General features: G+C 37.6%; 1 protein-coding gene across 10 annotated transcripts; it reads left to right on the top strand.

Annotated features, from left to right (window-relative positions):
- The first annotated feature begins 34,542 nt into the window (after window positions 1-34,542).
- dachd (dachshund d) lies at window positions 34,543-140,678 on the top strand. 10 transcript variants are annotated; one of them, XM_081367489.1, is made up of 13 exons: window positions 34,560-35,351; window positions 85,740-85,855; window positions 93,955-93,987; window positions 94,672-94,833; window positions 109,043-109,215; window positions 109,531-109,666; window positions 110,915-111,049; window positions 113,053-113,205; window positions 127,893-128,038; window positions 129,888-130,035; window positions 133,200-133,343; window positions 134,502-134,570; window positions 138,313-140,678. In XM_081367489.1, exons 1-13 carry the CDS (start codon window positions 34,786-34,788, stop codon window positions 138,351-138,353), a joined length of 2,022 nt encoding a protein of 673 aa, XP_081223615.1. In that variant the 5' UTR covers window positions 34,560-34,785; the 3' UTR covers window positions 138,354-140,678. The 10 variants fall into 10 exon arrangements, with proteins under 10 accessions (XP_081223623.1, XP_081223620.1, XP_081223615.1 ...); XM_081367491.1 differs by lacking the exon at window positions 93,955-93,987; XM_081367493.1 differs by lacking the exon at window positions 113,053-113,205 and having other exon boundaries at window positions 127,896-128,038.
- The last annotated feature ends 2,986 nt before the right edge of the window (window positions 140,679-143,664 follow it).

Here is a 143,664-nt window from a genome sequence, read left to right as displayed (position 1 = left end):
AGCCATGTATAATGCAAATTAATTCTATTCTAACCCCACATTCATAACATAGTTGCTGTCAAGCTCTACAATAAATATTGTCACGATGCACAAGAACTGATATTGGATCTCGAAATTGGATATATTTATTCCTCATCAGGTTTCCTCAAAAGGATTGTATTGATAGGCAATTGCATTCATATTCTGTAAAATATTTTTTAAAAAGTTAAGTCAAGTGTAAAGTTGCAGTTTAGTTTTAGAGGGTGTGGTGTGTCAGGAAGCACACACTGTGAGTGGGATTATGAGTGGCTTACTGAAAGAGCTATTTAAGACAATATTTAATGCTTGATGGCACTGAATAGAACTTAATCCATGTGAATATATGTGTTTATATTACATGTGAACTAGCACACAAAAAAGATAGAGAGCGATATGTGTGAATTACCGTTGGCTTTTTCCATGCACGTGGGCGTTTAGGATTTCTCAAAATGGGAAATGTAGATTAAACAAGTACAAACTGTTAGAAGAAATGTGCAAAGCACATCTAGACATTGTAGTTTGTTTGAACAAATGGGACAAATGGGTTTAAACGCAATCTAGATATGTATAAGAAAAGACTGTAGAAAAACAAATTACATAAGTGAAATAGCAAAAAACAAATCAAGATGTTGGCTTAGCGATCAAAGAGCCTTTTGCAGTCATCAGAAATTCAGCATGTACTCTGAGTGCAATTTAGGGCAAAAGTTGTAAACAGAATGAGAGTCAATCTTAGGCTTTTGAAAAGGAGATTTGTGTGCTAAACTCTGTCAACCTGACTGATCTTTCTCTGGAGCACAGACTAACATGTTAGACTTAGACGTGAACTACATTTGTGAATTACATAAATGTATTGTGTGATAACTATAAATAAATAGACTCTTTTGGTAAAAAAAGAGAAAAATAATGAATCTATTTTAAGCCTGCATCTATCAGATTAAGAATCAGAAGCAAGTAGGCATTTCCTCTTTAAAGCCGCAAGGAAAAGGCACATTGAAATATTGTACTATGTGTTGCTGTCATAATTTTGTGGATCTTTGATCTTTCAAATTCTCCAAGCAGCTCTATTAATTAGAAAACTTGAATGCTGTTTAAGCAAAAGTATGATATGATAATGATTTGAAAGTAATAAGAAAAGCAATCATGTGAACATTATTTTTGGGTTTCCCACAAATATTCATAAAACCTTTTTGCTGAGTACCGAAAACAGACAAATGGTTCAATTGTTTTGTATTAGACTGTTGAGTATTATATGAAGTTCTATAATGATTTAGCTGAAATTCTTTGCATGTCAGGGTATCTTATATAGGTTTACCACTATAAAAAAGAGGGAATAAAATTGGACATAAAAGAGGACATGAAATTACTGTACAAACTGTATATTCTATCCCCTAACCCTACCCCCAAACCTTCCCATAAAAAAAAAAAAAAAACTTTCTGCATTTTTTGACTAGCAAGAATTTCGCATATTGCCATCTTTGTGGGGACATTGTGTCCTCATGACATAAGGTTTACTAGGACGGACACACACTCTTCAACTTTATATAAACAATGAACTTAAACTTTATTAATTGTACCTAATTATATACAGTGACAAGAAATTAGTGTTGGTCATTGAGAGACAGTTTACAGGATCAAGTTGAAGTACATTTTTATATATTTTTTTTTGGCCAGCTTTTAAAATGTGGATATTATAGGACCTACCTGTATTTTCATCAAACAGGATAACGTTTTAGAGTGACACAAACCACCGCAAAACTTCACAGACATAATAAAAACCATATTGCTTAGACTTTTTTGGGGTGTTATTTTTTTATTTTTTGCTTTTAGGACACTAAATGATGTCACTTTCTGGAGGATAATATCATAAGCAACTGGCATTTGTCAAGAGGTGAAGGTTTGGCTGGTTAGCCCCTGCTGGTGGATACCACAACTACATGCAAGCCAAGAACTGGGTGAGCAAAGCAAACAATTTACATGAGATGAATGGGAATGCTAATGCTAAATAATATATTTTTATATTAAAGGAACATAACAAAACACTACAAGATTGAATATAGGACTATATTTTTTTTTGTTTTGTTTTGTTTGGGGCGTAGAGATAGAGAGCAAAGTAAGATGCACTTTTTTTTTTTTTTTTACTATTTAGCCTATTTTTCAGTTGGAGCACTCAAGGCTATTCAAACCAAGATATTTCATTCGAGACATAGGCCTACTGTACATTTTTACTGCATAAGGAAATTCATAGGAATGACTCTACTGTCATCTAAATCACTAAAAGTTTATCATACGATAGCCTACTAAAGGAAGAAATGGCGTTTGCATATCTGACGTCATTAACTCACCTGACCTAAAATTGTCTGTGAAATACAGCTAAAATAATTTACAAAAAAAGAAGTAAAAAAATTATTAATAATAATCATAGTAATGCAATTCATTTATTGTTTGTCAAACAAGCTTACACAAAACAGTTTATTCAGCATTACTCCATTGCTTTTCCTTTCACAGAACAGCCTTTTGTCTTTGGATCCCGTCGCGTAACGCTAATCTAAGACTAATAGATTATTACGGACATAGCTACTATTTCCCTTCATACCGTAAGTGGTTAACAACAGTAACAGGTTGCAACTCTCCTGTTGTTTTTGACAGGTCCGACGGACACCCAAATTGATCAACGTCCAAAGAGACTCGCTCTTCATCTTAAATTAGAAAACTTCACGCAGGGTGAGTTAACCTGTTATTGAAACGTTTTCTCTGTGTTTACGATGTTTGCTCTGTCACTTCTGGGATTATTTTGTGCAGAAATGTTGATTAACACAGCCTGGATTTACATAGCACATTCAGTTATGGCTTTTGTCTGCTATTTTTTTTGTCTTGGTGACATGAAATGGTGGACATTTGATCTAGGCCAGGGCTATTCAATTGGCGGCCCGCGGGCCATATGCGGCCCGCCAATCATCTCCATTGGCCCGACGGCACCAACCTCCCTCCTCCTCTTTTCCTGGCGGTGCGGCTAATTCAGTTTGATACTCGCTCCGTTTGACCTGAGAAACGTTTTATGTGCGAATATTTCAGCAGTTATTATATGTGTCCCGAATTTATGTCGACTGAACCAGCGATAGGCTACCAATCATTCGTGAATGAATCATTCTTTTGGTTCGATTCTAAACGCGCTTTCATAACGGTCTAAAACTATTCGGATTCATTCGGACCGCTCCGTCACTGAATCATCTGAAGCGGTTTCTCGATCAGTACAGTAACAACAAATAGCGATGTTTTCAGTTGTTTCACTAGTTGTTTCAACATGGCCCAGCACTGAGTTGCGTTTACTCCCGGTCCGGACACTAAATTAAACATTGTTGCGATAACCAGTGGGAAGCGTTTCAGTTCGACAGAAACCTCTCTGTTACAAACCACAAATCACTTGATGATTTAATTAGTATTAAATCGGATGAAACAGCCTCAACATTCCCAACAAGACTGATGAGGAAAGCAGGAGAAACACTGAGGCATGAACGAAATTAGAAGACTTTAAATCCCCTAATCACCCTTACAAACATTTACCATGAATTTACTGTAGTAATTTACCATGGTTGGGCAGAAATGTGCAATATTTATATTGAATACTATGTAGTAATAAATAAATATAGTAAATATACTTATTATATTCTTTAGGTATATAGTATTATAGTATTATATAGTATAATAGTAAATATAGTGATTTATATTGCATTAGTTTTATTAGGTGGGTAGAGGAATATATAATTAATGCTTGTTATGAAATTATGTCAGTTTCTTTGTAAAGGTGCGTATAGTTTTTAACTTGTGTTTAGGCATTTTTTTATACAGTGGGAGTGAGTAGCCTGTGGTTATCAAGTCTCACTGTTAGAATATTTTCATTTAAGCATAACAATTATAAATAAAATAATTATTATTTCTCACCAACAGCTATAAGTTTGTATAATTTATTTATTTGTTCCAAGGAAAATAGTTGTACACAGCTGTAAATTATCAAGTTATTTATTTATTATGGTTTTATATATTTGCATACTGTTGGGTACCACATTTCCAATTAAATACCACACTTCTTTAGGGTTACTTTAACTTATTTATTGAAACTGTTATGTTTCAATAAATAAGCTAAACCCCCAAAACCAACCCACCTCAACTTTTCGATTTGATAATGCGGCCCTCGAATGAAACTAATTGAATAGCCCTGATCTAGGCCATGGCTTTTGTCAGAGTGGGTCAATCTCACTGTAGTGTCAGCCTGCTGCCTCTAGATGGCATTGTTTAGTCGTCAGACACACAATCATCTGAGATCTATCTCATGGATAAAAACACTTTCTGTTATTAATAGGATCATATTCTATTCTGATAAATTGTATTCTTTTATTTATTTGTATCATTATTAATAATAATAGTAACAATAATAATATGTAGATGCTGTATGAGCCATTGTAGTATTACAGTAGTACTAAACTATAGTGTTGTATGTAATTAATTTCCTTGATACAGTACGCAATAATGAATCCAAGTGTGAGCCTTCTTTGAGCATAATGTTAGCTGTTGTAATAATTTAGTGATTTAAATACATTTATAGGGCTGCAATGTGCTGTCAGAATGCTACCAAATTTAATTTGCAAATGAGGGAACCAGATCTCTCCAGAGTAGCCCATTAAGGTATGAAAAAGTTTTCATCCAATTATGTTTTCCCCCGTGCGTCACAATCACCCGTGATTGTGTTACAACAGAAGACAATACACACTTCATCGGTTTGTCTTTGTCTCTGCATTTTATCTGACAGTTTCATTTCCTTCTGTTCTTTGCAATCATTTCCACAACATCATTTTTGCTTGTTTGTAAGAGAGAACACAAGACTAATGTTGCTCTCTGAGGAAAAGTTCAATATAATTTGTTAATTAAATGGATTAATTTAATTACAGCAGCTCCAAAAACATTCATCAATATAATTGTTTCTCTAGCTCCAATTTAATTAATGTTTAAGTGAAGACAAGTCTGTTTCAAATGTACATAATCTTTCCCTACATACCCCTCCGCTCCTCATCTATTCATTTTCTCTCACTGATCCTCATCGCACAGAAGCCTGTCGGTGTTTGTTTGATTTTCAATGATACGGCGTTGCTGAAACCAAACATTTATTACAGCAATTTAATTTAACCTCTCAACAGGATTTTACAAGACGACCAGAGGGATGGTATCAGTGAAAGGCACTCAGTGTTCAGTTATTAATCTCCTGATGCCGTTGGCCCTTTCATAAAAGGTAAGTATTATCCAAACTCCAAACATACCACTGCCATTCAAGCTGTCTCAAATTTCATCGCAATGTGGACCAGATAGAGTTCAATTCGTCCATGCAGGCCAAAATAATAAAAGATAATTTCGGCTAATCTGCCAAAGGAATGTAGAGCGTTTGATGTGGACAGTGGTGGATCTTCAGTTGAAATAATTGCATATTGACTCGCTTGGCACGGTTGGATCAGGTACGCGTCTCTGTCTCTTACAGGTGTTCTCCTTGCTAGACAACCCATTCCTTGTTCAAAAAAGAAAGAGCGAGAGAGATAGCAGAAACTGCTTTTTTGTTGAACACTGGAATGAACAAAATGATATGGGAATTCAAGAGTATCCAAATTCAAAGGAACAAGATAGTTAAAAAGTTGTAGTCTGGTAGTGATATTCTGGTCTTAGAGATTTTATTAGCAAGGTAGGCTACCTATAAGGTATATCATTAACTGTTTTTACGAGGTTCGTGCCTGGAATTTTATGAATTTTATGCGCAAATGGACTATTAATTGCCTTTTTTATTCCCCATGCAGAACAAAATGATTAAAAAACATAAAATACTTACACTGTTTTTTCTTTCATGAACACACAACGATACATTTTACATTGTACAAAACATCAAATTTAAGTTAAACATAAGAAAACCACCATCTGTTCCATTAAAGTCATCTAAATCTTTATTGAATTCCACTCTGCACATTGATACCCACTTGAGAAAGTTTCATAATTTAATTGTTGAAACACTGAGCTAAATTTGTGCGCTTATCTCTAACACATTGTTTCAAAACAATGCATTTATGTCTTTGAGCGGTTTGTATGTTTGAAGCAATTAAGGAACGCCACAGCAATGCTTTGCACAAACATACAAAGCTTATCTACGCGGGATAACGAGTTTCCCGCTGCTACATGGGTAAATATTTGTAAGCCTCGTGGAGGAGGACTTTTTGTAACCAAAAAAGCGTCAAATCAAAAGAGAACATCTGTCCAATTGCTGCATCAAACGAATAAGATTGTAATGCTGTAATATTCACTGAAGGCTCAGATCATTATGCCTCTATTCAGCTGTGAGATTGGAGGGGAGCAGGAAAAAATACTCTACAGAACAGATGTTATGTGTTGAAATGGCTTACACTGGCCCCAAAAAGTATTTCGACAAATAAGACAAAATAATTTTGTATTCAGCCAAATGGCATCTGCAAACAAATGATTTTCTCAGGACTATCTCAGACATTTTTGCAATTACTTTTAACCAGCTGTTAGATCCCTTCAAGTTCACACAGGTGTCCTAGCAGAGGAACCACAGGTGCCCAGATATATATTATATATATACAGTATATATATATATATATATATATACAGTATATATATATATATATATATATATATATATATATATATATATATATACAGTATATATATATATATACAGTATATATATATATATATAAAGTATATATATATATATATATATATATATACAGTATATATATATATATATATATATATATATATATATATATATAAAAGCCTTGCCTGTGAAACTGGGCATAAATCTATTGTTTATTATTTAAAACCCAACAAACGTTTTAGGGATACACCGATACTAAGTCAATAATTCTCTTCATGTTATGACTGATAAGATGAATGATATTACAATTTGAAACAATTGAAAATTGAAGCACTAACGACTTATATTAATCATTTTGCTGCAAGTTAATATTAATCATTAATCATGCTGCAAGTGAATTTAGGCATCACAACATTATAATGTACAGTATTAAAAAAAAATGATATTTTGAGATTTGCTAAAGATAACATTTAACATTATTATTAAATTATTATTATTTTTTTTTTAAATAAATACTTGAAGTGATCGTTAGGTGATGCAAAAGTAAAAAAAATTAGAATTCACAATATAATATAAAAAAAAATCTAACATCGGCTGACATTTTGCATCCCATTATATATTTTTTTCCTGGAAAAGTGGGTTATTTTTCTTTGTAATTCTAATGCAGTGATATTAATTTTTAAGTGTCCAAATTTTTGGGGGGGTTTCTATACTGTATATATTTTTTATGATTCTGTTACTCAGAATATTCAAGATTTTCTGATTGTTAATCTAAATAACCCTCTTTCACTGCTACTTATTTCCATAATTTAGAAGCTCTATTGGGTTAAATACTTTTGCCTGGTTTCACAGTCAAGGCTTAAGCCTAGTCCCAGGCTAAAATGCATGTTTGAGCTGTTTCACCTTGCATTGATTATCTTAAAATATGTCAGTGCCTTTGTTTTGCTGTTATGTCAGTGCCATTGTTTTGTCTCAAGATGCACACCAGTATTGTTTTTTCCAAGACACGTTTATAAAAGCTACTTAAATGCCCTAATCGAACTACGGCCTAATCCTGGCTTAATCTAAACCCTGTCTGTGAAACCGGGCCATTATGAATAAAAAAATTACGAGCTGAAGTATATGAGAGAATACAAAAGTAACTGGTACCTCTTCAGCCACCACATTCCCAGCCATTAGCTGATCTGTCCACACCTCCTCCTGTTTAGTCATTGGCCAGATTCCTTCAGAGCGGACCACTAATCACATGACAAAGCTGTCTCTATTAGCCTCTGTCTACCCCTCCCTTCCCTTCACTCGTCTCTGTTCGGCTTCAAGTACACGCGCAGATTTGCCTATTATTATTCTCTTTATTGTTGTGCTAATGAATTATTTGACCAACAGTATTATTTACTGTCATGCGAAATGCGCTGGTTAAGCCCTGAAACTGATGTGGAATACTATGATAAAGCTAAGCCTCTTCTGGCTCAAGTCAATAAAATCTGAACAAAGGGGCACCTTCACCATTAAAGTCATCAGTGTCTGGTGAAAAACAGACCTGCCAATCAATGCACTGCTCCAAAGGCATCTGGTTAAACATGTTGTGCATTCCTAGTGAAAAAGGGGGAAATTAATTAGGTTTTTTGAGAAGTATTGATACAAAGACCTCTTTAAATAGACTTCCCAGTGTACCCTGGGAAATTTTTCGGAATTGAGTGCAATCAGATATATATGACACCCTTCTTGTATTCACTGTATGTATTTAGACACTTAAGCCACAGTGTCTTTTTGTGCAATTATTTCTAATGTACTTCTTTTGATTCAAACAAGTAGGACATAGGACATTGATGTGTGTGTGTGTGTGTGTGTGTGTGTGTGTGTGTGTGTGTGTGTATATATATATATATATATATATATATATATATATATATATATATATATATATACACAACCTTAGCTGGCATAAACAAAAATATATTAATATGGCAGATATAAGTTATATAAATATTTCCCTCACATTTTAAGCATCTTACGTGCTATTTAAACACGCAGGCTGGTATTCCATTTAAATAATGCGAGCAGTAAACTATCCAATAGCCATCCAATGAGAAATGATCACAGCAGGTCATACATTAGGTGCATTATTTTAATTATTATTCCACCACATAAGAACAAAAGGTCCGGAGTACAAAACTCACCATGTTTCTTGATCGCTTTCCATTTGTTGAGTTTTACCTGGGGGCATCTTACCTTTCCCTTCATAATTAAGAACACTTTAGTATCAAACAGTATAGAGGTTTCTTCAGAGGTATTAATTAGGACTTTATTTATGCAGATCCCTGAACAAATTTGCATAAAATCTATTCCACAGATGGGTTTATGGGAGTAATGAATGTGCAATGCTGGTATAACATCTGGTTCATCATAACAATGCTTGTCCTTTGAAAAAAAAAAAAAAAAAAAACCGAAGACACATTCATCAGAATAGGAAAGAAAATAAAAAAATAGCAGCAGGACGATCATTTTAAATAGTAGTGTTCATGATCTTCTGTGCTGTTTCTGATAACACTACATAAATTTTAATTTTGACAATTTATTTCTTAAAATTATTAATAAATTATTTAATGTTAAGGCAAGGCACTACAGGTGAATGAGGTAAAAATTTAGATAAAGAAAATAGATATCACCAAACGTTGATAAATCAGTACTTTTAATTTTTGTATTACAAGTTTTCTGAAATGCTACGTTTAAATATGTGCTAACACTTTTTTCACGATAATAACCAACTATGCAACTGGGGCACTATCTAATGAGATATGCATACATTTACAAAACAGAAATCTGAACATTGAATCACCATATTTTTTTAAATAAAATGCTGTATTATACAGATTAATGATATATAAACAAACTCTGTAAAAACCCTCAGAATATAAAACTGGAAAGTTTGGTGTATGAAAGTGCTACTGAAGTGGATATTTCTGGCTCGATGCATAAGAAAAAATACATTACACTTTAAGTTGTATAAATGAACATGAATGTATGAATGATAGTATATTTACTGTATAGATGAAGCTAGCTGTGCAAAAATGGTTGTTCATTTAAACTTTTTTTCTTTCTTACTTGAGTGTTTTGCAACTCACAAAGAAATCCACAATGCAAGCAAACTCGCTTGTTCTTCTTCTGGCTGATGTGCCACTTGGCATGCAGACCCAAAATGTGGATAGTTTCTGGGCATTCAGCAAGATTTCAAACGGGGGGGCGCTGTGCTCTCATCCTCCAGCGGCTACAAGGTCACTGGAGTATTGATAAATCACACAGCTGTGATTCCCTCCTGACAGCTCAAACTAACATCAACCTGGATGGGAAAGAACAAAAGACCATCAAGCGGCCCTTTTCTTGACACTTTTATTCAATCACGGTCAGATTGCTTACGACAGCAGCAGCAGCTGTTTCGTCTTCATCTTTCCCCATTTGATAAAGTGTGTCAAGTCGTATTTTTGTAAGTATTTCACGTCACCCCTGCTGCGTGAAAGCAGCTCCCGTTTGGCATATGTATTCCACATGAGGGGATCATCAAATGGGTCAGGGTTTAATGACATCCCTCCCAAGGTCATCAGCCATCTAAAAGGGAAGCCACCACAAAGCTACAAGCTGAGGGTCAAAGATAAGAGCACGCTGGGAGATATCGCAGATAAAAACCAGAAAATTAAACAATGAGGGAACGCTTTGATTGTGTTGTTTGGTGCGATTGTTATTTTGGGTGCACCAATTCACAGAGTGTCGATGTTAACCTTGTCCTCTCAGGATAGAGGTTACTGATAGGACTAACACATTGTTTGTTTTAGAGCTCCCAGGAATGGGATTTCCATTCCCCTCTTCGGGTCCAGTTATAGATTGCATTTGCAGCAGTTGTTTTGTAAGGGTGATGTGTGATCACAATTACAGATGATTGAATGCTCTCTGATGGGGTGAGTGAGAGGTGAAATGACAGGGCGTCACAGTCTTGTGAGAATATCATTTCAGAGAGACTCCGCAGTCCTGTTGGGCAAAGTGTTTATACGGGACATTTCTTACCAGTGGGTGGTGCTGAAAGCTATATTGTTTTGGAGAAAGCTCAAGTTTGTTCAGGGACTTGTGTTAGAAGAGACAAATGAAAATGGTTAAATGATTTTTTTTCTTTCTGAATGAATTCAAATGTTTAATTAATGTTTCCAAAGACAAAAACACTTGCTGATGTTAACTATGGCTTCCTAAACTGGAAGCAGCCTTTGAAAATATGAAGTGGTTTATAGTATTTTTGCTGTTGTTGCTTTATGTGCCCACACTTCAAGCCCACAAAAACTTGAAACAATATCTTTGAACATTAGCGATTAATTAAGTTTAAATGGTCAAACATGCAATCTGGAAAGCATACAACATTTATCAGGTGGGGACAACTTACTTTTGAGTTGGACAGAATCCCAGTTTTATACTCGACGTAGAATCGCTCAAGTCCCCACAAAAACAGATGCACTGTCCATATGCTCACCTCCCGAGAAGGACGATTCAAGCAGCCGATCTCCTTCAGGTTAAGAGATGAATGGAAATCAGTCATTAATCCCCTGATATCCCCACTTTTTAGATTCTTAGATTGCTCGCCAATATTTTTATTCTTTTATTCAGCTCTTTAGCATTTCAAAGTCTTGATTGTTTAGAGTGAGACTGTGTTTTTTTTATAGAACTATAGACATCTATTATTTTATATACCACTAATTATACAATTTTTTTTTTTTTTTTGAATATCTCTATATTCTAAGTCATAGTTACAACTTTTATAACTAGTAATCTGCGGAACTGTCAAATAAAGAAATCAGCATCAAATGTTATATATCTGATATTTCACATATTACTTTACTTTTGAATCATTTATGTATTTGCTGTAGTTAAAGTCGTTTTAAATTCTATGCGTTCAGTTGTTTTAATGCATTGTGCAACAGCAGGTTTCTGGGAGCAAATCCCATTTATTTTTATTTATTTTTTTTTCTATAGAGAAATTGATTCTTCATGATTCTTTACCAAACTTACAGGACAGGCTGACGATGAGAACTGAGTTTGCAGACAATGCTATATGCTTCTGTACATGCTTTTTGAGAAAAACAAATTGGGATTTAACTTCCAGAACCAAGAAAGCATATGTGATTTGAAGAAAAAAAGTGTAAATATGGTTTCCCCCTCTGAAAACAAGTATTCTGAATACGTGTTGTTGTGTTTTAAGCTTCTCTGGGAATGACAATTAAGGTAAACCACAAACCAGTGGATTAATATTGTAAAGCCATAAAATCTATGTTTCCCTCCAACTGAAGTGTTATCAATTCACATGAGGCTTAATTAAAGAATATTTATCCAGTTTAAATCATCATATTCTGAGCACTTTTAAGACTTCAGACTAAAGCCAGTGTTGCTAACTGTAAACTGTATGTTGCTATAGAAATTACACAGAGAATTCTGTTTATTAGTCCTCATTAGTGCCAAGCATAATAGCATAAAGCAGTGAAATATAACAGTGCTCCTGTATAATTGCTGTTCTATTTATGTAATTTTACAACCATGACAACCTATGCTATTCAAATTTATACCGTCAAAGACAATGCTTGGAAATTGTCAGAATATTCATTAAGGGACACATTTTCACCAGCTCAATGACATCTTGCATTTCACAGACGACTGTGAGACGTTTCAGATAAATTACTCCTTTTTTTTTTTTTTTTTTTTTTCTAATAACAAGTCTGCGCTCAGTATTATCAATTCATAATGGTTTTCTTTACAACGTTCTGCAGCTATACCTTATCAAAGAATAGCAGCCCTTCTGAGCTGGGGACTCATTTTATGTCGTGAAAGGCCTCCTGAGAACTCTAATATTTCTGTGAGTGCAATTGACTGCCTACAACATTACGAGACGATTACAATGACACCGTGCAGCTGTGAAAGAAAGTTAGTTTCATATGGAATTCTCCTTTTCTGTGAATGGCTTTTCAAGTGTCACTTGATCTTTTTGTAAGTAATAACCAAAGTTGATCTTATTTTTCATTTATTTTGGGAGGCTTTTTATGCCTCACATGTTGATTTAGACTGAACAGGAAATGAATAAGAGAAAAGGGGAGTGGGATCGGGTCATAAAAATCAATCCAGACTCGAACCTTCATTCTCAGGTTCACCGTGGTGCTCATGTCTGGAGCTAAATGCTCCTCCCCTGCTCTTATTTGTGCCATACATGATTTAAACAATCAAAATCATAGAACAATAGCCTTTTTGCTATAGTGACCAATGACAGGAAAAGATAGCTCTATTATAGATAGAGCTTTATATAAGTATGTAGAGCTATATCTATGATATTGTCAGCTTGAAATGGGAAGTAGGACTCAGACGTTCTTGCCAATTCAGCAGAATTCCAGATAATTCAAAAAGGTTCACTAACTTTTCCTCCCTGCTAATGTAAATAAAGTGACTTGCTATACTTCAGAGTTTCACAAAAAGTAAACTTGAGTACATGCAAATGTTGCAGTTTTGCGTTAAACACAAGATAAGTGATTTTGACAGCTTCCGTGATCTCGTTTTACTTTGTGTCAGTGATTCTGATATGACCTGGCTGGCAGACATTGAACAGTAACTCATTGCTTTTATCTGGTATACAGTAAATACACTTCAAAAGCAAAGCAACACATTTCTAATGAACTCCAAAGGCAGTTTGTCCAGTGATTCTGGCTTTGGAACAAATTAATCGCACCGCAGATATCTCAGACTAACTTTGAGGAACGTTAAAACAAAAAGCCATAAAATGATCACCAACGCTCCCTGGAATGACAAGTATTATCAACAAAAATTAATCAGCCGCATCTTTTCATGAACTCAATTAATAATGTGCAACAACAGGGTCTTTTTTTCTCGGGATGAAAATTAATTAGCAGTGGGAAGGTCACTCCGAGCTGCTGACATCACTCATCAGAATGGTGTGGCAGTTCTAATTATTTGTCTTCCAGGCTTGGGTGATCAAAAATTATTGCAATACCTGAGCAACATTTAGAAAAAGCCGTGTTTTAAACCCGTTTAATTAGACGTAGCTATTTGATTAATGCCATGTAAGCATTCTAGTTCAGCCTCTTATCAGAGTTCTGACAAGTTTGGTGGTCACTGTTCTGTGAAAGACGTTTCATTGACGCTAACCGACTGTTTAGTATCTAATTCGCTCATTTTGCAACAATTAAAAAGCTATTTGCTTGGAGAGTACTTGTTGATATCGATAAAGATGTTAGGAAGTTTGACAAACCACCCAGTATCACAGAGTTCTGCTAGATGCATTACAGGTTTGGCACAAGTGGCCACAAACGCTGAACGTCATAGTTTATTCAGCCAGACCTGCCTCTCTCCGATGGATTTGCTTTCTTATAGTGGAGAGATTCCCAAACAAGTTGTGTCAGCCAAACCCCTTTGACCTATTCATTTGAAGAACCCCCTTGTTCTTTGTCATGCAGGCAAACAAAAATTTCATCCTTTTTATTAAGAGTTTTATTTCATTCATTGTTTTATTGAAATAAATTGTATTTATTTTAATTGGAAATTGAATGTATATTTACAATATTTTATTTAAAGTCATAATGAAATCAAAATTGAAACTTCTTGGAATTAATGGAGTATTGTAGTATTCATAATACATGATTTATCCTTGCAGGTTATTATTTTTATACCCTCTTTAATCAAAATAACTTACCCTCCCACTTGCAGTGACATCTTTTCTCAAGGTGTGTTTACTGGCGCGAGGGTGGGACAACCTGTCACTCACATGAGATCACAGCAATAGCAAACCACAACAATCCAATCAATTCCCGAAAAACAATATCAAGCCCCGCCCTACATTTCTTCTTGTTCGAGAAGCTGTTTCAATCAGATATACATACTCAAAAGGGAAGAAACGACTATTGCAACTTCTGTTTCATGCCGACTTTAATACATAATGACTACCAAACATTTTTATTTCATCATTTGCAAGTTTCAATTTTTTATTTTTATTTTAATGCAGGACGACCTGTTGAATCCTTTATGCTAAAGTCGAAATGAAATGAATGGTATGTGTCTGAACTCCCAGCAGTCCCAAGTCAAACTCCACTGTCGACTCAAGTATCCCATACCATAACCACATCAATTCATATTACCTGCAAATTAGCGAAGTTCTACTTTCAGGCGCGCAGTACATTTGATCCAAATAGACTTTAAATGCCATTTCTGTTCCTATTAACCTACGGAGCGGCGTGGCAGATATTTCCATGAGGGTGTGTGGATGAAAAACAGGGGGCTAATGGCTTAGTTGTGACAGGGCTTCTCATGATGATTTATGATTCTGTGTTTAACTTGATTACTCCACTGCTGACTCTGAATACTATTTCAATTAGTACACTGAAGGTCACATCGCCAAATCCCTCCATAATCTATTCCTATTAACACTAATGCAGGGAGTATCCATATCTGTTCACCCTTGTTGATTCAAATCATCCCTGTTCCTAACAGGAGGCTTGTTTACCAGTTTACTGGTTTAGACATATCCGAGATGGTAATTCTCAATCCTTAGCATATCATTAGCGCTCTCACTTTTGACACACTACCGGAATGGACATCTCAATAGAGCCCCTTGATATTTTAATACTTTTTTATTGTCTTATGGAGTTAGTGTTAAAAAAAAAAAAAAATCAAACTACTTTTTTAAATGAATATTTTAGTCACCATGACTTGCCCTTTGCATTCCATTTTGCTTCCGTAATCTGACATATTTTTCAATGCATAATAGAAAAAGTGTAGGAGTGTGTCAACTTGGTTTTTTTTTTGTTTCTATACAAAAACAAAATCGGACAGTTTCATATCTTGTTTTCTTAAAGGTATAGTTCACCCAAAATGTAAATAATCATAATTTTGGAGATATTGTTTGTGTGTGTAATTTGTGTGGACGCATAAACAAACTGCTGGTACTCGCTTTGGTAAACTCGCTCTTCCAGATCATTGGGGCTGAAGTTTCTTAACTTTATAAACAATTTCTGCTTTTTTACACCATAGAAAAAAATGACAGCCTTGGGTTTGGAACGGTGAATAAAAAAATATTTGTTTTTTGCTGCACTGTTCCTTTAGGGATGAAATTTGAGAAGCTCTAAAGTGTGTTGTTCCCAAGCAGTTTGTTTGAGACAAAGTTCTCCTCTGCAGTTTAGCGATCCCTTAGTTGCCCATCATGTGGAAAAGCCACTTTTTAGAAAGTAAGATGAAAGTGCTGACATTGACACAGGATGACAGAGCCCCGTCGAGGGATAGGTGAACCACTTTGGCAAAGTGACATCAATTTTCAAGATGATTTACTCTAACCATAACGCTCTTCTGGCGAAGGGGCAACATTTCCAAAGTCTGATTTACCCCACTGACAGTTGCACAACTCTGGCAACAATGTTTCCAAGGCTACTAGCGAATGACAAGTGGTCATGTCTGTAGAACCGTCCCCATTGCTTTGATTTATGGGCGGGGGATCCAATAAAAATGGCAATCAAATCAGCCCAACCACTTTACAGGTAGTAGGCTGTCTGATTAAGTTGTCGAAGGCATGGCTAGGGTTCAGAATGATTATTCAGAGGAACCGAAAAAGGGGCCCATTCCCACTGCCAACAAGGACACCATTCATCTCCCGCTGTGTTCTTACCACTCTGTGATACATATCCAAAATAACTGCACATCTACTGCTCACGTCCCCTTACTGAAGGTTATTTGTTGTCTGAAGGACTCCTCTTGTCAAGATATGATGAATACCATGTACACAGACAGGGGAGCATCAAAACCCGGATTAGCCGGAAAACTCACTGATCTGTGAATAACCTAAAAAAAGAGGAGCCGAAGATTAGCGACGATGCTTTTAAGAATGATCCATCAAACTCAACTACCAAAGGAGTGCGAATGAATCATCCGCCTTGATTTTTGAACCCGCTTTCCGCTACTCCAGCGCCGTCGTGTAGCTCCGAGAATCCGTGGGAGAATGTTATTAAATAAGCGCTATTAATTTCCACCCAGATCATTTCTTATCTGGCCTTCAGAATGAATTATTCACACAATGATGTCACAGATTGCTGAATTAATCTTGAGTCTTTTATATTCAACCGTGTTGACCAGAAAGCCTAAAGCGATGTCAATGATTTAGCCCCTCATGAAAAAGAATGGTTAATGGAGAAAGGAAAATCCCTTAAGAGCAGTGTGACTTATTTTCTCTCATTCGCAATACAATAGAAGTAATGGCTACGTGTTAACCTTCGGGAGAACGAAGGACAGTAGTATGAATAAAAAAGCATTTCCCAAACTGTGTGGGCTATCCCCCCCCCCCCCTCAGAAGTATGCTAACGCTACACGTCCGTATGGTTTCCTGTCTTAATGCCCCTGCGGTATTCAACGATCACATGGCTGAATTAACACCATTGTCTCATGATTTGCATTGGGGGAACGTGGAGGTTGGTGTGCTATTATGGCAGGCCTGCTTTCTTCTTGGTCCAGTGGGACGCAGGCAACAGGTAAAATAATCAATTTGAAATGTTTTTGCTGCTCTCAAGAAATGACAGCATAGTTTCAGCCTGTTTACTGCCTGTTTTAGGAAATCCATTGCAGGAAGTGCATTGGATCAAAGTCCGGGCAGCTGGTTTAGCCGTTAGTGTGTGTGATAAGTCAAATGAAATCACCCTCATTGTTACATTGGAGTGACTTGTCTCAGTGTCTGACAGGAAAAAAGCAGGAAGAGGAAAATGGAGCTGATAGTTGGAGTTGCCTGAGTAATAAAAAAAGGCCACGGGCAGCCCTCCAACTTCCAAACAGAACAATCGAGCAGAGAAGCTTTTGTGATAGCAACACAATCACCCCCAAGATATAATAGTCCTGTATGCAGAACAGGCACAGGCAAATCTTTCTAGACATAAATCTAACCAGGGACCACAAACATGGCAATTATAACCGTACTTGGCTGTGATGTCTTTTTTGTTATTCCTTGGCAGTAATGTTTTTGTTTTTATAAAACCTGACAATTTCATATCTTGCTTTCTTAAAGGGATAGCTCAACCAAAAATGAAAAAGCTAATCGTTTTTTTCTTTTTTTTCTTTTCTTACATTGATAGTACATGGGGTCCAATGTTGTTTTGTTGAAATATTATTTCATCGAAATCTACAGCCAAATATGTTCTTTCGTTTTCCACAGAAAAAAAAGAAAGTCATATGTTTGGAGCAACTTGAGTGAATAGTTTAAATAATTAAATTTTGGGGGTGTTAACATCCCTTTAAAATCTTTCTTTCAACAAGTTTTTGCCAGTTTAAACATTTATCTTGTTTAAATAACCAATTCAATTCAAATTATAGACCCTATTTAGGCTCAAAACATTAAACAAAACTCCACCCTTCACAGTACATTTACTGTCAAGACCTTGCTATTTTTGAAGTAGAGAGGGGAATTCTTTGGATACTCAGTAAGTCTGTCTAAATAACATGCATGACACGGGAAATAACTATTCATTGATTTCTGTTTCCAGAAAGATCAATTTTATTCTTCCTTTGTTTTTCAAGTACAATGCTCCAAAGCTTCTTGCAGCTGGATATATCCTGTACACCAAAGAAGAAAAGAGGCTATTAATCAAATGGTGTTGGTGCAAGCACATTGTGTTGTCCTGCACAATAGAGACAGCCTAAAGTGCTCTTGTTAGGCTGCAAGTCGCACATATTTTGTAGCTGAAGAAACATAGATCACTGGACATATGGATGGGTGCCTGGCTGAAACAAATGCACACTGATTGAAATATTTTAAGATGTGACATGTTTCCCCTAAGCCATCTTTTTGTGGCACCACACACTTACATATTTCCATTTTTATTACTTGTTTCAGAGGTTTAGTTGAACTTAATCCAATAATTTACTTAAAGGGCATAAAAATGTTCACTATGCATATTGCAACAGTACTTTTGACATTATAAATAGTCTTCAAATCTACACTCAAGTGATGTTGCTTAGAATTTATTGAATATACTATGAGCTCTGCATTTCTTTTTATTTCTCCTGTATATTTATTCTACGTTTCATTCCCATCACTTATTTTTCACTGCCAAAGTAGCATCACAGGGACTATGGATGTCCTTTCCCTCGTCCGGCGAAGTGACAGCGAGCGAAAGTGATACCTCAGGCTTTATCTCGCATCTGCCTGTTTAAGATTCATAGAAAAGGCTATCTGCCCTAATCAATATCTTCTTGAAATTTAAGTTGCATAATGCATCGCCTTCACTGGCATGATTTAAAACATCAGCACAAAGTATTCTTAATTTTATTGCCCGCTGTAAATTAAAATTAATGATGCTGACATCCACAATTAACAATGAAAAATGCAGATTCCTATAATTACTTTAGCCATAATATTGTTTTTCAACAAAGACTCAAGGTGCCGCGTCCCAGCTCCTCAACATTCAGCAGAACACAAAGAGACAGCTTCATTACATTTTATTTGCCATAGGAAACGAAAAAAAAAAAAAAAGCTTTTTATTTGCTATAGAAAAAAAGGAAAGCTAACAAAAATCCTCAGCTCATTTGGGATTCTTTCGCCATGCATAATTAAGCAAATTTGATTGGAATTAAGCATGACTTCTTTGGTTGAGTTTTAATGAATGCAAATCAGGCATCTACATCCCTAAGATTAATTTCAGCCAATTAAAAAACAAAGCTTATTGGAAAGTGTAAAAGTGTTCAAAGCTGGGTAGCAAAGCATTTTCCTCTGCTCGTCTCATCCTCATAACTTACACTCAGGAGATTTTTTTTTTCCCCTCTGAACTTTGATCATTAGCGTAGAGTTGCAAGCAAGCCCTCTGAATTCAAATAGTGTGGAAAAGCGCAACATTCGAACCGCAAAGTCAACTCTTAACAACTTTGTTCTGTCACACACCCTGATACGATCATTAGTCGCCTGTAGGATTGCAGTATAGGCAGGGATAAGTACTTCTTTATTGAGAGATGACTACACAATGAAGGAATTCAATGCCATTCAAAGTAAAGTAAGGGATAATATACAGTCAGATGATCATTACTGAAAAATAAACACTTTTGGGATACAAGATCACATTGTTGAGGTTTATTTTGCTATATATTTATATATGTGAGTGTGCATACGTATACATATACATGCATAGTGTATACACACACAATTTATATATTTTAAACAATTTACACATACAATACAGACACATACATAATACACATATCATTTGATGACAGATTGATGAGTCAGAGTATTGCAGACATACATTTAATAACGTGAAACAAGCAGAACAAATTTCCATGGAAATCCTACATAAAAACATTTTGTATGTCAATTGTCAAATTTAATTACATGTGACAGTTTGCATACAAATGGTTTTATGAATGATTTGCTCAGAAATTCTGTCTTTGTCTCAAGAATAAGGTCCAATGTCTTTTGCTTGATATTTCACAAAGAACTAACTTGCATAACTCCCGTTCAATGCATAACTGAGACACGCTGATGGGAATAAGTGGGTGATATTGGCCATTCTTTGAGGACAATGTGTATTTGAAGTGTATTGTAGGTTTTGAAATTTGTTTTCTTCTATAGCCACTCTTCATTTGGACCCTTCTCATTTCTCTCTATTTATATTGCTTTAACTTCAGAAATGCACTTAACTCTTGGCAGTGTATCTCCTATAACCATTTTCTGCTCAAGCGTTTGTTTCACTGCCTGGTTACTGCCAAAGCAGTTTCACATTCCGGTTTTCTCCCCTGGGTGACTCTTTTGAAGCACTTAATCTTTTAAAATTTTTACACACCTGCTAATGTTTCTCTATTTCCCATGTAGCCACTTAATAATTGAGGAAGCGAAGAGGATCTTTCACTCCGCGCGGGAGAATGCTCCTTCAAGCTCCCCGCAAGAAAACTCTGGTAAAACCTGATTATTTTGCGCATGCAGACGTAAACGCTAATGATTTAAGGCAAGCAGGCACCTTCACCACTCGGGGCTGCGAAATGCTAATCCCCATCTTCCCCCCTCCCAGCGTGGCATTCGACGAGAGTGTGTACATCGATTTGATCTCTCACATCAAAAGACAAACACTGATGCGAGTCAGCAGTTCCTCTGTCAATGTCATTCCTTGATGTGATTCTTTCCACGCACATCTTTATGGAGAGCTGAAGGATCGAGCTTTAAGCAATCACAACTATTGGCATTTTTTAAAGGGAGATTCATTGGCGTGGAGAAGGGGGGTGTTCCGTCGAACCTGCCAGCCTGGATGGAGATGCTCTGTGCTAGGAAAGCGCTAATCCCATTGTCTTTACCTGTTATATGTTTCATTAACGTTGTCTTTCAGGATCAGACTCCAGCAGTGCGGGGGAATAAGTTTGAATATATGCACAAAAAACAAAGAATTCAATGGCAAGGTTCAAAGCAGCCTGCGAAAAGCCTTTATGTGTGCCTTAATCATGCTAAAACACAAGCTGGTATGCTGGGTGCGTCGCGCTCCCCTTGCTTTGCTGGGTGACAGAAAGAATTAATATTTGGCCTCTGATGCTTTTTGTTTTGAATGAATAAAGAAAGTAAAGAGAAGCATTATCTATTCAAGTAGCGCAGGGAATAGCGTACGCCGGGCTGCCTCTGTTCGAGCTGCTGCGTCTCATTTTGTCTAGAGAAGATCAGAGAGCCGAGGACTCGCCACTGCTGAGCGGGAAATGAGACTGAACTTAGAGTTTCGAATCCTCCGGGAGAGTTTTGTAGGGGTAACCAGACTTTTTTGAGCGTATTTGCATCACAACTGGAAAGGGATACGCGAGCTTGCAAATAATGAAACAATGGAGCTGGATTCACCTATTTGTACATATTTTAGATTCGATTTTTAGTCTTTATTGAATTTTCTAAAACAAACCAACAAAAAATGAAGGTTAGACTTTAGAAATTCTACTAACTAGAAGGAACTTTACAATATGTCAACTAACTCTCGTTAAAGTATTAAGGTTGAGTGTTAAGGTTAGGGTTACTCTAAATTGACATGTAGTTGCAAAGCTACTTGTAGTCAGTAGAATGACTGTTGGGGAGCATCAAAATAAAGTGTTAGCAGATATTACGCAGACCGTCTAATACTCTCATGACTGGTTGTTGACATGTAGTTGCAAAGTTAATAAAGTTGTCTAAAGTGAACTATCGAAATTGTGTTATACCAAATTTAAAGCTAATACAGCATTCATAGTGTTTTATGTATGCTAATAGTACAAAACACATGCACTGAATGCCTTATGAAGGGATTTTAGAACAGTGTTGGTAAGTAAGTGTATAAAAAGTGAGTAAGCTCTTGGTTTTAAATGGCGTTACTAAACTAGGGTATTAATCAAGCATGCTCAGCTGAATGGTCCTCTCTATTTTTTCCTTATATAGCTCTGGAAAGTCAGATGGTTCTTGTGAATCAGTTCATCCTAAATAAATCTCTCTCATAGTGTTGGAATAGTGAATGCTATCTTTAATTGTTTCTGAAGGCACGATCAAGTGTATATATATATATATATATATATATATGTTTAAGAAGGTTGTATATGGACCTCAACACTCAAGAATAAATCTAAAGAATGATGAGAATCAACAAATATAAAAAAATTAGCTCTTAAAACCATGAACACAACAAATAACTAACAATAATGACAAAACAACAAAAGTTTAAATAAAAGTCAGCAGATGGTGAAACAGTAATCCCATAATTTAGTCCTGCTGTGCATGAAACTTAACATTTCAGCAATATTTTTCAATTTCAATTTTTTGGACAAATTTTGACTAGTTGGAAATACATATGGGGGAATTCTGTTGGTCCAGCACGTTCTCAATATTTGTGACTCAAAAGGTTCTGTAAACTGGAAAAGATTTTTTTCAACAGTCTAAGTATATATTAGTATACGAAAAAGAGTCACTTTTTCCATATCCATGGTGAACACGCTTTTTTCTTAAAGCCTCAGGCTTTGTATCCTATTAGACGGAGCGTCATTACTAGGCCTTATGTTTCACTTTATGCACCAGAGACTACACATTCAAGTCCACTAGAGCAAACCCCGGCCTTTGAAAGCGTTTGAACCATGTCGATATGAAACCACGGTGCTCATACATTTGTAACACTACAGTCGCAGATCTTCTTTTGGTGCAAAACGTTCTTTCCACATCACCGGGGAAAGAATGTGTCCCTTTTATTTTTGTGCATAATGACATAACAGATGCTTATTATTCAGAGGGAGAAATCAGTGAAAGGCTATTGAGTCCGTTTGTTTAAGGCCTCAGTAAAAGTGGAATAATTTGCAAAGTCTTTGAGAATCAACACAATCAGCAGTGGCTTTAATAGCATTTTAATTAATCTTCCTCAAATTGCGTGCGAGCGTTTAAAAAGAGCCCACTTGCCGCTGGATCTTCTGGGTGTTATATTGTGTGCATGAGAGATGCAGCTATGTGATGGGAAACCCAGGGGACATGCGAGAGGACAATGCTGGCTCTCTGGAGGATTTGATGCTGCCGAACTGAATGTGAATGCATAAAAGAAAACTCGGCAGCAGTAGGCACAACATGGCTTGTGTGTCTTGTACACGAGAAAAAAAAAATAAATCAGCACAGAATATGCCCACATTCTTGGTTTAATCTTAAATAGGTTACTTATCCGTTATGCTTGAGTGATTTCCTTGCTAGATACATGCTAGTTAGAAATGTTATTCGTGTTTTTATATGCACCACAAAGAGAAAAGTTACCGGAATGTTTTTATGAGATAGAGAAAAAATGTGCTTTCTTGTCTGCACTAAACAAAAGCAGATACATGCAACGTGAGCGTCCACCATACGCTCTGTGTCGGCCCAGGCAACACCCCTCCATTTGCTGCTCGCCTGCTTTTCCTGTTTGGTCTGCTTTCTTTGGTTTGTCCCTTATCTTTTCATCAGTCATTCCTCCTGCTTGATACAGCGTTTGGCTCTGCCTCGTGTTGTTTGGCACCCTTTCTTTTCTACCCCCTCTTCTCTGTGAAAGACACTTTGTCCTCCTGTGCTAAAGTTTAGAAGCGAGGGAGAAATGTCTTGGCAACACTTTCTGGGTTTGCTTCCGTTACACCTGGATGTGTCCAAGACTTCGCCTTCAGGGAGATCTTCTCCTGAACTGAAGTTGCCTTTTGTTTATTCTGTACCAAACAATAGATGAGTTGTCAGAATGACAGTTTTCAAAATTATTTTGATAACATTCTGTGAAAATGGTACAAATACAATTTATTTATAATGTGGAATTGCGGTAACACTTTAGTTTAGGGTCCAATTCTCGCTATTAACTAAATTGTAAAAAAAAAAAAAGGCTTAGCCTTTTATTTTTAAGTACAATTAACTTAAATTACATTAAACTGACTTAAAAACAATAGTTACATTTTGTATAACTTAAAGTAAAAAAAAAATGCTTTAATTAACTTATTTTAATGTAAAAACATGTTTTACAACATAAAAAATGTTTTTACAGTGTGGTTGCATGCATATTATTAGGATATTGGCTGTTTATTGGTACTTATAAAGCACATACTGTATTAATGCCGCCTTCTGCATATTCTCTTTAATCCATACCTAATCTTAAAAACTACATAACTAACTATTAATAAACAGTAATTGGGAGCCTAAATAGTTAATAGTTAGTTAATAGTCAGAACTGGACCCTAAAAGTGTAAATCTTACTATATATTTATAAATATTATTCATTTATAACGTGGAACTGCTTACTAGATGCATGTCAGAAATGCATCTAGTAAATTAAATTAATTTTAATGGAATATTTTGAAAATTACCTTAAATTATTACAGAATAAATTATTATACATTAGATTATACTGCAAGTATGCCACATAAATGGTGCAAGAGGAGGCTTTTAATATTATTTTTATTGGTTTTACCCTTTACATTGTGTCTTTTACTCTGTGTATGTTTTGACAGTTATTTTTTTTAATAACTTTTAGTATTTTAATAGCTTTTTAATGATCCTATCCTCTGTTTTTCCCTTTGAGGAGGTTACTGCAGGAAGTCAAAAGTGTATCTGAGTTTTCCATCTTCAATCCCTGTAGAGGTCACTGTTGCTTGGCACAGCTGAACAACATCTGAAGCTCAAAAGGAAGGTAATTAGATCCAGCATTATCTGATATTCACACGTACCGTTACAATTTCACAAAATAATGTCGATTACTCAAATAACTTGATCCCAGCATAGTTTAAACAAGTAGGCAACTAGTGTTGTTTCAGAATGACCTACATGAACACCTTGAATCATCTGAACAAGCATCAGGAGATATTTTCTATTTGTAAGATCCGTTGATTTGTGCAAGGGCTCTATGATGGTAATTGAATTCCTTGATATGCGTGTTTCGCGAAATGATTACGGGCTGTAATTAAGGGTGGGGCTTTGTTATGCAGCTCTGAAATGAGAGATATTAATTTGCTCTCTCCTCCACATTTGTTTGTGCCATTTTAATTCTGAAATCCACACACACACACGGTGCGGGGAACATGTCTGAATCAACTCTAAATCATATTTATCGCTAGGAACACACATCCAGATGGCAGACTCTTAACTGAGCTTGGATTAATGGGAGGACGGGCAAGAACTGCATTAAACTCTTCTTAAGGACCTTTGAAGAACAACATTGCTAATCGCTCATAAGGACGCTGTAGAACATGTTTGTTGGGTAAAAATAAACAAATTATGCTTTGTTTGGAAACACATTGCTAGCTTCAGCTGGCATTTCCGATTACGGAGATATCCGTAAACCAATATGTATCTGCATGTGTTTACGGTGAAATGCAGATGGCCTGGCCCACATAAGCCCTTAGTTAGGATTCTGTTTAAGTGTTCAAATCAATTCCAAGCAAATAACTTGGAAACCTTTGTGTAAGCACTTTTTGCACTCTTAATTCTCCCTTGTTAAATTAGCCTCAGTGTTGGAATGATGGGACAACAGATGAAGAAGAAACCCGAGCGGGCTGAAAATTTGACACGATGGAACGAACCAATTTGTACTCTGTTTCACCAGATAGTCTCTTAAATATCCAAAACAACTTTATTTATGAACTAAACTACATATAGTCTATCATTTTATAATGATGGTCATGTAGGCTATAGATCTGATGTATTTACAGTACTTATGTTGTGCAAAGTTTGACTATCTACAGTATTGTGAATTCCTGAATTTATCAAGCAGTTTTTATTTAAGACAGATGTATCATTATGCGCTGATAATTCCACATAGAAAACGTGTCTGGCGGTGTTTGCTTTGCCTTGGCGAGGGTTTTCTGTATGCTACCCCAGTTGATTTCCACATCTAAAAGGACAGGGCATCTCATTTCTTGTCACTGTGTCCCAAATTCCTAAAGGTACAATTAGCATTTTGTCTGACAAAATGTTGAAAGGTTCATAGATTGATATTTGCAAAAATGCAGCAAGATGCTCTTTTTTTCCAGAATGCAAATTTTGACATTTATTAACTTTTATTCCGGATCTGTTTATGGATTGTAAAAGTCTGCATACATTTAACGAGAATCAAGCGAAATTACAATGTTTACACAGTTGCTGTCCGACGCGCAAAGTGCGTAATTTATCGCGGAGGCTGTGAAATTTTTACTGTCCTTGATTTATGTCTTCTATGGCATTTCTAATGAGAGGGAGCGGCGTTTCATTGAAGAGCAGTGCAGGAAACTACATTTATTGCAGACCTTTTTTTTCTTTCTCAGGGGTGCTTTTCCCCTGTGAAATAATGTCAGCACTTTCCCACCTTCAAAGTCCTTTTGTTTTTCTCAATCTATTAACAATTCTAATTGTACAGCACTTGTTAAGCAAGCATGGTAAATAAGGCAGGAAACGCATTATTTCCCTTTAGTGCAGATTAAACGCACTGCGCTATGTTGAAACACATTAGTGAACACTAAAGACACGAAACAGAAATGCACGTTTCTGTTTTGCTTAGCAGCGCGGTGAGCTTCCTGACGTTTAAGTGTCATTTCTGTGAGAAACAACTACCTCATTCTGTCCACATATCTGTTAACGGACATATCAGTGCTCTGGAATCTTCAAAAGGAATGCAATCACTTTAAATTTGATTAAAGTGATACATATAAAGCTGGCTGTTTTCTTTGGGCATTTCAGCTAATTAAATAGCTTTGTATGCCATCGACTGCTTTTCTTAGACACAACACCCCAGTTCAACTTTGCTGGTCTGGATGGCCATATCTTAATTGGGGATCATTTCGCAAATGTGGTTCAATTTCCTTTACAAGACAGTTACTGTTAACTGCTATTTTTAAAGCCAATAACAACGTCAAAGCAGGGGATGATTAAAGCAATTAAAGTTTCCCTTTGTTTTCTGAATACAGTGAGATAGGCGGCCGTGTTTGTATAACATTTATTAAACATTTACTAAATGGAATTGAATCTGTCATCGCAGAACTTTTTCGAGACGATTACTTTTTTGTGTGGCGAGCACGCTTTCGTTCAGGGAATGTTTTGCAGCTTATTTCCCTGATTAGCCTTGCGATTTTAATCAAACTTTACCCTTAAATCTACACACAGTGAGAAGAACTTGTGTGTAATTTCAGCACCAGACTTTACCCAATTAGCATACTACATTTTCTCCATTAGATAAACTGCCTTTTGAGATCTGACTGGTTTAATCTGTTTAATGTGCGTGTAAACTATAATCTCTCAATTCGGCAGATTCCCTTAAGGACATTATTCACATACTCTTCGTTTTTGAAATGCATGATCTAGCACTGCTCTTAAAATCAGAATTAAATGCTGATTAGAAGCCGGGTATTTCACAGAGTTTTCCCTTCCTGGTCAGAGGGAGGGAGTAGAGTTACGTACAAGTAATCACAAGTTTAAAAGTGTTTCATAACCATCACGTCGGTATCACATACAGATGTTTCCAATCAGTGGATGTGCAGAGAACACTGCAGAAAAAAATTCTGTAATCATTTCCTTAGACCTCTGTGCCACATGCAGTGAATTCTGGGAAGGCTTAGCATTCTAACAGATCAAAACAAATGGACCATACCGATCAGTATTTGGGCTATTGTAACGAGCATAAAATGACACCAAGGGTTTTGGATGCACAATATGCTTCTTTACAGGATGCAAACGTATTGAGTAATGCAGCCGACGGCTGAACGTTGGGTTCGATATGTACCGCGGATTCGGACTAGAATGAGTCTTTGTGCGGGTTCCTTTTGAAGTCACTTCATTGATTACCTCAACCCTCTAGGAAATGGCTCATGCATCTCATGTACATTATAACAAATGTTCTCTTTGCATTACAATTGAATTGTGATTGTTATGTTCAATCAATGGGAAAGGTCAAAGGATCGCCACTGCCAGCAATTTAATGGAGAAGTCGATGGAGATTCATTTTAATCACTGTGGCTGTTGCCGAACGAGCACAACAGGCCCTGTGAATGGCACGGTAATTACTACTGTTTATACAGGTTTACCTTCCAATTTAGATATCCACAAATCTCTCGCCTGATATAAAAGTCTGTGCGGCTTTAAACATGGTACGGGGCACCGCAGAGTAATTGTGCGGCTATCAAGCGACTTCTTTTGAAAAAAATGAAATTAGCTCTCTTTTAAAGACTGATATCACCAGAGGGGCAGTATTTTACATACGTTTGGACGTTTTGCCAGCTCAGCTCACAAGACACTCGGCTGGCATCTTTCCAAGTGAATCCTGAGATCTGCAGATATATCTGCAGAGAGAGAGAGGGTTGTAAGGCAGGATGGCATCATCATAACAACCGCACAAATGGATCTGAGCATCAGAACAGCTTGACATCTGATAATTATTTCATGGCAGCACATCTCTATAATGCACATAATGAACCGCTGCGTTCCAAGTTTATGCTAGGAAGCTATATATATATTGTATAACAGTAATATAACAGTAATATTGTGAAATATTTTTTACAATTTAAAATAACTGTTTTCTATTTGAATATATTTAAAAATGTGATTTATTCCTGTGTTGGCAAAGCTGAATTTTCAGCATCATTACTCCAGTCTTCAGTCTCACATAATCCTTCAGAAATCATTATAATATGCTGATTTCTTGCTCAAGAAACATTTATTAGTGTTATCAATGTTGAAAACAGTTGTGTGCAATATTTGTTCAGGATTCTTTGATTTGTAGAAAGTCCAAAAGAGCAGTATTTATCTTTTGAACTTTCTATTCATTAAAGTATCCTGAAAATAAATTGTACACAACTGTTTTAACATTGTCATTAATAAGCATCCATTTTTTGTATTAATGTTTGTTCAAAAGAAGTTATTTGAAGCTTTGATTAAATTCCACCGAACAAAGAGTGCAACTGACATTTGTTAACGTTTGTTAAATCTGTTTTATTAATAAAGAATATGTCAGTTAAGAGGGCTTTTATTCATCTTTTACTGATAAATGAGACTTACTTGTAATTAAATGGATTAAAGGGTTAGTTCACCCAAAAATGAAAATTATGTCATTAATGACTCACCCTCATGTCGTTCCAAGCCCCTAAGACCTCCGTTCATCTTCGGAACACAGTTTAAGATATTTTAGATTTAGTCCGAGAGCTTTCTGTTCCTCCGTTGAAAGTCAATGGATGGCATACTGTCCATGTCCAGAAAGGCAATACAGACATCATCAAAGTAGTCCATGTGACATCAGTGGCTCAATCTCAAGTTTATCAAGCGACGAGAATACTTTTTGTGCGCAAAAAGTAAACAAAAGTAACACTTTATTCCACTATTCATTTCCTTCTCTCTAGGCCTCGAGTGAGTTCACGTAGTGTTTTTGCGTAGCGCGTCTGTGTTGTATGTCACACGCATCACACATGACCAGCGTCGGCCAATAGTGAGCCTACGTGTAACGTACAACATAGACGCGCTGCGCAAAAACACTACGTGAAATAGCTCGAGGCCCAGAGAGAAGGAAATGAATAGTGGAATAAAGTCGTTATTTTTGTTTACTTTTTGCGCACAAAAAGTATTCTCGTCGCTTGATAAACTTGAGATTGAGCCACTGATGTCACATGGACTACTTTGATGATGTCTGTATTGCCTTTCTGGACATGGACAGTATGCCGTCCATTGACTTTCAATGGAGGAACAGAAAGCTCTCGGACTAAATCTAAAATATCTTCAACTACTGTATGTTCCGAAGATGAACGGAGGTCTTACGGGCTTGGAACGACATGAGGGTGAGTCATTAATGACACAATTTTCATTTTTGGGTGAACTAACCCTTTAACTGCGTGAATCTTACATGGGAAAAAAAAGCACTATTTTATTGAGTATTTATATGAACTCCTTATAGGAACTTAATTCACATGCAGCTATAGACTTTTAGCATTTCAGATTCCATACATCCTGTAAACAATAAAATCTGCATTCCGTTACGAGGTTCCTTCACAATTTGTATTGACATGCAACATTCCAATCAGGGACTAAAAATATTTGCTTTAATTATGTCTCTGAAGGTCATACCTGATATGCGCAGGAACTGCTTTATGGAAATGAGCCGACTAGAAGATCTGTAGTTTTATTAGAGCACATTTGGTCTCTGTTTACTTTCTGATCTCATCTGTAATGTGAACACAACAAAATAGAGCCATAGTTTCGCTTTGTGAAACATTCCGACGGCAGTGAAAATTCCAGTCTGGGGAGAAACTCCATTCTCATTAAGCAAAGAAAGTGTGCTATCATTCTCACAACATCTAATTTAATGACAGTCCCAAACTGCCTGTCATAAAGTTTTCCTTCAGACGTCTACTAAATGAGGGGGCTCTAATTGGGCGTCTCTGTGTATTAACCCTGTTCTTTGTGTACCTGGAAAATATGTAATTTCTTTAAAGGAACGAATGGAAAGGAAGGCAGCTTTACTATTTCAGATAGACCAATATATATATAGGCCTACACATTTTTATTTTATTTTAAACTTGTCATTTCTGTTTTACAGGTTTATCAATGCAGAATCTCTCCAATTCCTGCATCTCTTTCACTGACCCAGAAGGTGGGTGACGTTGAGGGTCGACACTTTCAGCTGATGGTAGAACTGACTGTGACCACTCTGTCATCTGCCCTCTGCCATGATGTGTGTGTGTGTGTGTGGCGGGGGGCGTCTCCGGATGGATGGGGTCAATGGCATGCGACCTTGAGGAGACAAATATTCAAAATCAATAAGTATTTGTCTCACTCTGCACTCTGTTTGTCTGAGCGGCATTTTAAGCTGCATCCTCCCCCAAAAACAGAACAATGTGAGTAATGAACGTGAGTCAGACGACAGACTTACCACACTTTCAGATGCACCCAAATATTTACTGCATGAAAGTCATGTTTATTCATCAGATGAGTCTGTGAGCAGATTTGCATTTAGTGGAATCTGCCAATATGTTGCAATGCGATGGCGGCTGATTCCATTTGAACCAGGTAACGCCCATTTTATGCAATTAAAGTTATTTATCTCCCTTTTCAAAGTTCATCAATTATGTTGAAATACTCTTAATGTCCATAAGGGGGATGATGTATGATTGGTGTAATTATTTCTTATTCACCATGCTTTCTAAAGCATATCAATTTTGTTAATACCATGTAATTAAAACATGTCAGAGCACTACAAGTTGCGAGCTGTATTAATGACTGTGAAAATTATTTTAATTAAATAGCCAATTATAGAAAAATCCTAACCATGAGAATTGACATTTAAATGAATTTAATTTAAATTGCTTTTCAACATTGTTTTATCAAAGCCTTATAGGCTGAATAAATTATTATATCAAACAATATACAGTGCCATTGATCATACGCGAGTCATATCGTAGTTCTACTTTTAAACACTGGTACATTAGCTTTATGGTGATTCATAAAGATGGAGGGAAACTCTGTGCAGTGTGCACCCACTTTATTCCCAGATGCCTCCCGATTCGTTAGTCTTCTAGCCGGAGTGCTGAGGATTAGGATAGAAAGTAGATGTTCTGTTGTCAGCTTGTTTGATGGTTCATGTATGTCTGATGTTTTGCTGTTTGTTCCCTGTAACAAATACCACAAACAAAGTGGAAGGAGTTAGTCATCAGCACTGCAACGCTTTCAAACCCTTGTGCGTGCGGTCTTGCGATGGGCCTTTCCTCATTAGCGATGTCATGTCATCCTCCAGCAGTCATCATGGGCCTCTGATATCATATAAACACATGGAAGAAACACATAAATCTCGTTGACTAACTTCAAGCACTATTTAGAAACCATTTAAATGTCATTTTCAAAAAAAGTATAGAAACAAAGAACACCCTTTATGCTCCTTCGGAAGATAATTGAGCATTTTATCCAATGCGATCAAACAGTCAGATTGTTTTAATTTGTGGTAGCATTTATGTCATCCATTTGCCTTCCTGATGGATCCTTTTTCAAGCACTAACAGTGTAAATGCCAATGTTGTTAACGCATTGGTATTCTGTAATTACACTTTTTCCCTTATGGAAGGAACATCTTGAATCAGTAAGGGGTTTTGATGGTTCAATACATGAATATATGTTTAATATATGAAACGACATATACACACACACACAAACAATTGTATTTTCATTAACTTATGTTAAGAAAGGTTAATATATATATACTGTAACATTGTTAGTTAATGCTAACATTAACTAATGGGACTTGTGTTTTAAGTGAGAGAATAGATTGACTGTCTAATTGAGGTGGACATGCTATTTCTACTGTTGACCTTAAATGGAGTTAATTAAAACAGTTAAACATTTCGTTCTCTGCTGTTTCAAGCTGTTCTTTGTTGTATGCAACCTCTTGATTATTGTTGGCTTGAACTTCTCTCAGGTGGACTGTGTTATCATGTAGCATTCATCTCAGTCCTGGCTCACTGAATAATGATGCAATGTAGAATGAACATGGCTTTTTCTAAAGCACGAGATTGAGAAATTCTTGCCAGGATGCTTGCATTTACCCAATACATAAAGATTGCAGACATTGTTAATTTAACCAATAAAACTTAATTGAACGTTCTAGGTTAGAAACTTTCTCTGCATTGTGCATCCTGCTGTTTGTCTATTGAAAGACTGTTGTTCTAATGGGAGTTTGATTCATCAGGCCCACCCAGCTTGTTAAGAGACTCTGAATCGGAGACATCATAGAGGTCCTGTGGCGTTTGTGGATGCCTTTTTGTCTTATCATCATTCTTCTCTTAACGAATGTCTGCAAGCAGTTCTTTGTGTAGAATTTTATGGCCATCATTTGCAGTTAACCCCATGCTAACATGAAAAATTGTTGGCAAACTATCGTGACATTCATTGTTTTTAATGAAATCTTAATATGATGCATATTTAAGCAAAGGTTAGCAACATAAAGGGCAACTTTGTCTGGCTATGAATTTTAAGCGGATATTGATTTTTACACTACATGCTACCTCTGTGCCTGAATGACAATTCTGAAATGGCATTCTGCTTATCTTAAAGCAGATCAAAGCAGACTAACTTGAACTTCTGAGTTAACTCGGATAGATAGGGTTCTGACAGTGTAAATTTCCTCATAGTTTTCTCTTTGCTTTAGGAGAGTTCCGTATGTTTGAATCTGGTTTTTGAAGAAATACATATCCGAAGTTGCAATATGAGACGTGTGAGAAAAAAACAGAAGGCTTTTGAAGGTCTTTTCATTTTTAGAAATATGTTAAAAGTGTATATAGGGGAGTGTTATAACACATTTTGTTTCAACATCTGTAACATCCCCCCCCCCCCATATTAAATTTTAAGACACATAATCTTCTCATAAATTACAAATTAACGGTGCTGGTTAGTAACAGAGAAATTTCCCCTTGAGGTTTTATATCAAAATGCTATAGGAAATGTATTTAAAATTTGAAAACATATTTAAAATTTAATTTCAAATTGGAAAGAAATATAGAAAAACACAAGCTATAACCTAAAAAGCATGTGTTACTTTTATGTGGACACACTGACCTTTTTGTGCACATTTGTAGGTTCAGGTACCTGGAAAGTGTTACAGCCTCTCTTGTTTGCTCACACACCATATTTCTGTGTTTTTATTTTATTAATTTTTTTACATGAAAGGATTGTGTGGATGACATACCACATATATAAATTATAACAAGATAATCTGCTTTTTCCGATAGGCCACCAGTCCTGTAACATGCATTAACCTGACTGCATATCAAATTAATCCAGATGTGACGCTTTACCTTCTTTTGTTTTCGTCCTGTGAATTCTCTTATAACTCTTTACAGTCACCTAAGGAGGGTGATGATGCTCATGTCTGAAGTAATTTCACCCCTGTTGCTCATTTCTAATTGGTTAAACTGATGGCGTTACAACTCACCCCGTTCTTCCCCCCAGTAACTCACCTTAAGTTGTGATACTGTTAAATGCACAGTTCTTTCTGCATCTATACTTTCATTATTTGCCATAGTGATAATAACCTTCTTAAATATCAATAACACGCATATTTATAATGTTTAACAGATCATTTTACAAACCGCTATTTTTTCTTTAGGCTAGGCTATATATTTTCCATACATATTTCCCCACATTACTAATGAAAGTAATTATAATGTTTACCTTTAAATTAGCTTATTGTCTCACTCAAACATAATGACAACTTCAAGTAAAACAATGAGCCATAAGACGCAGAGGAGCACGGCGTGTAAAGCTGAGTTTCAGAGAGCATTCCTAGAAGAGGCGCAGGTTTCATCCGAGTTTACGACGGCTGTAAGTTAACGCTGGAAATGTTCCGAACGCTGTTCCACTAGGGTCGCATTAGATTGTGCTCCGTTTCAAAGGGCTGATAGTGGCTCCTCCCTCTCTGTACCTTGTGACAACAACAACTCATCCACAGAGCAGAGGCACACTTTTCTGCTCATTTTCTTCCTGTCATTCTCTCTCAATCTTTCTCAGAGCCCTAATTTCAGCACGGCACCTCTCCACATCCATTCGCGCGTCGGCGGAGCGCACTCGGGTGGGATTTCTTCTTCTTTGCGCTACTTTTGCATACTGGCTCTCCTTCCCGTCTGAACTTATCTGATAGGTGCAGAAACACCATGGCCGTACCGGCTGCTCTGATTCCCCAATCGTCTCTGGTCCAGCCGTGTCCGATCTCAACTTCTTCGTCAGCATCATCAGCATCATCATCATCATGCTCCGCGACCGCAGCATCATCATCCTCGCCCTCGGCCACTTCTGCGTCTCCCTCTCAGTCAGCGCCCCATAATCTGTTCCGCACGGATCTTCTCAGCACCAGCACCAGCAGCATCTCACTGGCCGGCAAGCCCGTGTACTCGACCCCGTCCCCAGTTGAAAACACCCCGCAGAATAATGAGTGTCGGATGGTGGAGCTTAGGGGCGCCAAGGTGGCCTCTTTCACAGTGGACGGACATGAGCTCATCTGCTTGCCCCAGGCGTTTGACCTGTTTCTCAAACACCTGGTCGGGGGTCTGCACACCGTCTACACCAAACTCAAGCGGCTGGAGATCACGCCGGTGGTGTGTAACGTGGAGCAGGTCCGGATCCTGCGCGGACTGGGGGCCATCCAGCCCGGTGTCAACCGATGCAAACTCATCTCCAGAAAAGACTTCGAGACCCTCTACAACGACTGCACTAATGCCAGGTCAGAACAAGTGCGACTCTGTTAGGGCTCCAAATCAATAGACAAGTTCGATAAGAAGTGAAGCGAACCTTACAGTAGGCTACAAAGTAAAACGAATGTACTTTGTTATTAGAGTAATACGTGGAACAGATGTGCAGGACATTTGCAAATACTTTCACATTTGTCTTTGCACTTTAAACTATGTTCCAATTAGAGCTTAAAATAATTTTACAGCCAGATACAACATTGCAATTGTTTTAAGTTCAACAAACAACTTTTTATTATTATAATTTTTTGTAGTTTTATTTGCTTTTATTTACTTATATTGTGGCATCAACAACTTTAATCTCAAGAAGTTCTTGATAAGTACATGGATCTTTAAACTGAAGGTGAAAAAACACATCACGTTCTTACATCATTAAAATAATTATAATATGAAAATAGAAAATTGTACAACTAATTCTAGAATACTATAAAGTAACCATAATCAACTTTTTGCAATTGTAAATAAATGCAAACATTTTATTTGTGTTGTAGTGCATGTGCAAAACAGGGTGTTTCATTTTTCTTTAACTATTTACCAGAATGAATAATTCATAAGTGACAGTTGGCTCAAACATGTTTTGTGGATATAGAACATGAGAGCTTTTTTCTTGTTATATATTTTTATACTTACAAATGGAATTTTTTCAAGTTTTAAAGTCACCCTGCATGTATGCATGTTGTTGTAAGCAATATTGAGCTCCTATTGAGCATAAGAGGAAAATATTATTTGCTTTTCTGTTATTTGAGCAGGTTTAAATGAGCATGTTTGTCAGAATTATTATAATAGATGCTCTCTCCCATGTAGTTGTATTTATAGGCAGACATTTCTTTCTACTCTTTTCTTCCTCTGGGGAAAAATCAAATCATAGTCAATAAGTGCTTGTATACTTAATGGCAGGAGTGATACAGTGCTTGAAGGTACAGCTTCACACAGGAAACAATTACAGCTTGTAACATCGGTGAATAATTCGCCCTGAAACTTTAATGTCACCCTTTAGTGATCAAGTGAATGGGCCCAATAATTACTAGAAAAAGTAAGCTAATTTAAAAATGTCAAGGTGTTGACAGCTCATCTGAAATGAAAACACAAAACACCTTGCATGCAGCAATTCGAGCCTGAGTGTTGTACAATTTCAGATAATGTTTAATGAGGAATTTCAGTGCTACAAAAACTGATCAATAAATCACAACTTCTTTTTTTTATGAGAATCACTTTATAATTAAAAAAATTATATATTGTGGATCAGGCACATAATGTTAATATCAATCTTTTTAGATCTGAATGTCCAGAGTGATTTTTATCATTATAAACTCAATATTATTTCTTACAAACATAACATTAATATACATATAAAAAATAATATAAAACACACTCACACTCGTAATATGATTTTCTGTTTTGGACAAGTGCCACTTTTATTCAGTGTGAGTGCAGATTAAAAACACGTTATTATACCATCATGTACTTTTGAAAAAAAAAAAAAAAATACAATTATAATATGCAATAATATATTAATTATATATTTTTTTCTTTCTTGTCATGCACATACATATATTGGACTTCTTAATGCTAGTCATAATTACAGCTGCAGATTAACACCAAATGCATTGCATTATTTTGTATTAGTGTAAATAATTAAATTAAAGCAGTTATATATGTTTGCCTAAAAATGCACAATGTAAATATTCCCCTGTAGATGTATGTCAAGTGCGGTGTGTGTTCGTCAAGCAGCGGTGCTAAAGAAGCAGTCTGCTCATGCTGTCTGCACGAGCTCCTTCTGGGCCTGTGTTTGCTTTCAATCCGTGCGGCCCCGTCCCAGGGACCTGAGGTGATGGAGTGTGTGGTTTGAACTTCAGGGCTGGGAAAGAGAGTGGTCAGTGATGGGGTTAAAGGATAATGCAGTGCTACACATTGCTTTAATGACGCTAAAGTGCTGGCCTATTACAGCTGCATAGAGAGGCCTGTAATTGTCTCTGAAAGCACCTGGTACTGCCGGTGTTATGCTGAAATCAATCACCTCCTCCATGTCTGCTTCCCATTTGGAGGATTACATCATTTGTATGGACAAAGGTATCTGCTCGGATGGAACACAAACACACTGGCTCTTATTTACAGTGTGGATTTAATGTATCTACATCTGCTTTGATTCTCTGTACGGGGAAGGTCAGCACGCCAAGTCATAACTCTTGCATGGACGTGACTCGGGGGGCTGTTACTTGCTCATATTTAGAATTTTAAAGAAGGATAATTTTGTTTGTCTAAAGCAGTCTAGATGATTATGATAGAATGTTTTTGGTATGTAGAGGATAACTTTACAGAGGAGTGGCGCAATGGGTTGTGCGTACGCTGACAGCATAAGAGGTCAGGTTTGAGTCCGGCCTGGAATGTGTTCCAATCCTATTTCAATTGCAAATAAAGGCAGTCACCTAAGGAGGTGACTGCCCCCCCCCCCAAAAAAAAAAAACTAGAGATAATTAAAAAAATGGCCTAAGCACCAGCGAGCTCACTTTTCCAGCATGCTGCCCGGCTTCCAGAGTGCTGAAGAAGTGCTAATAATCCTCTTTGCTTCGGGATAACAGCGGCCTTACATCTTTGTCTGCTCACGTTAAAAGAATTCCCCATGAAGCGGAGTCAGACTCGCCCCGTTCTCCCTTCCGCATGAGGACGTGTTCCTCCGGCTCCCCCCTCCTCATCCTCCCGGGGACCCTCGGCCCAGATTAATGCGCACCTTCTGCCGCCGAACAGATACGGGGCTGTAATCTCTCTGCTTTCACAGGAGTTATGAGTCTGCCCCGTGAGAGGCAGTACTTCAGCTACTTGTTTTCCTTTCCATTCTGTCCATGTGGGACGGTGCGGTTCTTGCCGCCTGGTGACATTTGAACTCTTAAGGAAAGGTTATTGAAACACCAGGGCGGTTGGGCTGGAGGTGAGTGCTGAGGCAGCTGTTACGTTGGAGGGTTTGTCAGGAAGCGTACGGCCCAGGCGGTTAATTGACAGTTGTTGTCAACAATGGAAGGTTAAATAGATTCTACTGAATGCATATTTGATTTAATTAAATTTAAATGAATAAAGAATATGTCCTCAAGTTTGTGTTCATTTAATTAATTGTGTTTTAAATGATATTTTTGTTACATTTTTACCTTTATAATTCAGTCACAGGGGCATCACATTTGACAAAATATTTTTGTTTGTGTACAGCAGACTGGCATATTTACAGAGGAGCGTCATTATTTTGTTTAGCACTCAGGGGTGCGTCTTAACACACAGTGGCAGATTTTATCGCTCTTTTTTCCCCCCTCTCTCGCTCTCTTTGCAGTGCTCTTCTGATATATTTGTTTTCGACAAGGCACGGATGTGTTTACAGGTACTCATGGGAAATCTTTGGATCGAATTCAAATCATTCCCAGTCAGAGTGGGTGCTAAGATACCCGTCACCCAGCAACCACATCCAAGAGGGAGCTGAGGCGATAATAACTTCAAAAAACAGAGAGACAGATGCTGATTAGGATGAAAGAGTTGAGGGGGGATGTGTGTGTGTGTGTGTGTGTGTGTGTGCGGGGGGGACGCATGTTAAAAGGCTTGTTAAAATCACAGATTCATTGTAGCACTTTCTTACAAATCATACACATGATTCCATATTCCTCACTTGCGATCAGCGCTGATGGATTGAAAATGAAGCAGATAAACAATCTGGTTTTTATTTTTTCCGTCGCCGTGAGTCACTGGAGCTTTCCTTGATGGGATTAGCCACGTGTGTTCAAATTAACTGTGCTCTTGGCATCCGTCGTCATTGCGAGACGAGACAGCAGAAGAGGTTGTTATGAACGTGACTCTGATAAAAGCAACTTGATACTTCAATTGAGGTTCATTGAAACAGTTCTAGGAAAATCTTCAATTCTCTATTCAAGCCCTCATATTTGCACGCACTTTAACATTTCGATAACAAAAATTTGTTCTTGCCATTTGACCTCCATATTAAAGGGATAGTCTCACCCTCATGTTGTTCTAAATCTTTTTTTTCCCCCTGCGGAGCATATTCTGAAGAATATTGTCATACAATGAAAGTCAATGGGGTCCAAAACAACATTGATTGAATCCCTTTTAGTTTAATTGTTTGGCATTTACATCTTTCAAAAAGTCTTCTTTTGTGTTCTGTAGAAGAAAGTCATACAGGTTTGGAGCAACATGAGTGAATTGGTCAAACATGCAGCGTTAATCGCGTAAACGGCGGACGTTCATGATTTTTAGAACAGGTTGCGGTGACCTTGAGTGATGGCGCAAGTCGTCAATCAGTCTCAAATCAAACAAGCAAGTGTAAGTGTGTCAAATCATCTGCAGGTTTCTTTTTTTCTGACCACCAGAAGTATGAAATGAGACAGGACAGTGACACTAGCCACCATAGTCACACCTGAGACAGATTGCCGGTGGAAAAAGCAATGCATTATGAGCTCTCTGACTCGGAGCCCTGGCATGTCTTTAGCCACCATCCCTTCCACATTACAGCATATTTAGGAAGCAGTTCGCAGACCGCTGACGCTCACGCAGGGACGCTAACCACTACTGACACAAGTTAGAGGGAGCAGATGAGATTTCTTGATTGGAGAGCGATTCCGGGCCTTAGCTCGGCTCTGTCTAATATGGTCACATAAAGAAATTGATTTTCCCCAGAAATTAATTAATTTTTCATATAGCCCAAAGCTGGAGTTTAAAAAGAGAGTGCACTTTCTGGTTTCCTATTTTCCTCCTTTTTTAAAGAATTATTGCCTAATCATATTAATACTTTTGCCCTAAGGATAGAAAGATGATTGTACAAATGCATTTGGAAATATGTATCGCTGAGTATTTATGATTAAATTATGCAAATAACTCGGCTCTCATCCTTCACGAACCCAGATTGTCTAATTAGGATTGATATGCCGAGTGGATGTTCGCGAATCTGAATACAAGCATGTCCAAAGAGCAGAAAATTGAAAATGACAAGGCCGGAATCCTTAAAAAGTGTGTTTTTTTCTTTTTCTTTTTTTTTTTTCTTCCACAGTCTAATTCAGCGTAGCCGTATCAGGAGTTAATTTTCCCTGGCTTCATTTTCGTGTTGAAGCTGACATGAGAAAAAAAAAAAGAAGAAGAAGAATACTTCAGGGAATCAATCTCAAATGGGATTCCAGAAATTTCCTCTTCTTGTTTTTTTCCCCCTGTCTTCAAGATCATATCAAATGATGAATCTCCTCCTATATAAACTTTTTCATGTTATCACGGAAATATCTGCGTTGTTTGAACTTAATGGCCTCTTCTTGTCCCACTCTACTGTGATAAAAGTGAATGATGGGAAATCTACCATGTACAGTGATATTTACTCTGTTATAAAATGGAGGAATGTCATGATGGATGTTTTATGAGCTCTGTGGTTTTGAGAGAAGACAGCAAAAGCTGGATATTTAGATGCGGGGAAACTCGGAGAGGCCGTCAGCAGGTTTTGGCGGGACTGCGGTGAAGGACAGGTGACTGCTGAGGTCTCGAGGCTGTTTTCATTTAGGTCAGAACAAGCGCCACTTTACAGCGCAATGAGAGCACCATAACTCCATTAAAGGAAAACAAAGGGCTCTGGAGTGCTGGAGACACTTTTCCTAGGACAAAATAAATAGAGCTCTAAATTCAATTCACTTCACTTCAAGCTCTCCTGCAAAAATGAATTATATTATTAAAGTAGGCCTACCTTTGATAAAACTACTTCCGAACTTCGCCATAAATTACATATTTAGTAAATTATGTATACTCCATGAAATATGCTTAATAGGGCATGTTAAGTTTTTTTTTGCTCCTTAAAAATACATTTACATTGTTTCTGTGCTGCCAAAACAACTGAAGAGTCCCTATCCAGTTAGATCATTCAAAGGAATGAAAGAAAATAGGAAGTTATACGTTTTTTTTATCTACATTCATCTTTTAGCAGTGTGACAAAAGACTCCTAACACCTCTAAAGGTATCTCATAAAGTTCTGATTGTTATCTAATCTTTACCTGGCCCACAGCTAATGACACTCGAGAATAGAATGGAACTCTATCAGAGCTCAAAGCATGATGGGCCTTTGACAAAGCTGAGACACCAGGCCTCTCTTATGAAGCTGGAATCCTCGCGGACCGCACAGAAGCCTATCAAGTCAATTTAGCACAATTGAATCATAATGGAAAAGCCAAATTTCAGTGCTCATTGCCGCTGAGGATCCCATATGTTGCCCACACTGATGCGGTTGCTGATGTGTTTGTGTCTCATTCTCGCCACCTTTTGAGGAAGCATCTTTTCTCTTTATATTTTTTGTTCAGTAGCTTTTATTTCTTTTAATTCGTCCATTGCATTGATGTAAAGATATAAACGTCAAGAGTCATGGTAATATTCCTCAAAATATGTGCAACTCTGTTTAATTTACTCCTGCGTTTGAATATATGAAACATTCTAAAATGCGGCCGTAGCCTCTTTATGAAAACAAAGCAGACAGTTAAGAGACCTTGTAGCTCGATCATGGTATGCCAACTGAAGGCCAAAGTGAATGAGCGACGAATAGCACACAACTCTCTGCAGGGGAAACATCCCAACTTGTAATGCAGCCCATACAACAACTGGAAATATTCTTTTCTAATAATCCCTAAACCGCCCGAAACCCTCAATGGGCTATACTGCATTTCATTATCAGCAAACAAAGGTGTTGTTCCTTTGAAAGCTATCCAGAGCTTCTCACATTGCTGTTGTCTAAGTCCAGTGAGACAGGCATTCTGATAACTCTTTCTATGATGCCCCGCTTGAGTTTCTCCTGCAGACTCAAATGTCAGCTATTCGCTTTAAAAAAGAAAGCGTTTTTTTCCATAGCAAGTGGCTGTGGTACCCGGCTATTATTACTCTCTTCTTAAAGACTGACAGTTTGCTCCAGAGAGACATGACACCAAACTCGTCTGCTGGAGGCGTACCACTGCATTTCCCGTCTGTCCAATCAGATATTTGTAAACTGAGGACACCTGGCAGGAGAAGGTAAATGGTGAGCCCAGAGCTGTTGCAGGCACAGATATTGTGTTCAAGCCTTTGTGTGATGGAAAGATACCAGACACAATGACATACTCAAAAGCACAAACACACTCTCATAATCACTTGGAATAATCCGTACGAGATGGTGAAATCGCCATAACAACTTAGATCAACTTAGATCTTACAAAAATGTAGTAAAGGCATTTTTAAATGTTTTCAAACTGTATTACATTCATAGTTTTGGGGTTTGGGTAAGGGGTTGTTTTTGTACAGTGTTTTTGTACAAATTATTACCTTTTTTTTTGGAGACGGATCAAACCATAAAAAAAATATATATTTCTCAGAGGTGGCTCTTTTATAGCTCTTTCATATATCTTTTATCTTAAAATTAATTATAAAAATATATTTATTTATTTAACCCTCTGGGGTTGACAAACGCGCCAACGCGTTTTGGTGGATTTTCGAATTTTCCATCTCAAACTTTTTTTCTGGAGCACGTCACAAAAATGAAACAAAACTCCGGGAATGCTTGCCACACAGACATGAGCAATATATCTATAGAAACATTTTGTGTATATATTAGATATACATACATTAAATATATTAGACATTTTTGAGTATGTAACTGTAAAATAAATGTGAATTGCGTAACTCAGATAATTTGTAAGAATCTGATGGAAAATGTTCATACTGAAATCTTTTTATTGCACAGTTTGGGATATTGTTGATAGTTTTTCCTTCCTAAAACTCTAGGGAAGATGCTATGAGATTAATAGGGTCTTTTTACCAGAAGAAAAATCTCCATTTCTATTTCGGCATTTACTCTCATCTAGAAACTATTTAGACTTTGAATAGCTCTTTCCCATGATATTTTAGTTGTCTTTTGCATTACTTCTATTCATTTTAAGAAATGCTTAAGTTTTGCCCATCCCTTTCTCTTGCTGCATCCGAAAGGATTATGTTACTAATGATTTTGATTGTGGATTTATTTCAAGACATGACGTCATGAACTGATGATTCAGAGAAAATGATTCCCTTGAAAGTTCTGCTTTCATTTCAAAGCCATTGTAGAGGAGGTTCATGGCTGTACACATTTACATATTTACATTCATGTGCTCGGGAGAGAGAATATTCTTCCAAAGTGTCTTAAAGAAGGATAATTTATTCTAGTTGTGGATCCGGTCTCACATTTTAAACTCTGTTGTGAGCTGTGTCTCCATTCAGACAGCTTATGCTGTGCTAATACAACATTCCCAGCATAATGTGTCTGTCCACATCTATTATCCCGCTCTGGAACAGGCAGTGTGATATCCGTAAACTTCACATATGAATAGGCTCAGCTGAAAAGGAGAATGAATTAAGTCAAGCTGACATCGCATGCCAATAAGCTTTGTTTCATTCCCAGTGCAGTATTCATTTGCGGCACAGAAAGATTTATTGCATGATTGACAATTATGAGAGGATGACCTAGTTTTTTGTAATGGAACAAAAATGGTTTTCATGGGACGCCACTGCCTGTCTGTGTATTCTGTGGATGCCAACCAAGTAATAAGTAGGTTTTCTCACCAACAGAAAGTGTTTTTTTTTTTTTTTTTTTTTTAGGGGGGGATGGTGACAATGAATCACAAAAGTGACAGTGAATCACTTTACTTTTGCTCAATACATTTTGTCTAGGATAATTCAGTATTAAGTGTCAGCGGTCCCTATAGACATCAGCTCCCTTTAAGCTAATACATTCAATTTGCTCCTCAAAGTTATTTTCAATGCGATTTGACATGGTTCTCCCTGCAGGCGAGCACTTAAGTAACTTTATACATGGAGGAGGTATGGTATAACCATTCAATAAGCTACTAAACTGTCTCCTGCACTACTGAAGCCGCCCAACAACCCTACAGACAGCTATGTCTACTTAACCAGAGCCATTTTCATTGGAATCTGGCTAATATTTCATGATTCATGCATTTTTGATTTTACCTTTCTATTAACTGTTTTATTCAGCTCAGTAAAGCTCATTACAGCTGTGAGGAGGGCTCCTGCCCCCACGGGACCATTGGTTGAGTGGAACCACAAATGGCACAAGCAGGGTTTAGCCAGAAGTTAATATCCTGCAAAATTGTTTCTGAGTAGCTCGGTAGAATACGGATGATTAAATGACACGAGCAGATCAAAAAAACGTTTTCTCTGACTACAAAGTGTTAAGTGCCGGTGCTTTCAAGCGCTACAGATCTCCCAAGGTTGCCATTAAGTGAAATAGGACTTATTTAATGGGAAAGACTGTCCTGCCGAGAAGGGAGAAGGGAACACAGTTCTGAGAGCACAGTGGAATGTTTTGTGAGCTGTACAGAGAGCAGCATTGACAAAACAACAACAACAACAGGAACAACAGAAAAAGACTGTCAGTTCCTTTGTCGTAAGTCCACATTATTATCACTCTGATCTGTGTGTGTGTATATGTATGTGTGTATATATATATATATATATATGTATGTATGCATGTATGTATATAATATATAATATATAATATATGTATACACACACCTCTGGGGTAGTTTAATTATTAATTATAATGATCAAATCTTTATAAATAAATCTTTATATATAAATATATCTGTTTGTGTTCCAGACAGACTTTCAGTCGTCATATTAGTGATGGGGATTTTAGTGATTTCCTGCAGGTTACATCATCACGTCAGTAGGTGGCGGCACTGATTCTGACACTACTCTTTCTATTTCTGACATAAAAAGATATGGTAAAATTATTATGAGTAGTATACTAGTGTGCGGTTCTGAATTCAGCACCTGTGACTATTGTCTTCATGAGTGAGTTATTGAATCGTTCACTCAACGACTCGTTCAAACTCGCACTCGTTCATTCAGGAACTGAACTGTTTTGATTTTGATTAGAGTCGTATCATTATTCAAAAACACTGATTTGTATATGAATGCAGCTGTTTTGTGCTGCTTGGAGACGTGCAACGGCATTTATTTTTGTCTTGAATTATTTTCACTGGCGGAACAAAAATGGACTGGCAACTGTCAATATTGTGTCTCAATGAAAAAACAATGCAATGCGCTGTCATGTCTTTGATCTGCATTCAGAACAAATCGCGCCCTTCTTTGTGTGATATTTAGGCCAAGCTGCGCTACATTTGCAGTGTTGACAATGCGCAGTTTCCTGAAACCTAAAAGGAAGAGAAAGGAAAAAAAAAACAGTTTGTCTCACTGATTATTTATGGTACAGCAGTTTGGCTCTTTTAGCAAGCATGTATTTCTGTGTAGCGACTTGACCTTTTGTTGCGGTCAGAGCGTTATCCGATTCCTTTCTCTTTTTGTCTTCAGTGCAGCGAATTCCTAAAGCTTCACCTTATGGTGAACAAAATGTGAACAGACACAGTTTCCTAGTCTCTCTCTAGTCCTCCTCCCAAAGATAAAATTCTATGTTACCGATTCCGAGAAGACAGATTAAGGGTTGTAAAATGGAGTATGAGGATTTTGCAGTTATCAAATGTCCTCTCACTCTTGACCTTTCAAATGTCAGAAAAGGAATGTGAGACAAAAGCAAGCTCACAGATCTGATTACACGGATCAAAAGTGTCTTTACGCTTCTATCAGTGACAGGGATGTTTAATTGGAGGATACTGGGGAGGGCAGCTAAAACAATACACCATATTTATGTCTTTTTTTTTACTTTAAGTATTGTGCTGGAAACTGCTCGTAGTTGTTGGGGGATTATGTCATTTTCCCTTGATAAAAGAACCTCTTCGGCAGCTGCTAGTCTCTTGCTAGTCTCACAGTCACATTCCAAATAGTCTAATATTATTCCAAGAGTTGCACAGCTCTGAGTGGGGCCCTCAAATGCGTACTTTAAAAGAATAGCACACATGCTCACGGCTATGATATGTATATTCCTTTTTGCCATGGAAGGAGATTTGAGACAGGATAATTAAAGGTGCGCTTCTCAAAGGGTCAGGGTCAAGCCAATAGGAATGTCAGAGACTTGCGAGGCTATGACAGCTCTTTTCAACAGGCCACGGCGGACTGGTGCAGGCAGAGATAGCGCAGCGCCCCAGAAAGGGCAGCACGCTGACAGCTCTCCAGCCACGCCATCCCAGCAGGAAGGCATCAGTTTGAGAAACAGATAGCGAGCGAGGCCGTCAGTGGCACGGACCAGTCGGGACAGATTAGGCGTGGCCCGCGGGTCAGCCTGTTCCCACCGTTTTGCTCGTGGCCTCCTGGACACTGGAGTGTTATTAATAAAAGACAGGGCCAAAGTGCTCATTGAAAATCTCAAACTCACCTCTTTCATTAGAGTAGGCGTATGTTGCTAGCACACCAACACACCATTAGTATTCTAGCTGTGGACATAAGTTGACATGTAATGTGCCCTACAGTTGTCTTGTCTTGAAAACTTTCTTTTTCCTATTTTTAACCTCTGTAAAGTAAAGGTGAATCATGCCATTTTTTATGTTAATATTCTTCTATCCCAGCTTAAGATGCTGAGACAACTAGTGGTCTGCCACTATATCCCCAGGGCCAATATATAGTAGAGATTGAAATTTGGTTATTTATTAATTAGACATCAACTGTAAGTTTTGCTATTTGGACAGTTTGTGCAAGTCTTTTATCTTGACATTGATCATGTTAAGATCCATTTGAAGGATACAAACCATGTGAACCGAAAACGGTCAGGAAATTTCTGTGGTCACTGGACAAACACAATAGAGCAACTTTAAATCCTAGATTTAAACCCTGGTGTGCCGTTTCTAATCCGATTCTCTGTTATAGTTTCATGAGAATTATGTCATATATGCAATGGCATATTCATTTATAGGTATATCAAATACTGAGAAAAAATGTATTGGACATTATATAATAATAAAAAAAAATGCATTTTGATTTTCTAATTATTTAAATGCATTTTAGTAAATATGCTACATTTCATTGAAGCAATGTTGTATATTTGAGGGACTTTTCACACGATACCATTTTCAAATAAAAATGATAACATTTACAAAGCAGTTTTGGGGGCCTGAAAACACACACTTTTGAGAACAGGTTTCAAAGTGCAAGTTTTTGGAAATAATACCGTTATCGTCCCCGTGTAAAATGCAAAAATGTGAATTTGTGAAAACGGTGACATTGTGCGCTTGCATATTTTGTGTTCATACCATAGGCACGTAATGTTTCTTTACAAAGTGACATCGCCAACTACTGGTCTGGCATGCATAACACAGCGTTTAGTTGTTTTCGCATTTGTATCAGGATCCCCTTGTCATTTGTATGCGAAAAATGCAAAGGAAAACGTTTAGGTTTTTAGTACATCGTTGTCGTGTATATTTTGCCCTGTTTAGTAAATCTGGCTCTTAAACTTTTCTGTCAGTATAAGTTAGTACACTTAAGTGTAATTTTAAGTATTTTTCCGAGAAGTACATAAAAGTAGACTGATAGTATACTTTCTTATTTTTAGTTTTAAAGAAGTATACTAATAGCACACTTGAATAATCTTCGTTTTTGTAAGGGTAGACATAACCCTCACTGCAGTGTAAGCAGATTAAATTAATCCTCGAATTAAATGTAAAATAGTTATGAATTGCCATGAGAGTGTGCTGAGTAAGCCATTTATAGTTGCTCCAAAAGTTTGGTTGACTGCTCCAAAAAGTGTAAACTCTGTGGCTCTGGCACTTTCCCAACTCTGCTCTATTTGTTTTGAATGTCTCGACCAGTCAACATAGCAACAATTGAGTTTGGGGGCGGGACTAACGGTTTGTTCAACCAATGGCAGATTTTGGAAAACCTGTTTGAAAACAGTAAGTATTTTTGTAATTCCGTTTGGTGATGCTAGTTGCGCAGAAATGTAAACCTTCACTTTTAACTGGGTCTCTGTTAATGTAGTGTATTTGTCACAGTAAATAATCTGTATTTCAACACGTTAAGTGAGGATATCTGTATACACAGAGATAAACCGTGCTCTCATAACTCTCTCCTTACCTTAAGCGATGACTGGTGTCGTACCTGTCATGTGTTTAAAAGGAAGCATAACATGATAGAGCAAGATCTCCGATCAAGATGTGCAGGTGTGCGACGGGCGTGATTTATATGCCATGCCTCAAAAAAAAGGATGTCAACTTCAGGCCTTAATGAAAGCTCTTGAACGGATCGGTGGAAGTGAGATATGTTGACAGTAAGCATGCAAATGAGGTTAAATGTGTGCAAACTGAAATGAATCACCTCACGGCTCTGCCATTTATTCAGCAATAAGCTTTTTGGTGGTTACGTAGTGGCTTGTGACACATCCCGTCCTTTGTTTCAAACTGCTAACTGTATTTAATTTCACATCTTATCGGCCTAGGCTTTGTCTGTCTAGCGGCTCCTCCCGAGTCAAAGCGACCCCTTGAGATAAACTCTGTCAGACTCTGGGGTGATTTATTAAATTGTGATTTCTGTGAAGGACTTTAATGGGGGTGGGGTGGGGGAATACATTGCAGGTGGCTACCAGCTTCAGGCACTGTTTGTTCTCTGATACACCCGCTAAAGGTGGAAGAAAGAGAGAAGTACAAATCTGAGTGGGATTTCCTTCCTTTGTTGTGGCAAGAGGAACCTCCCCCCCCCTGCAATCCCCCTTTAATTTCACCATTGCAGCAGTTGTTCTGAATAACTGCTGTTTAGAATCGAGACGGCTTGAGGAACTTGGGGCTATTTATATTATCCCGCGACCCAGAAGAGTAAATTTACATTCATTCAAATTCACTAGCAGACACCTAAAAGTGTCTCTGACCCTCTATCCAAATCTATAAGGGAAATGAACTGACCCAGTCTTAGCTCTATTTGATTAAACTAGTTTGCATCTCTTTTTGGCCCTGCACTTGTCTGCAATGCATGCATCATGCTAACTATTTAAAGTGGTGTGTGTGGAAAATACACTAGTCAATGTATTATTAAAGCTAATTTACAGCCGAATATGATTAACCACGGCAGGCGTTTCATTTCAAGGTTGTGCTCATATGGCCTCGTCTTTTTCTCTGGTCGTAAATGGCAGGGGAACATGGCCCATAAAAGTGATATGTTACTTATTCTAGTGGTATCTGTGAATGGTGCTATAATTAGCGCCTGATGTTCACTATGTCATACTTTTCTGCTTTGCTTTTTTTTAGCCTGTTGTTTCCAAAGAAGTGTTTTTCAGTTGATCAACGAGTCTTGGCAAAAGTCAGATAACACCAAAGCTTGTCATTTTCTTCTTATGAAAAATAAGATGTTCTTAAGAAAATATTTGAAAACTTCAATAATTGAACTTTGGAGAAATCTTATGAACTTCTTACGAAGTAATTTATCTTAAACATATTTCTTAATTTCTTTCTTAACATGATTTTTGTGAATCTGGTCCAAAAGTTGCACCCAATTCAGAATTGAATAGAATTGAGAATGACTTTTAAATTACCCTGAAATTGAATTGAGGTAGCAAACAGGATGAAGAATATCAGTTTGAATTCGAAAGTAAGAATTTAAATGAATTAAAGTGAATGAAATGTTTACAGAATGTTTCAAATTCTACTTAAAGAATATTGTATTTTATATCTTATATTTGACCATATTTGATAAATTAGGCTTTTGTGGACAAACACTACATTTCCCATAATGTATTATCTTCTATGAATGTTTTAATTTCTATGAACTGCAGTTCTTCCTGCCATGCCAATTCAGTTCAAATTCACATGCAATAGTAAGAAAAGCAATTCTTCAATTCTAAATTTTGCACAAATCTAGTGTGAACCTCAAGATGGTCACGGGTCTATATGATCGGAAGCGTACGGTTAACTTGTCAAGGATCACCTGCTTAGCCACACTCCGCTCCAAAAAAAACCCCAAAACCCCCCGGCATGTCTCCTTTACAGCTGGATCCTGCGGCCGTCTGCTGTGATCCCCACGTCTCACATTTTCTATTGTTCTCTGCTCGTCAGCATCTTTTGTCTTTTGCCGCTGATTTGTCTTTTGATCTGTTTGAAGTGATTTATCTGCATGCAATCGGTTTTCGCGCAACGCTCACCCACTCGCCAACACACCACCACCCCCTTCCCTTCAGCCTCAGGAAATTTGGAATGGGTCTCCAATAACCTTGGCAGAACCAAACAAAGCAGTAAACAAGTTGATCTGGTGTGTTTTGATACTACCCTCCACCTTGAAATGAGAAATGAACACAAACGTGTTTCCTGTTAACCATTCTGTAAATGCAATAAGTTTTTTTTTTTTTTTTTGACGTAACAGTAACTGAACATTTTAAGGAAGCTGATGGTATCTCTCTCCTTTAAGCTCCTCTGATCGCCCCATTTCAAGCCTGCAAAATCGCTCCAAGATCAGGGAGTTCTGTGGAAGACTCTGATGTCTTGAGACTGCAACAGTTTTTCCTCTGTTTGCTTGGTTAAAAGCATTGTGGGTTGGGGGATTGGAGTTGACAACCCTGAGGGTATTAGAGCTGTTTGCCTTCTCTCTCTCTCGCGCTTTTTTTTTCCACTCGTCTGCAGCTGTTTGAGTCTCCTCCCGCCAGCTGTCAGTTAGACTCTCTCCGTAAACACCTCCACATACCACCTGCTTCCCACTGGGGAAATAGGTGTATGGTGGAAAAGTTTGAACAATACGGAAAGGCGGACAGGTGGAGAATCTGTATTCAGGCTGTGAGTCCAGGGTCTGACAAGGTAGTTAAGTGGCATCTCTGTCCAGGGTTTGTCAGAGTTACAATAATTCTAATTAGGAGTGCTGTGTTTGAAAAAGCGAAAGCCATTTTGATGAATTTTAAAGTTATGAAAGACCTGGACGTATAAATCAAAGACAGGAAACGGTTGAAGCTGCATCCACATTGCGGAATAAATGCAATTTTCCGTTTGTTGTTTGAAAATGCAGGTTCCTTATTCTGCAATTACACCATAAAGCCACGATTTGACAGATGTGTGGGTGTGTGCGTGGTGTTAAGTTACTGTCTGAATGAGCAGTAAACCAGACAGGTATCTTTTCATCTGTCAATATAAGCATTAATTCTGTCTATTGGAATGGCGCAGAGCCCAAGGAGAACTTTATTTAACTTTCTGTCATCATTCCAAGACTAAATTCATCAATCCTGACATTATCTGAATGCAAATTGTGAGCGCTAATTAAAGAAATGGCCTACAGAAATTCTGATAACCTGAATGTTTTTCTGGCTGCTTGGCCAACGGGCTCCTTTCACACAGGAAGTTATGAAAGTATTACACGCATATCATTTGCACAATGAAATCCCATGCCTCTCTCAGTGTTTGTGTTTGAATTAGCGTAGCAAGTTGAAAAATGACCACCTCTAGGCTAGTTTTACAGCAGTCTGTCAGATGCAAGTATGTACAGTAGCATTTGAGTACTTCAGCCCTTTTTTGGGACTTATTTTTTGTTGTTGTTAATTTTGATTTAATATTTGTGTTAATGTTAAGCAGCCAAGAGTTGCAACATTCCAAACAAGTCATCTTACCCTAGACTTCCCCAATGCTTTAACCGCAAACCGATCCCACAGTCTTGGTCCTAGTTGAGTTATTTCCTCACCTCATCATTACACAATTGCCGTTAGAGTGCTCTGTAAGTCAATCAGTGAGGCAATAGAACAAGTTTCACCAACTGAGATTAAGGAGCGTTTTGATCTTGATAACAGACTTTCAAATTGTGACATGAAATGGAAAAGAAAGCATGCAGGTTTTTACGCTGGAAAACAGGGAAGCAAGGGATGGAGGGTAATGATGTTAAGCCAAGCTCCTGTTTAGCGCTCGGGAGCCCCAGGCAACTGTAAGGCATCAAGGCCACCTGGGTGCGACTTTATTAAAGGATGAAATGAGAGGTCGCACGTTCCAGACCCTCACATGACATCCTGCTGCTGGAGCTGTACGCTGCCCCGCTCTCCTCCAGTCTGGCTTTTTTTGATGGGTTAGCCATGAAAGTGTTTTTCATTAGTCCCTCCGAGGGACCCTGGAATGCTCTTTTGCCAGCAAATCCTAATTTCATTGTTGATAGGTTTGTTAGAAGCATGCCGTGTCTATCATAGGCTTTTAATTAATGCTGCATGATGGGTTTGTGGGTAATTCGTAGATAGGCACTTTTCTGTATAGCGTTCATCATTGTTTGAATATTTTATTTTATTTTGTTTTAGGCCATTTAAACATAAACCGTTTTTGAGGCAAGTGAATTTTAATTTTAAATGTAACTTCAAAAAAAAAATTGTATCTTTGAAAATGAAAGTTAAAAAAGAATATAAAAAATACCAAAAAATACTTCATTTTTTTGTCTTTTGGTTGCATTAATTAAGCTGGTGTGTAACTTTGTGGTTCATAGTTTTACTTACCTTATCATAAATCCTAAATAAGAGTTTTGGGTGGTAGGTTTTGCCTTGTGAACCTGCTGCAATCTGATGGCAGCAATCCGGTAAAAACTTTATAGCACTTTTCATGGCTGTAGACTGTAAATTGACTAACTGTTTGCATTGGCAGAGTGTTACATGTTTTTATAGCAGGGTCGCATCATGTCGAGCTCCTTATCATTGGCAGCCATGCTAGTGTTCTCGCAAACAGCCACCTGTTTTAGCCACTTGAGCATGTATTTTCCTTTAAAGGGACGGCTTTAATTTAAGAGAAAAATGATAGCTTGTGAAAGTGCAATCTGTTGACATATTTCACTGTAGCATTATCGGTGCGTGCTGTGATTGGTCTTCTACAACGTTATCATTTAACAGAGCGCTTTTAATGCTATCATTTAATTCTCTCTCTCCCTCTCACCGGCTCATTTGTATGCTGCTGTTTCGTAGTCTGTTTGGGCTAGCTTTAAGAAGCACAAAGCCTTTAATTGTGAGGTTTAACATTTTGCAATTAAAATCCACCCTTATTGCTCAGAGGAACGAATGACGAGGCTTTGATGTATTTTAATCAGCGGAGATGTATTGTACTTTAAGGAGCGTAGAGATCCCTGATACATTTCTGATTTTCGACATCCTCTTCTACCTTTGAAGATGATAGCATTTCAAGCTGAAAGCACTGAGCTGGGGTCCCTTGAACCCTCCCCCTAGATAATAAAGATTTTTATCTTCCCGATTCTAAAGTGGACAAATAGGATTATAGGAGACATTTATATTTCAGCTAAACCAAGAACATCACAATGATTCCCCAGAGCATGAAGAATCAAATCTCCAAAGATGTAATAATTAATGGGAAAAGTTTGCACAAAGAACTTTGTGGGATGATGACATACTTGGCGAAGCTAGCGTTTCGAGCAGTACAGCACCTTAAGCTCGGCGAATAATTCGATTGGTATTTTGCATCTGTGAGAACATCTGACTTTCGAAAAGGCAAGCAGGAATTCACTAATAACAGATCCCCTCTGCTTCAGTTTCTCTTTGACAGATGGACTGTGCATGCTCAAATCGAATTGGGCTTTAATTGCATTGTGGCGTTTCAAATTTATCTGCTCCAAAGATTTTGTTTACAGGTTTAGGGGCTCATGAAATGTTTTTTTTATTTTCTAGTCCTCTAAACAGGAGACAACTGTAATTCCTGGAGAATGTGCCATGGTTGTTTGTCCTGTGGGGATGAAACTGTTCAATAGGGCAGATTGTTTTTTTTGTTTTTTTTTCTCAGTATGCACTTAAATGGTATACAGCTGCCTGGATGTTCTTTGGAGCTGTGTGTCTGCTTGGTTGCACAATGTTCACATGATGGGGCTCATTTGGATAGGTGGACACAGTGTAATCAAATTCCTTTCTGCTTCTGAGCTCGCCTCTCCTCTCACACATTTATGAACACACTTTATATGTGTACACTAATGTCTTGCCTTATTAAGTCAGAGCTGTTGAATATCAAAGGCCTGTGTGCACCGTAAACAGCGCGCTTTTCTTTTATCAGCATTATCAAAACAAGCTGATGACGGTTTCGTTTGATAATGTTTCTTCGACAAGAAAAAACTGCTTGTTAGCAGAAATTGTTTAATCGTGTTGAATTCTGGAGAGAAATCATCCAGAACGCCTCATAGACAATCGGTTACATGTTTTTCTCTGTAAACGCTTGTGTTAATATTGTTCTGGATGTTCATTATTAGCTCGTAGCGTGCCTCAGATTTTCCACTGAGTGAGTCATGCTAATGTTTAACTATTTTAAACCGAAGCCTCCTTAGAATCATATTTCCATTTTGAGAGATTCAAAATTTCTTTGTCGAAAATGATGTTGTACTGTATGTTCTAATTAACAGTCCCTTCGAAGTCTTGGATGTTAAACCCTTAACCGCTGCGCTAGTAACGCACTGGAATGAGCTTGTGAAGAGCGAGTATGATTCTATCGTGCCCTTTGCCACACTCTCATTTGCCTCTTCTTTGTGAGCCTGTAATATTTTTCATGTGCTTCTAATGAAGATTACCCCTCTCTACCATCCACTCACCTTATCGTTAGCCTGAGCTTTGCCCGCGCACTAATTGATGCACCCCTGCCAATTCCGACTCCGGCCCTGTCACTGACCCCCATTAAGAACCCGTCCTCCCCTTCTTATGGAAATCAGCCCCAGCGTTGTGAATCCTCCACCTCCAATCAGCTCCGCTCAAGTGGAGAAAACAGCCTCTCGTAGCTCGTACCAAGATCAAGCCTGGCTCTTATTGCTTTGTTTGCTATATACAGTGGTGATGTTCTCAAAGACACTGCAATCCCTTTATATAGATTGATCTGAAAACTTTTACAATAGAGAACGCTTGATAATTAAGACAAGGCAATTGCAATGATAATTAAGTAATTTTTCAAATATTTTTACAGTATGTCGCGCTGGCATAACGCAACAACATTAGTTTTCAGTTATCAATGCTTATTCTCAGTCAATCATGATTAACTAGTCTTATGTTTTTTTTAAGAATATTTATAGATTTTATAGATCATTTTTGTTAGTGATTTTGTTGCAGATTTGCATTGACATGATGTTAATTAATGAAGCTTTTTCAAAATTGTTATCGTCTTCGTGTAGAACTTATGTAAATACATTTTTTAAAAACTACAAGTGCACCTTTAAACCAGGAGAGGATGAAGGAGATTTTATAGTAACTGACCTGTTAGCAATGATAGTTGTCATCAGATTTATACATGCTGGCGTTTTGCACCTGTTCTAATATCTTCATGCTGCGCACACCAAAGCATGTCCATGTGACGCCTCCCTAGCTTAACTGCTCTAATATAAATGCTGTATCTCAACCTCTAGATATTTATGGCTGAAACACTCCCATGTCGAGTTCCTCTTCACTAGATGTGATGTCAACACACATTCCATGCAGTTCTCTGGAAGCTTGACGTTTTGAGATAACAATTCTGCTGTCCAGGTAGCTTAGTTAAGCATTGCAGTTAAGATGCCTGAAATAGTGACGAGCACTTTGATACCTTTAACTGGCAGCTAATATTATACTTCAGCGATATGTCCTGAGTAAATGTCTTCATCTGTTGCTATTGTCTTGTGACTTTAAACCAGAGTCAGAATCAGCTTTCCACTTTGGTATAATTCAGCTGTTCAACTCGCCTAATTCCGTAAAAGATTTTAGATTTCAACATTAGCCCCTTTTTTAGCCTGCTATCTGCTAGTGAAGTCCATTTATCCCATTTTCCCCACAGCAAATTGTTTCGGTGGCCAGCTGCATACAGCCGGAAATGCTTATTTCTCATTCCAGTCCCAAGTGAAGAGACTAGCCCCTGTCTGTACTTATACTGATCTAAAACCGGCTTGGAGAAAGCAATCTGCCACATGCTAGCCCTTGCAACATGTTTTTTATAGTATCAATAGTCTGCTCTCAGACATGACATCACAACAATTGGGAATCACTTTCAGCTCTCTGCTCTGTGAGGGTAACAGACAGGCCAGAGACGGATACGGTATGGCAGTCTGCTCATGGGCTAGTCAATGTGTAAACAGCGTGGTAGTGATTTTGTGAGTGATATGCACTTTAGCTCTTGTAATACATGCCTTTAAGTTACAATGCAACAAAATGTCAATGGGTGTCATTAACTAATAATTGTTAAGCTGTGTACTTGTATACTCAGAAAAGGTTCATTTAAAATGTCCACAGTGCATTTCACAATGTGAATGTGGTTCAGGTAAACCATACGTTATGGGGACAAAATGTCCACACAAAGATGGCAATATTCGAAATCCTTGCAGTTGTGGGGATATTTTTTGGTCCCCATGAGAAAAACAGGTTATAAATCATACTAAGTGATGTTTTCTGAATATGTAAAATGGCAGAAGGTTTTCAGTTTAGGGTAGGGTTAGGGGATATAATATATAGTTTGTACAGTATAAAAATCATTATGTCTATGGAATGTCCCCATAAAACATAAAAACCCAAGATGTGATGTAGGCTATATTCATTTTATTGTGTGTGAATAATTTTAAGTGCAAAGGTATCGATAAATCATGAGTTCTGCATGAACATGCTCAAAGGTATACACAGTTTGTGAATGAGACCTAATGCTATTCTAAGCAAACCATTTATAGTAGTCTTAGCTGGTTTATAGGTTTGTTTAAATGTATTTGCCCCAATTAGGAGTAATCAGGTGTTGTGCTTGTGTTTTATCACAGTACATGGTCATTAGTAGGTTTAAACACCTTATGGGCACTTCACTCTGTTTGTATTTTGGCTAGATTGCTGTGTTGTATTAAAGATCCTGATTTTCTAAGGACATTTTGATGTGCTTTCAGATTGTCCTCGAATGCCTCATAAAATATGGCTCCTGGATCAATTAATTGCGTTCAGAGTGGAAGAGTGTTACAATGGAGGGCCTGTCTCCCCTGGGCCCTAAAGGCTTGCACTGTGATGTTTCATTAACTGTGCGCAGGCCTGTGGCCCCCAGTAAACACACAGTAATTAGAGAATTTTGAGGTGTCGTTTCTGAGCTTGCACTATGGTAATGATGATATGACCCTAAAAAAATACGAGGTTCTTGCGAGGTCATGGAATAGGCAACCTGCATTTAATTCTCCTCGCTGGTCCAATTTAAATTAGCCTGCAACTGTTTAATATTCCAATTCTTGTGTGCTAAAATGGAGATTTATTTACAGATAAGGGTGAAGGATCATACTTTATGAATTTTTTTTTCCTTAAGATGCTAATCGTAGGCCGCAGATTGACGGACCGTTTGTCTGTGTCAGCAGCGCAGGACTTATTTGCTTGCTAATAAACACAGACGTCTAAATGTATACAGTCGTAAAAAATGACTAGCAGTCAGTGTTAATTATTCCCATGCAAAACAGCAAATAGCTCATTTCGTTATGCACCGGGTGTTTTTACCTCTAATATTAACATTATATTAAGTCTCCTAATTAGTGATGGCTGCATTCGGGCATTGCAATAGTAATTGCTTTTGCTTCTTTAAATAAAAGATGCCATGTACAATTGCGTCTCGTTACCGATATCGAATAAACAGGGGCAGCAGGCTGAAACCAGAGTGGCCAGGTTGGCGAGTGGTGCCCGGGCGGAGCGTCTGAGAGACGAGAGAGAGAGAGAGAGACCTGCGGATGGGGAGGCAGTGGAGGCAGCATGTCAATGAGATGACTCGATGTCACTGAGCTCACCAGTCAGGACAGCCATCTGGAAAATCAAAGGCCAGCGCCATCTGCTTTACTTTCCCACTGTTTTCCCTTCTCTCTCACTTTCTCTCTGCCACCCGGCCATCAAAACGGGATCTTTGTTTCTTCTCCTGGATTTAAGTGCCATCTTGTTTCGTCAACGTGGCTGATGTGGAATTTTTTCCAAGCCATTTATTTTGTCGCAGATTTTGTTTTGTATTTTGACCTGTGAGATTACTGTGAAGTTCAGTGACATTTGAGTGCCCTTGTGAAAAAGGGAACTTTTTATTTGTATTTTTAGAGTTTGGGAATGTATTTTCATTGTTTAAAGAGGCTCTTTTTTAAGAAGCGTCGTCGGTGAGACACAGATGGAAAGGTGCCCTGGTGTTTCCTCTCGCTTCTTCAGAAGGAAATCTCCTGACTCTGTAAAATAGGCAATGATGACATATGTGGATGCGGGCTTGTTCATATCTTTGTGGGGCCTTTAGGGAAATAAATTTTTGAGAACATTCAGTGAAATGAAGCTCACTCAATAAATCAACCTGACACAATAAACACTTCTGGCACATGCACCCCCCCCCCCCCCACCCATCCTTCCTCCTTTTCTCTCTTTCCGGCACCACCTACCTCTCGACGCTCTTGCCGCTACCAAATGGTGCCTCCCCAAAGGCCGGTAAATCAAATCAGCACACAAATACAGTGGGAATTTATTTGGAATGGGTTTTTGTTCTGTTTAACGCCCGATTGTTAGATGGTCTGGGCCGATGATAAATCTAGAGACCGCCGCTTTACCCATGCTCAGAGCCTGTTGCCCCTCGGCGCCGCATATAAATCATAAATCCGATTGCATGAGAGAGCTTTTGCTGGCTGTTGACAGGAAAGAGAGTGGCAAATGAACAGAATATATGTCCGACGCTATTTATCTTCCCCCGGCTGCTGCTGCTGCAGACCGCTGGAAGTTGCCAGAAAGTTTCGTATTGAATTGGGAGAGGTGTGAGGTGCAGAAACGCCCTGCGGTGTGATTAACGACCGCAGAGTCGTACGCATTTGCCACAGAACGTTTCTGAAACGCTGATGTACGTATAGCCATTAACACACAGTTCGTTAGCTGTCCATATTGACTGTTGTGTTTTATTAAAGAGATTGTTAACCCAAAAAATCTTTTACTCACAATCAGGCCATTCCAAACTTGTAAAGAAGATATTCTGAAGAGCTGTTTTAGTCCATATAATAGAAGTCAATGGGGTCTAAAACAACTCTAAACCCCATTGACTTTCATTGTATGGACAACGCCCTACATTTTGTGTTCCACAGAAGAAAATCAGTCATACAAGTTTGAAAAGACATGAGGGTGAGTAAATGATGTCAAATTAAATTTTTGAGTCAACTATGCCTTTAATTTGTGACCTTGTGCTGATTTGAAATCCCTTCCGCCACTTGCCTACATGCTAAAATCCCTCCCAATCCCCCGGGCACTATTTAAACAGCAATAATATAAGCTGTATAGCAGGGGATAATTAGTTTATCAGTGTTTGCTATGGTAACACACGTGGTAACAGTCTTAAGTGATTGTGTTTTCAAATGGCAGGCCCCGCATACATTTTCTTTTATCTAGCCACACAGTGGCTATGATTGCTCAGTGTTATAAATGGCACATACTTTGTAAGCAGAGAGAAAGACATTGTTTACAGTTGGCCCCACACCGTGAATCTGTCCAGTGTAAGGTAATCTGCAGTAATAAGCTCCATTTGTTTTGTTTAGCTTTTTAACAGAGGGCTGGGGAAGAGTATGAGGGGGAGAGAGAGAAATCTCATTTCAAATCCTACTAACCTCCTTATCTCTATTTGTTCAGTTGTTTTTAATGCCACATACTGAAAGAATTTCAATAGCTGTTTTGCCATGAAGTCATTTGTTATCCTTCAGCAGGCTTTGGTCTCCCTATTGTGTGACAGCCGCCGAGTGCTTGAATCTTCCAGATGGAGTTAGCCAGAAAGAGAGGCTTGCACAAACACATGCTTCTTTACACACTCACACACACACACACAGGAATACCTTTAGCGTTTGGTAAAGGGTGAAATGATTGTCTTGTTTCTCATTATCTTACTTCCAAAAATATATCCACTATTTTAGTGAGAACGTGTCAGGCACCTTGTTTTAACAGGTGGGACAGCTTGTCCCTGAAAGCCCCCATCTCTCTGTTGTTATGCAGTGATCACATCTTAACACAACGAGAAACGCTTTATCCTCAGGCCAGTGTCACACTGGATTCCAAATGAAGTTACTTTGCTTGTCTGCAGCGTTGTGTGCTGCTGACAGTCTTCAGTGTGAAACTCAGTCAAGGTGCACTGCTGTGAAATAATTTAACAGCTTAATGGCATGCACTTAACCAGGACTTAATTTATGGTACCCAAACGTTAAGGGAAACTGACGTAGAAAGGGGAAATTTGAAATAGACAGTTATTAAAAGACACTTGGAATTCATTTCCATCTGTTAAAGTCAACGCGAATTGGCATTCGCAAGCCATTTTACATCCAAAATGTGAAGCGATCCCAAGCGAAACAGGATATTCAGTGGGAAAAATGGCAGAACCAGACCGGGTCAAAAGAGTCAGACCGAATGCAAGTTTGCTACAACTGTGGTTAAGTACATGGCATTATTCAATCCAGCGTACTGTAAGTGATGACATCAGAAAATGTTGTTTAAGAGATTGTCACATGTTTCTGATCACATTTTCTGAATCTTGGAAATCAGTTCAATGCGCAGTTACACTACTGTTAATGTTAATATTAGGATTTTTTAAATGTTTTTGAAAGAAGTCTCATGCTCACGCAGGCATTTATTTGTAAAAACAGTAATATTGTGAAATGTTTTCTATTTTAAAGTATCTAAAAATGTGATTTATTCCTACAGTATGGCAAAGCTGATCAGCAGTCATTTTTCCAGTCTTCAGTGTCACATAATCCTTCAGAAATCAGTCTAATAAACTGATTTGGTGAAACATTTCTTATTATTATTAATGTCGAAAACAGTTTTACTGTAATTTTGAGGAAACCATGATGCATTTTTTTTCAAGATTCTTTGAATAGAAAGTCCTAAGGAACAGCATTTATTGTGAAATAGAAATCTTTTGAAGCAATGTCTTTACAAAGTCTTTACTGTCACTTCAATTCAGTTGAATGCATCCTTGCTGAATAAAACAAATTACTGACCCCAAGCCTTTAAACGGTTGTGTATCTTATTGCAGTAAACCTATTTTGTTGAAAATTTCTTTTTCCAAATGCTCATCTTATTGAGCTCTTCTTCGCTAAAGTGAATTATTCTTTCACATGACTCCCTAGAAAGGTGCCAAAATCGGCACTGAAAAAGAGATGCTGCCAGTTTTCTGGCTGCCCTCATGGGAGATGTTTTACATGTTCCTTTGCAGTGGGATTCTTGCAGCAACATGTATGGGAAAACAGACAGTCTGAGATGATTAGACTTTATTTCAACAGGACTCTTCTTTATTATGTGTCCACTAACTCTGTTTTTTTTTTATCTTTCTTCCTTGCATGGCATCTTTGGCATCCCTGTGTGATGACACTCCCAACTCAGGTTAGTGATGTTCAGCATTTTGCAATTGTATCTACAGTATTTGTATAAACCATTCATGTCCACAGAGACAACTAAACAAAATTTGAAAGTAGAAATAAAAAGTAGGACATTTCCACTTCAATTACAAAGATAAAAACACATTGGCCATAATAACACACCTACATGCGTACGACTATAGGCCACCCTGTATTATCTAAATACAGAAGCTCTAATAAGGTCAGTCTAATGTTTGGCTGTAATAAGCATAACAGTGGCTGTGATATGACTGATTCACAGCGGACCTCCAGGTTCCATTCGTAACTTAATGGAACTGTGCTTTAATTTGACCAAGCTCTTGATTGACAGGTGCTTGCGATATCTCGCCGGTAACCCTTGACAATGGACATTAGCGTCGGATTAAAGCAAGGTGTTAAAGTGTATTAAAAATTAAGTCGATTTCCTTTCTGTTCGCTCATTTTCCCCCTCAGACAGCATTAAAATTCCTCTACAGTCCATTTTTATAAGACGATAGCAACTTCTCACCGGGTCCTACCGTGCTCTTTTGAAGAAAACTGAATGACTAAATATACAGGGGTATTGTTAAAAGGAAAAAGACGAGAAGAAAACGTCATCCTTCATTGAATAAAGCATACAAATATTATATGACTTGTGTGCAGGGGAATTATCTGCAGAACACTGGGCTTTAGCTGTCAAAATGAATCTGATCATATCTCAGATGGGTTCATATTGCAGGCTGGTACACGTTTGAAAGCGCAGCCCCCCTCGCAGAGAGCTTTATCTGTCAAAAAGGCTCAGCTTGAACCTCTTAATTTGCGCCGAACTGCAAGCCTGCACTTTGTTTATTGTATTATTTCACGCTGCTGTAAATAGACATAAATCTCTCGTAAGAAATATTGTTCAGCCAGACACCAAAGCTTCCCACTTAACAGAGATGGAGCGTTTCTTATTTGATTCCATTTCCCTTCGTTTATGGATCTGTGTAGAGTCTGGTTTGAAGACAATGAACTAACAAAAGATTGTTTTAACAGCTGTGCGTCTTTGATTACATGCTTCTTTGAAGTATCACTTTAAGTTTGTCTTTGAACTTGGATAGAGATCAGAAATGATTTTGGCTCCTTTTTGATGCAAAAGGAGGGATTTGATTGTTGAAATATTCTTAAACTGTTACCAACCGTTTCCAGTTTGGTGTTGATTTTCAAAGAGGATGAGGGGGAGTGATACTTTTCTTTATGCATGCGATCACAAGACACATTGTTTTCTCTCCTGTAGAGCATCTCGAGGAGAAACAATTTTCAGTTTTTCTTCAAAAGTGACTGTGGTTTTACAGTGGTTTTCGGGGGTTAAAAACCCCTTTTTGCATTACTATTCATTTTCTGTTTTTGTCTATGTCCTGGAGTGGTTTTTACAAACAATTAAATATACTAATTGATAATCACATCAGAAATAATGCAATAAATGTTTTCAAGTCATATTTTGGTTTCAGTTTAACTGTTATTATAGGATTAAGTCATTTTGCACTAATCTAAGGGATTTGGAGGTTTCTTGCCAGAAATCTGAGAGCCCTTAAAAGCAAGTTTTAGATGTAGAAATGTTGATTATCAGATTATAGTTTCCTGTTGTTTAAGGAGGAGGAAGATTAAAGTGATAGTCCACCCAAAAATGAATAATCTGTCATCATTTAATCGCCTAAACCTTTGTGACTTTCTTTCATCTGTGGACCACAAAAGAAGATATTTTAAAGAACGTTGTGAACCAAGAAACATTGGAACCCATTGACTTTCATTGTATGGACAAAATAGACATTTCTCAAAATATATTTAAAAGCAAGTCATACAGGTTTGGGGTGACATGAGTTTCATTAAACGATGACCGAATTTAACATTTTTGAGTGAACTATCCCTTTAAGTTTTGGTGTGCCAATATGGTTATCACATTTATGATGTCAGATTACAGTAATGTAGTTCATTTCTTTTAATGGCAGCAGGCTTTATTTGATGTGGTGTTGCTGTTACTTCTACCTTAATGCTGGAGAATAGGTCAGATGGAAGTGGTAAACTCTATCCTGGGAGAGTTTTTCTTTACTTTTGTGTGGGAATGTGGAAAACAACTGGCATTTTTCCAGTGCCTGTCCAGATAGATTAAATGCAATGTAAAGACCAATGCCAATGCACAACAAAAAACATGCATCAGTGTACGCCCAAGTTTTAATTCACATTTCGTTCTGTTTATTTTAATACTTATCTGGTCTAAATGCTCATCTCTTGAAGAGTCTGCGTATTTATAATTGTCAGACTTTTTTCCCCCCTGAAAATTACAACCTCGTCTCATAAAAAAAAAAGCAGAAACAAAGTTAGAGTACATGGCCTATATCTGTCAAAGACATTAAAAGACAGTGCATAACTCTTGATTTATATTCGTCCGGGAAAAAAAGGCAATTTTTCTGTATATTTCATTGAGTCAAGGACAAAGAAATGGATGGCCCCAGCTCACCAAATGACCCACATAACAGAATACATGCAATTCATGATCTATTTAAACAACGTGATAAATGCAAATACTGTCACATCGCCCCTAATCCCTGCGCCATTACGCCTGAATCTCTCATTTCACTTTTGTTTCCTTTCTTTTCACCCTGCTGTTTTTGATACAAACACACTTGGCTTTTTTTTCCCCTAGGACTCTGCTATGAATTTTATTGGAAAGGAAGAGAGAGAAAATTTAGATATTTTTACATGATGTCCTACATTTTGTCAGCTAAAATGGGGATATTGCCTTAGCGAGAGTGAGGCATGTTCTTCAGTTGTCAAAAGGCAGTAAGTAATGATTAAAATAGCAGTGTGAAACGCTGGGAGATTAAAGTGATGCTAATGATAAGTGAGAGAAGAAAAGGGCAAGCTATATTTTAATTCCTAGGAGAATGGTTAATGACTTCTATTGCCTGAGATTAAACTAAACCTGTCTCATCAGCTTTTTTCTGCTCACAGAGGAAAAAAAGGGCCCCGTGCACTTTAATTTATTAAACTCTTTTAAGGAAGCACATTGATCTACATAGGTTAAACTTTCAAAATTTGGGCAGCAGGTTCCATAAAGCTGTCTGCAGGAGCAGGGGCAGTGGAGTAGCTCAAGGCACCGCCATAAAGAATTCATTATCTATGAACTGCCACATTTAATGAAAAATATCAATTATTTAAAGGGAAAGGCTTGCTTCTGTTTAGTGCTGGAGGATTTTGAGACGGTCCAGATTGAAGTGACAACCGCAGACAATGCGCTGTGTGAATTTCCACTGTAACACAAGCCCTCGTTTTAGGTGTATTCGCCACGACGTGTCAAAGCCTGCACTCGCCCACTGTATTCACGCCTGTGATTACAATTACATAAATAATGCAGAGGTGTACTGCAAGTAAAATATTTATCTGGCTTTTTCAGCCTTTCTCGATTGACTAAGACATGCGCTGTAAAAATTTAACCGTGACATTAATACACAACCTCCCATGACCTGCGTAATGAAACGTGTGTGTTTTTGTTGACATGCCATTACGCGTTCCGACAGACTTTATTAAACTCGGTTTTGAGGAAACCTTTTGACATGTTCCTGGTGAAGATATGGGGTGGTGACACACATTTTTTATGCTAATTAGCATGCATTCCAATCCACTGAACCCAGAATAACAGCCCGATCCTCGCGGCCGATCCTCGCAGAATTTCTCTGCACCGGCGTGATAGAAGTCATTGAACATTCTGCTGACAGCAGATTATTTTTGTTTTTATACAGATGTCAGGCTTGAGTTGCTGGTGTTTTCCACTCTAGCTACAGGGCCCCAGAGCCTTTACACTGTAATGGGAGCAAATGATTATTCTTTTCTCTGTTGGTTTGAGATCTATCTATCTATCTATCTATCTGTCTGTCTGTCTGTCTGTCTGTCTGTCTGAAATGTAAATGGGTGAACTATCCTTTTACAGATACTTTCACATCGCATTACCCACAATACAATGTTTGGGCCTTAATGGATTAGTTCTCTTCAGAATTACAATTTCCTGATAATTTACTCACCCCCACGTCATCCAAGATATTCATGTATTTCTTTTTTCATTTGAAAAGAAATTAAGGTTTTTGAGGAAAACATTCCAGGGTTTTTCTCCATATAGTGGACTTCAGTGGGGTATGTGGACTGCATCTGGACTGCAACAGCTTGAAGGTCCAAACTGCAGTTTCAATGCAGCTTCAAAGGGCTCTACACGATCCCAGCCGAGGAATAAGTGTCTTATCTAGCGACACGATCGGTCATTTAATAATAAAAAAATTATAAACTTTTGTTTACCACAAATCTGAATGAACCAAAAAGTTCCATCTTGCACTAGCTATGCGATGCGCCACACATTACGCAATCACGTTGAAAGGTCAAGCGTGACGTAGGCGGAAGTACCGACCTACTGTTTACAAAGCGAACGTGCAAAGACTAAGTCAAATGATAATAAAATAAAAAATAAAAGGTACAAAACAACAATGGCGGATGATTTTTAAGTTGGAGGAGAAAATAAGATGGAGTTTTTCACCCTACACTACCTTTTTGAACCAGAACACACGTGACCTTTCAACTTGATTACGTAATGTGTGGTGCATCGCAGAGCTAAATTCTGAAATTAAACTAATCCTTTAAACAAAAATGTGTATGTTAAAAATGTCATGGTTCAGCAGTTAGGCTTATTTTTATACCAACTTTAGCTTAAGGTTAGTTTTAGACATGAGTAAATAAAATAATTACTGATTTATGGAAACCTGTATTAGGTTTTGCAGGAGTACGAAGCGCCCCAAACAACACTAGAGCTTGAGATCCAACAATAATGCTTACCATGCGCCAAATCAATAGTGTCAACTGCCAAAGCTGCTATGCAGAATTTGATACCAAGGACTTGTGATGACGTTTACTGCTGGGTCAATAGCCATGCGATCCTTTATTCGTTTTCGAATACATAATGTCTTTCATTGTTAAGAAAGACTCAGACACAGTGCCATTACAATTGATTGCTTCAGTACATGCAAGAATAACCCAATAAATCACCCATGCCAATAATGCTTGAGGTTTGTCGTTCAGCTGATCAGATGTGGCACTGCGACAAGATGACATTTAACCATATTTAGTTGTACTTTCTTATTGAGTTTGCATTTAAAGCGGAGACTAATTATAATTTGTTTGCCTGAAATAAAGAAATCCTGCCCAGCTCTCTGCAATAATGCATTAAGAAATCACATTAATAATGCACATATTTTTTTCTCACATATTTATAGCTTTCCCCCAGACACCAACATGTCACAGTTGTTGTTAGATCCCTATTGGTTTCAATTAAAACCTTGCTGAAGCAATAAAAATAGGCAATTAAATTGGAGCAAGCACTTCAGAGGTAGAAATAGGCGGATTAAATTAACCTTGAACTGCAATTAGCGTTAAAAAATAAAGTTATATATGTATGTGTACTATTGGCCAGCATCACAAGCATTACACATGACCAGCGTCGTTCTGACGTACAACCCAGAAGCACTGTGCTGTTACACTACGTGAACTCACTCAGAGGCCCACACAGAAGAAAATGAATAGTTGAATAAAGTCGTTATTTTTGTGCACAAAAAGTATTCCTCGTCGCTTGATAAACTTAAGGTTGAGCCACTGTAGTCACTTGGACTATTTTAACGATGTCTTTATGAACTTTTCTGGGATGGCAGATATCGATTACATAGAAGCCTATAGGAGTGAGCCAGCTCTCAGATTTCATCAAAAATATCTTTAATTTGTGTTCCAAAGATGAACGAAAGTCTTGCGGGGTTGGAACAACATGAGGGTGAGTAATTACTGACAACATTTTTGGGTGAACTAACCCTTTCAAGTGATAACTGTGTATAATTTCATTACTTTCTACTTTGTTTCAATACTTTACGTTAGTGTTAATGAACACTAACACATGCCAGCAGTAAATAACTTCTCTGATTGAGAGTCGGCCATATGGCCCGTCTGACTCTGATGTGGAGAGAATGACCTCAGCCTTGATATAAATGAGCTTTTGCGGGACGGCTCGGCCTTTGACTGTGACACTAATGGAATGCTTGTGCTCACAGGCTTTTACACGCTTAGGTAAAAAGGCTTTTGGTAGTGGATCCTAACACATGTTAGCTTAAGTGAAAACATTTATTTCTGGAGCAATGCACTCGCTGTCATTTCAGCTGCGGCTTGTGTCTGCCCGTGTGTCTCATTATCTTGCACTTAAAATCAACATGTACCTCTCACCCCCCAGCCTGACAGGGCAGCGGTCCCGGGCCTTGTGCCTCTGTTGCGTTCGCCGACTCTCGTTGTGTTCGTCTCATTGCTGTCAGTTTTAAAAGTTAAAAATATTCCTGTTGCTGCCCCGTGTCACTTTTACCTTAGATTTTCATACATTTCTGTGATTCTTTTAGAAACGTCTATCAAATCCCATGATCTTTCCTGCAGCTAAGACACTTCTGTCCCCTATATGTCGTTACCTAGAGGCAGTCTGATTCTTTTAGCAACCCGTGAAGCTGATTAATTTCACTCTTCATTAAAAATGTGTTGTGGCATCTTCTGTACTATTGTTATTCCCTTTTTTTATTTTTCTGTCTCTTTCTTTCAGTCTCTCTCCCTCCTGTGCCCCGGCCACCCGCCTCCTCCTCCCTCGGCGCCCTTGGCAAATGAAAGGTCAAAGACGCTGCAGTGATTAATGAGCACCAAGCGCCAAGATCCCTCTGTCATTTTCCCCCCTTGTGTTTTTAGTCAGGCCGCTAATTCCTCCAAGACAGCTCAGGCTTTATTGGCCGATGGGAATGACGCGGTGTCTGTGGAGGTTTTTTTGACTGAGCCGCTTTTGCTGTTTAGTTTAGCGAGGAAAAGAAAACAATTCTCTTTTTTATCCGCTAAAATGTTTTAGGGTTGAGTGTCGCTCGTTTCTCTTCTGTTTTGTTTGCTCTAGGAACAAAAAGCCCACTCAGACACAAAGTTTTTTAGATTTTTTTCCCACAGAACAGAAGTGGCCGTCTCTCTCCACTTCGTGGATGACACTTCAGCGGTGCACACCGAGTGTTTATTTGAAAAAGTAATGAAATATTTACTCCCTATTGCGGGTAGGATTAGCACTGGTAATTGACTGCAGCAAAAACCGAGTCTGTGTGAAAGCGGCCGAGAGAGCGCGAGCGAGAGCGAGGGCCCCTCGTGTTTGAATGCAGATCCTTAGCGCACAATGGTCCTGTTAGCGAGGCTGTATTTCGCTCTGTCACTCTCTCTCTCCACATGTTGCTTTTTCTTTGAGAGATAAGTGGCTCTAATGCTGAACAAATAGTGGAAATCAGAAGCCACTGAGAATCATTCGGCACCGGTTTTCCCATGGCACCCAAATAGACGCCCGGTCTCATGGAGAGAAGGAGCGCGAGGGGGAGAGAAAGGGGGAAAAACCTCTCAGATGAGCGCGAAACAGTTTTGTCACCGCAAGCAAATCCAATTGAAAAGTCCTCTGGACTGCAAAGAACCGGAGTTGTCAGATCGGGCCAGCGCACTGAAAAGATCCAGGAGTCCTAAATTGGCATCAGGTGTGGGCTTCTCTCTGTGGTGATGGGCTCCCACATTGTGTCAGCTAGACATTTGGCCATTTCCAAATATAATGGGAGAAATTAATGCAAATGAGCGGCTGGAATGAAATGTATTTAAATGCAGATTGAAAGAGCCTCTGCGTTCTGCCTGATAACAAGTTGCTTTAGGAGAAGGGCCACATTGTGTTGGCTCATCTCACCCCCTACTGTTTCCATCCCCACACCAGTGTGTCTCTTTTTTTCCCTGGTCGTTTGTGTCTCATAACAGGCCATTGTTCAGTGGGTAAACTCGCTCTCTAAACTATTTACATTGCTCATTTATTTGATTTTCAGATGTAGCTTGGTCTTTGGCTTCCAGCCTGTTGGAAACATTAATTGCAAAACGACTAGAGAGAAAGAGCTGGATCATTTATAATAATGTTGCTGTTGACCATAACCTCATTAGAACCTGTGACGGCATGTATTTCGCAAACATGTTCCTAGCCGACTTCTTGCCTGTGGCTAACCATCTCTTAAAACATCCTCTTCCTAGCTTTAAAGAGCTCTTGTTTCAGGGCCTCGCACTCTGTGTCCGCAGCCATTATTAGAAGAGCCTGGAACACATCAGTTTCAAAGGAAATGTTCAAATCGGAGCAGTTCAATATGAGGGCACATTTGTTTATCTGTTTGGACAGTGCTGCTGCCAGACGCGTCTGCGTCCAAAAGAACAGGATATTGTTCTTTTGGACGCAGATGCAGATTATAACTTTAATTCTTTAAAGTTCACACAGGAATGAAAATTCTCTCATCATTTACACTCCCTTGTTCCAAACCTGTATGACTTTCTTTGCTCTGTGGAGCACAAAAGATTATATTTTGAAGAACTTTTTGTCTATACAATAAAAGTCTGAATTCAGTGAATGACTGGACACCATTGACTTTAATTGTATGAACAAAAAAAATAAACTAAAATAAAAATAAATTCTTTTGTGTTCCACATGAGGGTGAGTAAGTGATGACAAAATGAACATTTTTGGGTGAACTGTCTCTTTAAAAAATGTTCAACCGTACGCAGAAACGCTGAGGAAAAACATTAGGCATATGCGAAGAGTGCTGTTTTAAAAAAAAGAAAAAGAAAAAAAAGGGAAAACTTTACAGATGCAATTTACATGCAATTAATTTTAGTTAATTGGATACACTGACTTCATTTATCATGCATATTTATGTCAAGCAGCTTGTGTTTTTCACTGATTATTAACCGATAAAGAGAAACATGGGCATTTGACTCTTATCTATCTTCTTAACATTATCTGCTGTATAAAGAGACAGCCGCTCTTACTGGCATGCAGCGCTGCTGTTTAGTGTGTGTATTGCACTGAGAGGGATGGTCAGGTTTGATGAGAGTCCAGGGCAGAGCAGGAGACCGCTGTGTCCAGAAGGTCCGGGCCTGTGATTAATGTGATAGATAATGTGCTGGGGAAATGAGTAAACACTCCCTCGCTGCCTAGCTTTGTGCTTCATCGGGTTGATGACAAGGGCAGTGCAAGGTGAGAATTTAACAGGCCTGCTGGAAGAATAGAGGGAAAAAAGGAGAGAGATTCAAAGGAGTGAACCATGACAGACTTGGGGAGAGAGAGAGAGAGAGAGAGAGAGAGTGGGAGTCGGCTGCGTTGCTAATAAAGCGGGCTGACAAAAGTGGAAGTTTTTCAGGAGAGGAATAATTAAAAGTGCTCAGGGGACTGCAGTTTTAATTTCACATGTAAAGGGCTAAAGATTTCATTTATAGGCACGCTGAGTAGCGAGAAGGTTAATAAGACGAACAAAGCGTGCATTGTGAGAACATACACTCGGAGCAAGGCTGCTGGACTTTCACCTAACACGTTTTTAATTATCTTTCTTTACATATTTCTCGTAAGATGGGAAAAAGAATAGATTAACTGATTAACAGCTCTGGTGACCGATTGTTGATGGTGTAAAAGGCTCAAGTGTCTTGTTCTGTGTTAAACATCAGCACAAGGTACAAAAGTCCCACGTTTTACAACTCATTTTGTGGTAAAACAGCAATCTTCGAGCAATTAGATGAGCTTGCGAATTAAGTATGATTTGTGTTTAAGTATGATTTTTTTTGTATATATATATATATATATATATATATATACACAAAAAAACATAAAAAAAAATAGAATTAAATATTGATTTAAAATTTATATATATATATATATATATATATATATATATATATATATATATATATATATATATATATAAATAAATTTTAAATCAATATTTAATTCTATTTTTTAAAATAGCTATGCCCTGCAGAAAAGTTTTATAACATTTTTTAATTTAAATACATTACTTAAGAACATGAGTTGTGTGTATGAATGATTGAATGTATTGTAATGTATGAGCATTATAATTAAATGATTAGGCATATTCTCTCTGTTTGACCCCACTATCCCAAAGCTGCTGTTTTTTTCTTTAATCCAGCTGGACCAAAATGAAAAAGTTCAATATTCCTACTGATTAAGCCCTGATGCTTAAACAAAAGGAACATGACATATTGTCTGATGCACTACTTTTTATATGTGGTTTGAGCCCCACTTCAGACAGTCTGGGTCTCGTTCCTCCCTGTAATGTCCCGCGCTGGTCGAGATCATTCTGTCAGTCAGCAGTGGATCATGGGAATGAATGATCGCAGCGGCGAAATCCTCCAAATCCTTCCCCCGCCAGCCTGTCACACACTCCACTCTGGGCCTGACACTTCTCTATTATATGTTTATCAGTCTCTAATGAAATGCTGACAAGTTTCGCCGCACAACGGATACTGTGTTCCATTAATAGTATTTAACGAACCTTGAGCTCTCACAATGGCTGGGCCCTATTGCCGGTGACAGCTCAGGGGCCCCACTGCTGCTCCCCGGTGAGAGAAGATATTATGCATTATGAACATTTGCAATCCCCCTCTTGCCCCCAAACCATCTTACTTGTCTTGCTGATAGGAGTGAGAGTGAGACGGTCTGTTGCAATATGGTCAGTGGTGTCTGGTTAGAACGGAAACCATGCTGTTGTGAATTTTTATGAATTCTCATACGTGATGCTGCGATGAATAATGAGGGAGGAAAACATTTGTCATATTTTTTTTATTATTTGTTTTATTTGTATGAGATTTGGATTTGTATGAATTGATTCAGTTTGCTCCCCTTTCTTTCTGGTTTATTTTCTCTGCTGAACAAGAGAGTGCTCTTAAACTGGATAAATGTGCCTCATTGTAGTGATTGGTGTTTAAACTGATTGTAGATTAGTACTCAATTATTGATTGTGGATCGTCTCTTAAAAAAAAAACCTGGTGAGTCATGATGACCTAAAAACTGATCTGTTCTGACAGCAGAGGGGAAAATGCCAAATGCTAAAGACAAAATTGTACCATAAAAAAATATTGTGTAAGTTTCAGAACTCAAAACTTCCTTGTTAGTCCAAAAACAGCTTTTATTGAAACCAAGCTCAGAAAAAGGGTCCTTTTGGATTTAGTCAAATTATTACGTCATGGTGACAAAAGACTGCTTTTCCAGAAGAATATCAACGCCTACTTCTACTACATTGTTGCCTCTTTAGCCCCGCCCACCTAGCATGTCATGAAGGAGTAAATAAAAGACAGATTCAAACACAGGATTACTCAAGCATGCCTCTGCAGACGACTCTGAGGATTACAAGACGCTTTGCAGTGCCAAGTTGTGGAAAAACAGTCTTTGCATTTTAATCCTTGTGATCCTAACATTAAGAAAGCACAGATAAACTTTATTTTTATCAACGTTCCAGTCAGATCTTGTCAGTAAGATACTGTTCATTTGTTTACTTAATTTGACTGCAAATTAGTTTTTAAACAAGACACACTTCGACACAGGCTTTTCAAAGAGACTAAAAATAAAAGATGATGCAGTACCATTTACATTGGATCCGACAGTAATGCCACAACACACAATTGTAAGTGTTTTTATCATGTGTTACTATTGCTTTGTCTGATACAGATCATTTGATATGTACTGAGTATTTATACTGTAGCACAACAGTCAAACTGTGAATAGTTGTGATTTTCTGTTCTTTCATTTGCTTCCGCATTTACGCATCGGATTATCGGATACGGAAGAAAGCACGTAGAGAACGCTGCTTTTGTTATTGTTTTGATCTAAGCCATTCACTGAAATCCTGAATAAAAGCTTCAGTCAATCCGTAAATTATTACATTTTTCTTGCATATTTCATTTTATTTAAAACATGACTCTGCAAATGACAATGTATAAGTTTTTCAGTTATAACTGTGGTTGAGTAACTCTAAGTACTTAAACTTTATTGCCACAACCAGGACTTACAAAGCATGTAATATGCAGAAATGTTTCACATTGTTGGCAAATGTTTCAACTACGTAACAAGATATTTTTCAACACCGGAAGTTTTCAAAACAATTCCACAAAATTATTTTAATATGGAAAATTGTTACCCAATCATAGCAGTGGACGTTTACTTTCAAGTCTTGAATGCGGCACGGCCATCAAAACAGAGTGTTCGAAAGAAAACGGTATAAAATATAGCTTATTAATTCTAAACTAGGAAGTCTTGATAACAATATTAGTGGACCTCAGAGAACATTATAAAAAAATGTGCAGCTCATGACTCGTTTGACGACCCCAGAGGGTTAACATGGACATACCCTCATCCTTGAAAACCACCATTGTCCTCCATAGTCTCCTCTGTATTAGCTAATAGTGCAGAAGTATCCATGCAACATTATTCCTTAAACCCATTATAAGCCTGTGAGAAAGATTTCTGCTCTCTCTCATGAATAATTGGACCCTAGCACCTCGCCATAGTTTATTTCTGTTTAAGCAACCTTGTCCACGGAAGTCACTCAAACGTTGGCGTGTCATGCTAATTCTAAGCAGATGCCCGTTCGACCCACAGAGTGATTAGTTTCGATATGCGAGGCGCAGAGTACGAGACGTGCTCAACATATCTGCGAGGGTCTGGCACGAGAGTAGAGAGCATAGATGTTCCTCATCTGTAATACACTGTGTAGACTAATATCTGCTGCTTTTTCTTATATTGCAGTGAGATATTGATCTGCTAAAATTGTACCATATTGGAGCTGTCTGTTGTGATATTCATCATTCTGTCATGCAACCCCCCCCCCCCCCCCCTCTCCTGTAGCGACGAGTTATTAGAGGCAGCGGTTTGAAGAGGTTGAAGGCTTTAGTCGCAGAGATGTTGCAAACAATTCATCATAAAACCGAGAGAGAGATAGCAGAGAGGGACGGAAAAAAAATCTCAGGTGATGTCTCGCTTAAGATTTATGTGGACCAGGGCCATGCATTAAGAATTACATCATCAAGTGGTGTGAAGACTTCGCACGATGTGCTGAGTCGGACTATTTGCCCTCAAGCTGAGCCTAAATGGACTTTTCTTACCTCCTCATGAAGCTTTTTAATGGAATCGCGAGCTTTCAGGAATAAAACGAGTGATTTAGTTAGCGTGGTGGAGGCTGGGTCACGGGCCCTGATAAAGCTTGTCTGAAATAATTGTCATTCTGTGGGTTTAACGACACGGGCCTTGCCTCGCTGCCATTACGCCACATTTGGCAGTTGATGGCAATCAGACAGCGAGGATGAAAGTAAACTTGTACGTGCCACATTCGATTTGTCTCCTGACTGGGTGGGGCGCTTTTCCCTCCAACTGTCTTAAAAGGTTCTGGTTGTTTGCTCTCCGCACGCAGTCGGTGATTCGTCCTGAAGGATCAAAGAGACTCAGACGGATGCGGCTGACATGCGTTTAGCAGCCGGGCCTTGATTTCGTTTTAGCATGGACAAATCGAGGGATTCTGTTAGCAGGAGCCGTTTTTGTGGGGTCAATTGTTTTGTTTTCACAGTAAACAGCGTTCAAATGGAATTGATCAGCATCCGGGAGTCACAGAGGATGATTCGTTCTGCATAAACAGTATTTAGAAGCGCAGGAGGAGGAGGACGGGGCGGATTCGCTCTGACTCTCTGTGCCGTTGTGTAAACATCGCTCTTCCTCTCCCACCACAGATCACTTCTGGACTCCCTGGAATATTTACATTTCATTAATTATTAAGAAAGCAGAAAGAGTATAAACAGTGGATAAATTTTGTTTAATGTTTCACACAGGATTCCGATTCCACAGTCCAATTAATGTTAATCATTAAGAACTTCCTGTTTAGCCCTGGCGTTAAGTTTGTTTGTCCCTGAGAGGATACAGACCTCACATCCTACGTCTTGCACAGTACCAGATATTTGCTCTGGTTATAATTAGTCAGTTGCCCGTTTTAGTTGCGGCCGCTTGAATTAACGACATTGGAAAGTCAGTATGTGACTGAAATGTCAAAGAGCAACCAGAAATACCATTTGAAATGCATGTAATGCAAATCATGGATGTTTATGAAACATAATTCCATGTAATGTGGGACAAATGTTCTCAGTTAAAGAAAAAAGGGCTCTAGATTTGAGTGTGTGTGTGACAGTATAGGCACTCGTTTGTTTGTGGCACACTGCCCTAATCGTATTGATTCTGAAATCATATTTGCCAAATTAATATGCATCAGTCTGAGAGTGCTATTGTTTTGTGGCCTCTAATTGCTTCCTCTTGTTAATATTAAAAGCACATTAAAGTCTTAACTATTGGCTCTATCTGAAGTTACTTTTGACGACAATTTCATAAGACAATGGGAAGGATTAATAAACTGCAGCTTGATCTCTGTTATCAAGCTCTTTTACTATAGGGAACCAATTAAGTACCCTTCAAGATGACTTTCACTTGCTGCACTGGTCTGTTCCTCTGCCAGAATTTGGGATTAATTGGGAATTAATATCCTCTCTAGAACAAGTTCGCTTTGTTTGCTTTGTCTGACTTTAACAATCGGCACTGAGGTGATCCCAACCTGTTTGTCAAATCCCCCCCTCCTCCCCTTCTCCGAGATTGATATGTACACGTCCCAGATCCCTTCAAGCTGAAAATATGAGCCATTAAGAGAGAATAGTCGACAATGATTTCGTTCTCCACGTAGAATTTTTTCGAGCTTTATTAGCCATGCATATTAATGACTCAATTAATTCTATTCATCCTCGCAAGTCATCTGTTTGTTTTCGCCTGACCTTTTATCTTAGAAGTATTCACGCTCGACTCGGTTTAAGCACTTCCTCCATGCTGGCGTTCTCCCACAGTGGCCGAGCGCCTCTTCCAAAAGGGAGTCGTTTTAATGTGTTTGGACGAAACCTCCCTCTGTTAGAAAGCACGGCGGATGTAAATGTGACAGGAAATATGCTATTATTACAAACCGAGCCTTTCGTCTGACATCCCACTAAATAAAATTACAGCATTTCCCCCTTCTCCCTCCCTCCAGGCTCCATCTGCCTCTAAAACACCTCTCTTTTTTTTTTTTTAATTTACGAAGATCGGAGTAAACAGGCATGTGATGCGGAGGAGACTGGGGTTGGATACTTGCCCTGCGCTACATCTATCTCCCATTCAAAGTTAGTGGTGAGGACAGGACATATAATTGAAAACTGCAGCTGGACTGTGTACAATCTTGTAAAAGGATGCCTTGGAAATTAGATTAATCAAGAGGCAGACATTGTGGGGAAAGTTTGTTTCGAATGCCTGACAGTATCGCTCTTTCTCTCATTTCAAATGCTGGCAGGGCAGCAGGCAGCTCCAAGGGAAATGTGCTCCTTTCATACTTGAGTAATTGATGAATTGTATGCAATATGCAAATGAGAATCCATAAATCTTATGAATGACAGCTTAATTTATGTGAGCCTTAATGAATGCAGGATTAGATTTTAATTAAATATCCTCAAAGGCACCCTGACTAGTAAGTTTTTAAAGCCTTGTTTTGAAGACTTGTTTCATATGCGTCGCAGTTCTGCGTGGCAAAGGAGATCACGGAGAGCATTTCCTCACCATTCCGAAGATAAGCGCAGCACTGTTTTGTTAACCAAAGGGACTGAAATTAATAAATATTGCGATGGAAATCATATCTAGCCATCTCATTTTAACTTTCCTGGAACTGTTCATTTTAATACATTTGATTAACTGCATTTACTTTTCCCCCTCTCTCTGCCGTATCTGATCTATAACATTTTCTGCAGTGTCTTTTTAATTAAGAGAATCGTCCATTAGGCACGGAAAAGTCAACCAATTAGGCATTCTACATCAGTTCCCAGGATGTACAGGCCTGCTGCTCCTTATTAGTGCTAATAGTACTGATACAAAACAATTTTAAGCTTCACAATTATAGTATGCAATTAAGAAATCGGCTTTTTGTCATTAATGATGCATTAAAATAATAAGCAGTTTATCTTGCTTTCAGATCTTTTTTTCCCTCTAAAATCTCCCTCCAGTATGAAGTTATCTCAAACGGTGTCATGTTTGCAGTTGCAGTCCACAGTTAACCCTGTGGATTTGCTTGCATTTATGGATAAACTGGTCATAAAAGTTACACCAATAAAAAAGAACAACCCTCAAACACCTAAAAACTACAGCCAAGTAATGAGAAAATTGTAGAAATGGTACACACTCTATAATAGCATGAACCATGTCTTGGTCAGTAACCTTTTATCTGTCTTTTTTAATTATTATTCTAAAAATGTCATTGACCTGTGATGTTTTTGCAAACTACAACAGAGTTCACTTCAATTCAGTCAAGAATAGACAAACACATTATGTTTAGAGAAATTAAACACACATGGTTAGGAAAAAAGTGTGTGAATCCCCATCCCAATGAGTTCTCCAAAAGCTAACTTAAGTCAGATAACCTGCGGTCCAGTCAATAAGTGGAGGTGTTGACCAAGTTAACAATTCTTAATCTTCGGTTTTCTAAGATCTTTTTTTGTTTGAGGCATGGTTCACATTAAGCAAAGTTTCCTATGAATAGCATGCTCAACATTTGTGATGGTTCACTTACTTAAAAAAAATAAAGTTTTATGGCCAGTTGATCTGCGTACTTTTACATGAGGACACGGCCATGTAAATAAAGCTCAAGGAAGGAACATAACTGGGTTGCGAGTTCCTTTGCAGTGGCGCAATCTGATTGCCCTGCCCAGAAGCTTTTTAATCAGACTGTGCTGCGTACAAAAGCAGCAGGAAGGCCACTTTTATAACCTGAGCACTCTTTGTATCTCTAAATGTTATGCCTGGCGCGGCACTGTTGAAGGATCGGGCAGAAAAACACGTCTGGGGAGGAGAGGTCCACTGTTTGTAGTTTGTAGTGAGGGTAACTGCTCCCTTTGATTGTTTGCATTTGATCTAATATATTGTTCCTCACTAAAGTTCACCGTTTACCAGCGGATGCAGCTGTTCCTGCTTATAAAATGCTTTATATGAAGTGCTCACACATAATCCATCTATGCTGATCTGATAAGGCGTCTACCTGGCTGAGGGTGACAGGTGTGAGAAGGAGAGAGAGAGCTGGTGGCGATAAACAGTTCGATGCAAATAAAGAGAGTGATAAAATCTGAGGCAGCACTGATTAATGCAGGAGCGCCTGTGGAACGGGCCATCGCTGTGCTCCGGCTGACCTCTTCTGTTAGCGTTCCATTCATGTGCAGGTGTAAGTGACTGAGACAGCCACTTGTGTTGCTATATATCAGGTATCATTGCAGATTCTACTATTTTGCTTCCCTACGACCCTTGTTGAAAACTTCCAGGGACGTTGAAGTTGATGCTGGCGGTTTGTGTTGGGAATAAAAGAGATGATTAGTGGTTTGCAAAGTCAAGAATGTTAGTGTTTCGTATTCGTAATGCGATCACGGCCATATCGTTTCCATGGTGGTCCTGAGCTTTTAAAAAGCATGTTTGATGAGCAGTAAAAGGAAAAAAAAAATTCTGTCATCATTTACTCACCCTCATGTTTGTTCATACCCATATGCTGTTTTTTTTTTCTGTGGAACGGAAAAGGAGAAGTTCCCTTTAAAATGTTTCGAACGACCATTTGTAATCATTTCACTAGGTTTAGAGTCCATAAATTCTGATTATCCAGTCTAATGTATTGGCCTAGTTTCATGTTGCAGTTTCAAGTCTGTCCTTTCAGTGTACAGTAGTTTCAATTGAATATCTTTCTAACTGTGATCAATTGGCCAGAGTTATATGCTTCGATCTTTTAGTCAGTTTGCACAAAGATTGCATAGTAAAATGGAAGAGCTTTACCTGCCAGCATTCCATCTAATCAAGCCGAATAAAGCTGCAAAGTCAGGGGGCCTAATCTGAGCGTAGTGTGTTATTGTTAGTGCGGAGACCTCGGTTTGTTATCAGGCCCTTGTTTTCTCTGCTGGCCACCACCTCAGCAAAGTAATCAATGAGGCATGTGCTGCTATCGCACAGAAAGAAATGAAAAATAAACCACTGATAATCCTTCAGTTAAAAGGTTATTCAGGCTGATAAAAGCTATTTTGCTAATTTATTTACACTTTGCTTCGGTGAGATAACGAAAGGGAACAATTAGGGAATTCTAGGTGAGAGATTTGAAAAGGGCAATGGCATTGAGTTAATATTTTATAAGGCCTGATTGGCGGGCTACTGGAGGAGTCTGTATTTACAGAAGCAGAGATGCTGTGATTTGTCCGCTTGTTTTGGTTGACTGCGAGTAAATGGAATAAATATCTTCATCTTTACCTTTCCCAATGACAAACAAAAGGAAGACGGGAAAGGTTAATTGCTCCATTTGAGGCGAATCAAAAAGGAATGTTCTTTCTGTAAACCTGAGCGAGACATGTATTGACTCCTGGATAACGTTTCATCAGCTGGCAGCAAAATGTGTCTCCATTAGGTCCAGAGGTCCACAAACCTGTCTGAAAAATACTGACCAAATATATTCTGTGTGCTTCTCAAATTTGGGTTTAACTCTTTCCATGCCAGTGTTTTTTGAAAAAGTTGCCAGCCACTGCCAGCATTTTTGATCATTTTCACCAAATTTTCATGGCCCGAGAATATTTTTGTTGAATGAATATTCTAGCTTCATGCATTCTTTTTTTTTTATCAACACTTGAATGTGGGAAAGTTTATTAAAAACAACAACATTTTGAGCAAAAAGCTGAGAAAAATGTGTTTTTGTCAAATATGTCTAGATCGGATTCAGAACGACGATCAAAACATAGATGGAGTCCATAATTTTTTTTTGTTATTTAGCCAATGACTTGGAAGAAAGAAATGTCTTTGGATCCACTGTTTATGAAACAGATAATAAACAAATAATAATAAACAACATATGAGAGGTTGAATTCCGTTATTTGCCGACTTTTGTATTGTGGAAGTGAGATGGCCATATGTTTTGTGTGTTTAATCTGATTGCTTTCTCAGTGTGGTGGGACGGAGGAGATCATGTTCCAGTGTGAACTCCTGGGTCAACATGGACCAAGTCCATTAAAGGAAGCATGGTTCAGGGAAAGTTCACTCTTATTTTCTTTTCGCCATGAATGCAAAACAAAATGAGAATTCCAACATTTGTTACAAATTTGCCACTTTTTGGCCTCGGGCAAATGCTGTCTATAAAAGATCCTAAGTTTGGATACAGGATCTGTTATTAACTATAGAATGAGCAATAAAGAGAGATTGCTGGGTGATTGGTTTTTGATGAAAAGTTAATGCAATATAGCAGAACACACACACACACACACACACACACACATGTACAGGTATATGTACACGTTATTTCGGCCACGAGAAAATGTGCAAACAATTAATTTTCTCAACATTATACTCGGACGCTCTTAATATGTAAAACTAAAACTGTTTAGTCAAAGTACTTATTTGACCATTTAAACCTTCTTCCCACTTCCTTTGAGACTAGAGGGTCAAAACCTAAATACCCCACCTCCCAAAATTTGCACCCTGGTTGTAACCCTCTTCATTAATAACTGGTTGGCTGTGTCTGCATTGCATTTTGCAGCTAATTTCAAACGTTTACCTTCTGAGTAATACAAACCACTCAGCTTTATCTAATAAATGAATGCAAGCAAACATTGCGTTTTCCCTCTAGGGGTGAAAATCTTGTTTATTTGAATTTGTCAGCGCCGCGCTCAGCAAAACGTCACGGATAGCCTTGCTTCTACCATTGTGTGGAAAAATATCCTCAAAAAAAAAAAAAAAAATGAAAAGGAAAAAGGATGTAACTAAGTTTGGTAGTGGTGACATCCAGTAGTGGAGTGCACAGGGCATATCTCAGACACAAGTGGATCTCATGAACCATTGTTGTGCTCTAATAGCCTACTTTTGAGGACTTTTTGTGCTGGGCTATTTAAGGACTCAGCATCCAGCACATGACAAATTGTACTTGTTCTTTTGTGAAGGTCCAGCTCTTGTTCTCCCTTCGTCCTCAGTGGCCCCATAATCGCTGTTTACAGAAGCGACAAACAGCAGAGAATGCTCATGCATATCTCAGCTAAATGACTGCAGTGTCCTCTTGAACATATGAGCACAGGCCGTGCTGTTTTAAGTGAAAACCTTCTGCGCTGTCGCATGATGGGGATTTCGGTTTCAAACACTTGATGTTATTCAGCTTTGTTTCCAACTTGTTTTTCAAAATGCTATCTGCTGTCATAAATGAAATACAAGCAATTGACCAAACACAAACACACGCATGCACGCACGCACACACACAAAAAGCAGAACAAAATAAAGATGGTTAATAACAACAACAAAACTTCAGTATGTATCTCTTAAAGCTAGGTCTCCCAACAATTAAAATTGCGTAATACTTTATTTTGATGGTCCACTTTAGGAATTCGACTAACTATAAGTAACTTTGCAACTACATGCCAACCAACTTTCTTTAGAGTGTTAGTACGCTCTTAGAAAAAAAAAAAAAAAAAAAGATTGTAGACTGTCTGCCTAATATCTGCTAACACTTTATTTTGATGGTCCCCCAACCGACAAGTAAACTTCTTGTCATTTTGTTATTGTTATGTCATACTGATATTGTTGACTCATTCTACTAACCCTAACCCAAATCCAAACCTAACTGTCTACAGTGTTAGTTGACATAGTTGCAAAGTTACTTATAGTAAGCAGAATGTCTAAAGCGGATCATCAAACAAAGTGTAACCAAAAACTGCCATCATTTACTCAAGCTACTGTTGGTTCAAACCTGTATGACTTAAATTCTTCTTGATTTGGAATACAAAAGATGAAATTTGAAAGAATATGTTTTCCATACTATTGTAATGAATGGGGACTGGAGCTCAAAAGGAGCTTCGAAATGAGGCAGAGGCTCCATAAAAGGAACATAAAAGTATCCTATATGACTCTTGTGCTATAGTTCTGTAAGGGAACGGAAAAATATAATTATTCAATTGAACTGAAGAACTGTCTGATTCATGAACGAAGCATTCAGACTGCTTCTGTGAACTGGTTCAATCAGTTCAGTGAAAAGATCTGACTCAAAAGAATGATTTTCATGAATTGGATGCTGCAGTCTGTTCCTCACATAATGGTATTGTGTGGCTTAAAAAAATGAGTACTGTGAATTTTAAGACTTTTATGCTGCTTTTTGCAATGTATTACACCTTTTTGTTCAGCAAAAGAAAGTCAGTCATACAGGTTTGGAACGACATGGAGGTGCGTAAATGATGAAAAAAAAAAAAGGTGAACTGTCCTGTTAAATATTTATTAAGTTAAAATATTGCTGCTACAGCCTATAAAAAGCCACTGTTCTCCTCTTCGACTCTATACTACCTTCGTCAGATATGGTGTAAACACTCCGTGAGCAGATCCCACCACAGCTCGCAGTGTAAACGCCTGCTTTGTTCACAATCCCCTGCTCTTCCTGGAGCTAAAGTTGATTTGACATTTTGTCCATTTTTTTGTCCAAGTTTTTTCTGCTTTTGGCATTGTTGAGGGAGGAAGGCTTTTACCATCACATGCCGTCTGTTGAGGTCTTTCATAAATAATTCAGTTGAGTACATTGAAAGTGATGACAGCAAAACTGTCATGCAGTCTCCCACATAAGATCAAAGAGGTGTTTCTATAGGACGAGGAATTCCATTTTAGGGGATTCTCTGGGTCGGCCATGTGATTGTTTGTTGCCGGGGTCTTTTTAGCTCTCTTGTGACAAACTCAGATAAAGTGCTATATTTAAAGTGATAGTTCTTCCAAAAATTCAAATGGTTTTATTATTTACTCACCCTCATGTCGTTCCAATCCTGCATGGCTGACTTTCTTCTGTTGAATGCTCAAGTAGTTTAGCATGTCAAGCCTGTAAAATGACAAAAAGCTTCAGAAGCTGAAGTCATAGATTTATGTAAGGAAAAGATGGAAATTTGAGTGGTTATTTACTGATAATCTTCACATTTGCATATATTCAAATATGGCATTGTCATGTCACATCTGGTTTTACATGAATTGTGCCAAATGTCATTGTTTCTTGTTACCAATGTGCAAATTTGATATGACAAATTAATGCTTTATTTGAAGCTTGACAGCCCCATTCCATGTTCACTTTCATTGTATGAAAAAGAGCAGCTTGAACATTCTGCCCAAAATATGAAAATTTAAGGGTTTGAAACAACATGAAGGTGAGAGCATAATGACAGAATAATTTTTCTGCAAATTATTCTTCCAAAATAACTCAAATTAATTTCAAGTTAAGAGATTAGCATAATAACTTAAAATAGAACAGCAATAAATAGCTTGATACATACCAATTATGAACAGAAGGGACACTGCGAAGAAGAATTTGAAAGATTCCTAAAGATGAACCTAAAATAAGTGTGAAATCCCTTCTGGAACATTTATATGAGGTATGAAGAAGATGATGTCTCTATTTCTGTTGCGTGATGCGATGTGGAAATGATTCTGTCACATCTGAACAGGCTGATATGGTTCAAACTCCTTACAGTGTGAATGGCCCCAGGCCTGACTATATCGAGTGCTGCTCTTTCTCATGGCTAAAACTCTGAGCATGGAGTTTATGGCCTCTTCTGTTTTTAGTGTGCGAAGTAAAGAATTTCCGTTTCAATTTCATGCCTGTCAAGGATAAAACATGATAAAACGCAATGAAATGCAACTCATCTGCTCAGTCTGTAAATTGACTAAACTGATGCACATGACAGAATTTGGTGGTAGATGAATAAGTGAGTTTTTTGGCCTTGGTCATAGTTTTTTTTTTTTGGCCATGAAAATGAGGCCCTGTTTAGTCACTGGAAAAGCAGAGAATGAATCCTTGAGTTAATGAAGGTCTCTTTCAATCATTTCCTGATATGCCATTGTATTGCAAGTGCTGTGAAATATAGGCAATGCCCTGAAAATGAGCTTTTCTCTCTGGTAACAACCAAAAGCAGGAGCATGCATTTATTTATTTATTTATTTATTTATTTATTTATTTATTTATTTATTTATTTATTTATTTATTTATTTATTTATTTATTAGCGATTATTAGCAATTATTTTAATTGTTAACATTAGGTGGCACATAAAAATTGATTGATTGATTGATTACTTCCTACAGTGTTTGATTTAATGATGAACATGAATGGAGGGTCTTGTGCATCAGTAACTAGGATGTGTGGCTGTCATGGAAACAATGCTATAATAGGTTTGCATATATCAGTTGACCAACTCATCATATCTTTAATGCTTTTGGTATGTAGTTAGTTTTGAAAAAGTACAGAGGACAGAATCACTTTTTTTTTGTTTTGTTTTTTTGTTTTTGTAAAAAGTCATGAGAAACATCCCCATTCGCTGAAGCGCCCTTGGTAACAACCACAATTTTGTTAGGGATGCTCTCTGTAAAGGAATATTTCTGTGAGATTACGCAAGCTACTTTTTTTTGTTGTTGCCAAAATTAGATTGAAAAAATGCATGGATGAACATAACGTTGTAATGTGTGAAAAATATCTGACAATCAGCTCGGAGGGTCGTTTTTTTTTTGTTTTTTTTTCGTCGGATTTGGCAATTGTTGCATCATTAATCATTGTGTGATCTTGGTCACTCATTTCAAGTAATAAAAGTTTCAATCATCAACGCACAACAGGTCTGATTCACTCAGTCACACCAGCTTCCAGCTACGACTCCTATTAAATCAAGCAAGCAGAACGTTTCCTAAGGCAGCCTTTTTCTTTTTAATTTCCTAAAGAAACGTAGAATATCATTCATTACTAGAACTACACAAATTTGGTTTTTAAAAGTCTCATAAATCAATAGTGGCCTGACTGCAATAATTATAACAAGTTAACATGTAATTTCCAGGCTGAAAGCCGCATGGCCGGATTTTAGCATATGCAAACGAGGTAATTCAAATAGTGTAGGGATATTAATACAGAGGGGCAGGTAACGAGGTGCGGGTCATGAATTATGCATCAAAAAGTGGTTGATCTTCAATAAAGGAAATGAATTCACTGTGTAATCTAATTAGTTATGGAGGTCTATTATGTCGAGCAGCAAAAAGCAACTGTCCTTGAAAAGGAATTTATTTACAGTACATGTTAGCTCTTCGGAATGGTATTGCGTTCTGGTCCGAATGTTAACGGCAACCTCTGTCCCTCACCCCTCCCCTTCTTTCTCCACTTCCCTCTGCCTCCCCCTTTCCGCCACTTCACTTCTGTTTTAGCTCAAGACCCGGGAGGCCTCCGAAACGGACCCAGAGTGTGACATCGCCGGAGAACCCTCACATCATGCCGCACTCTGTGCCAGGCCTCATGTCGCCGGGAATCATTCCCCCCACAGGTAACTCACGCAGACCACCTCCCACGCCCCGGCCCGTTCTCGTAGCGACCCGCTGCACATCCGTTAAATGGCACACTGCAAAATCTGACAGCCCTCACCCAAACTACCAGCCAGACCCATTGACCGTTCCCTTCGGCCCCCCTCCCTTCCCAGCAAGCCCCCCTGTGCAACCACAGCTCCAGAATAAATTGGAGTGGAGAGTTGTTCTCTTCCAGATTATTATAGTGGATGCTGCATTCTGCCTTGAGTGGATTTTAATTAGCCCGATTAAATCCACTTCACTGCTAAATGTACATAGGCCGTCGCGATGTTAAAGTAAGCTTATCGCCACAAGAATCAACAACAACCGTTTGTGCCTTCAGTTGGCCTGGAGCAACTCTTATGCTTTTGTTCTATTTATGGCTGGTTTTCATTGTAGCAGCTTTGAAGTCACTCACGAGAAAGAACCTGATTTACATATCGTGCTCTCGGTTGTTCTGCCATCTTTTAATAACACACATTCGGTTATGGTTCACTCCTTGTTAATGTACAGTTAACTTAAATCTCTCTTGTGGATTCTTGAGCAATGATTAAACACAAAGCCATTTAGTTATCATTTTTAAACCAAACCATTTGTTTGTGTTATTATTATTTTTTCATTGCAAAGTACGATGTTTTCTGTCCTATAGGACCACTGATCTATATAGAATGACATTATATAGATCAGTGTAGGCTATAGGACACATTATATTGCTGTCACACAACAAGCTAACTATAAATCTTCAGACAAGCAGACTTCATGATGACTTTACATTTACAAGCATTTACTTTATCGAATGCAACTAAGCTATGCATTTTCTCTGCGTGTTCCCTAGAAATATAACTTAATATTTGGACATTGTTAGCACTAACACTGACCAGTCATCTTATTTAATCATGTGGTAAGAATTATAGAATGTTAGAACGGTAACTCTTTCCCCGCCATTGATGGAAATTTCCGTCGTTCCGTGTTTTCACTGTTATATGGTAGGGGGCGCTATTACGCATCTTCTGAAAGAGTACTGAATATCCTAAATAAAACACATGTGAAGAAGAAGCAGAACAAAACTGACTAATACTGAATGAAATGTCGACCCAGGAAGTGGTATAGGACTGTGAAAGCTTTGGTGGTGTTAATGGACTCGATCTACTCCATCTATGTTTTGATCATCATTCTGAATCCGATCTAGATGTAGTCTTTGACAAAAATGTGATTTTCTCAGCTTTTTGCTCAAAATGTTGCTTTTTTTTATTAAACTTTCCTACATTCAAGTGTTGATAAAAAAGGATTGGATGAAGCTAGAATAAAACGTTTTTGATTTTGTTTAAAACCAGAGGATCCATTCTTTCTTTTGACTTTTTGCATGTTTAAATATTCATACAACAAAATATTCTGGGGGCCATGAACCTTTTGTGAAAATTATAAAAAATGCCGGCACTGGCTGGCAACTTTTTTCAAAAACGCTGGCGGGGAAAGAGTTAAGTGCACCTGGGAAACTCATACCTGTTTCAGCCACTGTTTCAGTCATGCATTGGAAACATAACACGCAAACAAAAAAAAAAAATTATATTGTTAACAATAAACCCAAATAATTACATCTGAACTACACTGAATTTAAATCTATGAAAATTACACATTTCTATGACTTATTCATACATTGTATCAAAACTAAATATTTGTTACATAATGCAAACCCTGAATTGTGAATGTTCTGTATGTTGATCAAAAATTATAATTCACTACAGACTTTCTTTCATTCACTGATCTATATTTCAACTATTTTATGAACTATTTTTCAAGTCGACATGTCCCTTCCAACGTCATAACTCTGTAACTCGTGTATCATCTAGAATTCCCAGTTTCCCACTTGTAAATATGACTTTCGTGTGCTTGTAATTATGAAATTTCCAACTTTACGTGAAGGCACATCAATGAAAGTTATTATAAAGTGATATCTTTAATGAATTGTTAAGAAGTATATTTAAATTATATTTAGTCTGTATTTTAATTTTAATTTACCAGCACATTTAAGTATGTCACAATGTAGTCGTGTATTTGTCCACCAGTCTTTTGCAACATCTCAAACACAACAATATTTATAAACAATATTTATAATTTTCAGCTTATAATGTAGCTCAAACAATAGAGCAATAGCGCTAGCAACACCAAAGTCATGGGTCCAGTTAACAGGGAATGCATTAAAACGTGTAACTTGAGTGTTGCTTTGAATATAAGTGTATATCAAATGCTTAAAATGTAAATGTAAAAACTTGAATTGAACGAGGCACTAATCCAAAATAGTTTATGCACAAACCTAATTTATTTCCTGTATTTTATTTCTTTTGCATATGCAATCTGACTGAGGAGGAAACTTCCAGATTGGCAACAGAACTGGTCATCTTGAATGATGCCGCTAAGCATTAGTGAAACATTCTGCTTGGGAAACTGCGTCTAACTGCCCCTTTACAGTGTTCCTATGCAGTTTAGAAAAGTATGGAATTTGATTTGAGGAATTTCCAAACCTAAAGTAGACCTAATGCCTTGAAATATGAAAAGCCAAATTTTGAACACTTTTTTATAGACCCTTGAACTTGGCAAATGCCATCAGCCCATTTCGCGTCATGGTTTCTCCACCGCCACAGAGGATGCGTTAAATTGGACATTAGGCCTTGAGATGGCAGTAACGCACAAAGGAAATGGTTATAGTATATATAAAACAAAAAATTGTAATGCGTGAACATGCAAACAATTCCTGTGCGCATGTGAATAGTTTCTCGAGGGCACAAAAAAGTTTCTCATGTGCATGCAAAAATCTGTATTTATTTCTTTCTTTCTTTATTTATTTATTTATTATTATTATTATTTTTTAGTGGCTCTGTATGTTGTCATTTCGAGAAAATCAATGAAAAAAAAAACCCTGAGAAAATAAAAATATTTATAGATGACTTCTATATACCAAATATAAAGCTGAACACAATGCTGTATGAACCATTTATGTTAAATATGGTCTGAAAATCTATAGAGAGGTTTGAAAATGTGAGTCTGGAAAAGTATGGAATTTTGAAATGGAAAATGTGTAGGAACCCTCAACCCTGCCTTTATGTTTGAGTGAGGTCAGCCTATCAGTGTCTTGTTTAAAAACATGAACTTAAAGGCCAGTGGGAGAGCCCAGGATGAGTCTTCTCTTATTTAGTCCTGAGAAACCATTACAAAAACCCTTTGATATCCAGGCCTTTAAACCATGAGAGAGGCTCTGATCTTGACATTTTGGTTGAAACATCTGAAGAAAAGTAACATTTTATACAATCAAGTTTGTAAGGGTCTTCGGTTGTTTGATGAAGTGGCATACAATGAGTAGATGCAATGAGAGTTGCCCGCATTCGGTTCTTGGATCCCAGTTATCTTGACCAGCACCAGGATTGGGAGAGCAAATGCATACAACAGCTCAATACAGCATGAAGTGGTCGTTTTTGTTGTTGTTGTTGTTGATGTAACTTCATCATAAAAGAATGTATTTGTAATGTTGGCAAATGTTCAGGGCCTTTGTGCACAACGTTGTTAACGCAGCACTTGAGATATTTTCATTTCAGTTGCATTTAGCATCACAGTTACACTGCTAAAATAGAGCCATTTTTATCTCACTGTTGGTCTCAGATTACTGTTATATTGACCAGAAATTACTCACCAGAAATATTGTATGAAATATAGATGAAATCTCACAGGTCATTTGCTCTGGGTTTGACAGAAATAAGAACCATGAAATGGATATATAATATGACATTATTTGCATATACTACCATCCAAAAGTCTGTGCTAAGATTTTTTTAAACTTAAACTTAATACATTCAGCAAGAATGTAATTTACTGACGGAAAGTGACAGTAAAACACTTATAATGTTACAAAAGGTTTCTATTTCAAATAAATGCTGTTATTTGCTGCATTTTTTTTTTAATCACAGTTTTCCGAAAAATATAGCATAACAATGTTTTCAACATTGATATTAATGAGAAAAGTTCTTGAAAAGGAAGTCATTATATTAGAATGAGTTCTGATAGGTCATGTGACACTGAAGACTGGAGATATTATGCTAAAAATTCAGCTTTGCCAGGAATTTTTAAAAAAAAAATGTATTCAAATATAAAACATGTATGTATTTGTGTATACAGTGTATATATATATATATATATATATATATATATATATACTGTAGACACTTTGTCAAATGTACAGTGAACAATGTTTTACAGCTATTCAGGTAATGGCATCAGAGTATCATTCCATCAGTCTGTCATTAGGTGGACACAATCAACTAGAAATGCAGCAAGACTGGGAGAATAGACACAAAAAGAGGTTAATGAAACATGAGGCCTTCACGCAGATGCAAGATTACACTGTCATAAACAGATCAGTCAACTCTAATGTGACTCTCCTCAACCGAGTGTCGGCAGCTTATAATTGATGTGCTGTATTTGGCTCCAATGCAGACGGAACAATTCAGATGCATTAATTCACCTAGTCCTCATTGGCACAACCTCAGCTTTGTGTGTGTGATCGGTCCTCAATAGTCACTGAAACAGAGCTCATTTCTGCAAATATACTGAGTAAATAGTCACATTTAGCCTTGATCTCTATTAGGAGCGCGCACCATTGAGTCAGTAGATAAGCACTTTCTTATCATAAGCATGGCTAAGTCACTCTTTGTGTACTGATGTGAAGTTAATCTGATCTTAATTTAATTACACTATTAGTGGAAGGAGGCACATACATTTCTTATTTGTTATAAGAATGTTCTGACATTGAGCAGGTACGGGGCAGCCCGCATGTTAATTAATAATGAACATTCTGACAATATTCAGAGGCATGACAGCATTAAGCCAGTCTGCTGCTGGTTCCTTTGCATATTAATAGATCCTTCATTATTATTTAATATGACAGCTGCTCCAAGGGCTACGATCAGACCCCATCTCCATTATTTGCTGTTTTGTGCGCAGTATGACAGTACCAAGTGATTCTTTATTTGTCCCCTCCCCACGCCCCGTCTTGCGCCCCGTCTGCCCGCTCGTTCTCTTTTATGTTTGGCTGTTTATATGTGGCTGAAGAGATCCTTGTGTCTGTGAAAAAAAACAGACATGTGGGTCTGAATCTAAAGGTGACTTTCAAAAGTCGAAACATTGCGATCTGCTATTGGTGCTTGGCATACTAATGAATGCTAATTGAAGAAGGAGTGGGTTGCTCGTTGTGATGCTCAGACGTGCACGGGCACTATACGAGTGGACTTGTTGCTGATGTGAAGAACAGTTTGTGGATGGGTACTCTGATGTAGATGTTACAGTCAAACCCCCTTGTAGCCTATGATGGAAGTTATTTGTGATCTAATGAACTAAACTATCTCTCTGGAACAATAGGGAATGATAATGTAGAAGAGGACCCATAAACGTAAATACAGTTGCTCATGAATGCTTGTAGGTGTAGCAGTGGCTCTCAACTGGTTTTTGACTGCTTCAGGACCCAGATTTTACATTTTACATCAAGTAGTAGCTCAGTGCAGTACCAGAATGGTTTTTAAAAAACCATTTCCATAATAATATATTTCACAGTTGTTGTTTATGATTTTATTATCTAATTATATATTATCTCCAAAACATGGTTGGCACAAACCATGCGAGTAAACCCATATTTAATGTGGTTTGGGTTTCATTGTTGATTGTTTTTAAAGATTGATTGATTGATTCATTTTATTATTATTAATATTATTCAGTTTTTGACTGATACAATCAATTTGTCCTACATTCTGAAGTTTAATTGGTCTTTTGCCTTTAACTACAGCATTTGACAAAACTATTTATTTTGCTGTCATAACTATGTACAACAAATGTTTAGTAGCAGCATATGTTTTTTTTTTCCTTGCAGTCGCTGACTTTACCATTTTTGGGTCACAATCCACCAGCTGGGAGCCACTGGTCTATATTGTAATAGGCTAATTAAGCAGGAAATTGTGTTAAGCTGTTTATTGATAACATCCATACCTGCAGGACATTACGTATCACCATGTCCATTTTAGCTGATAAATGAATACGACGGATGTTTAATGCATTATTGAAGTGCTTAATTGTTGAAGTAAAAATTCTGGTAAAAGCAACTCAAGGGCCCGACTTTTCACACAAGCAACCAGAAGGCTTTTTTTATTTTTATTTTTCTCCAGGTCTCTTCTATGCATACATCTCATTTAGAAAACAGTTGACTCTCTCCCATTAGACGCAAATGAAGATTGACCTTCGGTGCGACTGGAGGCCATATTTATTATGAGTGGAGGGGGGGAGGTAGATCCCCTCCGCAGCTGTAGGGCATGAATATACAACAGCAAACGAGAGCGGCCACTCCGACACAGTGTATACGATTCATCAATATGGTACTGATGTACTTTAAAATGCAAACAAGCCCAGAAAGCCGGTGGCATGCAGTGTTGCTCACACCATCTGCCTGTCTGCTGCTGGGGAGGCAAGGTGGCGTATTAAAGCCACATGTTCAATATCTTTCTTTTTCCCGTTCTCTTCGCGCTCAGGAAAAGAGACAGTGGCCAAATGGCCGCAGTCGAGTCATGTCAGTGAAAGTGACACTTTAGTGATGATGAATTTGCCAATTGGCTTCCCTCATGTGGGGGAAAACGAAAGCCAAACTATGAGCGTATCACTGATTGGTACATAAGAGGAGTTTTAAATACTGACTGCATCTTTTTAATTAGTTTGCTAAAAAGCGATACATATAATGTCTGTCAATTTAGCGACAAATGACAGGCCTATGTGTAATGATATGGAAAGAAAACAATTGTTGATTGTTAATTTTTGTATTGCCTATTCAGTGTTTTATTTATCTTCCACCTTTAATGTTGAGGATATTTTGGGGTTATTTTCTTAATTGGCATATCTTGACATTAATTGGACTCATTTTAAATGAATTAAGGGGATAATAATCATTAAATATGCAGGATACAGATCTGTTTAAATGATGCATTAAATGTACATTCAGTCACGATATTTAATATTTTGTAGTGTCATGACGTTGCTCAGCCCTTATCCCAGAATCCACTTTGCCTCATAAATGAGGTTATTGTACTGTAACCATTTTCAATACACTGTACGTACAAAATGAGACTGCGTTCACAGGATTCACTGAACAGTGCTGGAAAAAAAGCTCAGCTTTGATTCATCCATTCACATCGTTTCATTAATCTTCATTCATGGATTCAAGGTCTCTTTCAAGGATCCTCCTTTTACTTTCTGCGAGTCTTTCAGGTGTTTTGTCATTGAAAAAGAGTAAATGACAGCGAGTCAGTTCTTTATCCAATCTCTCCATCTCCACTGTGCTCCTTTTAAACAAATCAAACAATGGGGAAAAAAAAATGTAATATTGCCACTGGAGCCAAAAGACTTTGAATTGCAGCGTTCCTCTTCATTCAGAGGGAATAACTACGGATATGCCGTTTAATGTTTGTGTGTTTGAGATGTTACAGACATTTGTGTGTGTATGCGTGCATATTTGAGCGCGTCTTCTTCGGTTTCCCACTGTTACAGACTGTTTGTTTTCACTTTGTCGTACATCCCCACCCGTTTATTTACAAACAGAAACCATGGCAACATGTCAGTCCTGATATGTACTCCTGATTCCATCTGTCACCATCAAAGCTCAACGGCGTCATCTTTGCATTTAGAGAGAAAAAGAGATGGAAATCAGAGAAGACGTTCATGACAGTGAGGCTTCCAGCTGAAAATGTTGCATCAGTCCAATGGGGCCAGCTGTGTAATCAAAAACAGCAAAGCTACTGTCGGTGATGGGATGCAAATGATCTGCTCTAGTTAAGACGCAGTGCTAGACTGAGTTAGGCTAGTGATGGGAGAAAAGACTGTCAAACTGTTATAGAGCGAAAAGCAGTTTTCCCCCCTTCTTTCTGAGGTAAAGCCATACTCAAAGTAATGTGATTTCAAAAACATGAGTGTAAAATTGTTATTTTGCCTTATTACATAATGTATTGATATTGGATATTTAATTATGCATGTTTATTTCCTCTATTTTTACATTTAGATTACCTTTGCGGTCATTTGATGCTCACTAAAGGTAATATTTAAACACAATAGGATACATTTATGATGTTATCTTTAGCAAATCTCAAAATGAATATCGATTTTTATTTTCTTTTATTTTTACATTTATTTTTTAGACACAATATTATAATACAGTACAGCCAAACATTTGGGGTCAGTACAATTTTTCTTCACAACTTTTATTCAGAAAAATACAGTGAAAATTTAGAATAACTTTTTTATTTTGTTATATATAAATGTAAATATAAATGTAATTTATTTCTGTGATGGCACAGCTGAATTTTCAGCAGCCATTATTCCAGTCTTTAGTGTCACATGATCCTTCAGAAATCATTCTAATATGCTGACTTTGTGCTCAATAAACATGTTAAAAACAGTTGTGATTAATTTTTTGTGGAAACATTTTTATATATAGAAAGTTCAAAAGAACAGCATTTATTTGAAATAAAAATATTTTCCTGCATTATAAATGTCTTTACTGTCACTTTTTATTCATTTAATGCATCAAATTTCAAATAGATTTTTTCCCCTTTAAAATTTGGAACGTGTTGTCCTCATGTTACTGTCTCTTATCCCCCTTGAAATTCCTGCACAATGTCTTTTCTAGAAGCATTTTTTGATCATACCTTTGTTTTAGGTCCATTTGAGCTGAACCCGTATGATGCAGTGACTCCATCTTTCTGTCCTCTATCTGCAGGTCTCACAGCCGCTGCTGCAGCCGCTGCGGCCGCCACCAACGCTGCCATTGCAGAGGCCATGAAGGTGAAGAAGATCAAACTGGAGGTGATGAGCAGCTACCATGGTAGCAACACCCAGCACGGGGCCGACTCAGAAAACGGAGACCTCAGCTCTAGTGTGGGTGAGTCACCATCCACCAGCAGCATGACTCACACTGAATGCAGGCCCTGTTAACAGCCGTCTCGCAACCCGTCACAAGTGGTCAGGCAAGACACATGGCTGTTTACACCTGGGAGTAACATGCTTCTCAAATGTGTCTTCTGCGACTGCTTGTGATCAGATTTTGAGGGGAGGGTCCCTTATTTAATACTAAATATTAATACTAAAATATTAATGAAGTGGGAAAAAAGAAGAAATTTGTTTGATTTAACAATTTAACCAATTTAACCAACATGATCTGTCACTGCATGTTAAAGGAGAACTCCGGTCAATTTGAACATTGAGCTCATTTTTTTGTAAATTTGGAGTGCTGTCAATACAGAGAACAACGACAAAAATCGGTGTTGCCTACACCGTGTTATCCTCTTTTTAAAATTTGCACCCTGTTGACTTCAATGGGGCAAGTTTTAAACCTACTTTTAGCCTATTAACATCCTTGATGTGTCATTACAAGTGCACAGCCAATGTGAGTGATTCCTTCAGAGTTAACACGGGTGAATCTGACTGCAGTAGACGTGAAAGATATTAATAAAAATTGTTATTTCAGCCAGCGCACATACTTGTATTTACATCCTGTTTTCGGTCGAAGTCCATAGTAATCGATTGTCGAGTTCGCACCCATAGGTTTAGTTACCTATAATCATGCGCGTGAACTCGACATTCAATTACTTTGGACTTCGACCGAAAACAGGAAGAAAATACAGGTATGTGCGCTGGCTGAAATAACATCATTTTTATACATATCTTTCACATCTACTGCAGTCAGATTCACCCTGTTCACTCTGAAGGAATCACTCACATTAGCTGTGCACTTGTAATGACACATCAAGGATGTTAAGAGGCTAAAAGCTGGTTTAAAACTTGCCCCATTGAAGTCAACAGGGTGCAAATTTTAAAAAGAGGATAACATGGTGTCGGCAACACCGATTTTTGTCGTTGTTCTCTGTATTGACAGCACTCCAAATTTACAAAAAAATGAGTTCTCCTTTAATATCAGACATGTCGGAGATGTTCTGTAAAGTCTTGTGCATGCATATGTATGTGCTTTCCAAATTTTCAACTAGAAGTTTATTTTCTTTTAAAGCCACATGTAGATACAAAGTTTAAAATCCTTGTTTTGGCACATTTTTTGATTGGCACATGAGTTGGTGGGACTCATCAGGGCAGAATGCGATGTGGTCATGTGTTTTCCATTTCCTCCACATATAGTTTGAGCATTCGCAAAGTGTTTTGGGCTTTCAGTGTCAGTTTTAACAGGGTTTCAAATCAAACCCAAAGTTTACCCATTTATGTTTACCCAAAAATGAGTTGTTCCAAACCTGCATGAATTTCTTTCTACAGCTGAACACAAAATAAGATATTTTGAAGAATATGGGTAACCAAACAGTTGATGGGCCCCATTGACTTCCATTGTATATAAAAAAAAAAAAAAAAAAAAGTCAATGGGGCCGATCAATTGTTTGGTTACTGACATTCTTCAAAATATCTTCTTTTGTGTTCAGCAGAAGAAAGAAATTAGGGTGAGTAAATGATGACTGAATTTTCATCACTTAAAGGGATAGTTCACCCAAAAATGAAACTTCTGTCATCATTTACTGACCCTCTTGTTGTTACAAACCTGTATGACTTTCTTTCTTCTTTGAAACACAAAAGAAGATATTCTGAAGAATTTAACTGTTTACATCCACACAATAAAAGTCAGTAGATCAAAGGTCCACATTTTTCAGTAAGACAGTAAGAAATGTTTTTTTTTTTTTTGTTTTTTTTTTTGTTTGTTCGTTCCCTTAAAGAAAGTCAGGTTTACAGTTTTGGAATGACAGTTTTGAGTGAACTATTTTTTTGAGAGAACAAACTGATCTGCTGTTATCAAACTAAACATAATTTATTCTATTTATCTATGAAAATTTCTTCAAATATGTTCTTAAGCTCACTTAAATGCAGATCAAACAGCAAACCATACCAGATCTGGAAGAAAACTAGAAAGCTTTGTGTAATCTTGTTTTGAGCAGTCAGTTTGTTTGGTTGATTCCAAATTCATCATTAGCAGGTAATGCACTTTTAAAGTAGCTACACATCAAATGCATCCATGAGCACTTTATCCCAAAGCTAATAGCTATTAAGCGAGCCGCTAATTCAATTTGGTGAAGAAAATTAGTTTTGAATGTCCCCCGCTCCAATTAATCGTTTCTCAGATACATTCAGATTTTTTCCTCTCTCTCTCTTTGCAACATTACTTAAAGCCATTTTTTGTGGAAATTACACTGTTATATTAAACCACAAATCCATTACAAATGATTCAGTTACCATAATCCCAGAGCTGAACTGTGCGTGTGTAATTTCCATTGTGAATATCCACCCTGCGTCGAGGCTTTCCCAGCTGCATTTGACACTAGGAGTTTTGGCAAAACACGGTGCGCTCTAAGCAGATTTATCGAAAGGAAGCCGCGCGGAGCTGAGGTCATCTAACAGCGAACGGCGGCGGGGGGCCGCGAGGTCACCGAAATAAAGATAAATGCGAATCGGAATAGGCGAGGCTGCGGCAATGGGGCTAATAAGAAACTGTTTTTATCTTTTTACAATTTAAATTGTAACCTTGAGCATGCAGACTCCCTGAAGAATAATAATTCCAGGCCCAGCGGTGAGCGAAGGAGCCGAACTAGAGAGGCATTAGAAGCTCTGAGTGAAATATATGGCTGAGACGCCTCTCCGGCCCATCCACAATCAATTGGATTCTTTTACTTTAATATTTACTCGCAGCGATGAGATGCTAGTCTGCATGGTGATGAACAGTCTACCTCTGGCGTTTGAAGGTGACCTGTCACCGCGTATGGACAAATCTCTCGCTTGCAGAAATGTAGAAAATAAATCATTAAAGGCAGGCGGGCCTCTCATTCCGGGATTTAAATCACTCCCAGATTTATGATTTAAATTAATGCTCAGTTTGGTCAAAAGAACGGAGGCCGAGACAAATTATGTTTGGTACTGAAGCCATCCTAATATTGATTACTGGATGTCAGTGCAATCTCTTGTTTATATCAAGCACTCTCCTGTGACGGGGTGGCCAATAGGAGTCACCCGCATGATAAGAGGGCGAAATATAGCTGCTTCTATTCAGCCAGCCAGAGGGGAGAAACAAGCTCCTTTCAGCCTTTAATTGCAACATAAATTAGGTTTTTAAGTGAAATAGACAGTGTTTTCCATTCCCGTCTCCCAGCGAATTCCCTCACTGCTCTGGATCATTACTGCATTAAAACGGAAAGGTCATTTCGCCAGAGAACCGAGAGAGTGATATCGCATCGGGGTGTTTTAAAAGAGTGCCAGAGAAAACACACAACTGTGAAAATACACTCTTAGCGGCGGTGCTCTGCTGACTTCTGCCTTCCTGAGCCTCGTGATTGGCTCTAATGGTTTTGGGCTGTGAATGCCTATTATGTCCTGCTCACAGGCGCTTTTTGCAGCTGGAGTCCAGAGTCTGAAATCATTTGACAGATATAGGGATGACTTTAGAGCAGAGGAACTCAGTTAAACACTCTAGACTGGGGTGGACAATGTCATGAGCAGGAAGTGAGCATATTAAAACAGCTGCTCTTGCTATGAGGTTTTATTTAGAGACACTTGCTTACATGAAAGTGCAATTATTTTTCTAAATGTCACTAGGGGCAACACCACCGATAACAATAATCATCATCATCATACAAATTATTATTATTAAGATATTAAGTGTGTGTCCAATTTGTATAAGGACATGGGTATTACACTGGTATTACAACGTAAACCTAGTTTCTGAGGACATTTCCTGAGTCCTCGTAATTAAAATGGCTTAAAAAATATACTAAACAATGGTTTATTAAAAATGTAAAAATGCATAAAGTTTTCTTGGGTAGGGTTAGTGTAAGGGGATATAATATACAGTTTGTACAGGATAAAAAACATTACTCCTATGGAATGTCCTAATAATCATAGGTGCACCAACATGCCAAAGTTGCCACTTCAAGGGTATTCCCAGCATTGCTATGTTGTTGATGGTTGCTTGGTAGTTGCTTCTACTTTTTTATATATATATATATAAATACTCTATTCCCCCAATGATATATATTCTGATTGAGATTCTCAGTTTAGAGCAGAATAGATTTAGTCTGAAGTAGAGACAGGCTGATATTAAGTGTGTGAAGGACATTGTACTCTTCTCCGGATTTGTTGATGTTGATGCAAATTGGATGGGCTAATGTTTCTTCTGCATTAAATATTCAGCTCAATAACTCTCGCCGGCTTGCATCACTATTATTAATTACAAAAACAAGGAGAAAAACAGTCAGCCAGTTAAAATTGGAGCCAAATAGCCAAACAGCCTAAGCGAGAGAGGAGGTGGTGAACGTGATTAAGCTTAGCGCTCGCTTCCCTTTTGATTCTTCCCCAGCATTTTTTCAAGGAGGTGGGGGGTTCCCTTCTCTTACAATGTGGATTGTTCCATTGACTCACAGGAAACGGCACAATTCAAGATCACAACCAAGCAAAACATGTGCCTGGAAGACAAGCAAACAGTGATCCGTTCTCTCGCATTGAATAGACCTGAACCAAAACCAACACCTGCCCTTTTCAGCATGATGAATTGTTTGATTTATTTTCATTCATTTTTCTTTCTTTCTTTCCCGTGTTGTGACTCATGCATTTGCTGCCTTCAGGTTAAGAAATGGAAGGAGGTGAAAAGAATCCCTCTCTTGGTGGCCACTGGGTGCCATTTTGCATCTGATTCCTTGCCACGGCAACGTTAATGGACCTTAAATCCTCTCCGTAATTAGATGGGGGAATTGTGTGTATCACCAACCAGATGATGCTGCCATAATGAAATAAGCGACAAACTTTCAGGCATGTATGTGTGCACGTGCTTGTGTGGGTTTCTCTGATTTAGCGAGTTAGCGTGCTCAGACCTGGCCCAGATCTGGCGTTTAGCATTTTGGGGGACGTGGGGGAGCGCAAACCTGTCACGTCAGGGCCGGTGACAGGTGTCTATGTTAGGGACAGAATTGAAAGTGATGGGGGGAGATGATGGGTGGGCTTCCCACCATCGATGAGGTCAGGCCGCTAATTCCGCCAGGCTTCTTCTGGCAGAGGAGGCCAGCACTCAAGAGATGGATCTGTAGAGAGACCGCAGCTGTAAGCGTGGAGGAGCTAATTGGTCCTTATCTTGCTGTCCCATTCATCTTCATTTTTTACCAATTACCGAGCATTATCTGTGTTCTCGGTTGGATATGGGAGTTAATCCTTTTTGGTTAAGCTGCTAGTGCAGCTTGCAAATTTCCATTGGTGGAGCGGGTGAAAGAGTCAGAGCGAAAAAACAAACTCGGGAAACTTCTCATCATTGTACACAGGAAGGAATCGATTGGAAATGACATCACGGGAGGGAAAGGAAAAAAAACAGCGGGGAGGAGGGGAATCAATTATTGGTGTTATAATTCAAGCTCTTGTTTGCAAACGTTGCAGTGCCATTGATTAAGTTGTTTTCATTGCACTTGCCATTATTGACTTGTTAAAACCATATTTTCTTCTCATCGGTGGTTTCACATGTGCAACCAATCAACCGGTGGTGTTTCAAATCTTGTACTAATTACTCAAAATGTATAAATTTGTCCGCAGAATTACCCTTTTCGATGCATGATTGCATGAGATGAAGAATCACTTCAAAGGGGAATGAACCGTCTCTGAAGCAGTCTTATTATGCACTTAACCATATGGATAAGCTTCCAAACACATTAATAACAGTAAAAGACTCGTGCCTCTTATTGTACTTGTTACACTGTCAAGAGCGATCTCGTCATAAATTCAATGCATCACTGCGTCAAGCACTCGGCGCTTTTAACTGACACAGAGGAAGTCGGTGGCAGTGCGATATCTTTCTGATGAGCGCTGTCACATTTCCTCAACACCTATCAAAAAACATAGACCCTAAACCCATTGTCTTTACAGCATGCACATCCATCATGCATCGGGGCCGTGTCGCGTCTTTATAATCAGCCAGCTTGTACATTGAGCCCTCATTTAGCATAAAGCGTTCGTGCTCAATGCCGGGCCTCTTAAAATAGCTCCCCATAGAGGACGGATTGAGTGAGCAATGCCTCCTGCTCTTTGATAGGGATCTGTTTGGTCACACACAGCACCAGCTGTCATCTCAGCCTCGACTGCTGTGATTTAATTAGTCTGTTTATGTCCTTTCTAATAATAAATCCCACACTGTGGAAGGACAAATCCAACAAGGGTTGCGCTTTGTTTTTCAATCTGCCGGCCTCGCACTGCTAAACGTGGCAAGGCAACGGCAAACAGCAGAAAGTTTTGCTTAAATCGAGTCTGTCCGTTTGACTTCCACTTTTCTTCTTTCTCTCTTTTCTCATGCCTCCATCTAAGTCAGGGTGAAATGGTTAGAACTAATCCTTTTTTTGAAATAAATTATGTCATGGATAAAAATGAAATGATATTCTTTTTCTCTATTTACATTAAAAAGTGGATTTTCTTATCATAATGTTTTCTGGGACTATTTTTCACTGAATGAACACAAGATAGGAAATAGACTTCATTTGATTATGCAAATGAAACTCAGCAATTTGTTTGAATCATAATTCAAATGTCCACATGGCATTTTTCATATATTCAAATTCTTTACTAAAACGATATGTAAATAAAATGTGTTCTATGCATTTGACTAATATGAATGATGATTCATTTAAACTTTATCAGAGTTTTGAATCAATTGATTGAACTGATTCAAGGAATTTAACTTAATGGCGTTTTGCGTTTTGTTTTTGCTGAAGTTTCAATCAGAAACATTCTTGCTATTCGTGAGACACGTGAAGCTAGTTTAATGACATTCTCTTCAGGAAACTTACTGGATAAATAAAAGTGCAATAAAATCATCATCATATTCATGATGTTGCTTAAATTAAATCACCACGAATACAGTATGAAAATGTGATATATTGCCCAGAAGTCTGCTGAGTGAAAAACCAGCCCGCAGCTAAACAGTGAAAACATGTTCACTTCCTAGCCACATCTGAGTCGCATCGGCAGAATTCAGGGCGATGATTCATTCCTTATTACTCTCTGACTGAGTTCCACCATAGGCATTTAGCATTGCAGATAGCAAGTTTCTTCAAATCCGCCTCACCTCTGTCAGTTTACATTGTTGAATGCTGTTTTGTCTCGCCTCAAACATCAGCAGGGCTGTTCACGGGAAGGCAGGAAGCATTGGTAATAGCTCTGAGACCGGGATGAGAACCAGGGCTGAGTTTACAGAGACACGCAGCCTCTCCTGGGCATTCGTTTCTGAGTGCCTCTATTAGTGTGTTGTGCTCCTGGGAAGCAGGTGACAGATAAGTGGAGAGCGTCACACATTTTAATAGAATTTCAAAAAGATAACTCGATAATCACTTACTTTTTTAATGAAGTCGAATTGCTTGTTTTAATTCCGGTTGCATCGACAGTTAAGCATCAGCATAAAATTGAATATGCATGATTTTGGAAGAGGGGGAGGGGGAGAGGGGGGGGGGTGTAAAAATGTGCAAAGCGCTGGTGTACACAAATGCCTACAACTGCAGAAACAGATTACAAAATGGGAATTGATTAAACATTATTTCTGTAATGATCCGTATCATGCTCTATCATTTCTGAAAAGCAGTACAGCTCTACATTACTGCAGTGAGCGTAGCCGGCATAAACGTGGCACATGTTCATGCAGATATTTGTGTCTGCGGAGTGAATGAAATAAATAAGTAGCCGGTTTACTTGTCGGGCCTCATCAACATTAAAGCTCGTTCTTCATTAATAGGATGAATTAATTTGGAGCCGTTTGATTCAGTTGTGAGACGTGGTGCATTGCCCGTCCCTCTTTACTAATCTCTGTCAGGTTGCATTTATAAGTGGAATTGAGTGACCTTTGGAGGCAAAGATAGGGATGAAGAGATCTGCGCAATTTGAAAAGACAATGTCACATGGTGTAAATGTGATACATGTAATAAATGACATTCAACCTTTCACACACGATAAGCTTCTGGGGTCCATAATGCGAAAGTTGCGTGCGCTTTGACTGCTTCGAATATTCCTCCGATAGGTCATCTCACTGCACTCAATTACGAGAGAGAAACAAACCAGCGTGTGATGCGTAACCGCCGTGCCTTATGATGACAGAGAGGATGTGCTGCAATCGGAATATTGCCATGATTATTGCAGTTATAATAACATTGCAGCAATTAGAACATGAGAAATGAAGGCGCAGCCATTATCACTCACTGGTATCAATCATGCCTGGAGCCCCATTAACCCCAACCAGACTAGTGATCCTACTCTGGGTCAGGCTTCTTGCCAGAACAAATCATCCCACTGCCTCAAGTTACAGAAAGTAGCCCGCATTTAGGCTTCGTAGTACAAGAATCTGTGCTTTTCTTAGTGACCCAGAGGAAATTTGAGTGCGTAAAGGTTGCTTTATTAAAGCTTAAAAGAGTTCTCGGTTATGTTTGGCTTGTGTCAGATGTTTCCACTAAATGTCTTTATATAAAAGGAAATAATCACAAATATAGACACAATATAGAGCTAAATCAGAATTTTTACTTTCTCTCCATGTAATCTCAAATTGCTGGACAAATATATGTATATACAAATCTCAATATATCACTCTGTTTTTATTTATTTAATTAAAAATTAAAACAGTTTTAGTTTTATATTTTATGAATAAAAATATCATTAAATATTTTTTTTTATTTTATTATATCATGTTATTAATTTATTTTATTTTACTTTCTCTCCATGTGATCTCTCATTGCTGGACAAATGGACAAACTTTCTGTCTCTTGTGAAACACAAACAATAATATTTTGAAGAATGTTACAACTGTAATGAGGTCAATGTGCTCCAAAACAACACTGGACCGCATTGATTTATGTTGTATGCATACAAATTTTTTTTTTCATAAAAAAAAAAAAAGTCATACAGGTTTGACACGCATAAGGATGAGTAAATAATGACATTATTTCCATTTGGGGTGAACTATCCTTCTAAGCACATTCAATAAGACCAAAGCGGCATGACAAACATAACAAATCTCCTTTCACAATGAATTTCAGAATCACGCAAAGATGCAGCCTCTGCAACGTGATGCTAATTTTGTAATTAGAACAGATGATGCAAGAGGCTGTCTTATCCCCTGGAAAGCCGTCTCATGGACCCCTGCACTGTGTGATTGATAACACCGTTCGATACATTTCATTTCAGAGTCCAAGTCAAATGACAACTGCTTGCCATTGACCAAAAGCAATCTTTTTAAACGGGACCCTTTGCTCAGTAACTGATGAAAATGATTCCCCCCACCCCTCCTCTGGCTGGGTGTCACAGTCCCTCAGGGAGGGGGGTTATTGATTGGACTTGAATATATTGTACCCATCTGCTGGTAATGTTCGCTCCCTTATGCTTTCCCTAAACCAGCAGTAGTTTATGGAGACTGATACAAGACACATTTAAGCTGGACCTAATTCAAATCGAAATTGGGTGTGCTTTCAGTGATGTGTCCTGAAGCCTGTGTCTGGGCATCTCGTAACATGCAGGTAATTGTGTTAACCACACCACAAGATCACAGTTAATATGTGGTGCCAACTGTGGTGCTAACCCATAGCCTTGTCATTTGCGTTTATTATTATTATTATTTTATTTATTTGTTTGTTTATGTATTTGTTTATTATTTTATTTTAATTTTAATTTTATTCCAGCATGATCAAAATCAAAATATATATATATATATATATATCTTTTTTTTTTTTTATAAATATCATGTTGTTTTTATTTATTGGTCATTTCTAAGCCATTTAGATTTACATAAAAACACTTCAATAATATAATTCTATATCAAAATCAGAACCTATATCATACGTTTGCTAGCGGCCAGCTTGCATAAACAGGTAGTGACCAAAAGCACTCCATCATATGCCAAGAACTGCTGCTGGGTCTTTATCCTCCTGAAGGAAGAATAAATAAATAAATAAATAATAAAATAGTACTGTCTGTCTCCTCCGTAATCCCTACCACATGTTTGCTTTGATGGTTGTGGGGGGTTGTGGGTCTGCGTAATTATGCTACCTCATCAAACCAGAGATGTTTTGTTGCCATTATTTTTTACACTCACAAGTGTGTAATAGATGTTTTTCTTTAACCTCTGTTTCTTATTAAGCATTCTCACTTCAGAGTGAGTATAGTAAATCCTTATTTTACACTGGGATGCAGTTTCTCTGTTCTTGTGGCTTAAGATCACATCACATTCTCAAGCATCTGGGGGTGTTTTTAGCGCTCTGTGATTGTTGGTGATAGTGTACAGGTCTGTTTCTTTTTTTATTATCATTTTGGGGGAGGATATTAACAAATTCAAGATGTTATTTTTTATGATTAGCATTAAGATTATAAACAGGAAGAAAAGACTTTAAAGTTTTTCTCAATGACACAGAAAGACCGTGGGTGGCTACTTCAAAGTGAAATACCTTCCTCTAACGGGCCTTAATGAGTTACAGCGTTTAACAGCCTTGACTAGCTATGCCTTCTGGGAAAAAGAAAACAATCTATACCCTTACCATAGAAGCATGTCTGTTTATGAAGGACCTATGTGTTTATTTCCAGTAACATCTTCTCTACACAGATGGAGCTCTGTTTTTTTTTTTACGGTTGAAGGTCCTTTGTAATAGCCAGAATGAGTTTATGAGTAGCCGGATATATTTTTACAATTAAAATGAAATATGAGAATGAGAAACCTGTGGCAAAAGCCTTGACAGTTTTAGGGAATTGCAAAAATAACAATCTGCCATTCTGAAACGCCAACCATTTAAATTGTTATCCTGATTCAACAGCTACTTCAAAAGGCGTATGATTTTGGCCCTCAAATCAAAGGGACGAGCACAAGAACGTCTGTTTAGATAAGAGCATTTACAACACACTGCTCCGTCGCGTTGTGCTCGCAAACAAAGATGGATAGGCCAGAAACAAGTCATTTAATTAGCGCTGGAACCCCCGTCTCCGACTCTGCAGCCAATTACACATTCCAACGGCATCTGCAGGTCCTATTTCACGGGAGGAAAGCAAATCTTCCCTGGCTGGGCTTCATACAGTACATCTTTTCTCTTCCATTTAAGAGAAGGTAAATAGCAGAGATGGACAGCTTCATTAGACAGCATCTGAGGAGCAGGCAGGGCGGATTGTCGCTTAAATAGTGGGCTTTTACTGGAGGGCTAACCGGCGACCTCAGATCAATTACAGCTGACATTATTGTTTGTCGTGAGCTCTTCCAGGATAGAGGAGTAGAGGCAGAACAAGCCCTGGCTCTGCTGAAAATGTAATTTTCCTCCTCTTTTGCTTTCATTCCACAAACAATAAATCACTCAGTTGAAGAGATAATAAAGTGCCAAGTAGGAGCTGGTTTAATTTTTGTCAAGGGAAAGCTTCCTCCCTCACAGGATAATGCAGGTTGCTAGTGCTTTGAAAGCCAGCTTTCACCAGACAATAGCTGCTTCAGTCTGTCTCTTTAGGGCTCTTTTTTCTTTTTTAAGGGCCACTGGAATCAAAGTTCATCTGTTTGACGATAAATATCTCAGGTCCTAATTCATGCAAATTTCAGCAGTTTATTGCTGTTTTGATATTTGATCATTTTTGATAAGTTTGATAAGTTTTCTGTGATGGGTAGGGTTAGGAGTTAGGAGATTATACAGTGAAAAATCATTTGAATACTATTAAATCTATTGAATACATACTCATAATGATAGCAATACCAGTGCCAAATCTAAATGTCTGAGAGGCCTTCCAGGAGTGCTGATATTTTATGAATAAATATAATGAAAATGATTATATATGACAATATTTATTATGAAGAAGATTTTATTATTGACCCATGTACAAGTAGAATACAGGCATATTCTAATAAGAGATAAGTATATTTATCTCATTTCTAAATGTAGCCTCAGGAATAAAGTTTGAATTGATGGAACACAAATAATTTGCGTTTATATATAAAAAAGTGTTTATATCCTGAAGCAAGTATAAGTTGCAGAGATGTTTTAAATTTTCATTGGTTTTGTCCTTGGAATTTAATCCATAATCTGGAACACAATAGAAAAAAGTGTCTTTATTAAATAAAAAAATCTTTATTGACAAGGTAAATTAACAGTGTCCAAAGGGGTTTTGTTTTGAGACAGATTTGTTGAAAACTACAAAAGAAGAAAAACAGTTGATGAACAATGCGTCTGCTTCATCAGACACCCATAGTTCATTGCCTTTCAGTCTGTCTGAAAAGCCTTGGTGGACATCTTTTAGCTTGTATCATGTTTTCTTATGGTTTTCAATAGGCCATTATGGCTGAAACATCACTTAAGGATGGCGGAACATGAAAGGAGGTGGGATGGAGGGAGAGAGGGAGAGAGATTAGGCCCCCGAGAGCAGTCTGCTACTGTAAGCCCGTAGTCGCTCTCAGTTCTGCTTTGTGGAAGTCGGTCAACACAACAGACATCATTCACCGCCAGGCTGATAAAGGACGCCCGTTTAAATGACAAAAGCAAAGTCATATCAGACTTTAATACGTTTCTCTCCTCTCTTGTAAATGTTGATTTCCTGAAATCCAGTCAGATCTTCTTGAGCGAATCACAAAGGCGCGCCGGCACTCAATCCGGCTCTCGAAAGCTTTGAAAGGTAGATACGTGCATGAATGCCTCTCTCAATTTGTTTCGGCGTGGCGCTGTAAGTATCCTGCAATCACACGCTGGCGCCGTGGCAGGTTTTAATTGAGTCCGGTCCTGCGAGTGGTAATTGATTCAGACTCGGCACTCGAGGAGAGACGCCTTTACAAGGTGCTGCTTGGCCTCTGGTTCTTTTAATCTCAGCCTCCTTTTTAATGTCAGGGAATGTGTTTTCCCTGTGCATCTGCTGGTCATCTTTCTTATGGAAATGCACAATGCTTCACCGAAGAGCGTTCACACTGAAGGGACCCCCTCCATCCTCCCCTTTTTTTTTTCTGATGTAGACTGTCTCACAGCCCTTGGCCACTGATATTTCGCACAAAAACAACTCACTGGATTATCCCTCTGTGTCTCCTGTTACCTTGAGCCAGGCGATATCGGGGAAGTGTGGGATGGAGCACGGGGCCGCCCGCTCGATCGGATCCACTGCGAACGCTCAAGTTTTCTTTCAAGCGCTCGAGTGGTGCCTTTGACCGCCCGAGACTGAAATTTCTCTCAGTTACTTTTGATCCTTTAGTTCAAAGTCAGGAGTGGGAGTGAGTGGGTCTTTAGTTCAGGGACACACACTAGGCTGTGACCTTATTTGTGTGCATATGTCCTTTGAAAAAGCGGGACAGCTTCCTTTCTACCCATTTAATCACTGTCTAAGAATGTAGCACAGTTCGCATTAGTTTTATATATGAGTTTAACAGTACAATCACATGTCCTCATGCAGGATCTGGTTTGCCTCATCAAAATACTTTGAATGTCTTAATTATTTCAATCCTGTGTAACTATCAAGGACTTGAAAAAATGACGTTATAAATGCACTCCGTTATACAAGTAATGGAGTTTCTGGCACAAATACTCGTAATTAGCTTGTAGGCATCTCATGATACACACTTAGTTTTAATTGGCTCATTTTTGCTCATTTTAACTAATGCCTTTCATGTTTGCCTTCTTTTTCCACAGATATTTTGAATGCATTTACTATTAATGGTGAAATATTTCCATAATTTTTCCCTTTCCCAACATAATAAAGATTAGTTTAAATCTCACAATTATTAGGTTATTATGACTGTAATCACCAGAACGCTATATATTATTAACAGCGATATGTATTATTAAAAACAAAAGTGAATATTTATGTTTCTAATAACCATAATGGCTTGAAAATATGCCGCAAATTATTTTTTTTTGTCGTCAATAGCTTTAACATAATACACTATCTAATGTGACGATTATTATTTAATGAATATTTACTCTGTAAGCCACGCCGCTCGCACAATAGGTCACGTGTGAATAATTCATTGCGTTTCTCCTTTAAATCTTCCTCTCTTCTTCAGCAGTACGCTTTCTTTTCTGTCGCACACGCGTCTTCCATTTGCACACAACTTAATGCCAGAAATGATTAATTAATCAGCTACTTTCCCCTCTCATCTTCAGGCTTGGAACTGCCGTTTATGATGATGCCCCACCCCCTGATCCCTGTCAGCCTGCCTCCCGCATCCGTCACCATGGCGATGAGTCAGATGAACCACCTCAGCACCATCGCCAATATGGCCGCCGCAGCACAGGGACAGAGTGCCCCATCCCGAATGGTGACATCAGTGATTAAGGTAACCCACAGCGCCGTTCTCTCATTGTGTCGTGCACATCTCTCATCAGCCATTGGGGGAAGGTGGAGGGGGCTGGGTGGTGCGCGATCCGTGCTTTCATACGGCATTGCAGGGAACAGTCTGTCAGACAATAGCCTGGGAAGAGAGCAAGGAAAGGATGCAGAGAAGGGGAAGGAGGGGGGGGGGGCGGTGCCTCAAAAAAAGCAAGAAAAAAAAAGCATGGACGCTTGTGTGTCCATAGAGGTGTGTTGCTGAAAAGAATGTGTCATGTAATGGCCGCCCTGGCTGTGTTTGTTTTTCCTGTTGGCTGTGCAGGAACGGGTCCCCGACAGTCCCTCCCCTGCCCCCTCTCTGGAAGACGGCAGGAGGCCGGGGAGCCGTCCCTCATCCCAGCGCAGCAGCAGCGTCTCCAGCTCTCCCGCGCACACGGAGAGCTCCTCCGACAGAATGCGTATGTTCACCTCATAAATCTCTCTCCCACTCTCTTTGTCTCTCAATTTCTCTCCCTCGTCTTTTCCAGCGTCTCCGCACACAGGCGCACATACATTCAAGAGCTGCTAAATACCGCACTAAAAGTGCCTCTTGTTAAGAGCGTAGCACACGTGCGCCCCTTCCCGCTTTCTGTTGTTTTCAACAGATTGGCAAAGAGATATTAACTATCTTTAAGTTTGGTTCTGTCTCATGTTGTGCAAAGACAGACCTCAAATGTTTTCATCATTAGCTGTGTCATAAAATAAAAACCATGTCCTTAATCACTGAGAGAGCCTGTATGTATGTTTCTCATCATCTCTGAAATATGCTACCATGTTTTATGATGTTATTCTGGAAGCGGTGTCTTAACGAGTAAGTGCTTATTTTGATTAAAAACTTATTTGAGCTCCAAAAGTTACATTGAAAAGCTGGGGTTTGAACCTGGAAATACGTTGTTAAAATGGTTAAAGAATTTATGAACAGAGACCTTATAAGGCATTTAGACACAAAATAAGACTGCTCAATTCAAAATCAAATCATTAAATGTGTGACATTGATCAGGTGAACAACTTTGTACCGATGGTCAGATGTTCTTGCTTCCATTAAAGCTCAAGATGCTCTTTGGATCATCACAGATCATGTGAACTCAAATCAACATAATCAGATTTTACACAAACTCGTGGAGTTCATGCAGCTCCATCTCTCTTGTTGTTAAAGCAAAACCCATTATTTAATGAATTGGTCATTTTTTTCATTAATTTTTGTAATGAAAATGTTTTATTAAATTATAAAAATGCTAAATCCTTTTCACTAGTGATCTCAGACTTTAGGAACCCATTGAATGTTTGAATTTATGTATTTCAACCAGTGAATCTAGTGAATCGCAGGTTTTTGTAATAAGGCCTTTTTATTCATAAACAGAATAATTTTTTTTTTTTTTACTTAAGTTCTGTCACCTCATCTCAGATGTTAGAGAGAATTGCACTGAGAATTGCACACGCCAGGCAGAGTGGCAAATGTGATTTTGATTGACTGGCGCATTGATTTGGAGATGAGGTATACCACAAGTCACTAACAGTTGAAAGCCAAGGACGTATTAACCTTCTCTGGCCACTGGACGACGAGGGCTCTTTTCAACTAGAATAATTATTTATCACTCGAGGTGTTTTGCATTGTCAATTGAGAGCGTGTGAAGATGGGAATAATGTGTCTCTGTGTTCTCTCAAAGCTGTGCATCAGAATGGACTGTCGATGAACCAGGCATTTTTGGGTCTGTCTCCCAGCATCTTACCCGGGCCTAAAGAGGGCGACCTGGCAACTCACGACATCGGCCATGAGGCCAAAAGAATGCACCTCGAGAAAGGTCAGAGTTCAAAACCTAAATCCAACAAAATAGCTCTATTGTTTTATTTTATGGAAATATCTGTGAAACACTTTGGGGTATGGCACTACTGTGCAAAAATCAAGTTATTGGTTTCCATGATATTTTTCTTATTACACGGTAAAAGGATTAGTTCACTTCAGAATTAAAATTTCCTGATAATTTACTCACCCCCTCATCATCCAAGATGTTCATGTCTTTCTTTGTTCAGTCGAAAAGAAATCAAGGTTTTTGAGGAAAACATTCCAGGATTTTTCTCCATATAGTGGACTTCAATAGGGTACAATGGTTTAAAGTTCGATGCAGCTTCAAAGGGTTCCCAGCCGCGGAATAAGGGTCTTATCTTGTGAAACGATCTGTCATTTTCAAAAAAATAAATAAATAAATAGTTTTAACCACAAATGCTCATCTTGTAGTAGCTCTGCGATGCGCCACATATTACGTAATAACGTTAGAAAATGGCCGATCGTTTCGCTAGATAAGACCCTTATTCCTCGACTGGGATCGTGTGGAGCCCTTTGAAGCTGCATTGAAACTGATATTTGGACCTTCAAACCATTGTAACCTATTGAAGTCCACTATATGGAGAAAAATCCTGGAATGTTTTCCTCAAAAACTTTAATTTCTTTTCGACTGAAGAAAAAAAAGACATGAACATCATGGATGACGTGGGGTGAGTAATATTATCAGGAAATTCTAATTCTGAAGTGAACTAATCCTTTAATCTCTCTTTTATACAGAAAACTTGGTACAAAAATGTTTGTTTGGATTGTAATGGGCTTTTAAGTAAGTGCAAGTAATAGTAACTTGCACTATTAATTAAATAGCTTAGTTTAGAAACGTGTTGATAACTATAGCTATGCATGTAGCAAGTAGAATGCTATATATACTACTGTTTCAATAAGATTTTTATTTAATTTTATTTTTTGAAAGACATTTATACTTTTATTCAGCAAGAATCCATAAAATTGATCTATTTTCAGATTTGCCATCACAGGAATAAATTACATTTTTGAATATATTAAAACAGAAAATATATTAACAATTGTAATAATATTTCAGAATATTACTATAATGATTTTACTGTATTTTTGATCAAATAAATGCTGCCTAGGTAAGCACAATACTTTCTTTCAAAAACATAAAAAATCTTACTATCCCCAAACTTTTGAAAGGTAGTCTATCTTAGTACCTTAACATTACCATTTATAATATCACTGCACCATGGAGATATATATATATCACTGCACCATGGAGATATATATATATATATATATATGTTTATTTATGTCTATTTATTAATTAATTTTTTAGACTGAAATCCATCCAACCTGATCAATTTACACTCTGAACAAAAATAATTGGTAACACTTTACAATAAGGTTCATTAGTTAACATTAGTTAATATATTAACTAACATGAACTAACAATGAGCAATAGGCTACATTTGTTACAGTATTCTTTGTTATATCGTTGTTAATGTTAGTTAATAAAAATACAGCTGTTCATTGTTCATGTTAGTTCACAGTGCATTAACTAATGTTAACAAATACAACCTTTGATTTTGATAACGTATTAGTAAATGTCGAAATTAATATTAACTAAGATTAATAAATGCTGAATAAGAATTGTTCATTCTTAGTTCATGTTAACTAAGGTAACTAATGTTAACTAATGAACCTTATTGTAAAGTGTTACCAAATAATTTAATAAACACGGGTGGAGTGTCCATTTAAAAACTTTAAGAACACAAATTTAGACATTGATTATGATTCCCAGATGCCTTTTTTTTTTACTATATTCAATCCAAACAAATCTCCAGCTCTTGAGTATAAAATTGGAGGCTGCTAAACATTTGACAAATTTCTATACTTTTCAGTTTTCAATATTTACTTTTATCTGGCAAAGAAAAAATGAAGTGTCCTCTCATATGCTTTGCATAAACACAAAATGATGCATATAATAGATTTGAGAACTGTCTCCAGGCGGAATGCAGGGCTGGGGAAGTGTTGGAGAGGGTGATAATGACATTAAAACCACGGTGGAAATCACTGGGCTGCACGTCCCCTGCTGGATCTGCCCGGAGAGGAGGCGCTGTGTAGCTCTCTCCCATAGACCAACCAAGCCTGTGAATCAAAGTAATTAGCATGATTATATGAATTTACAGGTCAGACCTTAGGTGTGATGGGTGGGGGGGGGGGCTGAAGATGAGGTTTTTGTGTGGGTCTTAGGGGGATTGGTGTGTGCGGTCGATGTGTTTTGTTCATTCTCGATCTCACGTTTCTAGTGACTGATTGTGTACTATACGAGGCCACTGACATCTTGGCCTGTTTATGATAACATTATCACAGTACGCGTGATTCATTTTTTCCTATCGTTCCCCAATAGAGATGTGGAGATGGATCTGTCTAATCCCCCAGCACGCCACGGTTCCACCAGCCCCTTAAGATATCAATTGAGTTATATTGGTCCTGATTCTCTCCGACCGAGTGAAAATCCACATTGTCTATTTGCATCGCTGCTGCATTATCATTCAGATGCTTGGCATGCTTAATATGTCACTCCTCTTGATTAGAATCCAAAGCTCTCTAACGTGTGCGGCAAAGGTCTCGGGCTGTGGAAAACATTTTTATAAAATAATCCATTAATGCAGAGGAGTGCAACTAAATTAGTTACCAATTTGCTGAGCATGAATTAATGAACAGAGCTTCTCCTGGCTCCCAGAGTTGTAATTTTCATAATAACCTCAGACCTTTATTTGGCAGGTTGTTTAGTTTTTTCGTTTGAAGGTTTTCATTAGTCTAATGAGGACTGTGCAAGGGCGAGCAGTCAGCACAATTTACATGAGGAAGCTATCATAATAAATGAGGCAATTTGAATAACACGCACAGGTTTATGCCGCGAGATGAGAGAGATCGTAGCGCCGGATCTGGAGGTAACCAATACATTAGACCAACTAATAACCAAAGTAATCCCAATAAAAGCCTTAAGTGAAGGGAATAAAATTAATGATAGATATATTGAACTGTAATGATATGATACATGATGCATTAGATTAATAAAATAAATGTGTCCCATTGTTAAAGAGGAGGGGCTCGTCTGGCTTGGCCTGCTTTTGTTTATGGCAGGCTTTTTAATTAGGGTTGTTCATTGGATCAGTTTGTTTAGACAAATGAGATTACATTCCAATGGTTTAATGATATTTCTCCACTTGTTTGATCTTTATGGTCCTGGCAGAGCATTAAATTAATGCTACGTCGTGCACTTTCGATTCAGTGTGACATATTACGATTGAGGTTTTTTACGTCACCTGTATCCAAGCAGGTTGAGGCAGCAGATGAGTTTGGGACAGTTTTTGTGTCTCGTGCAGTTAGAATATCACCAGTGCAATCAAAGTGCTGTTGTGGTAATGATACCGCACAATCACGTATGTGATATTTCTTCAATACAACAGTTCAATAAACAAGAAGTTCCTCTTCCTAAGTGAATCAGGAATTAATGAATCTGTTCGAGTAAATGAATGAACAGTTCAATAAAAAAAGAGGTTCATTTTAAGTAGCTTAAATTTTAGAATTTTTTTTACAATTTTGCCAGTTATTTTGTGTATTTTTGTTCCAAAACTAGTTCCCAGAAAAGTCAAAGCATTATCGTTGTGTGCTTCCGACCAACACACAGTATCACTGTTTTGTTCCTAAATGAATTAAGAATGAATGAATCTGTTTGAGTAAATGATCCAGTGACTCACTCATAAAGACAGTCTCTTGTTTTGTTCCTGAATGAATCAATGTATTTTGAATAAATCAGTTTAGTTAATGATTCAGTAATACACTCACAGACAGTAACCTGTTTTGTTCCAGAGTGTTTAGTTCCAATTGTTTTGAACAAATCGGTTGACTGAATAATTCAATGACTCATTCATATGAACACTAAATTGTTTCATTACTGAATAAATCAGTGTTTTTTTGTTGTAATGATTCACTCATAAAGACAAGGAACTTCTCGATTTAAGACCTCAATGCTATCACTCTCAGTTAATAAATTAAAAAGTTCTATAAAATAATACATTGTTAGCTACTCTTTGGTGTCCTTCATCTCTGTCATGTTTTGCCAGCATATCTGTGCAAGCAGAATTTTAGACCGCTTTAAGTAGCGCTTTACCTTGAAGTGAAGCAAAAAAGCGAACAGTTTGCTCACATTTATTATAAAGTCTGGACTAATTGAATTGCTTCACAAAGGGAATCTGTCAGAATTGTTTTTGACAAGCCTCGCTCTTGTGAAACAGCAGGTAGTTGACAAACAAGGAAATTTGAAAGGCTCTAAAGCCTTTGGCAGTAAACTCATTTTGGACATCAAACATTTAACATGGTTCCTCTCCTTGGGGGAGCCGCTCGTGAATATATCCACATATGGGCGGGCGCTGTAGTTTAGCGCCGCACAATAACAACACTAGAAGAGTAATTTATGGGATAATAACTGCAAACAGTTTCACTTACCCAAAGGAATGGTAGAGGTTTATTTTTACCAAATGAGAGCTGCTCTCACATAAATTATTTCTGCATTATTGATCATAACAGATGAGTCATATGTGATGACATTGATGAGTGGCAATGTAATATTGATGCCGCATGGCATGTTTAGCTATGCGAAATTTGATTTGTGTAAAGGATGCTCGTATTGTAAAAGCGCACAAACACTTTTTCCAGTACTTTTTTGTACCACATTTTTTATAATGCTTACAATTGTCCTAAATGTCCTGAAAAAACGGGGGAAATGATCACACCTGATCATGAAGTAATTTCTTTCTAGGTCTACATAAAGCATCACTTCTTATTGAGTATTGCTACAAATAATCCTGATGCCTTCATTTTACAAGTGTATATATGATTATTACCCTTTCCCCCTTTCGTAGTTAACACAGTATTCAAATACGTAAATGACCACATCCTCATCACAAGCATATTGTGTGACTTTAAAGAAACACTGTACCATCACTGAGTCTCTCTATTGACAGTACATCATGACTTTGGTTATGCGAGTGATTGATGCGTACACCCCCTCCTCTGAATTCAGCATTAAATGTGCGTGGAATAATCGGATCTGATTTGGCCAAACAGACAAGCGCAGAGATGCAGTCATATGAATAATGGAGCATGGCAGCCGCAGTATCACTCCGATAATTTGCCAGCTGGTCAGTGAATGGCAAAGCATGTGTTAGCCATTATATGATTTCATCATAAAATACCTCATCCCTAAGAACATCAAAAGATGCGAAAATAAAAGTTCTTTGCTTTTAAAAACTCAAATGAAAGAGAAAAATATGAATCCTTAAAAAAGTGGTGTACAAAACCATGCTTTTATACTTTTAAGGTTAGTCTGACTTTATGTAACATTACATTTGTGTATTGTTACTTGCAGATGGACTAACATTGTAAGATCTTGGATTTTCAAGTTTCATGATATTAAATTTAATAGACATGAAGGGAATGGGGAAATCTACTGTGATTTTTATTTTTTTTTTGTATCTTGCAGAATTAGATATTGTTCTTGCAGTGCAAGAATGAAAACTCATTAGATTGCTTCGCTGATGTAATTGTCTTCACAAACCCTAAGGACAGAGGCTTTATTTCATTTAGAGCATAACGCTTGAGAAATAATATGGCTAATTTCACTTAGCGTACTGCGAAGGAAATTGTACAAATTTGGTGGACCTTTTGAACAAAGTAAACATTATGATGTTTGATTCTTGCTGTATCATATAGCATGATGTGGAAAGTGGGATGTTTTCCACTGTAGTAGTCTGTAAATACAAAAATGAACACAAAGTTACTTGTAACTATGGAAGACGAATGTAACTATGGAAAATGAAATAAAATAAATAAATGGGTAATTGTGACACAAATTTTAAGATAAGAAATAGTCACATTGTTAGATATGAAGTCACAGTTGAAAGAAGTCACGGTTACAAGAAATGTATTTAAAATAAAATTTTTATTGTTATATAAGTACCTGTTAATTATTGTGGTGGAATTCGAAAAGTTGTTACTCATTACTCCCTACTTCAAAAAATAAAAAAACATTTGATTGCATATCAAGCATTTATTTTAATGTGTTTCACTGATTTCAGTTTGATCAACCAGAAGCCAAAACTATTGAGCGAGGAATACAGTAGTTAGTTCAGAAATGTTTCCGGTCCAGCAGTTTTATGAACACCATCTTGCGTTGTTATAGAGACATTGTTTTTTGCTTAGCAAACATGTTACTTACAACACACCTCCGGTTCTTTAACTTCATGTCTGATCATGGTATACTTGCACACTCTCCTTTCATCAGACACACTTGCTTTCCAAGCATGTTTTCTATTGCCTTTTTAAGTGTCCTTGAGATTCTGGCTTCAAAAGTGAAACGGACTGAGGCTTGTGCTGACTCGGCCGACTTTTCCTAAGACAAAAGGCTGGATCATTAGCCATTGGGGATCTGGAATGTGACTTGGCAGACAATCGTGGTGTATGATCAAACAACTTGTCAGTGTGTTCTGTCGAAATGAAGGGGTGCGAAAAGAAAGAAAAAAACATTCAATAGAGGATCAATCAAGTTTGTGAGCAGCGAAACAAATAGTGCTGATGATGCAAACGTGGGCCGTCCCTCCAGGACATGGCGCTTCATTTGGATATTTGTTCTCCCTCATGAATGTTCCATTACGTGATACCATGGACTGCTAATCACATTCCACAAGAAAGACAGTGCTTTTAGGAATGTTGAAAAGCGAGTGATTCTTTCTAATCTTTGAAATGCCTTAAAAGTGTCAGAATGCTTTCTCCTGCCAAGATGTAAGGCTTAGATAGAGAGATAAATATGCTGTGGTCAGCTAAGAGTATCTCACGAGCAGAGAGGCAAATTTAATAATGTATTATCATTCACTAGAGAAGGTGAAATCTCCTTGTCCATCACAACACGCCAGGGCCGTTTTATGTTACCCTTCATTTCAAAGGGAGCAATGTGCTGCAGAGACACCTGCTCTGATAAAAAGGAAAGATGCAGCTCTTGGCCTAGAGGGTTAGGGCTTCGCTTTTTGATTGCACTGGTAGTTCCAGCGTTTTCCTTTCGCTCAGTTTGCAAGTGAGTTTCTTTTTGTTTTGCACTACAAGGGCAATTAGAATGAACATGGTTCATTGTGCAGCATGGACAGTCTCTTTGTGAATTCTAAGTACATATCCCTTGTACTTAGCATCTGCCCTTAACGGTATGCGCACTGCTGTGAACATATTTATCATTTGCTTGCCCTTGGACAGACGAAATGTAACCATTAGCAATGCCGTTTATGCTAATTTGCAATTCAAGATGCAAAAAGCTTAAGAACAACTGTTGTGTTAAGGTAAGGTTGACCCTGACTTTCTATGACCCAGACGTCCCAGACATAACAATTAAATACCTCAAAGATCATTGTTTTCTGTGCACGTTTTTGTTTTTGTAAACATCATGTTCACAGGCAGATTTACCAGACGTAACTAAAAAAGATGTTTTACTGACATAAAAAACAGATTTCACTTTGTACATCCATTATAACTTGTGTTAAAGGGACAGTTCACCCCAAAATGGAAATTCTGTTTTGTTGTTTGGACCTCATTGACTTCCAAAATATCTTCTCCTGTATTCTGCAAAAGAAAAGGAAAACATACTGGTTTATAACGAGACAAGGGAGAGTAAATGTTATAAATTCTTTTTTGGGTGAACTATCCCTTTAATGTCATATTGGGGCACTTACACAGTAATGCAGCTCTCTTATTAAGCTGCTGAGTTTAGGGTAAAGTGTGTCAAATTTTACAATTTCACTGTTCCATAATTATCAACGGATACTTAGGGCTGTTATATCCTTTCACTGTGAACAAAATCGTTCCTAATAAAAGAGAATAGGGGGTAGAGAAAAACTGCGGGAATACTAATTCTCTTCTAGCATTTGAAAGCTCGCCTAAGTGTTCCAGTCACCTTGACTTTGCAGCCACAGGCCCGGAGATGCTGTTGCTTATCCCGCCTAACCCCAGCCTGTCAATTAGGTGTTTAAAAATTAATCTCTTTAACTGGAAATACCATGCCAGCTTTCTTCCATCTGTAAATGGAGTGTTATTAATTCAAGCTGCGCAAAGCCAGTGTTATGAATAATGTTATCAAAACAGATTTCCACACGTTTAACACATCACCCGCTTTTAAAAATCCTAAGTATTTTTTTATAGCTGTGAACCAGACGCAAATGGATTTGCATCCATTTTCCTTTGCTCATGAGGGCATGAGATACACAGAGAGAGGGCGTCAGATGGGGGGCTCCTAAGCTCTGCTTTTTAAAAAGTTTACATTTACATTTCTTTTTGTCTTTCATCTTCTGTCTCCAAAGCGGCTCAGTACATAGAGCCTGGATTAGTGCCAGAGTCGATTGTCGCCCCAAACATCCTCATTCCCTGTAGGATTGCTGCGAATCACATTAATATGTCCGCCCGTCTTCGATGAAACGCACTCCACTGTGATCAGTTCACAGACTATCTCCCGTTTCTCAGTGTTCGAGTGCTTGTTCTATCAAAGCGTTTTGATTATGTCGGGTTTTTTACTCCTTGTTTGAATTTCTAATATCATTGCGTGTAAAATGTGGAAGGCATTTACATATTGGCGCCGAAACACATTTGTTTCTGTGTAAGGACAGCAATATCTGCATTTATAAAAGATAGAAGAAGAGAAAATTCAAACAGATGTGAGCTGAGGACAATTCCAGTTAACAAAAATAAATAAAGATGTCCACACAGACCCATCTCTAGAGATGATTAGCACTAGATTGCGCAGAAGGCTTCCAAAGTGTGATTGTAGTAGGCTAATCTAGCTTTCAGGGTGTGCACCAGTAAGCATTCAATGATCAATAAATGGACTCATTTTGGGCTGATTACTTCTGTAATGCATGCTAATAATGAACGGCCAAAACGCATAAAAAGTTTTACGTTTTTAGTTGAAAACAGTGTCGTGTCAACAGCCCCTAAACCGAGACATGTTTGATTTCCAGACCTTAGTGATCATCACCCCCCACATAGACCCTAAACAAGACCCTCCACTACATACGAGTCCTGCATACATTTGCTTCTCAAAAGGCAATTAATTCATAGGCCTTTGAGAACATTATTTACTCATCCTTCTTTACCTTTATTAATCGGGTTATGCAACCCTCTCTCACTAAAGCTTCATCTACCTTTGAGGAGTGTCTGTTTTTGGCAACGATGGTTGTCATTGTATGCCGAGTGCGGTCTTTCTGTAGGACGCTCACTTGAAGAAACAAAAGTAGTGGAGGGGCTTTTTTATGCAGTCATCACAGGCAGTCAAGCCTTTAATCCTCAGCGGTCCGATAATGACATCCCCTCTGCATTTATTACATGGAGGAGCGTGGAAAAACGCTGACTTTGAACAAATGAACACTCTGACCTTTATGCAATAAATATGACACAGGCCATATAAAAAGACAAGATATCTTCTTCTGCTGGGGTTTGCATCAGAGACTCTTTGCTTTGCCGCTGCTGTATGGCCCACTACCAGAAAACAAGATGTCTGCGACAATACAGCACATGAAATCGCAAAGCATCGATCTTTGGAACACAAAGTTTCACAAGGAAAGTCAATGGGGTTCAATGTTGCTTTGGACCTAATTGATACTAATTGTTTAGACAAAGCACTCCTCAAAATTTCTTTTGTGTTTCACAGATATAGGTTTGGAAATATAGGTTTGGAATGACAGGGTTAGTAAATAATGATGGGTGAACTGTTGGCGAGGCTAGTCCCCCCACAATGATCTAAACCCCTACTGCCCGCCAAAGTATATAATGATAGTTGATGTTGTTAAAAACTGTAAGTTGTTATATCTTTAAAGTAGAAAATAACCAAAAGTTGAATTGCTGTTAATTTATTTGATCTAACAATCATTTTATGCTCTGTGTATGCGTCTTATAATCTTAACAGTTTGCTGTAGCTTGTTGCCACCACACAAGACCTGTATTTTTTTCCTCTGGTGGTGAACTGTTCACCATAAAGGCTGCTTTTGTTTTTATCCCTGACCGTGTGCGACAGTTAAGGATTTATGAAGATTTCCTCCCCTTCGCCTGCCCATCTGTGCGGCTGTCTTCAGCGTGGCCTTGAGAATATGTTTCAATTTATTAAGCCAAACCAAAGGACTCATTATTTCAGAAGAGGGGCACGGAGTGACACACAGAATTGGTTATTAATGGAAAGTCTCTGCCACAGGGCAGTTGAAATTTAATGATATCCTACAAGAAAATATGATGGTGTCACTTTCCCAAAAGTCATGCGAAATGTCAGCGTTTTAAGGTCCCGACGCTAATTTTATGCCCGTGCACAGTAATGTTTGGGAGCGCGTTTAGGAAACACGGCCCAGTGCCTGTGCTGATTATCCCCCTCACCTTCCTTGTGCTCTCAAATGGGTTTGTGCAGCAAGCGATTTAATCTCTAAGTGTAGGGAACATTAGGAGAGAGAGAGCGAGAGAGAGGACAGAGAAACACCACAGTGCATTTCTCAGAGATAAGGCTTTCCAAGTCAAATGTTACCTGTTAATCCAGGGCCGACCGACTCCAGCACTTGACTTTGACTCTCAGCAGGAATTTGGTAATGGCTAATTTTCATCTCGGAATTAAAGAGCAGAAAAGAGCAAAGCCAAGTGGGTGTGAGCGGGTTTAGCGGTTCTGCTGTAGATAGTTGTGTCTGGTAGAATCCTGAAACAGGATTACTGTGGTTCTGTGATTCTGGTAGAATCCTGTAACACGTGTGTATTCACCGTGCCCATATGCACAACATATGCACCTTTAGGTAATTCTAATGGAATTTGCCCGCTACGGATCACAACACACATTTCTAACTGTGGTCTACATGTGTACACATGCTGTAAAGGTAAAATGCTTTAGTCTTTTTCTTGTTTTTATGTTTTGTTATGTACCCTAGTTGCAGTCTATCTATCTATCTATCTATCTATCTATCTATCTATCTATCTATCTATCTATCTATCTATCTATCTATCTATCTATCTATCTATCTATCTATCTATCTATCTATCTATCTATCTATCTATCTATCTATCTTATCTATCTATCTTATCTACAGTATCTATCTGTCTGTCTTTGCATACTAAGCAGTGATTAGTCTCTTCTTTCTTATCATTCTTTTTATCCATACTGTATAAATCGCTCTCTGTCTTTCTCTAACGTTTCTAATTTTTTTGTTAACTTCTTTTTTGGCATTCTTGCCTTTATTTTCTAGGACAGTACAAGAGTTCACAGGAAGCAGTGGTAGAGGAAAGAGGGCAACAGGGTCGGGTGGAACTACAGACTCCGACCTAACTGTCTTTTTACCTAAAAATATCCTTGGTGCTCTTATATTTAATTATCAAAATATCATTCTGTTTTTTAGAGTTAGTGATACATTAACATTTTTAAAGAGGTTCTTCAAACTGGCCACTTTCGGTTAGGTCAATAAAACAGTTTGCTGTTGAAATATTTAATGGAATGCAGAAGAGAGAGCAGACAATGCAGTTTTAAAGATTCACCTCTGTGTAATGCACTGTTGTCTCCATTTATGAGACTGAAAGGTCATAACCACTCCCCTGGAAGGAGGCAACTTCTTCAGCCCGCATTGGCAGGTCAAATAAAATGTAATTGTCTGCTGTAGGTAGCGGAGAGGGGAACTGACATCCTCCACGTTTTAAACATTCAATTCTCCTGCTGCGAGGAACACAGGTTTGCAAGGACACAGGCTTCACCTGTCAATATATCACAGTGACTGGCTAGCCAAATGCTGCAATGCTTTTCCCCCTCTCTCTCCCTCCTCCGGCTCAGTGCCTTCATTGGAGAAATCAGCTGAAAGGTCCACTGGGACCTCAATTCAAACACTGCAACTTGCAACATATGGCACATTTTCAGCTCCCAAGGTCAATTAAAGCTATTTATTGAGAGAATGTTGCTAAATTTCCCAAGGTTTCCACTCAATTCATCGCAGAGTGCCTTGTCTATCATATTAAAAATCAGTCGAGTGGTTTACACTCTCCTTGTCATGACTTTCCATCAAAGATATCAAAAGTGGTTCGAGACATTTTATCTTCTCTTATCGCAAACATCTCTTTTCGCTCTTCCCTTTTCCTCAACGCAGCCGCTCACAATACAAATCTAATAACATGTAAATTGGAGATAAGCCCAGATCCCTCCAAGTGATATTTTTTTACATTTATAGTTTTGTCAAGTTGATTTCCGAGCCCCTGTTTTAGCAGCACAACACATAAGGACTGAGAGAATTAACAGGAAAGGTGATTTATCATTGCTACCACACTGTCAAGGACTCCCACTGCTGCCACGGGAGGGAGGGACAGGGTGCGCGCGTTTGTGTGTGCACATGTTTACGTGTGCACATGTTTACGTGTGATTGTATGTGCGTTATTGTTTTAAATTATGGCATTTCATTCCAAATGCGTCGTATTTACAGCGTCCCATTTTTATTTGCGGCTCCTATTATCCAGCAAAACAGTTGCGCATGAAATGTTATTTGTGACACGGCTGACCTAAAAGGATTTCATAAGGATTTCATTTTTGAGGCAGAAAGCTGCAAACGGACCTGTCACAGCTGCTGCTGGCAGCCCCGGTGGAGAAATATCACCTGGAAAACACAGCTCTCTCCTTCGCTCTCTTCATCATGCTGGCGTCTGGCACTGTAATTAAGTCCAAGTCAATGATTCTGGACCAATGGCAGGAAATAAACAGCTAAAACCTGGCCAAAATGGAGTGCTAGAAACAAGAGAATGCTCACAGACACAATTGCACTCAAGTGTGGCAAATGTAAATGGAGACTGACCAAAAAAAATGGCAAATTTCGGTTATTTGAGAGCTGAATTGGTCATTTGAGATGAAATGTGCTGTTTGCTTTCTAATGCATGACAGATTGTTTCCTAGTAACAAAGCAATATGAGCCACCCTGTGATCCAGTATTGTGTTTGCGGCGAGGTCCTGCTGAGTCTAAAGCAGAAGTTGGTTTAAGCAATGATGTATTATTAATGCCAACACCAAATCCAGGACTACGGTGGCTGCAAACCAAATACAGGCTTCTGACATCCAATTCTCCTCTATTGTTTCTCATTTGCTGATTCGCTACATGTTTGGCATCCAAAGAATCAGAGCCATAAATGAGACAAAGAGAAGAAAACATACTGTGTATATTCTGCGATGTAATAATTACATCAAATTCATATAATTCACTCTGTTTACATGATCTGTTAATGATTGCACAAAACTAAGCCATCAAACAGCATTAAAACAAATTTTCGTAATTATTTTTTTCTTTTACATTTTATTACAAGCACATGCACGCTCATTATTCGGCCGCCCATTGTTGGTAATGATCTGGAGTAAAATGCTAGTTAAATCGGGGAGAGATTGGTGGAGACCCTCCATGGATTCCCAGCACTCCTCTTGGCCTTTCCTCCGTCCAAGAATTTCGAATCGTAAAGTCTTAATAGTGGCAGCTGATATTCAACTGTTGGTTGGCTGAATGTTTCCAGGGCATTTGCAGATGCTCGGAATAATCTCTTATGTTTTGCTGCAATCTGCTGCAGAGATGGTTGAAATAAATACTTTAAACTAATTAATGTAGGACCAGCTGTTACCAAGCCTTGGCTGGCGTTAGTGAATGCTGATGGCAGAAGAGGGGCTCCTCAAGTCATGCCGTGTTTGTGCATGATTTAGGGAGTCATATAAACACGTATTAATTCTGTATGAGGGCCTGATTCTGGGGTTTAATACTTAAACTGAAATGCATGAGAAATAGATTTCTACGCTTTTTAATTACTAGTATATAGTGATTTAAAACAAATGTTGTAATGACTTATAATACACCTTAATAATTAATAATTAGTTACCATAATTAGTTTGATCATCTTGTAAAATATAATATAAATATTGCCCATGAGTAGTTTAAACAAACACTTACAATAAATGTATAAACCACAATGTATAGCTTATCCCATACCGTTTGTGCTTTGAATGAATGACCAAGAATTTTGTAGGCGTTTAATTAAATATGAGGTATATAAAAACATAATGATTTTTTATAGATTTTCTCATTTAGAATATTTTATCTAAATTGCAAATAAAACACTTTAGTCAGGAAGTGAATTTATGCATTGCAATATTATAGTATACTATTTAAAAAATAGATATTCATTATGAAATTTGCTAAAGATTAAATTTTACAGTGTTGAATTATTAGTGTTTTAAAGATTAACATTAAGTGGGTGTTAGATGACAGCAAAAATGTGATGTAATGTAAAAATGGGGGAAATTAGCATGCTTAAAATGGTACACACATTTGTGCATCCCTATTTGATAAAATGAACTACACTGTACATCAAAAGGCATTATCAATTCATTCATAATGCGTTACATTAATATAATGTATTATTGAGATATTCTTCTTTGTTCTTGCCATTTAGACAGTCTGTAATGTGTTCTGTTAGTTGGTGACATGGCCTGTGTGTTTTCTCGTTTTCTAGCAGGCAGAATATTGTGAGACTTCTGCTGTGATTGGCAGCACGCTATGACAGCGTGAAGATAGTGTCAGCGCAGGGCTGTGTGGTTTAAAGTGAGTTATGATAGTCTGTGTGTACATGTTTGGCCATGTGTGTGTGGAGATGGATTCAGGGGGTTATGAGGCCTTTACGTGTGTGTAGTGATGGATGCAGGCCTATGATAGCCTGTATAAGGCTGTGGCTGTTAAGATAAATGTGGAGTTTTGATGGCCTGTGTGTGCGTGTTTGTGTGTGTGTGTGTGTGTGTGTGTGTATGTGTGGAGAGAGATGTAGAGTTATGATTGGCCGTGCAGCAGATGGCAGAGGTCTGCCCTAACGGAACTGATGAATGGCAGATGATGTCATCAGGGCACTGACAGGCACTGGTGGCTGCACAGGAAGTGAGCAAGAATCTGCTTTACATTTCAGCCCCACTGGACATCTGCTCAGTGTCCTCACTCACGTTATTCTCTTTCAGATGCAACTCAGATACTTTTTTAATACTTTAACTTGAAAACATTTTTAATTTAGGTAGGTAGTACTGTAGCCTAGTGGTTAAAGATCTGGCTGGTAACTGAAAGAATGCAGGTCCTAACCTCAACTATATCAATAATTTACAATAAAACATGCTTAAATATGACCGTAGAATGATGCATCATCCAATATATTATTACAGCAAATGAACTGAATCATTTGTTATTTTAGTTTTAATGCCTCCCTACCTGATGTCTTCTGATTTTTACAGAATCTAATAATTCATTTTTGAAATAGAGCTAATGTAAAATAATAAATGATATATTTATAAGATATAATAAAATATATGTACTATTTAGTTCACTCAAATTGAGTAATGGCAGATTTGAAAAAAATATTTATATATTTTATTTAATAATTAAAAAAAAAAAATAATATAAAAAATGTATATAATAATGAAAAAATCTGAAAGGTAAAATATATATATATATATATATATATATATAAACTAACACTATAATTATTATTATTATGATTTTCTTTTTTTTTTATTGCAGTGTACATATTCCTATAGCTCATGGTCAAACATGGCAATAGCAACGCCAAGGTCATGGGTTTTAATTCCAAGAAACACATGCTATTAAAGTGTGTTGCATGTTTTGTAAATGGATTTGGATTGAAGTGTCTGCCAAATGCATAAATGTAAATGTAATGCATATTGATTGTAACATAACTGTTTACTACACTATAAAGGGGATTACATTTTTTTTTTCTAATACGAGGTACTTCAGATTCCTTTCATTTACCAGCATAATGTTTAATAAGTTGACATGGTGATTAATCTGGGAAAGCTGTTTGTAAAGACATGCTGCACACTTTACAGTGTTCATCCCAGCGTTTTCTCTCCTTATGACATTCAGCTGGAAGTCCCAGTGGACTCGGTGATAAAATATATACTCTTTAATGTGCCGGCCCCTGTTTTTATTTGTCTGGTAGACATAAAATCCTTTTTCTTTTATTTCCAGAGGGTTTTAACTGCAGCCCCACCTGTGACATTTTACACCTGCACATTTATGTGTCAACCATCGACTGAGAGAAAATAAATGATATTTATTTTCCTCCTCTGTTTTGCTCTACCAGGTTCCTCTTGAATCTCTTCCAATCATATTGATTTTTTATGCACCGATTCCTTTGAGGGAGTTAATTCATTTGCCCAGAATGGCATTGCCAGTCTGCTGAGGGGGCGGCAGTAGTGTTGAAACATGGTCAATGAGGGTTCACCACCTTGTGCCATATGGCCTTTGTTGAGAAGCCAGGGCCCTTGCTAATCTCAGCTAGCCATATGCATCTGCTTGAGTGCAGTTTTTTCCTATCAGAGAGTTTCCGTGCCATATGGAACGGGTGGGCTTTGTCTCCCAACATATCCATGCCCTCAATGCTACCGAGAAACACATAATTTCCAAAAATGCAAATGCCTATTTCTTAGAAGGGCCTCTCATTTTATCTGTATGTAAAATCTCTCAAGCATTTATAGCGGCTATAAATACAGAAGCATCAATAATAGAGTGCCGTGTGACACTGACAGAATGGGCTATCAATCATACGTGCTTGATTGGGCATGCTTGTATAGATGTTAATTTTACATCTCACAAACAATCTGGGTGTATAAACACCAATTCAGGAAAATAATGATTTATTTTACAGCACAGTACTACATGAAGTGTGTCATCTGTTGTGCTGAATGTGTATGTTTCTCTGCTTGCCACCAGAAGAAACCCCCATGTGCACGCCGACGGCGAGAGACGGCTATGAGAGGCTGTCGTTTGCAGGTCAGACTTTACCTCCAGGATTCCCTTCACCCTTCCTCTTCCCTGATGGGCTGTCGTCTATAGAGACCCTTCTGACTAACATCCAGGTAGGAGACCTCTCTGTCAGAAGACATTTAGCAGAAGGTGAAATACGCCATGAATGGTCTTTCTTGATCCAGTTCTCCCTGGTTGATTCAGATGGTCTTCTAACTACTTATTAGTGAATTGGTCAAATTCAGACTATTCACAAAGCATTAATAAAATGCTTGACGACAAAAATGTGTTATGTTGGGAAACCAGCTAAGACCATCAAAGGCTCTCAGTCTGGTTTAAGTTCAGCGTAAGACTGAATTTCCCTCAAATGGACATTTGAAAATGGTATTGAGTTGAGGGTTTTTTTTAGCTATTGAAGTATAAGACATCCAAAGAAACTGTCGCTCAACATCTGAAATAAATGTTCAATAACCAAATTGATAAACAAACCAAATTGATGGATTGGACTGAATATAAAAGTAAAAAAAGAATAAGTCATAATAATTGAGTAGTATGATGATTCCAATAAAATGTTTCCCTTGAATTTTAGCAGACTATATCTGCTGTTTGCTATAGTAACGTTCTATTTTAGCCCACTGTGGACTGGCCAGCTGACACATGTCATGATCTTATCACGTCATGTGTCATAACACAGTGAACACCAGTGTTTCTGAAGATTATACATAATGGAAGGAGATGGCACATCAAGTCGTTTATCACAATTTATGGCAGTCTAAAGCCACTGTTTGGAAAATATTGTGAAAGGAGGCTGATGTGCAGTGATATCAGCATCATACTGTACTTGAGGTTAAGTCAAACATTCATACATACAGTAAGAAATATTTATGCTGTTTACATTTAACAAACAATTTCCAAAATTGATAATAAAAATATTTTTTTTCAAGCACCAAATCAGCATATTAGAATAATATGCATCAAGAAACTATTATTTTTAATAAGAAGTGCCTTTACTAAGTTAATACCCGGTGCAGTTGCCTGTGGCAGGTTTGTAAAAAAGTTAAAGTACTAGTTTTCTGGGTGCTCCTCCAGCTGATGTTTTTCCCCATCAAGACAAATGCACAGCTGCATACTGTATATTCACCACGACTACCTTGATCACCACTGTGGTTGTCATGCAAGTGAGACCCAGTCAGAAAGATGAATGTAGTTGATTAACACCGCCTCTGAGACTAATGATGTGGGTACAGTATGGGGAGTGAGAGGTTTGCTCATTGCTCTTGTGATATGGCCATCAGATCTATCGCGCTGCTTTCGGCCCCATTGTTAATTAGCAGGACTCAGTTCAGCCAGTCATCTTTAATCATGATTTCAGGGTAATGTTTTGATTGAACATTCACACACAAATCAACAAAACGAACCCAAGCAGAAAATTGAGATAAAGCAACTTAGTCTAAATTGGGGTCATACGAAGGAACAATTAGTATGATATAGCCCATTGCATTTGGCTTAATTGCATGTGTACAGGGAATAATTGTTTTGAAATGGTCACCGCGCTGTTTGCACGGCAAATACCTTTTTAAGTGTTGTTTTGAGACAACCTGCTGTTTAGTTCAAGATTTGATCGTTCTTGTACAATCTGCTGCTTCACAAACTGACGAACAGAAGTTATAGTTTAATTAAAGCTTATATTGTGTCGATGACATGTTGCTGTTCATTTGAAGAATGACAGTTCATCCAAAAATGAAAGTTCTGTTATCATTTGTTCACCCTCATGTCCAGTGTTGGTTTAAATACCATCGTCTTTGACATTGACTTTGGAAAACAAGTTTCTTCTAAGAAGTTTCCGAACTTCGAGTGCCACTGCTTTATTATAAAATAAAGCATTTGGATAGTTGATTGACTCCTGAGTAGGTGTGTGTAGACTTTGTATAACGTGAGTTTTTTCTCCTGCTGCTGCTGAAGGGTTTGCTGAAGGTGGCAATTGATAACGCCCGCGCTCAGGAGAAACAAGTGCAGCTAGAGAAAACGGAGCTAAAGATGGAGCTGTTTAGAGAGCGAGAGCTCAGAGAAACCCTGGAGAAACAACTGGCTGTCGAGCAGAAGAACAGAGGTGTGTATTACTCACACATACACACACACACACACACACACACACACACACACACACACACACACACACACAAACATGCATGCACACACACACACGCACACTTAAACCATAGAGTACACACAATTTGTATATCACCTATAGTTTGATTCTTGGTTCTAGAGGAATTTAATGAAAAAAGGCAAAGCGTTTTACTGTACAATTTTAGAAATTCTATTTATGGGAATATTTGCCCCTATCAGGTGTATTTATTATGGCTTTTTTTTTCTCACTACAAAAAATATACCATGTGTCATATTTTTATGTCAACTGCTTCATTTTAATCATCTTAATAAAGTATCCTCAGTTTGACAAATTAGGTTGAGGACTTATTATCTATAAAATTAAACCAACAGAATTGTATGTGATAAAATGTGTGTTGCTTTCCTGTGTCGTTGTGGGTGGTTTCATGGTTTCAAATGGTTTCGAGGACCACAATGGAAATAAGTTTGTAACTTTTTTGTGTTATCCTCGACAGTTCTGATTAATGTATAATGTTATGCATTTCTTTTTGTTACTGTCTAATAAAAAAAAAAAAAAAAAAGTTCAAATCAAATGCTAAGAAAAATAGGTGATTACAAGGTCATTGCTAGGCAGTTAGTAAAGATATTCTGGGTAGCAATGATACAAAAGCAACCACCACAATTATACGGAGCCCCACATTTGACATGCAGGACAAAAAAAAGTATGTATATAGTGGCCACAAATTAACGATTTGTTCCCACAACTAATGTGTCAAAAAAGTTTGTTCCCTCATTTTAAGTAAATCGTGTGCACCATGCACGATATAATAATTTGTCCCATTTTACTAAATTGTGGCCACGTTGGAATAATTTGTTCCCTTGTTTTAATTAAATCAAACAGATTAGTTCAATGTGGCCACAATTTACTAAAATGATTGAATTAATTAAGTCATAGGAACAAATTCTTATCTCTTTCCCCGCCATTGACGGAAATTTCCTGCTTTCTGTGTTTTCACTCTTATACGGTTGGGGGCGCTATTAGGCATCTTCTGAAAGAGTACAGAATCTCCTGATCAAAACACAGGCGACGAAGAAGCCGAAACAAGCGATAGTATGTAATGCATTCTACATGTTGTCACTTCTTGAGTTTCTCCATCATTGTCTGACTCTGGTTTGAACATAAAAGGCTAAAAGTGTTAGAAATTTTCAGTGCATGTTTGTGTGAGATAAAATGACAGGAGCTGTTGAAGCTCCGCCCTCTGTGCCAGGAGCAACAGCTCATATGCATTTAAAGGAACAGACACAAAACGGTGCATTTTTGCTCACCCTCAAAAAGTGACAACTTTAACATGCTATATAAAAATATCTGTGGGGTATTTTGAGCTAAAACTTCACATACACACTCTAGGCACATCAAAGACACATTTTACATCTTGTGAAAAGGGCATTATACCACCCCTTTAACTAAAACAAGTGAACAAATTATTTATTTGTGGCCACAATATGTCATTTTTCTGTTTCTCAATACCCCTGCATGTGAGGTACTGCATAATTAGGGCTTCAACGTTTAAATATACTGGATGTTACAAACAAATCAGAAGAATTCATTACTGAGACTTTTTTTGTCCCCTTATTTTGAAATTTGCTTGTAGCTTGTTTGTGCTAAGAACATGAATGGCAAGTCAAATCACACCACCTGTTATGGAGATGTGTGTGTGTGTTTGTTTTTAGTGATCATACATTTGATTTCTGACTAGCAAACAATAAAACAAAAAATCCATAGACTTATATACCGTTCAAAATGTTGGGGTTGGTAATTAATTCATTTACTTATTTGAAAGATTTTAAATATTAAATACTTGTATTCAGGACGGATGGTTTAAATTAATCAAAAGTGAGAGTAAAGGCTTTCACATTGTTACAGAAAAAATATATACTTTAAATAAATGTTGTTATTTTGAACTTTCTATTCATCAAAGATTCCTGAAATAACAAAATGTATCAGAGTTCTAACTGAAAATATTTAGAAACGCTACTTGTGCACCAAATCGGCATATTATAATGTTTTCTGAAGGATCATGTGACTGAAGTAATTCTAGGCATCAGTTTTTCATCAGAGACTTTTGGTGGCCTTTTTTGTCTTGGGCTTAAGCCAACCACCCACACAAATGTTTGCATGGACAAGTACCAAAAAAACTTCATAAATGCCCATTTTCAAAGCATAGAACAATTTGTGCAAAAGTGCATTAAAATAACCTGAAAATCTATGTTACAAACACAGTTGTTAATTACAAGCACACAAAACAAAGTGATAGAGACAAGGTCATAAATCGAGCAGAATGAGGCATATTCACATTTCGATCAATACATGAGCACATATTGATTATGAGTGCAGAAGTGCTTTTGGGAATACAGTATATTACAGTACACATAGACAACGAAAATGAAAGATATAAAGCTTTCATTCGAGTGAATGTGGTTGAACTCATGGAAATATGAATAAGTAATTTAAATGGTAAATGTTTCTAAATGAGCCACAATATTTCTCGAGGGAAGGCCATGATTGGACTACAGATTGATAATAGTTTAGCTAATAATTTTCAACTCTCTTTGAGATTAAAACTGATATGTGTATTACAGATGGCCTCTAGTTACATACTCTATTGTATTTTATTATTGCATGAACATATAATTATGAATCTACATTTCGGCATCAATAAATGATTTAGATTTTTTTTCTGCACAAAAGTATTGTTAAGTGTGATTTAATATTCTCATGTTCTATGTATTTATCCTACATAATGAATCAAATTGAGCTTATTAAGCCAGTTTCACAGAAGGTTCCTTATAAATGTGCCTACAGCCCTCCAGCTTTCTTCTGTTTAATATTCAGCGTGCTTCTCTCCTCTCCTTCTTTACAGAAAGTTTCCCTTAACCTCGTCTCATTGGCATTTTAACCTAGGTTAATCCAGGTTATCGCTGGCTCAATTATTTCGCTAATGACACAGTCAATTTCTCATTGAACATTTTTTCAGCTGCAACTTTTCTATGAATATTTCCTCACGGACAGAGTTTGAAAACCAGCTCTCCATCCTTTAATCCAGCTATACCTCTGCAAATGACTGGGGTCCTTGACTGCTGCTTTTCTGTGTTCTTTGCACACAGCGATCATTCAGAAGCGATTGAAGAAGGAGAAGAAAGCGAAGAGGAAATTGCAGGAGGCACTGGAGTATGAGTCTAAACGACGAGAGCAGGTGGAGCAAACCCTGAAACAGACATCACCCACAGAAAGTCTCAGATCACTCAACGGTGAGACAACTGGCCTGTCTAACGTTGACATACTTCAATTTGTTAAAAGGTGCATTTTTGCCATTGCATTCCTAGATATGGAATTTGCAATGTTGATAAAGGTCACTTCATGTAAAATATATTTTATTCATTTGCTGAGAATAATCTGATGAAATATGCTTCAGTATGTTAGAGATTACTACAAAACGAAACCTTCACATCGGGGTCTTCATTACAAGGGTTTATTTTGGGATAATGACCAGGTGACTATAGAATACACGATCCCAATTAATACACACCTACTGACCAAAAAAAAAAAAAACACATAAATGGCCATGAAATATGAATTTAAGTCAAAAATGGTATTATATGAAGAAGAAGAAAAAAAGGATTCATAAAAGAGACTTGTGTTTGGGATAAATTGTACTGTAAACAGTGGTCATTCTAAAAAAATTTGACTGCAAAAAAAATCTGTATAATAAGCTGATATATAACGTGAGAACTTTGCAATATTGCAATTGCAGTGTGCGATAAAAAAACATATCTTCCATAAAATTTTCTTTTCCAAATCTGGTTCATTCTGAGTGTTTGCTGTCAAAGTAATTTGAGCAAAGTGTTGTTATTATTAACTAAAATTAAATCAAAACCACTAAATCTTTTTTTGTTAAATTAAATAATTCAATATAAATTTATAAAATATTAATATAATATGTACGCTGAACCTAAAAAAAAAAAAAATAGAAATGTTGCCTATAAAATATATAAGTGCTAAAATTACTAAAACTAAGATAAAAAAATAATTAAAACTGAATAGGGATATAAAACTAATATTAAATTAGAAAAAATCTAATTCAAGTTATTATTAAGCATATAAATAATATTGAAATAACACTGCATTTGACACATTTTTATTACATCATAAAGGTTTAAAATGTTGAGTGAAACAAGCATATTCTACATTAGCTGTACCAAACAAGATCTATAAGATCAGGGTAACGTGCATGCGGAATTCTCTGTTCAGTATTCATAACACTGCTCATCCATTGGTCGAAACTTTGCCCTGACCCGAGCGATCTGCTGAGCACATCCGCCCATCACGAAAGACGAGGCTAGAAAACTTTCCTAATTAAGCGCAGATGTCATGGATGTTTAATCGTCATTATCTTTTCATTTTGCCAGACTCGTTGACCCAGGAGATAGAGACTGACCGCAGCAGTGGCAGAACAGATGCTGAGAGGACAATACAAGGTACGTGTTTTTCAAGAGACTATAAATCTGGGCTCAGCTCCGGTATATGAGCCTCGCTTTAACTCGGCCTGCTGTTCATGCATGCAGCCTGCCATCTGGGCCGCAGATCCTACAGTTCAAGACAAAGGTCAAGATCAGTGGGATCTGTCAAGACAACATTTCTAGACAGGGAAAATATACAGTATGCATTTATGACAGTGGCATGGTCTGCCGTGTTGGAGAATTGAAGGAGTTTGATGAGATATTAAACAAGGAACAAGGAGAAGATGAAACATTAAACAAGCTCACTGAGTCAATTAAAATTGTACTTTTGTTTTGAAGTTTTTACCAGCAGGGATGTATTAAAATATTATTAAAGGGATAGTTCAACCAAAAAATTTTATATTATTTCATCATTTACTCAACTTCAGGAACTTCCAAACCTGTATGAATTTCTTTCTTCTGTAGAACACAAAAAATATATTTTGAAAGGTTTTTGATTTTTTTTTTCTCATGCAGTGAAAATCAATGGGGTCCAATGTTGTTTTGTACATGTTTGACTTTCTTTATAAATGTGCCTACATCTATAATATACAGATTCTATTTTATATTTATATATCAATATGGTATTCAGCTCAATAGATGGAGGTAAAGGATAATATTATATGGATAGAATCTTTGGATAGAATCATTTTAAAGATAGACCCCCTTGACAGTAAGACCCTTTCTGTTGTGTACCTCAGAGACCAATCCAATTTAATGAGCATAATAAGAAGTTTCATTATCTGAAGATGACCCACAGTGGAGCACAACACACCCACTCAAATAAATACACACACACTTTATTGGTTTTTGGGTATTTTATGGACCCGGTTTAGTCTGGTATCGTTTCACAGAAAACCACTTGCCCATTTGCAAATGTTTCAGTCACACTCTTTTAACTACACCTTAAGTGTTAAGTCGCTCATCGCTCTGATGTCTATTTTAATTGTACCCAGCAGCACATGTGATACAAAAAATGTCGTCTTGAGTGGTCTCAATTTCCCTTTGAAAATAGTGTGTGGAAATTGCTATGAAATGTGGGAAATGGCATTTTAATACCCCGTCGCAAGTAAAAGCCCCGTAACCCAGTTTGATTAGCCTAGTTAATTTTTTGGTGTGTGTGTGTGAAGGAAGTTTTTAGTAAAAATAAATGGAGATCCAGTGCAAGGAGTATGATTTTGCCCAACTAAATCGAGTGACATTGACTTGATGAACAGGAAATTATTTTCTTTCAGAGCATATAATGTCATTAGCATTATGATGGTTCTTATGTCTAAAGATTAATCATTTTCCAGCATTAATTGCTAAAGTTAGTATAAGCATGGAGGGGAGAGAAGCTTGTTCATTACTATTTGCTTTTGTCAGTCGACATATTGTGAAATTTGAGATATTTAGGTCATATGATCTGGAGAAAAACATATGTATGTGACAGTTATTGCAGTTATAGTTATTGTTCCACCAGATGCAATCATTTCAAAAGTGTTATGGTCAGTGCCCTTTAAGAATTGACTTAAAAACTGGCCATGGGAATTGTGTATGTATTAAAATAGCATGTGTGTCTGTTCAATTATTTCTGTGTTCATGTCATGGTTACTGTGGACTACAACCAGTGTGGCATAATTACTCTTAAATGGCAAAAACATAAAAAAGGGTGCTGATAAATTACACTTGCATGTGAGGGGAAAATTCTATTCCAATCTGTATACAAAAAAAAAAGAAAAAAAAAAGAGACGTGCTATAATTTCAGCACTTGGCTGTTGGGAAAAATAATAATAATGAGAGCATAATTTCAGGGAACTAATTATTTCTATTTGTCTTTTGTCACACTCTGTAATTCTGCTATATTAACACAGTCTGTGTTTATTAATTGCTTTTCCAGTGTTTTGAATCCATTCCAAGAATAAGCTTGACTGTTTTTCCTGGCTCCTTGCTTCTGGGAGCACATCTCGCCACTAATTCCTTGTGATACCGAACATAATATCTCCCCGGTATCTTTTCCCGATGCTCAGCGCGCGCGCCTCGATGTTTTCTGCAAGTTTACAAGACCCTGTGAGGGGAGATAAAGTTTTTTGTTGCAAGATTAAACATCAAAACAGTTAAAGTGAAATTAAAATTAAATGAATGAATGTCACTGAAGCAAAAAAGGCAGTAATTAATGGTTCCCTTAATTGTCTTCATAAAATATTTGCATGGGCATAATTTGCATAATTTACATGTATTAATTAATCTTTCAAAGGAATTTTATGCTGAGAGAAGCCAAAAATTCCTTTGTTTTATTTAGTATCTAATGAAATATTTATCCTCTTTAATGAACTTTTCATCTTGATTTGAATATAAAAATGCCAAAGTTTTAACATATTTTAATGAGGGAGTTCTTTCATAAAACAACATGGCAGTCATTCGATTTTTCCCCACTCAAGAAACATTCCTGGCACTGTTTGCATAAGCTAGTTTAGCTACACTCCATTTGACCCAGAATTAATATGCTAATTTGTACATGTAAGATTAGCTTTCTGCTTGTTTTTGTTGTCGTTTTTCTCATGTTGTTTAAATTTGACTCTGGTATTTTAATTGTATATTTTCTAAATAATTTAGGATAATAGTTTTGTTTTTATTTTTTGATTTGCTTTATTGAATATTTGCTGTTGTTGTCTGATATCAAAATACTGTACTGACTATCTCCAGCACCAAATATGGTGCAATCTGATAAATTAAGGCAATCAAAATCAAATGCATTTATCATGATCTGAATAAATATGTATTGTATATAGCATTTATATAATGGGGTAGATAATGCGGATGAAGCTCTTGAAATGCCCTGTGAGCCTAGAGCCATATATTTGATTATATTCAATATTTATCAAGATCACAATATTAACCCCTTTTAAACCTGTAAGAGCCGAGTCAATGGCAAAACGCATACAAAATAAGGCATGTTGCAGCTCTGTGCACAGGCTGCAATTAATCAATGTTCATCAGATTACTGGATTCACATGAATCAATATTTATATATTTCAGAGTTAAATTAAATCACAAAGCACAGATTTAGGAATGTACATCTAATAGTAGAAGAAAAAAATACTTTTTTTTTTTTTTTTTTACACAAAATCAATGGAACACAAAATCAAAGTGATTTTATATCTGTGGTATCGCTGAGCAATCCCAAAAAAGGCAGAATATAAATGGTATGGTAACAAATCACTTATGCAGCAGATACAGTATCTGTCACACCAAATCTCGTTTCAACACAGAGCAACCTCGATTAGAATATCATTTTATTTGCACTGTCAAAGAGAGAAAACACTGCTTAAATGCAGTGATGCAGCATTCCCGGACACAGAGGAAATGTTCTGGTAATAAATGTCAAACACGCTCCTGAGCCATGCTTAACAGATGCTTTTACCAGAAGAGGCAAAGAGAGCTGCCGCCTATTTAGGCATGCACTTGCCAATGACGGTTCGCTGGAAATGGACAAAGCTCATTAGATCTACACGTCAGAAAAGACATTACAAAATAAAGGCTGCTATTTTCGCCAAATTCCATTTATGCATAGAAAGTGTGAAGTGCCTTACATCATGAGGGCAATATTATGTTCTTTAAATGTGACATACATTGATCCAGGGTTTACAATGGTGTAATTTGTGCAATTGCATTGCATCACTGTTACTTATCCTTGCTTTATGGCTCTGTATACTTACTTTGTCTCTCTCTTTATCAATAGCAGATGGAAGACTCTTTCTGAAAACCACCGTGATGTACTAACAGCATGATGTTGAAGACTGGCAGCGTGTATCGTATGAAGATTCTCCAGAGTCCCCTCGCAGGGTAATTTAGTTACAGAAACAGGTCAATCGCTCGTAGAGGTGCATCAAGGGTTTATGCTTGGCCCGATGTGGAAGACGGATTGTGTTCGAATGTAGTATTAGGACTCTTATTCTCAATGATATAAACGTTATATTATGCCAGATGTGGGATTGGATATGATGAGTTGGTGAAGGTGACAATTTGAGCACAGTAAAAATGTACCGTTTGGTACACTCGGTGATAATATTTACAACAAATTCACAGCACTGAAGATTTTTTATACTGTATTTAAACCAGCGAAAAAGCTTCGAAAATTAAATCTGATTCAGAGGTTTTGTTTTGTATTAAAAAAAAAAGAACATAAATCAATGTCATAACTATTTGCCAAGATGTTAATGATCCAAACATGGAGAAGAACCTCTGAAAATGTGAATTTGAATATATGTTGATCAACAGAAAAGACTAATATTTGCTTTTAATGTTTTCTAAACTAGAAGAAAAAAACAATCAAGTTTCATTTCTATCATTATTGTATATACAAGAACAGAAGATAGGTTAACTCACTCACTTTGGTATTTGTATATAATGTTAAAAGTTGGTATTGTGTATGCAGTAGATCTATTAGAAGAACAATGCCAACGTTTATATTGAATTTATAGATTTGTTTTGTTTCTGAGCCATCATTCTTTCAATTCGCTGCCACTATGGTGAGGAAGCATGCAGGCATGTAAATGTGTTGTCCTGAATTCATGTTATTCAATAAATACTTAACTGTGCTGAACAAATGTACTGTACTTAGGGTTTCTTCACTCACATCCAGTAAAAGTTGATACACTACTATCTTATTCACAGCTACATTTTCAATTTGCAGTGATATGAATCTGAAGCTTGTATGGATTGATTTCAACTTCAGTTTATGGAAAAGTTGTATAGCCAAATGTTACCCATCATTATTACACTCAATTTGGTGTATTACTTTTAGTGATAGACCCCTTTAAATAGTATTTAATGCATCATAATAAACAAATATTTATTATTCTTGTCAAAAGCTTGTCAGTTATCAATAACAGGCTACAGGTTCCCATCAGAAAATTACAGACACCATAATATTAGCCTTTTTTAATAAAGATAAAAGAGGACGATAACTGGAAGATAATTATTCATAATTGCCCCATGTGAATCATATTTGATAAAACTGCATATTGAATTTGGATTTTTTGTGTGCAAATTGCTCATTTTTTTAAAGGATTATAGACTTCTTGTTGTTGTTTTTTTTTAAATGTTTGAGAAGATTCTTAAAGTATTTGACAGATTTTTTGAACAATTGCCAGCAAAGATCGCAAACATCCACATGAGTCCTTCACACATTTAACAGAAAACAAAAATCAAGTAATCATAGCAATCCCAAACTATCACATTTGAATAAAGAATGAAACAATTCAGCCAGATGACTTTAAAATTACACTGTGCTAATTAATGGTAATGTTGAATATATTAAATTATAGATTACAGGCTTTTATTGTAGCAAGTAGATGATGATGATGGTGATGAGGCACTTATTGGATAATCAAGAAAGAATATGCGTTGAAAGGATCCTTTATTAGATGGACGTATCTAATGTAATGGGGCAGCTATTTATACTATAATCATAGACATTATTTTGTCACACATTTGTCCTCAGTCTGTAACAATTCCAATGTTTATTGTGTTAAACTACATGTTAAAGTATCTTTTACCTCATCAATGAGGACTTGCCTTTTAGTTTCTTTTTATGTGATGTAGCAAGATTTATGGACATATTGTTCCTTATTTCTTTCTATGGCAGTAAAGGAAACAAATATTGAAAGGATGTCTTGTTTTAAAGTGCTTTCCCCTCTTTTCTGATCTTGTCTCCTGTAATGACATGGTATGTAAGAGTGTGTGCGTGCGTGCGTGTGTTTGTGTGCGTGTGTATGTCCGAGTGTGTTTCTGCACACATGCACTGAAGTGTATCTGTGCAAAGTTGCATGAGTGTGTGTCTGTTTTCTATTCTATGGTGTTATATATGGTAATAAAATATTTGTGAGTCAATGATTATTAGACTAAGCTCTTTTGCGAATTAATCACTTTGTCATTATAAATAACTTCAGAGAGAAATACACACTGTTTGTGGTGTGACTTTACCATCAAATGTCACTGTGTTTAATGCAGTTGAACTCTTGAATCTATGTGATTTTACTATGGTTCAATCCAAAAAGAATTTGCAATTGTATCCTAATAAAGAGACTGTACATTTTCAGATGCAAACAAAACGTCACGTATGATATTACGTAAGCTGTGTGCATATATTTTAATCTGAAGGGCAATCAAAAATTTTCATGGTTGAGTTGTGAAACATGTGTTACTGAGCAATGACAATATCTAGCAGTATAAAACCACTCATGCTTAGTACAGTGAGCACACTGCTCTACACAACACATGACTGAGAAATAATACCTTTCATTCATTCCAGCTGAATGGGCACAATATTCCTGGGAAAAGCCACATATTCAAAATGTGCATGAAGAAAGAAGGAAACAAGAAGGAACTTACATCTCTTTTGTTTAATTTAATTACTTATTGATAAACTGTTAGGATTGAGCCAACCAGGGTCACTCATGTTATGCAGTACATTTTCATTTTTCCATCATATCAGTTGTGAATAAATAAAATCACAGTTTCTAAAGATGGAAATCATATTAGTTTTTTTTTTTTTTATATATCACAATAAGTGGATTTTAAATAATTTCACTACTTTATTTTGAGTGGACGTCCCTGGCTCTTTCTAAGATGAAACTCTTGATTTTTTTTGATTTTTTTAAAGTGCTTATTAATTTTTACTTAATCTAATCAAAATGTTCAAACCAAACATGTCTTCTTGGTAATATTATTTTAATTGGTAAGCATTTCATAAATTTGCCAAGAAAAATCCAATTCCTTAATGACAGCATACTTATAACATCTCTAAGTATTAGCAATGGATTCGATGAATCGTGTCGTTTTGTGGTATTAGCTGGTTTGTCTCATTTTAAAACATCACATCAAATCATAGAAGTAAACATATTAACAAACAAAATCAAGATTACCTTCAAGTTGACACCCTTATGTAAGGTCACTCTCATTCTCTTACTGAGCAATGGCTGTTTGTTTGTCATTTTTGTCACATTTATTTTTATAATTCTGTTTATTTCATTGTTGTGCCATTGTGTAAATGATCAAGTTACAATTAGCCTAATACAGCGCCTGAGCTTGACCAGAACATATTTCTAAAAGTTTGATACATCTTTTTATAGAAATACTTATTTGCAGCACAAACATTACGTCTACAAGTTGCAGAGCTCAGAAGGTAGTGCGCAACTGAAATGACCCATGAGAACACCTAACTGTTTGGCTCAGGAAACTGTTTTCCAATGCAATGCAGCTAATTGATATTAGTGTTATTTCAAATTTATAAAAGCTTAGGCAGAATTGACACTGAATGACAATTTCCTGTCGTAAGCAATTCTGATGGAAATGTGTTGACACAGCACGGCCGTGCGCAGGTCCATTTTGCATGCTTTTGAAAGCGTGGCTGTAACAGAGAGGCTCCGAGATGAATAATTGACTGGTCACTGCATAATTCAACACAGCATTGTAAAAATTCAAGGTCTGGAACGTTTCATGTTTTTCTTCTTTATTGAAAATGAGGTTAAAGTTTCTATCAACCTTGGAAAAACTACATATAAAGTGGCAATCAATGGTGACTGTAATTCAAGTTTGGCCCTTTCACGAGCATAAAAGGTTTCTGTCGCTCACAGGTGAAATTTGAACTGTTAGGGTTTGATGCAGTAAAGAAACCACAAATGTGCTGTCTATCAAATTGTGTGTGTGTTTTTTTTTGTCTTCCTGCTTTGTATTTTAGTAGACAGATATCAGCATTGTAGCTCCAGCAGTGGATCAAGACTCTCTGGCTGAGAATATGCTGTGTTTCCGCTCTCTCAGACAGAAATATACAGTAGTTATGAGCTGTTTGATGTCTTGTTCTTCCCCAGCTATTTAAGCGAGATTCACCCCTCCAGCTAGATGTTTCATATCACTGCACATATTGTAATAAATTCATTTCAGTTAGAACATGACTTTGAGGCACAAAGACCAAAATATCCACGGTGCTGTAATCACGTCCCGTGTCGAGCACATTTATAACGAGCGTTGCTCATTCCAAACATGGACCGTGTCAATGTCATCACTTTGGAGTGTGTGTGCTTTTCTTGTGTCGAGTGTGCATATAAAGACATCCTCCAGGTGATTATTTCCCAGTCTTTTCTTTGCTAATACCACCATTCCCAAGATGATAATATCGGTCGATTTGTTTAGTGCAGATACAGTAACTGTAAATGAATCCACATGTTCAGTGCTATTTGCTTTTCAAAGACTGGTACCATGACCTGTCAGCTGACATAGCTTACATTTTAGATACAATATTGAGTAGATAATATGATAGAGATTATTTGTATGTTTTGCTGCATGAACAAGTTCCAACCTTACCCATAATCCTATCGCCAAACATAACTCCACCCATTAGGTCCACAGAGGTGGAGCTGGACTAGGTTAAGCTCCACCCATTACTTCCAGAGAGGGGGAGCTGGGTGTCATTTGGCTCTGCAATTGAGCACCACTGGGTACTATATAGTAGGTGAAAAAGAGTAGGCCTATGTGAGAAAAGAAGTATGTTCGAATTAACAGTACTCATAAAAGAGTAGACAAAAAGAACCCTGAAGTGTGCATATGATGGACACTTGGGAGAGGATTTGTGAATGGCAGTGAAGCATAATGACAACATGTAGTACAGAGAACATGTTTTTTTTAGTCCTCACAAAGTAACTTATTTAAAATAAGTACCTACTCAAGAGAGTATGCGAAATCGGATGCAGCCAATGCTATGGAGAATCACTGACTTGTTGACAGTCATTTATCGTCCTCTACGGTGTATCAATTTAACGAGTCACTGAAAAACGGCGCTCAAATAGACAAGAGAGGTAATACAAATATTGAAAAGTCCCAGCTTTTTAGCGCTCTTGGAACGCCACTTTGCCAATCAAATTCGAGAAGCAGAACTATAATATTAATGACCTCCAGGGCCTTGAGTCTTCAAACACAAAGGAAGCCTGATGTGCAAGTTGTATTAATGAACAAATTAATACACTAACTAGCATGAATAATTCTTATTTCATTCAGGTAATAAAAAAAAGATAGTGCTAATAGCATTTGAACA

The sequence above is a fragment of the Scardinius erythrophthalmus genome (assembly GCF_964197995.2).
Source record: "Scardinius erythrophthalmus genome assembly, chromosome: 6".
Lineage (NCBI taxonomy): Eukaryota > Metazoa > Chordata > Actinopteri > Cypriniformes > Leuciscidae > Scardinius > Scardinius erythrophthalmus.
The sequence above is the reverse complement of the archived record's forward strand: the minus strand, read 5'-3'. Positions and strand labels throughout refer to the sequence as shown.

Coding starts and splice junctions, on each gene's coding strand:
- dachd (XM_081367489.1), top strand. CDS start 34,786: ATGGCCGTACCGGCTGCTCTGATTCCCCAATCGTCTCTGGTCCAGCCG. Junction 130,036..133,199: donor TGTCGAGCAGAAGAACAGAG/GTGTGTATTACT, acceptor CTTTGCACACAG/CGATCATTCAGAAGCGATTG. Junction 134,571..138,312: donor TGCTGAGAGGACAATACAAG/GTACGTGTTTTT, acceptor CTTTATCAATAG/CAGATGGAAGACTCTTTCTG.